This window comes from Lepisosteus oculatus, chromosome 2 (assembly GCF_040954835.1).
Source record: "Lepisosteus oculatus isolate fLepOcu1 chromosome 2, fLepOcu1.hap2, whole genome shotgun sequence".
Lineage (NCBI taxonomy): Eukaryota > Metazoa > Chordata > Actinopteri > Semionotiformes > Lepisosteidae > Lepisosteus > Lepisosteus oculatus.
In genome coordinates this window covers 37,912,279-38,026,348 of record NC_090697.1, presented here as the reverse complement: position 1 = coordinate 38,026,348, position 114,070 = coordinate 37,912,279, and the positions used below count along the sequence as shown (strand labels likewise).

General features: G+C 35.4%; 1 protein-coding gene across 2 annotated transcripts; it reads left to right on the top strand.

The window, feature by feature from the left end:
- Nucleotides 1-20,293: 20,293 nt before the first annotated feature.
- Nucleotides 20,294-107,805, top strand: cd2ap (CD2-associated protein). Of its 2 annotated transcripts, XM_015350762.2 has the most exons (19): nucleotides 20,294-20,622; nucleotides 32,636-32,796; nucleotides 46,053-46,209; nucleotides 48,921-49,021; nucleotides 50,236-50,356; nucleotides 55,542-55,735; nucleotides 57,879-57,966; nucleotides 58,985-59,073; nucleotides 61,697-61,795; nucleotides 62,235-62,285; nucleotides 75,775-75,811; nucleotides 76,614-76,676; nucleotides 84,039-84,198; nucleotides 89,044-89,153; nucleotides 91,694-91,809; nucleotides 92,714-92,797; nucleotides 98,437-98,615; nucleotides 99,318-99,381; nucleotides 101,211-107,805. In XM_015350762.2, exons 1-19 carry the CDS (start codon nucleotides 20,619-20,621, stop codon nucleotides 101,250-101,252), a joined length of 1,920 nt encoding a protein of 639 aa, XP_015206248.1. In that variant the 5' UTR covers nucleotides 20,294-20,618; the 3' UTR covers nucleotides 101,253-107,805. The 2 variants fall into 2 exon arrangements, with proteins under 2 accessions (XP_015206248.1, XP_069034751.1); XM_069178650.1 differs by lacking the exons at nucleotides 20,294-20,622; nucleotides 32,636-32,796 and adding an exon at nucleotides 36,133-36,179.
- Nucleotides 107,806-114,070: the final 6,265 nt, after the last annotated feature.

Sequence of the window (114,070 nt, the reverse complement as noted above, 5' to 3'; positions counted from 1 at the left end):
TGCCTATAGAAAGTCTAAACCCCCTTTGGACTTTTTCATATTTTATTGTGTTACATGGAACCATTATGTATTTAACTGAGAAATATTTCCACTCAACACAAAGTAATAACTAAGTGGAGAAGCTCCCAGACACAGGTGTTTCTGAAATCCCAGGTATTTCTGAAATCATGTGAAACACCTCAACTACACACAGGTGGATGCCAGTCAAGTAATTCTGTGACTTGGAGAAGAGAGTTGGTTACTTCAGAGGTAATTTAGGTGTGTCAAAGCAAAGGGGTGAATACAGTAGTTATGCATTCGATTATTTTCTGTTTTTAATTTTTGATTAATTTAGTAAAATGTCTGGATTTGTTTTACTTTGAAATTATAGAGTACTTTGTGTTGATGAGTGGCAAAAATTCCCAGTTAAATATATCATGGTTCCATGCTGTAACTAAAAAAAATGTGAAAAAGTCAAAGGAGGGTGTAGACTTTCTATAGGCACTGTAGACATAATCATTGGCTCACTGACACAGAATCTGAACAGAATACTTCTGGCATTTGGGGGATTACAACGGATGGGAATTACACCATCTGGCATGCATATGCAGCTGGAGATAAAGGGATAGTACTGGGAAACACACTCATGTGTATCAGAGAGTACCTTCTGCTCTGGGAAATCCTAAAATTCTAATCCTGAAAAGCAGTGTGACTCAGGCCTAGAAGAGCTTAGAATAACTGTTCCACTTTTATAGGTCTCTGTAGTGAAACTGTAAAATTAGATCCTAAAATTGCATCTTCTTGTCTTTTTCTGAATACCTAGATCAATGTCAGTTCACAAGAATTTATGTAGTTCAGAGTTTTTTTAAGCAGAATAAGATTAGAGTGTATATATATATTATCTGTATTGGAATACAGCAAAAATAAAACTAATATATATTGTAATTAGTGTTGAAAATGAATATTACTGGTAGGCCAAGACAATGCACAAATGCACAAGATTCAAATCCAGTGTGTAAATGGAAACAAGATGGGGTATGTAGCAATAATACATGGGTTTTGTTTATGAAATTAACTGACTAGTTAGAAAAAACACACAATACTTATTCCAGCATACACAAATTATTAATGAAAGAACTGTCAGCTATGAAAAGTAATAAAAATATTCTAAAATGGATTTAGACTACAAAATGACAATCGAATTAGAAAGTACTATACTTTCAAATTTAGTGCATGCTGACTTAAATCAGTTTTTTTTCAATAAAAATCTACATATCATAAAGTAAAGGAAATGGTAGAAAGGATTGTAAACAATTACATATCATAATAAAGTTTCACCTGCTTATTTTGACTAATTTTTTATTTGTCCTCTTCATAGAATGCTTCCTCTCTTCACTCTCCCCAAGTAGAAGTAGATTTTTATTTTTATTGTAGGAACTGGAGAAATACTGGACTGTCAGTCATGATTATGGCTACACTTAAATATGTACTGGAATACAATTAAAAATGGAAGAATTACCATAGAATTAAATTCAAAGCTAATTGAGAGCGAGTTAGTAATTAACCTTACTTAATTAACTTACTTTTAAAAACCTTATATTTTAAGATCTCTGTCTTTGGGAAGGTTATGAATTGACCTCTTAGTATGCCACTGTCAGAAAGGGTGGCCTCTGCTGGTCAATATGAGAAACTACAGTAAAACGTTTTGGAGAAGAAATCTGATGTATTAAGATAACCCGTAGAGAACATTTATTTTGTGTGCAGTTACCGTAACTATTTATTTTTGGACTATTGGATTTGGATGTGTGTTTTGAATTCTGCAATGTCCATCTTCAGTCAAACTTGAAATTTTGCAGAGGGGATCAGTTGTGTGATCAAAATGGCCTTGTATATGTGAGAAGACAAGATTTCCTATATTCTATAAATGGTTTCAGGACTTGTAGATGAAAAACAACCTTAAAACATATATGACCTCATGCCAAAATTTCACATTGGGCATAAGTATCTTCTCAACATGAGTTTTACCTTTTATAAGTCAAACATAGCAATACAGAGAATTGAAAGAGTTAAGGAAGGTAAAGCAGTAACAGGGTCAAATTTAGATATATTTTACACATTCATTACTGACATTGTGTAAGAAAAAATAAACTAGTACTGGATAAAAGAGATCTAACAGATAGTTTATGTATCCAAGCGTTAGTCAGAGAATCAAGGTCATAGAAACTAAAAAACTACTGAATATGTGGCTTTCCCTTTATCAACCCTGAAAAACATTTTATTTCTATGTAAGCCGCTGAAAACATGCATTCTCTAGATATCTCCTCCAGCGGCACCAACATGTTTTCAAATGTTTAGGTTTGGATACAATTTTACTATTCAGTAATTTCTCACAGTGAAGCCTGGTGGGTGACAGTCAATTGAGCTGTCTCTGAAACGGCTGCAGTAAATACAACTGAAAAGTTCCCATATTCCTATTGTCCTGAGAGTCTTTTTTATCACTACATTTTGGAACTGCATTTAGGGTTCACGCAAAGGGACCATGAGAAAGATTCCAGGCACTTGACCACAGGAGGGTGGGTATGTTTTATTTACAACTCTATACTGTAGATAGGGTCTAGCATAAAGGAATTAGGACAAAGGAACTGATTCATGAGACATTATAATCACATGCTTAATGCTTTATAGGGACATGCACAAATGACATAGTGTATGCATAAGAGGCCATGACATTTGTTCTAGTATCATTTCTAGTCCTTGGTACAAATGTAATTAAATGTTTCATAAAGAAAAATGAGCGAAAGTGAAACAAAGTGAGAGAAGGACTACTTTATTCAGACGCATAATGAGAGATGTGATGGGAGAATGGAGATCTTGGAGGACTCCTAAGAGCTAAAATGTGGTTAGAAAGAACTTTATAAGAGCAGTACATTTGTCTTCAGTTGAAACATGAATAAAGAAAATATATTTTCAAAGTAACATGTTTTGTGCCCCAATAGACTGATATCAAGACACATTAAATCTGCGTTTATTTTAGGTATAGTTACACATTGTACACATTGTTACACATTAAAGGACACATTGTACACATAACATAATTACAAATTGGATAACAGCCCTAAGTCAGTACTTAGTGAAAATATTTGGAAATTGGAACAATATGGCCACACACAATGTTTTGGAAAGACCCAAGTTGGCAGTACAACTACAGCAAGTACAGCAAGTTAAGCCAATGTTTAACCCTAACTTTAACCCTAACAGAGTTAATGATTAAAGTACCTAGTGGTAGCATGAGTCTACTTCTGATAAAAGATTTACTGTAATTGGACCGGGATATTATGTACAATTTCAGTCACCACATTATAGAAAAGATTAATCTAGAGAAGAGCAACCTGCTAGATCCTCAGACTTAAGGAAATACTCTTTACTGACAGGCTAAAAGAACTGATTATTTTTAGCCTTGAACAGAAAAGATCATGAGGGGACTAACAATGAGATTTCAAAAGAAATGACAAAGTGACCCCAGTGGATTTCTTCAGTGAACAGTGAACATTCAATTGCCAAGTTTTTGGAGGAGCATTTTAAAACTGAGAAAAGAAGCCTTTAGATATACTTTGCATATAAGCTGGGGAAAACAGGCATTCTGAGCATCTCCTGCAAGAGCTCAAAAGTGTTTTTACATTTTAAGAATTCTATTGAATGATAATCTCTCCAAGTGAAACTTTACAGGTGAAACTTTTACAGGTGTCTCTAAAACAGTTGCAGTAAATAAAATTGAAAATTTTTCATATTCTTATTGTCATTTTTTCGATTTTAGAAAGCTCAATTTTTGTTTAATCTAACCACAGCATAAAACACCTTTCCTATTTTCATTAATTTGTAGTTAAACTAATCAGAGTCACCTCTATGTGTAGTTTGCCCTTCCTTGCATCCCAGCTATGAATCCCACATTGAATGGCAATTTTGACACTTTAGATCTTGAACATGCTTGTTTGTATTAGAAATCTCCAGCTGCTTGTTTTAGTATTGCATGCTGAACTACTTGACTCCTTGTCTTTAGTGGCAAGAAACAGTTGTGTATTTGTTCTGGCAGGGTCACCATTATGGCAGTAAACATAAATCTCTTAATAATGGACACTACAGTGGAAAGTAATAGATTCAGTGTTTTATGGCTATAACCATCCCCCATCTTCGAGGTCAATGACCATTTAGTTTAGCTCTCTAACCTCAAACATGATGATTTCTGATCTTAATGCATTTATACCTCAGGGAAACAGAAACATTCAATAGTTTCAGAAGTCTTTATGTGCCACTGGTAGTTTCTAACAAATCGATTTGCAATTTCAGTTTGGGCGGAGCGATGGCACTGTGGCTAAGGATCTGTCCCTGTGGCTGGAAGGTTGCTGGTTCAAATACCAAGGATTTGTGGAATCCTGCTCCGTTGGTCTGAGTAAGGCCCTTAACCCCAGGGGCACTATATAAATGGCTGACCCTGTGCTCAGACCCCAAGCTTCTCTCTCCCTGTCTGCGTGCTGTGTGTCTCATGGAGAGCAAGCTGGGGTATGTGAAAAGACAAATTCCTAATACAATAAATTGTATATGGCCAATAAAGTGATCTAATCTTCATGTAAATCTGTCAGGTGTGTCAGAGTACAGGGGGAGCTAGACCCTCACTGTGAAGGGGGGCAGGGAGAGACGGGGTCTTGCAGTGAGTCATTGGACAAGCGAGTTCTTCACTGGCAGGTGTGACAGTGAGCTACAGGCCCTAGCAGTGAGATTCCAACATACATCTAAAACCCCACAATGGGCAGGTTCCAGCTCAGCCCAAGAGGGGATTGAGCAATGCTACAGTAATGGGTTATAAGGGGGGGACAAGACAGACACTCACAGTGAGACTTCTATCCATATCCACTCAGTTCGAGCAAGACATGGTTAGTAGTGAAAGCCCCCAATGTTTGGAGTGAGCTGTCTGGGAGTAGGAAAAACCCTGGACATGTATGGCTACTGAAGCACTCACAAAGTAGCAGCTCTGGCTGATTGTGTGTCAGCTGCTGGTAAATAAAAAAGCAGTTCTAAACCTGACTGGCCTAAGTGGAATCAACCAGATTGAGATGACTTTCACTGCTACTCAATTGTAAACAGGGTTACCACAGGTAAACAGTCTAAGGACTATGAGAGCTTTAAAATGGTTAAAATTTAAGCAAATAAATGCAGATGCCGCCTTAATACCAGTTACACGTGGGTTAATGTGACAGATTTCCCTCCGTGCTCACCTGCCATAAAAGGGAATCTGCTACTCTGTTTATTCTGAAGAAGTCCACTGGATGGACTTTTTAAATATGCTTGAGGATTGTGAATACTTGGATCAGTCTCCCACATAGTCTTCACTGTTCAAAACTTACTAGATTTACTCCCTTCATCCTGTCAGTGTAGGATATTCAGCTAAGGCCATGGAATTAATCTTGTTGCTCTTCTCTGAATTGATTCCAAAATACCATTACGTTTTTTATAACGTAATGACCAAACATTTACACAATATTGAAAATAAGGTTGTGAGAGGGTAGCTAAAGAAATATATAATTCCAACAGACCTGCCCCTCTACATGGCTTTTAATCTGTGTGAATAGCCACAATGGAAATCCATTAATTATTGGTCAACTGTTAAAGATTTTACAATACAATTGTATTTATTTATGGTTTTATACGTGCAGTCCCTTGAGATGAGGCCCCGTGTGAGGCCTTACTATTGCATAGTTGTTAGGAATAAGTCAAAGGAATAAGTTCTTAGGAATAAGAAAGGCGTAGTCGATAGAACAATCCGAGGTCCGAAAGCCGAAGATTAACAAGCCGGTGCAAAAGTACGAAAACGAGAAGCCGTAAGCAGTGAGGAAGCTACTAGTCAAAACCAGAACGAGAACTAAAAGTACCAAAACCAAAACCAGGAGATGTACAGCAGTCAGAAAACAAGCCAGAGTCGGGAAACCAAAAACCAAGTAGTACGTATTTAACGAGATTCGGAGTAGCTCTAGCCAGGAAAAACCCTAATACTGAGCACAGGGGAGAGTGTGCAGCAGCATTAAATAGGCAGGGGTAAATGAGCTAATTGGGAACTGTAATGAAACAGTTCTTTCCAGACCCTATGCGGACAACACAATCCAGAATTGTGAGGAAACACTAGGGAAAAAGTCATGCAGGAATATGGGAATGAAAACAGGGGGCGTGTCCAAAGTGCCCTGGTGCATGGGGAGGTGTGGCCGAGGCAAACAATCCAGAAGAAATCCAAAGGGAGAATCCAAAATGAAAGCAAAGGTCCATGGCCGTGTAATCCATCCAAAAACAACAGATTAAAAACAGATGCTGGGTCGGGACCGGCGGGGGGAACAGGAACAGGCGCAGGAAGCTAAAAACATAACAGAGCCAGGCGCAACCAGGACCCGGGCTCGCACGATGTGGAAATCAGATGCAGAGCCTCAAGTGAAGTGAGTGCCTGACTTGTAAAGGTGAACTGAAACAGGGTGGAAACAAGAAACAGGTGCGGGGAAAGAGGCGAACGAGGAAGGGCTGGAGCGCCCTTAAGAGGAGGGGTTTGCGATCGTGACAGGAACAGTATTGGAATACGAGGTGGAATTACGAGTCCTCTGGGGGTGTGGCATTACAATAGTACAATTTTAAAATCATTAACACAACAATTTTTTGCTTCTAAATGTACAATATATCATGCTATCAAACTACAATACAGCATTGGGTTTGCCTTTTTTATTGCTTTGCCATAATGTCTATATGTAATGTAAATGATAGATAAAGATACAGTAAATACATTTTTTTTTGTAAATAGCCTCTTCAATCCTACTCCTTCTTTGTATTTAGTTTTTCTAATCTGCAGGTTATAAATATTACAGGCAATTCTGAAAGAGGAGAACTTTAGATGAAATTTATATCCAAATTAAATCTGAAATTCCTTTCAAGTAGTACTAAAAACAGACCAAATCCTAAAGGCCATTTCTGTTTGTACAATATTTGCTTTTGTATTATTGTTACAAAAGACAAAAAACACTTACTGAAAATCTCTTAAGCTTACTTTAAAAGTACAATCATACACTGAATATTGGCACAATGGACAAAGTATATCCACTGGTGAACTTTCAAATTGGGTAATAAAAACTCAAATGCATAGGCATATATTAAAAATGAGCTTGCTTTTTTTCTTTTAAACTAAAAGCGTATATCTAATATTGGCCAAATATCATTACAAAGTAAATAGTTGTCCAGTGTGAGAAAAATTCACATTCCAATAGCATGTATCATGAGAATTTTCGCCCATCCAGACACAGTGGGGGAGGATGTGAAAGCACAAGGAAGTGAGTGGTACTTTCGAGTCTAGCATACAAAAACCTAATTCTTAGCACCAAACAAAAGAAGTACATGTGCTTCATTTGGGGGTGTACATCCTGGATTTACTTTGTTTTTTTTTTTCTACCACTCTTTTGGATTGCCACGTTTTTTTCCTAGGGGCTCAAGGAGCATGCTAAAATTTTCATCCATGTTCTGAGTGAATAGGAGAGGGAAAACTCTTTTATTTTTTTCATGACCGCAATAGAATTTCCTTACATCTGATTGGACAGGCCAGTCTGAGAAAAATACCAGCATTAATGACTTGAGGTTCCAAAAACATATACTAATTAGAAGAAGGAAAAACAACAATGCAAACAGACAGGGAGATCAGAGACTACATTTGATTTCACTATGCTTTTATTGTTCACATGGACATAAGTAATCCAACAGAAAAGCAAACAAGCCATTACATTCTAATTAAACAGGAAAAGACATTACTGAAAAACTACAGGTACTGTACTATTAATACTAACTACATACTGTAATCTCAAACAATCTAAACTTTGTTTTCAAACTTCCAAGTCAGAGAGCAGTACGGTTTTCCACAGACCTTTACTCTCTTTGTGTCTTTTACTTTTTTCTTTGTTTATTTTTAAAAGACAAGACTCCAGTATTCCAAAGAAGCTTTCAAACTAAAGACCAAAAGCTGTGCTTGTCACAACCTACCTAATACTTGGTGAGGCTGTTTAATTACCAACATTTAAGCCTCATCACACAGGAAATAAGCAAATCTTTTTTTGCCTGCCAGAAGATTTGGTTTCCTCATAGGAAGCGGGCAGAGGGCAGAGGAAACTGCAGACAGTGTTCTAGGGGGTAAAGACTTCTGCAAACTCTTGGCCAAGAATGTACTCCCTCTATGTGCTAGTCCCACATTTTGTTACAGTATTTGAGGATAAATATGCAAAGATGTTACATACAGTATGAAAATATTCAATACAGTACATGGATTTTACAGAACATGTCTTTTGCTGCACTGAGAGCAGAAAAAGGAATTCAATATTTCCATAAATAGAAGGCCCAAAGTGCCTGACGTCTGTCCTGAAAAAGATGGCACCAAGTCACATTGAGAAGCTGCTTTTGTTGTTGACAGTATAGCAGGAAGTTAGTAAAGTTGTTTGTAAGTATGCTGTTTAACTTAGTAACACAATAGTTTCATTTCACGTGCATAGTACTGTGTCCTTGTATTGTTGAGTGTCTTTTGTGTTATTTCCATTTCCGGTTAAGGCTTGAGAGAAGAGAGAGTATGGTGTAAGATTGACCAGCCTTTGGGGTATTGGGAGTACAAATACAGTATACTGTATGCCGTGTTCTTGTCACAATAAACACTTGTTCACTCCTAAATATGGATCTTGTTGCCTTCATCAGTATTCATGCTTACAGAAGTAGAGAGAAAGAGTATCTTCATGGCCAAACCTCTGATATCCTGAGATGATCATCTTTCACGTAGGTTTCTGCCTATGTGTATATGTGGCTTACAATACCACCATTTTTGAGTTTTTCTTTTCTGTATTGAACTGAACGATTATTATAATGCTCATTCTATAATCTTAAAGGTTATACTTAACCTTGTGATGTGCAACAACATTATAATTAACAACATTTTACACTTTGAAGTGAGGTTGTGTAAAATGGTCTAGAGTCAGTCTAATTCCATGCTGTATGATTTCAACATAAATACAATAGATATAAATCTTCTTATGCTTCTGAAGATAACAATCACAAAAACAATTGTTGGCCATTCACACTACCTAACTCATCTTATAAAGTTAATCATCCATTAAAAGAGCCCATGATTTGGGCCTCAGCCACCTGTCTGGAAGGTTTTTTCCTGATGCCCACAACCTGTGTGTAAAACAAAATATTTCCTATTGTCTGCCTAAACTGCATTATGTTTTAGTTTCCTATTCTAACTCCCTATTTCACTACAGAGTGAAAACCAGTCCCCAAAGCTGACTCTGTCTAAACCATTTAGTATTTTATAGGCAGTTGGTTAAAATGTGCTCCGAATCGCCTGTTTTCTAGACCAAAGAGATTTATATTATTTAACTTGCGCATATACAGTATGACAGTTCCCTTCGATTATTTTCACTGCTGTTCTTTGCACTCTATCTGAGGCTATAATTTCTTATAGTGACCAAAACTGCACACAATATTTCAAATGAGGTCTCACTAGTGGGTTGTAAAGCTTAAGATTTACTTCCCCAGTTATAAATTCCATACTTTTTAATTTGTTTTTTTGCTTCCTTAAATTGTTTTGATGAGGACACAAGACACAGAAATTACATTCAACATGTATAGAGTACAGCATGTATACTGCATATGATAAAATGCTTATCAATGTTAAATTCAATTTATTGAATACCTACCCTTTTTTAGGAAATTATGTGATAATACAATTTTTCTAATCTGTGGGAACCACACCCATTATAAATGAAATTAAATTATTCTACCTAGGGATCTACAGTATGTATGGCATGTCTCATTTCCATTTCCCACAATGAGTGGGAATCACACTGGTGATTTAGAAACTCAATGAAAGTTATAGAAATTATAATGGACAGGAACTTTTCCTAGGGTGCATGATATTAGAATTTTCCAATATTAAGTCAACATGAAATATTCATTAAGGATGTTTACTATTTCTTTATCATCCCTTAATATTAAATACCTTATTACTCTGTAATCTATTCACTTCCACCTTTACAGTTCTTAACTGTTGTATTTTGTGTATGCATACAGTAGGTGGCAGAGTGTTCAGCACTACTGCTTCACAACACTAAGTCTTGAGGTCAATTCCAAGCTGTGGCACCTCTTATCCCTGTGACTGAGTGGGTTTACCCTGAGTATTCCAGGTTCATCCTGTCTCTCCAAGACATGGTTTTAAATTGACTGGTTACATTAAGTCAGTTCCCAAGAGGAGCAGGAGTGGTCCTCTTTCTCATTAACACTCCTGGTCTGAAGTCTGCTAAAATGCTGATGTTAACACAGTTGCAATAAAGTTCAGAAGAAGTAGAAATGCCTATTTATAATTAGCACTTTTACCAAGCTGTGATCTTGTCAAGTGTGGAACTGTATAGGTTAAATACTGAACCAGTATTTAAGATCGTCTTACTTTGGCTATAGATCCTTTACAATTAAAGCTTGAATTGTAGTCTATGAGAAACTATGAAAAGAAAAAAAAGAAAAACAGATTGGTCTGTAACTTTGTTTTTAATAATATAAAAATACATTAAATAGAAGCTAAATACTAAATATTAATACCCTATTTACATCAATACCAACATAATACTAAATGTTTGATTAATACTGGACTGGGCCACCTTTAGCTAATTTGATAGCTTGCACATCATATAAATTGGAATGCATTCAGTTTGACTGTCACTTGTAAGAAAACAAACATTTAGAACTGCTTTGAATCTGAGGGCCTGCTTTAAGGAAGGAAGTGACACAAATGCTGTCTCAGCTCCCCTAACAAAACCATAACAAGGTTGCAGTCTGGAGTCTGAAGTCTACAGCCCTTTCCTGTACCTTCATCTGCTTGCTTTACAGGAATTCTCAAGATTTCTTAGAAACATGTTATGAGTCATGATGGAACACAACTAGCTTTACACTGCCTGGTGGTAAATATAAAATTACCACTGAACTGTATTTAAGTGTAAAGAAAGACCTACAACAACTTACCAGTATTGGTAAATGCTTATAGATTGTGCTATCTACCTAACAAGGTAACAAAAGCAGTTTAGTGTTAGCAGTTTAAGTTAAAAAAATTACCAAAAGGGCCATTGAATAAACCTGTCAGGAAAAAAAAACTGTCATGCAACAGTGTGTGATTAAGTATTTATTAGTGTTAACCATTAAAAGGTAAATGAACATTTGGATCAACTTAGATGTGACCAATTAAGCTTCATGTAGAAATAGATGTTTAACAAAAGTCTGAATACATATCAAAACTCAGCATAATTACAATAATAAAACTCTTTAAATTGACTTTTAAAATAATAATATCCAAGCACTTACTGTAAATATATATTTTCACAACCCATAAAAGTCACATTTCAGAAAATAAAGTTAAGCTTATGAATGTAATGTTTCAGACAGGAATTAAAAGTAATTTATTGAAGCATGAAAATAACATTGCATTAAATCAACTAAAACATTAATTTAGTTAATGTATTATCAACTAATACATTTAGTTAATAATTGCTAAGGAAGTTCTGTGTACATTTTGCTCCATTACATTGTTTGCTGAACAATCGTCTTGCCATGCCAGATGCAGTACACGATTTCTCCACTAGGTGACTCCTGAACACAACAGAATTATTTTAAACTAAACAAAATTTACAATTACGATTAAGTAGTTTCCAGCATATTTGTATTTGTCATTCCTAAATGTCACAAGGCAGAAATTAAATTTCACTGAATTCAATTCAGTTTCATTCAATACATTTAATTGGTTTTACACTAGCTTGATCCTTTTTTCCATTTTCTACTGCAGATTTAACAAAAGAGATTTCTTTCTTACCTTAATAACAAAACCAGTTGTATAGTTACAAAATAGCCAGAACATTGTAGCCATTTTAAGAACTCCTTTTACCTGTATTTGAGGCACAGAAGAAAAGCTGCAGTTGGGAAGACTTTATTTTCAGTGATTCAAGAATGAATTCTAAGCATTTAATTTTGAACCAGAGCCTCTCTATATGGGTCACTTTTGTATCCATTGGCTTTAGAATTAAATACAGTGAAATACAGTTACATGAACATCCAGCAGTGGAGAACAAGAAGTAAACAAATAAGTTCACAAAAATGGTAAACAAAAATGCATAACTCTCCCCTCTTTATTGTTTTATGTTCTTATTTAATCAATTTATTTTATTTTTTTATGTGCTTCATAGTATTGTCTGTAACTGGAAGTAGAAGAAGAGGAAAGAGCATTGTTATAATTTATTAATTTGACCAACACTTTTATCTTAAATCACAATGTTGCAATTAGCTTATTCCTAGGAAAATTCTGGCAATAATTTATACAGCTGGGTTTCTGGATTGGTAAATTATCTTTTTCAAAAGTATATTACCAGTGTCCCTATCTGGGATCCTGAAACAATGACTCTAGCGAGGAACCAAGAGCTCTTACAACTATTCCACATGTGCATGGTCTGTGTCTGATTTATCAAAGAGGAAATTTATGTCAATTAACACTGAAACTCAATGTGTATTGGGTAATGAGCTCTTTTCATATGTGCCCGAAGTCCACTGTAGTCTTTAATGTAGCAGCGAACATTCCCTTGTTTTGCAGTTATTGTGAAAGAAGCTCTTTGTGTCAGAAATCAAACATAAGGTTTTCTTTCTTGAATCTGTCCATACAGCTTCGGGAAATTTAAGAAACAGTGTTGTTTCCTCAACATTAAACTCTTCATCTATCCATTCATCTGTGACTAGTCCATTTTAGATTTATAATAAAATGAAAGATGTTACTCCTGATGTTTCTCAGTTGTATTTTGAATTGAATCAGATTTGTTATTGTCCAGACTAAACTAGTCATTAATAAATCAATTGATTGTAACATTCAATTCAGAAGCATGGTGGCTAATGATAGAATTCGTCTTGATAAGACAATTACTTGAAAAAAAACTTAAACTGATTGTTTTGACTAGCTCATAAGATAAATGATCTAAGGAGCTACTGGGTGAGCTGTTTCTTTGATATTTTGTATCTGTTTTTTAGTGCCAAATATTTAATATTTCAATGTAGACATAATGGATTAAGTAAATATTGCAGACATTGAAATATGTATTATACTGTATATATATATGTTTAATTATATCCTTATTATAAATACAATATTTATGATTACGATACATTTAGAAAGTGTTGAAGTCAAGTACTGTAAAGGCCTACTGTATGTTGTTCAGGAAATAGGTCATTGGTACACCAGAAGGCAATAGAAACTAAGCCAACAAATGTCAGATGAAGAACAACAGAAAAGCTCATTTTAAAAAGGCCATAAAGCCCCCCAGTATGTTTCTATCACAGCTTCAAGTCTTGACTTGAAAGTTCCCAATATCTCTGCTTCCACAACGTTCCATACATTCAGCTCTCTGTCCCCCCAAAAAATTTTTTAAGTATTGGAATTAAGATGGCTCATAAATAATACTTATAAACTAGATAATCCAGTTAAATACTAATTCTCATTTGCTACAACAACTTGGAGACTACCTATTTATACAGAAGATATTTACTGGTGCAACTTACAGTAAATAAAGCAGCTTGCTCAAGTGTACAACAGCATTATTCAAATAGAACTTGAGACCTCAAATATTTAGTGATCTTATTGATTCCATTTAAAATTCTTAAGACCAGGTTTCCTCTCAGATGTTTTGAGATGGAAAAGATTAATTTCCTTTGAACTGTTACCATACTGTAACATCCCCTTCAGTCCTGGCATGGCTTTTGCTGTGCCTCTGGACTCCATCTCAAAGTTTATGGTGACTTTTGCAAAGTGACCAGGACTGTATGCGGAACTCATGCAAATGTGGTATAAATAGTACACAGTTTCAGTATAATTCCTCTTGACTTGGCAGTACAAGATCTCCTCTGCACTGCTGAACCTAAGTGGTGCATCAAGTTCAAGAGCACATAACAAGACGTGTAATAGACTGCTGAATTTTCTAACTTACATGGTGGAAATAATAAAGGAGTCATGCAACTTTTAATAATTGAAATCAACGTATGTTTTTGTTATTGCTTTGAGACTTAATTCTTTCAGTACTAAAACAGAAGAATGTAATTGCTGGATAACTAAAAGGAAGGCATAACAGAGCAGACTTCCTTTTTGTATCTTTCTGTTTTCTCTTTTGAACTATTACATCTATCCATCCATTTTCAACCCACTTCATCCAATTCAGGATTGCTGGGGAGCCGGAGCCTATTCTGGCAAGCAACAGCAGGGTACATCAAGGATGGGATGCTAGTCCACCGCAGGACTGACAAACACAAATACGGACAGACAATCACACCAGGGGCACTTTTTCCAGACCCCAACTAACCTGTAACCTGAAGCCAATTACCAGTATGTCTTTAGACTGTGGGAGGAAACCTGAGCAACTGGTGAATACCCACACTTACCGTACCATTGCACCACCATGCCACCCCACCGTACTACACCTTAAAATAAAAAAAAACAAATAATAATTTAAGAAAATAAGAAAATAATCTTAAATATATTTTAAAAATGTAAAATTTTGCACTTTACGTCTAGGACAATCTGTGAGCGGTACAGACAATGTGTCACAGTTTTGAGAGGGAACATACTTTGTTAATCATGCTGAACTGTAATAATCTATGTCAGTTAACAAATGAAAATGTCTGAGCGTCTGTGACAAGTTTGACTCTACTTTTACCGGGATTTGAATAAATGCTCAAAGGCACTTTCACCTTATGAGTCACATCATCCCACTCTCTAGACAGTGGAGGATTGGGGTTGGCGAGATCATCTTAAGTCCCCTACATATCTCTTCCCGCATTCCTACACATGTACAAACTACATCATCCTCCCACCTGAGATTCCCCCTCACTAATTGTTCCTCGGTTCCAGAAGAAACAAATCCTTTTTTTCTTATCTGCTGGTAGTGGTGTGATAGGTAAGAGATGCCTTTCTTGTTGTGTAATAATATGATGTCTAGCCAGGAGATGTTTCAAAATGTGTGCCCTAGGGAGCTTGAAAAGGGAGTCTAGCTGTGTAAATTACATAAATCATTTTAAACAAAGTGCCCAGTTGTTTGGATACCTTTAAAATTCCAAAAATCTTTTTGATTCCATATTCAAAAGTATTAGGCAAGGTCCTTAATGGAATGGAGAACAATCAAAGTGGCAGAATATATAAAAAATATTTAGAAATATGCTATGACAACAAAATTACATTGGCTAACAGCCAAATATGTGTTTTAAAGTACCATAATGAACTCTAACAAAATATTTATAGGCTAAATGTACTTCCTACATTAATCTTTAAATAATATTTTATTAATTGAACCTACCTTTAATTTCCGGTGGCAGAGAACAATGCTCACTTTCGCAGGGAAAACAATTTTAAAGATGATTTTTACCTGCACAATGTTTAGACTTCATGGAAGAGTCCCTTGCTTGTTTCATGGAATTTGACATCTAAAATATTATTCTTTACTTATATAGCAAGATATCATCTTATTGTGCTTTACAACAGAACAAGAGGGAAAATAATACAGAAAGGAATACATTAATACAGTACAATTAGAATTAAAAGATTAAAAGAATTAAAATTACAACAGAATTAAAAGATAGTTTATACAAATAAACTTGAATAAAAATAAAATCTTTATCTAATATGGGCATTCCATAGTCTTGTAGCAACAGAACAGAAAGCATTGTCAGCTGGGGTTTGGAGCTTTACTTTGGGAAATTTTGATAAATGTTCAGAATCCCAAGAATCAAAATGATGCGTCTGTGAATGGGGAGTTCACAGTTCATTGTTATAGTCAGGAGCCACAGTATTTTGAACTATATTCTGAAATCCAAAGGGAGCCAGTGCAAAGAAGCTCAAACCGGGCATATACTGTAGGCTCATGCATTTTATTCTAGTTAAGATCCCAGCAGCTTAGTTCTGAACATGCTGCTGCTTGTTAAGAACATGTTTGGTCTATCAGCAAACAATGCAATACAGTAATCAAACCTGGAAAAGAAAAAAAATATTTTGTGCATTAGAATGACTGATATACATAGATAAAAGCAATGTTACAAAGAAAAGAGACCACTTCACCTTCTTGGAAGTGATTTAGGACTCTTTTGGACTCTCATTTTCCCAGCAAATAAAGAGAACTCACTAACAACTGCCCACTTGACTTCAGAACAAACTAAACTATGACGATACAAAATTATGAACTAACCTCCATTAAAATATGCTAAATAAAATGGAACAATTTTGTTTGAGCACATACAGTTTTAAATGTAAACACTGATTCTTTTACAGATTAATAGGTCATAAAATCTATAGTTTACACTTCACATTTTTATTGAACTACTCAAGGCCTAAACAGACAGTCTGAAGTAAGTTTCATTATCCATTTTTAGAATAGTGAGAGAAATTCCCATTCACTTTTGGGCATCCATGTTATAGGAAGATTTAGTCTTTTCGCATTTTTTTATTGAGTACAAAGAGTATTTCTCTTTTTGGCAAGGTATTGTATAGGATTTCAGGCTATAGTGCTACCATTCTGGATTTCTTTATCTGTAGTACATAATATTAAATGTTGTTTAAAGTTTTGTCAGTTGAGTAGTTGTTTTGTTGCTCTGTCCTGTCTATCAAGTTTGACTGAATGTATTACTCTTTCACCAGAGCTGTGTCATTAATAAAGAACTAATGTGCCAAAACTTCTGTGTCACATGTTGTTATGTTACAGCACATACCACTTGGGTTTAATTATTTTATTTCCTCTCCCCCCTTGTTTGTAACAATACAGAAACTTCAACAAGGTTATTGACAAATGTATTATGCAATAGCTTGTTAAACTAACTTTGTTAAATAATTATTTTAGGACTCTTGAATATTCTTGCAAGTTGTTATTAAGGCATTCTACTGAATTCACTAATTTAAGATAATATACCTATACTACAGGTGTCTAGAGCTGTAGATTTAGAGTATGTATTGTCAAACTTCATTTTTTCTTTCAGATGAGAACCTGCTAACTACTTGCAGGGATTAGCAGCATGAATGTTTCCTCTGAAATGTACAATATTTATTACACTTACTAATGGAGAACATTGTATCATAAACAGGAAGCCAATACCTAGTTTTCTTTGTTGCGAACCAGTTTAAATTTCTTCTTAAAAATGAAGCAAATATAATTTAGACAATACAGCACATTTAATCAGAAACTGTTTTCTATTTAGTAAAAGTTGGAAAGTTTGGAAATTTGCTGTTTGGTAAAAGGTGTCATAAACTTGTTAAAACAGCAAAAGCAAAACTTTACGTAAATTTACCATTGTATTGTTAAGAAAGCAGTGCTATAGAATCCATAATCCTATCCTGGATATTAGGAATCATTGATTATCCTGGAATATAATTTACTGATAATTTAAATATAAAAAAAATTATTGTGCAGCCAACTGTCGGCCGTCAAGGTCTGGGCTTTGCAAGTAAGTACAAAAAGAAAATTGAGGAGAGCAGCTTGATTCAAGAAGAGATAAGAAAGAAGGAAGAAGAGGTTCGCAGTTCAAAAGAGATACAGTTGGGAAAACAGGGAGCATGGACAAGATGGGAAACAACAGATAGAAAGCTAGCATGGAAGGACATTTGGAAACTTGAGCCTTTGCGGATTCAATTTCTATTGCACTCAGTCTATGATGTCTCACCCACTCCAAGTAACCTCCATAGATGTGGGCTAACTGAAAGCCCCAGCTGCACACTGTGTGGAAGAACAGGCAACCTTGAACGTGTGTTATCAGCCTGCAGTGTGGCACAAGGGGAAGGCAGGTATCGGTGGCATCATGATAAGGTACTCAGGGCACTAGCCTTAAATTTGGATATATTTAGAAAAGGTACTGTATAAAATCAGCATGTTCCAATATTAGCTTTATCAAGGCTGGAGAAAAGAGCACAGCACTTGCTGGAATTAGACCTGTCGGCATCCTTCAAAGACACAGCAGAGATTGGTCAATGGAGGTCGATTAGACAAGCGACTTGTATTTCCAGACATAGTCAAGACAAACTTGCGACCAGATGTAGTCATGTCGTCCACCAGAGAAAGGTTATAATCCTCATTGAACTGACAGTTGCTTGGGAAGAGAGGTGCAAAGAAGCTTTTGAGAGAAAAAAACCCAGGTACGCTGAGCTTGTGGACAACATCTGAACCAAAGGGTGGAAAGTCTGGTCATTTCTAGTTGAGGTAGGATGCCGTGGTTTCCTAGCCCAGTCACTTTGGAGAATGCTGGGAGAGCTGGGGATCAGTGGCAAAGATAGAACGTCTGTGGTGCAACAGATGATGGAGGCAGCAGAAAAAGCCTCATGCTGGCTCTGGTACATGGATGAACCACTATGGTTCCCACAGGCAAGCAGTAGCTGATCATCACTGCTGTCCCGCTATCCTGAAGAAGTACCGGGTTAGGGGACGAAACTTCTTGTGACGGATAGACCTAACTGGTGATGCCAAGGCAGACTGTTTCATCTCGTCTTTATTTGATACATAAAAATACATAATTTCAGATGTTAATATTTTGGTAAAATCTGAACCACTGCAGATTGAATCACATAACTTTAAATCCACATAAAGGACTACTAAAATGAAGGCACATTACCTAGAAAATGTAACAGTAAATGCTTAAGTCCAGCTATTACATAAATTTAACCAAGTTACTGGTGGCTTTAAAAACTTTTGACAGTGACAGTTAAAAGACCCTTTGTGATTAATTGTATTATTCATAGTATTAGAATTCCAAACAAGGTTAAAGGTCTGGTTTGCAAGACCTATATTCACTTAATATTCTCATACTGTTTAATGCCCTTCATAGATTGTACCTTCCCAAACTACAGTATATACAAATGCATTTTAAGAAAGAGATTTCAAAATTGCAAAAGTGTATTTTATACTTAATGTCTTGACAATTCTATTTTGATAAATCGTCAGATTGCATCAAGATTAAAATCTTGAATTTAGAAAAAGATTCTTATATTAACCAGAACAAAACACATCAATAATTAATTTGAGATAATCGTATTTTAATGAGAACTATAATCACATGTTGTATAACAGGTGCAGAAATTGTTAAACAGCAATTAGTAATTATTACATTTATTTGCCTGCTCCCCTATAATCAATTTTCACGAATAGACCCTTACATCATTAACACTGTAATACAGTAGAAACATAACTCCTGACTAGGACATACAGCAAATTAGTATGAAGCATATTTAACCCCTTGTACATTCTGTATCCCAAACAAAGCAAAACTCAATTCAAATGTATAATATATCCAGTTCTCTCTTAAGAGTTTTATTTGCAAAACTCTACTTTTCAAACCTAAATGTTCATTTTGTAAGTGACAGTCTCTGTGACAGTCTATTTGTCTCTTCTTTTCCTGCCCCATTGTTGTAACCTTTTAAATAGAAACTTATTATATTTACAGTAAGATGACTGGATGAGTTGCTGGTTACCGTATATTTGTAACAGGCAAAGATAACCTTGTTAACCTATTATTAAGAAAATTATTCTTATTCAGAAAATTAATCTAAGAAAAATTAAAAGTTTATTACTACTACTTGTGAAGCACCATTTTACAAGTCAAAATTCCGAGATGCAAAGTGGTGAGTCGTCTTAAAATAACTAAACTTCACTATAGCTTATTTCAGAACACAAAGAAAAAAACTGCAATATGTAATAGTACAAAACGTTTTTTCATGTAATACCCTATCATTTAAACTTTGTAACTTATTTTTATCCCTTTTTTCTTTCCAAATAAATACGTATATAACGATTTCTCGTTAGCTAAATGACTGCATTTGTTCAGAATTCAGTTCTCTACATTAATACTATAAAACCCACCGGACTTGTTGAATCAAAACAATTCTGTATAACACACTCAAAAAAAAAAAAGAAACCCAGTAGGATTTCTGGACCGAAATCATTAAACACGTTTTTTCAACAGTTTGGAATTGCAGATGTTGTGTTGTCAGTGTTATATTTGATACAGTATTTTTGTTTTATCCTCCAAGAAACGCATTTGTCAAAGCTGTGTCCTTTTATAATGGCAGATACAGGGAATTTTTCCTGTTCCTGCCACGGTAAGCGGTATGACGTCTTTTAAGTAAGCAGCATGCTGCGCAGGAGGAGTCGAACAACGCTCGACTAGCCTGATAACATCCTTCTTCCTTCTCCCACTGGAGCAGCTCCACGGGCTGCATTCCAGTGTGGACCTCTCGCGGGATTCTCGCTTTCAAATCTCGCGGAGTTTCTCCTGTTTTGTATATGTGTGACAATAAGAGTTTAAAGGCAAGTCTAGGAAGGTGGAGACTTGGGAATGACTTCCATTGTAATTTCTTAAAAAAAAAAACCTGCCTCGGTTCTTGTCTCTTACTTCCATTGCCTTAAAGACGAATGGGTTTGCGTTGCGATATACAGCAAGCGAAGAAAAATTAACAGGTTTATTCTAAAATCGTGAAATACATACGTAGCGGGGATTGCGAACATCAGAGAAAGCGAGGAAGTCCTGCGCTAAAGGACAGTATGGGTAAGTTTCGTGTTTATATTGCTGTAGTCATATACCATAGAACAAATGCAATGGCAGTACTAGGAAGTTAGACAGATCAGTGGAGAAAGGGGGGGTTCAGCTTTGAAAATACAGTCACTGCCACCGGGGGAATAAGACCCACGCTGTGGAATTCCTGAAACCACTGAGGTTCTGCAGGTAAATTATTCTCTTGACATCTGGCGACATTGTATTCCGAAACAATCCAGTTGTTCTAGTTTCCTGAGGGGTTCTGAAACTCGTGGACTGGAGTTGGATATCTCTTTGTACATGTAACCCAAGTACGAGGGAAACTGAATTGAATGGCACACCTTTTCTGAATAGTTGATTGCTTTACCGAATTTGTCGTTGTGAAACACATCTCCCAATCCTTTTACTTATATCCCTCTAATAAAAAGTTAAATAGTCCCTGTCTTGTATTGAAGAATCTAATTTGAAAGGAAAGGTTTAATTGGGCGGGTTCATATTATTTAGTGAACAGTATTTTGCCAGTTCACCATCATGGGATGGATATTGTTACAGGTTAGGTTGTAAGGTCGTTTTGAAATTGCAAATGCAAAAACTTCTCAATAGCTTTCATAGAACAGCTATGCAGTTTTTAGGTAATTCCTTTCAAGCTGTACCTTTTAAGTTTCTGAACGTGCCAGGCATGTTTTTTTAGTATTTTATTTTGTTTTCTGAGTTCATCTAGGCCTGAAATTATACTTTTAATGGAAAAGAAAATACAGTAAAAATATACAATTGTACTTCATCAGTTACAACAAGCTTTGTGTAGGACAAAAAAGGTTCATTCCTTTCTTGAGCATTTTTTGTTCACTTTGTGCACTCTTATTGGTTGGTGATGTTTTTTCATTTTATTTCTGGGCTTTTCATGGTCCAAGATGAAAATCTTTTGGTAAAAATACCCAGGCTACATGTTCAGTGCAGCCCAAAGAAAGTAAGTGCTGTTAACTCCACATTTTGAATGGTATGGAGAGGCCACTGCATTGTCCAGTCTAAATGACAAAATATAAAGTTGTCCAAGTGCCTTAAAGTGTCAAACAATAACACTCATCAGTAGGAGACTTTTAAATTTTTTCCATTACCTTAAAATAGATTAGCTAATGCTAGTTTAAACCCATATTGTGGGATTGACACTGACCCACTTTATCTGCTCAAGTGTGCAATTTGCTACATGTTTTGTTTTCTGTGATCCATGATCTTTTTTTTTACTTAAGGCAGTACGTGACTCTCAGTCTGATAGTAAGTAATACCTGTAGAGCTATCAAATCCATTACATAAAGACATTTTGCCAAAGTCATCATGAGATAAAGATCTTATCACTGCAAGTAAAATACCTTTTAATAATACACCCGGTATTTACAGTTATGTGCTAAATGGAAGATTTCACTGAAAGGACTAACATTTTGTTTTCCAGGCTTAAGTTTATTTTTTACCTGAGGAAAAGCAGTAATAACAGGAATTGTACTACTGACATGACACGTGATACGACTAATAGGAATTTGAACTGAATTAATGCAAGTTTGTAAATTGACACTTTGGTGGCCTGGTGTCTTCTGGTGTTTGTTCTTTAGCAGTTAATTAAGCAATTAATACAATTATTTGCTTACTTAGACATATTTTTAAGTTTGTTTATAGTGAATTATTGAAAGAATTTACTTAATTGAAAGTACAATTATCTATAAAAGACCTAATAAATTTAGCAGAAGTATTAATATTCTGTAGTTGAATAATTTGTCCAACTAAGTAGCCGAGAACCCAGGTGCGACAAAAACAGTGGGCACTGGACATTTTGGGAACTGATTTTGAGGCTTCTGGTCTAGAGTCTCTGAACTCTGGGAATGACAGGCACCTGTTGTTCCTGTCTTATATTCAGAAATCATTTACAGTCACTCTCCAGAATGCTTATTTTTGTAAAAAGAACAAATCATACAAAATCTATTGGGACTGCTCGCAACTAATTAAACTACTATCAATTTGAAAGGGCTAGATGATTCCGTTAAAGGAGACTGGTTAAGTGATGTCTCCAAACTGTACCAGTATGCTTGTGTTAGATGTACCCTCTGAATGACAAGCATCCCTGCCAAGAATAAGCAGTTTTCTGACAAAGGATCAAGGATGGAACATGGCAAGTTACTTTACCAGACCTGCTATATAGTATTAACAAAGTGTCTTGTAATATTGGCAATCAATATTAAATATGGGAATATTTCATGCTTATTGAATTTGTGATCCTGTTTCTGTTGATTTTGCTTGAGTCACATTTTTCCTGGTGTTTTTTAATTGCATGTTGGAACCATTTAGTACTGTTTAATTAAGTCAAAGAATGAGGTAGCCCAAAGTAATATCGGTACCAAGTAATTATCTTTTTTGTATGCAGTTAAATTAAAGCATATTAATACTCAAAGATGAAAACTAAGAGTGAAAGAAAAAAAACTAGTTTATAAGAATGTAATAAAGCCACCCCTCTGCTGAGTAAATAAGTTCCCCTTTACAGGGTTTTAAAAGCATTTTGCCTTCGTTTCCATTTGTGTCCTCTAGCCTCTGGCCTTTTGATTCTGAAGAAGTCCATAAGGTTGACTAGGTTAAAGCCTTTGAAGATTTTAAACGCTTGAATCACATCTCCTCATTTTCAGAACTAAAAAGATTCAGTCCTTTTGTGCACAGGAATGTGCCTGGTTGCTCTGACTCGGGCTGATTCCAGCTTAGCAAGGTTTTTTTTTTTGTTTTGTGGTGAGCAAAATTGTACATAATAGTCAAAATGAGGTCTTACTATTATATTGTACAACTTTAAAATAACATCCATTGATTTTAATACTACGTTTTAAACTATATTCAAATTTATTTTTGCTTCCCCACATAAACGTAAGAGTTTATGTTGACAATCTTTTTTACAAGTTGCCTTTTCAAGCTCACTGCTTCTTTTTTTATATTATGCTATAGTTTTTGCCAGTTGTATGACACTTGGTACATAAAACATCAGCTACCATGTTTTACTTGAAAAGTGTATATATATATAACTGTCTTTGCAGTTTCTATCGGGTTTGATGATTGTCCTGTTTTGGTATGTTATATTTCTATAAATTACGAAGAATATTGGTTCCAGTACTGATCCCTTTGGTTAATTATATCACTCTTGCTTGAGCATATATAGCATGTAACTATAGTTTAGTTCTGTTTTATATTCGTTAACAGTTCAAAATCCAAATACATTCATGTCCTCAAGTGCATACTTCAGGCAAATTGAGGATAAAGAGGTTTTTCTAAAGGATTTTAATTGTATAATGTATTATTATTCTCTTCTCTACAATTTGCTAGCAAAAAATGTTTTTGGGTTTGATTTTATTCAAATATTTGCAATGCAAGTAGTCAGCTTTGCACTACTTCTGACAATGCTTTTATTTTGGTCCTTGACTTGGATGTGCTGTAGTATATGTTACAGCGGTTGCCAAAGTTCACAATTTAGTTTTGCATATTTTATTTCAATGTGTTAAAGTGCACAGTCTGAATTTTAGTTGTGGTTTGTGGTCAGATTTGAAATAGATTATACTACAGTGTGCCTTCTCTGCTCATGATTATAACATTGTTGTACAGGTCTGCATGCTTTCCTTTTTTTAGTAAATGTTTTTAACTTGGTGATGCATTTATGCATTTAGGATTCAGTTTGAACTTTGGCAGAAAAAAAATAATAAAAGAAAAACTAAAGTCTGTACTCGGATGATTCTCACATATTATATTGTAGTTCTGGAAACTGAGTTTCTCTGGAGATCTGTCAGTTACTTAAGAGTCCTCACAGCTGTTGTGGTTTTCTTCTCTTTGCTCTGCATGTATGTAAAATGCTACCTTACTCCTCAAAGGCAGTCTACAAACACCATCATATGCTTTGCTAAACTGCACAATTATGCATTTGAATACAAGCAAGTTATTGCTTAAAAATGACATTTATAATGTGGAAGGGATAAACGTAAGGATTGCAGCTAGTTACTGTACATCACATACGATTTTTAGTTTAATAGTACATATCTAAATTGATTTCTTTTCACTCTGATTGCACTGAAAGCTTTCATTACTGAAGAAAATTGCTATACACTGACTGGATTATACTGTTGGAAAGAAAATTGTTAGCCTTAATAACTTTGTGGCTCAGGGTCCTTCCCTTTTGTGGTGATTGCTGCTGTTCTTCTGTTAGATAATGACAAGTTTTATACAACACCTGCTGGGAGGTGTGTATCCTAAGCAATGATCGATTGTTGTTTCTCTGCAGCTTCTTCTCAGCCTCTATTTAAGTTTCTTTGAATCACATTTATAGTTTAAGCCCTCCTATTCCAGTAGTTCTTTGAATATGGTGAGGAGCATTCATACTTTCTTATAATGATTGATTTGTTGATTAATTAGATAGCATTGTACTGTGGTAAATGGGAAATACTGTGTGTGTGTGGGGGAGGGGGGAGTAAAATACTTTACTGATACTTAAAAGGTCCAAAAGGTTTTCAAATTATTGATATGAGTTAACATTTTGACCAATTTAATATCTTTTTGTCAAGGGTGGTAATATTTTGGTAATAATATGACAAAATGTGTAAAGGTTTAATTGGTTAATTCAGTGTTAAACCAGTCAGTTTGGGGTAATTATTATCTATTAATAATAACAGCATGTATAATGGGGTATTGATTTAAAAAATATAAACTATAATAAGACATGATCGGATGATTTATAGACCTGAATAACCAATTTTGGAACCCACATATGTTCTTGGGCCTTGCCTGCCATTGGTTACTTTGGAGACTGCTTACACTGCACTGGTTAGGTGTGTCTTTGAGCCAAGCAAAGCCATGTGACTATGAGGCTTACTGTTTAACTTTTCCTTTTGCTTTGAAGCCACTGTTCCAGAGCTTTTCCCTCTTTGCTTCAGGGTACTCATTGTGTGGTGGCTCCACGGTTTTCAGCACATTTCTCAGATTTACCGTAATTTGATCAGGACAGCAAGGGAAAGAACATGATCTCAAAGGTTCCTTTCCGTAAAAGGAAGTTCACCTCTTCTTCACGTTGCCTCAGATCAGCAGCTACCACCAACCTCAAGCCATCATTTCTTGCCATTCACAGCTGTGATATAGACTTTTTAATTTGGTCAAATACCAGGGTAACATCGTTGAACCCTTCGAGTGTGATCAGTTCTTCAATTTGAATTGTTGAGCAGAAAAACCGGCGCAATATGACATTTGTTATGGAAATGGGTTGAAAGCAATGAAGACTCCATGCGCCAGGCACAGCTCTTGCCTGACTGAATTGCAACTAGAAAGACTTGTTCTCAACAAGCCATTGGGCAATTGTCCGACTTGCTAATGGTTCATAGCATGCATTGAAATCTGTAGCCCAAAAAAAAGTTGATCAATATGGATTCCACTTGTTCATGTAATATTTTCACCTTCAGTGTCTCATGGCATTCAACAAAGCATAGCGTTGGCAGAAGATTTGAAACAAGGAACAGGTGATTCAACTCTAAAATTCTAAATGAGTAAAAATGTTCTGTCACCTAAATTTGGAATAAAAACAGGTTTACACTTGTTTACGGTTGTCCTTGCAATATGCTTATTGTATAATTGAATCAATCTTCGGCATTATAATTATAGGTTCTAGTTAACAAATGGGAAAACTGAAGTACTTTCTGAGTGTTCCATCCTGCTGAACATTAACAATAAATACATTAATCGGGCAATAGATAGAATTAAATAGAAAAAATTCTACATTTGTGTTTTAAGAGATGTAACGTCAAAGGTCAAACTGTGTTTTTGCAAATCCTGTAAAAGAATATAGAAATAGACAGCCCAGATTTTAAAGTTTAAAACTCAGGTTTAAAACTTGTGGGGATCTTTGAGTGCTTAGGTAGTCATTGAGGCCCATTTCTCCCATAGGTAGGTACTTATGGTAGTCTTCATTAAAATCAAAGGACACAAGTCCATTTTTGGAAAAGTCCATTTTTTGTTGATTTCATATGGAATGACCTTTAGTTGCAGCTGTTAATTATACAGGTTGAATGGTAGGTAATTTAGCATATTAAACAGAACTTGGAATTTTCTAAAGGTCATTTTTTTCCTCTAACTGAAATTTTCAACCCTAAACTTTAAAGATGTTTACACTCAAAAAGGATAGCTTTCAATACGTCTTGGTTTTTGTTAAGTAAAGGTCACATTTTAAAATGGCAGAACTAGATCAATATTTTCTGATGAGACCTGGGAACAAAACATGTTAACTGTTATAGGTGCTTGTTTCTGCCATTTTAAAACATTACTTTTTTTTTTAAGTTCTCTACCTATTTTGACTGCCTGACAATTAAGTTATTTTAGGTCATTTCACTGTATCTCATTTACTTTTAAATGTCATTTTCTAGAAAGCAGGTCTTTTTTTTAAGCAATCCCCAAGCTACCGTATCCTTATTGCAACATCACTTAATTAAGTCCAGTTTGGAAGAAGTATGCCTCTTTTGCATAATTGTTAATACTCACTTCAGAAATTTAACTTTAAACTCCTGTTGTTGTTAATCTGCAGGTTGTAAACCTATTGTGATGCTATTGTTAGTTTTTAGTGGGTGAAAATTAAATTGTAATTTGACAAGTTTGAAAATATAGGAGCATAACAAAACAAGCCTATACTGTTGATCAGGTGGGTAGCTGCGTCAGCATGCGTAAGCTGCAAAGGAACAAGTAATAGGTTTATTCCATGCTGAAAAAAAGAAGAAAGAGAACACAACGTTTCGGCCGTGGAGCCTTCTTCAGGTGTGAGCCTTCTTCTTCACACCTGAAGAAGGCTCCACGGCCTAAACGTTGTGTTCTTTCTTCTTTTTTTCAGCATGGAATAAACCTATTACTTGTTCCTATACTGTTGATACCTATTTACTATGGCAAATATATTTTGTACCTTTTATCTTTCAGCTTGTGTTCCCAAAATTCATGTATGTTTTTTGTAAAGATAATTAATACTGCAAAAAAATGTATGTTTGCAGTAACTGTGTGGACGTTGAACTGGTTGAACTGGTTGTAAAACAAAATATAAAACAGCTATATAGCCTCATTTTCAAAATATATCTTGCTTGATTGATTAGTTGCTGCAGACTTATCCAAGCAACCCCTCCACCCATTTCATAAGATATAATTGAATTGCTTTGAGTTGTGCAATTTCTTCTTATCACCCATCTACTTTTTTTAAAAAAGACGTGCTTCTTATCCTTGGTCCTAAATACATTACTTTTTTCATTTTTATATAGGTCATTGAGTCCGTTGTTTCATTGATGTTCATGGAGGTTTGATTCATTTTGTCAGTACATTAAAAAAAATGCAAAATGATTATATCGCGACCTCTCTTCATCCTTTCTTTGAGACTGGAAAAGTTAAGTGCTCTAAACGTTTAACCGTAGCTACAGGAGGACAGAGATGTCTGTGTTATGTGAAGGAAAACAAATCTGATCTGACATCACAAAACCTCAGTCTTATTTACTTCAGCAATTAACTAGAGGGCAGATGCCTGCTGAAATGCAGTTTTTAAAATAACACTGGACAATTTTAATTAAATGTGGTTTTGTTTAATTTCACAGCTCTGGGGCTAATCAATGTTGAAGTGTGAATTATTTTAAGGGCCTACTTTTTCTAAACTACAAATCTGCTATCCCCATAGAACTATCTGGCTACGTGAGTGAATGTGTTCTGCTGTCACATAGCATAGCTCTTGTAAATTAATTCTCAATGTTGTGTGTATATGTTTTCTTTTCACATTTCTTGCAGATATCTTTACTTTCAAATATGAGGACTTGTAACACTCTCAAATATTGAACTCCTACTCTATTCTACTTTTGAAAATGTAATTAAGATTAATAGCATTGTATGGTCATCAAATCTGGGGGTGCCTGGTTTGGAGAGTCACGTATATTAACACAATTAAAAGCTAGTGGGCTGCTTCTTGTGGACGTTTTATCACTTCTCGGAAGTCATGTCAAGAACCAGGTTTCAACAGCAAGCTGTCGCAAATGTGGTTTTCTGGCGTCTCCTTAAAGAGGGGAAGTAAAATAATCAATTGCAGATGGTCTAAAGTGAGTTAATGTCATGAACCCTATAATACTTTTTATCATTAAAGGTCCCTCTCCATTCATAGCCTGTGGCCCCTTACCCACCTGCGGTGTATTCCTCATGCCATAGTTATGCCGCCTTTTTTCATTAATGTGATTCTATTCAAGCACTTGCAAAACAGTAACATTGTTTTAGTTTGAGCATGAAACTGCAGTCACATACTCCCAGCTTTCAATGATGTGCAGTCCAGAGGTGCACCTTGTTTTGTAGGAATCGACTACCTGGCGCTTAATATAATGTTTGTGACTCAGTTGGTGTTCTGAAAGGTTTGCAAAATGTCTTCCAATGTGTTTTCATTTCTGAGTTTGTTGATTCTGTATTCACACGTATTGTATTTTTTTTGTTGTTGGCCCACTGGAATCTGTGAGGAATGTGGGTGGAAATTCCAGCATCACAAAAGTTGCAATACCTCTTTCTTGTATGGGCATGACAAACCCTGCTCCCAGGTTACTATCAGATAAGTGATAAATGCAAGGTATTTGGCCTCAGAAATGTTCATCTTGCTACAGGAAGTACTTATTTTGAAATAATTATGAATTGTGTTGTTATTAGGGATTTTTGTGCTCTTTGAAAGAGCATTGTAATAGATCAGGATATTAGTATCTGAACACAGTATACAAAGGAACCAGAGCCCCCTCCAGTTGGGGCCAATTTGGCACAGAGCCTAAAACCCTTCCACAGCTGGATCCAGACACGTATTTAACCTTGGACCCCTTTCATAGAAGTGACACAAAACCATCTGAACTTCCCAATTTTTTTATGATCAAGAGTAAGCATAGAATGTTAGCGGTAATCAAGGATCTTGCCTTAATGTTACATGTATCTCCTACTTCAATATTAACTATGAGTAAACCACCATGCTGTACATTGTAGGGAATAGTTCACTGCCATGCTTCAGATGTTAAAGTGATAAATTAATATATACAGGATAAGTGCAGACGCTCCTTTTTTGTTTTAATGGTCGAAAAGATGTTTGATTCATTGGTTTATTCCTGTGTGATAGTTTGACATTCTGTATTGATCATTGCCATGTTTATTTTACGCAGGAGACAGTTATCTGGCTTTATTAACCTAGCAGTCTGTTTAATCCCATAATGTACTTTGTTCCAAAAAGAACCTTGTTAGGACTCCCACCATCTGTGTGCATATGGTTGTAAATTACCACAGCTGTGAGAGAACACAGGAAGAAGCAGTCTGTTGAATTTGTGGTGAAGAGAGAACTTGAGCAAAGGTATGTTAGAAAAAGTTTGCAGCAACAGTGTAGCAGAACTAAATAGATTAAAATGATAAACAGGTGGTTTCAGTTTAAAGTGCAGTTTTGGTTAAGGTAATGGGAATGATATATTTTCCTTACTTAAATAGGTTTGTACTCATCTTCACAATAAGCTGTTTCTCTGCTTGCATTCTCTGTTCTCAGGCTGTTTGTCATTTTTCAAAAAATATTTCAAATTAAAAACTGTCCATTGAAGCAAGGAAATGACATGATGAATATTATACTACGACTGGTCTTTGTTTGTAGCAAAGAAGCTTGAAGATCAAGCATGTGGGGCTTATTAGATTTAGTTGGAGAGCCACCAGAGATCTAGTGGCTATCGAAAGTATTCTTGCATTTTTTCACATTTTATCATTACAATATGGAATCATAATGCATTAATTTGGGATTTTTTGCCAGTGACCAACACAGGACCCTCTATAACCTCAAAATAAAAACTAAATTCTAAAGATCATTCTAAATGATCAATATCCTAAATTATAAAATAGAAAATAACTGATTGTTACATATTTACCCCCCTTGAGTCAATATTTGGTAGAAGGACCTTTGGCAGGCATTATAGCCACACCTGAAGAAGGCTCCACGGCCGAAACGTTGTGTTCTCTTTCTTCTTTTTTTCAGCATGGAATAAACCTATTACTTGTTCCTTTGCAGCCTACGCATGCTGACGCAGCTACCCACCTGAACTATTATAGCCATGTGTCTGCTTGGATAAGTGTCTAGCAGTTTGCAGATGTGCAAAGCTAGAATTTATGCCTATTCTTTTTTTTTTGTGCAAAATTGTTAAAGTTCCCTCAGGTTGAATGAGGACTGTTGGTGAACAGCGATGTTCAGCTCCTTTTGATAGCCACTTTGTACTGAAATCTGTGAATCTCAGCTGTAATCAATTAGCAGAAATCCAGCAAAGAAAGCATTTTTTACAGGTGGTGGGAAGGATTTTTACCTTCCAGCCTTTCAGATAGGATGTTACAGTAACACCAAGACCATTCATCTCCTGAAATTTGCTTCCTCTTTGTAGACTGTGATTAATGTTTGTTTTGCCCGATACATTTCTGCTTTCAGTGTGTTGATGCAAGCAATAGACTTTTCTCTCATCCTTACTTCTGACATTGAGACAATAATACACTTCTACATTGTCTTCATTGTCTCATTAAGTGGAGTCATAGTCTTGGTCAGCTATTTGAGCACCCATGCTGTGGATAGTGCGATTTTGGGCTGTGAGATTTCACTCCATCACTATGCCAACAACTCCTGAAAAGGTGCTTGGTTAAAGTCACTTTGGAATCCCATGACCTGCAAGAAGGAGACTACTCTAACTCCAGTGTGGATGTTGAGCAAGAGATTGCATGGTGGTTCACACTTTCATAGTCTTCTGAACTTCAGAACTGAATGAATCAAAATTTGTTGGATTTCATTAACCACCAAAGGTTTTGTCGCACTTGTTTCTGAAAAGTTGCTTAAATCCTTTTTAAACTCTTATGGCGTCATATTCTGTTTGGAAATGAGGCCAACATGCAAACGCTTTGTGCTCGATAACCTTTAATTTAGTTCCAATTCAGCTTAAATTGGCCAGTCAACTCCAAATTTTGTAGGTATAATTCTAAATAGGTATTTGTTTCTTTCAGATACTTTTTGGGATGTCTCTGCTACTAGACAAGATGAAAATGTTTATTTGTAGCCTTAGTCCATAACTACTGTAATTGAACACAAATGCTGTTGTGGTGCAACATGAGTACACGACAACAATCTAATGTTGCAACTATAGCACATAAAGGTTATCACATTGGAGTTGCATTTCTTACTAAGCTTGTGTCACACTATTCCTTACTAGAGTAGCTGTTACTTGTATTCATGTCAGTCTGCTACAAAGTCACATTGACAAAAGTAGTCTGACTTGCTTGATGTGTCAGTAATTCCCTTTCCTTATGTCACACAATGAGGGAGCGTGGGAAGGAGGTTATGAATTAAGGGAAGGATAAATTTAGGACTAAGTCTGGAGGGAAAAAAAACGTAGTAAGCAGTTATCAAGCCTGGTTTGTCTATGAAATGTGAAATCGGGTGCAAAGTACAATATTCTGTAATATTAGGAAGTTGTTAATACTTTGCTTACATCTTTCTGCTTAAAATAGTGCTTGGTTTTTACTTCTTCAGTTGACGTAAGTTTGTATCGCGTGGTTTCTTTGCTGTTTGAATTGTGAGCAATTCACAACAGACTTTCATGACTGTTAATGTCATGTGTTAGTTATCAAAAAGTCTTTCAAGTCTTTAAAGATGTAAAATTCATGCAAGGATAATTGGTTTTCATAAATACTTTCCTGCTCACAGCACACAGCATTAAGTATTAAAGGGTAGTTTGATCTACTTACAGTATCTTTCACATCACAAACAATAAAATGTTTGTAATGTGAAAGATTAGTAGATCATTACTACCTTACACATTGTAAATAATAAAGACTAGCCTGTCCTAGTATCCCAGAAAAATGTTTTTTTGTTTCTTTGTTGTGCACTTGATCTTAATATCATGCCTGGCTGTTCTATTTTAATAGTCTAATTAAATGTTCTCCTAGTTATGATTGTATTTAAATTATGCTCTTTTTCTTACAGTGGAAGTTGTAGTGGAGTATGACTATGAAGCCCTCCATGAAGATGAGCTGACTATCCGACTGGGAGATGTTATTAAAAATGTGAGGAAACTGGAGGAAGAGGGGTGGCTGGAAGGAGACTTGAATGGGAGGAGGGGTGTGTTCCCAGACAATTTTGTAAAGGTAAGCATCACGCATCGAGAGAAGATTGTGCAGCCCTCCATTATCATTTGGTAATTTTTGTTACATTACATTTCTAAATTGATCAATTTCAGAGTCCTTGCTAGTTATGGAACATCAGCTTTTATATTGCTGTGGTAGAAACTTAAATCGCGCTTCAGCAATTTAGTAGATTTCATACTGCTTTGTACAGCAGTGTGATGACTAAAAGCAGACTGTCATAAAAATGACCCCCTTTTTATGTGAGGAATTTGTGAACACTGTCAACCATGCAAAGAGGGAAAGAGAAATAGACGAATGAAAGCTTTGCCGTTTGTTAACCATATCGTATGCAAGGCAACTGAACATGTGGGTTTGACTCATTACTAAGCAGAAATGTCTAGTAATGTAAAGTGCATTACATTCTGCACCTGAATCTAGTGTTATGCTGCTCCTTCTCACGTAGTCGATTTATTTAAAAATATCGTGTTGCAATTCTTACAACCTGATGGCATCTCTTGAATTTGAGGTTTCTCGTTAAGCGTGTTAATTTCCTTTCTATGTGCTTGCCAGTTATGCACACTGTTCCGACATGGACTGAAGTGTCACGTTTGTGCAGTAAAGAGGAGTTGTGGTTATAAATAAAGTAATTAAGCTAACCACTTTTTAAAGATTTTTCTGACTCCCTATGCTTTTCTTTTATCCTTTTTTCTTGTGTTTATTTGGATTTAGAGCAGAAATGTACTCAAATCCTACTGTATCTTGCATTTGCATGAGTTTTTCTAGTGGCTGTTTTGAATGTTTCACTATAAGAATTAACCTTCTACATTTTTTTTACCTTGCATCTTAAGAGTGAGGAAGTATGTATCTTTGAGGAATGTTTGTCACTGTACCCATCCATTGGTACACAAATGGGGAATATACTCTGTTGTTCTGTTGATATCTAAATCTAATCAAGTAAATGTATACGATAAGGATGCTGAGTTCATTACGGGCACAGGTCTGTTAATGATAGCCTGGAAGACAAAAATCAAACGGATCTAACAAGAAAGTCACATCAGCAAGTCTCATAAATCCATCATTCAGACCCAATCGATTGATCCAGACCAGACTATACCAATGGAAAACATCTACCCAACTATAGATCATGATGACCTCCAGCCCGAAAGACCCAATCAACGTGATATCCTCCCTAAAAAAAGATTCCACTGTGAGCTTTACTCTTTGGCTTTTCTTTTTACCTTCCTGCACCCTAACCATCTTGCCAAGTGCACCATCATCCACTGTGGGAAATCTTATTTGAAATTTGAACCGTTTCCAAAGAGCTGATCTTTTAGTGCAGTTTTAGCCAATGTGTGGGCAGGACCAGAGCTCGGTGCCTGCATGTGGGAAATTTGGAAGGTTCCTATAATGAACATTCCTCTTTGTGTTTTCCAGCTGCCACAGGCAGTGGAATTGCCGACCATTGAATTAAAAAGTATTTAAGTGGCTAATGTGAATGTGGAACCAAAAGTCGTTCATGCTGTGAAATATCCCAGAACACACTTTGTGTGCCAGCTTACTGCCCACTTCAGTGAAAAACCTAAACCGATAAACCTGAAGTGCAAGTTTGCACAATGAATGCCTGTCTACTGTGGGAAGTTCGTGGACAAATGGGAGGATTGGAAGCCCGTTTGTTGAATGCTCATTTAATGGATGGTGAGCCCGAGTTCAGTCAAACAAGGTGGACTCGCATTTTAATGTTCCCATTGTCATTTAATGAACTTTATGGCTTGTGGTCTGAACTCATTGCTGTTATCTTTATTGCAAATTAATATTACAAGTACAACTTTGTATCAACAACAGTGTTTATGTTTTTCCAGAGACCAGAATCACTGTTGCACATAGGAAACTAAAAAAAAAAACTAGACAGAAGAGACAGAACTAGATGTCTCTTGAGGGTATACTTATACTTAGGCCACAAAATGTTATTTTTGAAAGGCGGTGTAGACTTTCCATAGACACTGTATTCCACTTCTCAATAATTGTCTTCACTCTACTTAAAGTGATAAATAACTTTTTTCTGATCTCTCTACCACTTCATGCCTCTCTTGTTTGAAAGCCCCTTTGTCTTCATCATTGATTTTGAGTTGAGACTTGAAATTCAGTGCTGAATGATGCATTTACTCTGAGGTTGAGTTTAACCACTTTGATTACTCATTAAATAGCTGTTGCACTAATTTTTGATCTTTGAAACTGTTGGTTTAGTTCACCAGGTGAATAATTTTGTCAAACAGTGTAAAATGGACAAATACCAGTATGGTATTTTTTTCTTTTGCAATGTGAGCTGCCCAGGTTCCATACCCTGTCTGGACTGTTACATGTCATTAAGAAAATTATGATCTTCGTTTGCTTAAGCTGTCCTTGGACTGCTTTCTTTTCTGTGAATATATTGCTTAAGTATACTCTCTCTACACCTAGATGTGTTCTCAATTACTGAAAATGTTAGAAAAAGCTTGGTAAACCTCTTTGTAGAAAATTTGTTTTCGATAGCACTCATGCCTACTGACCGGATGCCTAGACCAACTGTTTGGCAGTTTTATTAAGAGGGAAGGTCTTTGTTACTGTTGTCTCCCTTTTATATCGTCCAGTAATGTCTTGTGCATAAGATATTAACTGCTAGGTTTTGGCTTGTCACACAATTCTACCTGTGCTTAATAAGTGATTTATTTTGGAGGCAACTGCCTTATGCTGTGATGTGAAGAGAGTAACACATTTTTTAAAAAAAGATTGTCCGCTAGGGTTCATTGTTTATCCCCCAACTTGTTACAGTAACAATTTTCCTTTTATTCTCTATAAATTGTATAAATTGAAGGGGTTTTATGCTTTCCCCATCCATCCATTTTCTTACCACTTTATCCAGTACAGGGCTGCGGGGGAACTGGAGCCTATGCTGGCAAGCAACAGGTGCAAGGCAGGATACACCCTGAATGGATGCCATTCCATTGCAGGGCAGACAAACATGCACACGCTTACAGGGCCAATTTTCCCAGAAGACAATTTTGTGTGTTTTTTTCATTGACAATGGACTTGCCAACAGTGGCATTTTGCTAGTATCTTTGGGGTTTATTTCAAACATCTAGGAAGTCAGTAAGTTTTCAACTAATTATTTTTTTGACTAGAAGTGAGCAAATGAGCCTTAATATTTACTTTTTACTTTTAGATCTTTATCTGTTTTTTTTTTCTTTAAGGAAAGGATTTTTATAATGGTGAACTGTTGCGTCGTACTGTAATCTGGAGTAACGTGATTGGTTTATCCTAAGGTGCCTGAAGGCAAATTGGAGATCATTCTGAACTTTGGTCTCTGTGTTTGTGGTTTTTTAACTTATGGCAGGGTGTGTTCTCAGCAAAAAATGTCAGAGGATTTGGTAAGTGGAACTAAATGCTTAGGTTTTTACTCTTTTTACTGGTGTTGGAAATCTACATCTTTTGAGTTTTTGTTGCTTTTGTATGAATCTACTAGATTACATATGAAAGATTTAACTGAGTTGGAATTAATTAACTAACATTTTATTAATCTCCATTAATCTTTTTGTCAGGTTAGTTTAAGGTTTGTTTAGGTTAAACTGACGACTTAATTCAAATAAATCTTTTTTTTCATGCAAGCAATTGGCTTATTTTGATATTTTTTTAAAGATGGTGGCACTTCTTGACTGCGGGCATTGAGATAAAAAGTTTCTGAATTCTGTAAACTGAACTGTACACATTTTAAAATGTGATTGAGTACTTGAATTCCTTCTTGTTTGCAAACAATCAGGTGCTGTGTGAACTATCTGGAGTACAATGTAGCACTTATGTTAGGGAAATGGAGAATCCTTGCATATTTATGCAAAACAGATTTGCAACAGTGTATTGGACTAACATCTGGTATGAGTATGGAATATGGCCTATGGCATAGTTTTATAAGGATAGAGACTAGAAACTTAGAATAATTATATTTACTGCAGTGTAAATGTGTTAAAAAATCTTAGAAGTTTTTAAATAGTGTCATAGGGAAAAAATGTCACTATTTTAAAAAGAATGTATGTTATAGTGGGCTAATATATTTAAATCTCTAAATTGTTTTTATGTAAATAATATGTTACACTTCAATGGATAGTGTTCATTTGAAAGAATGGGGAAATATTGAGTTTCACTACTGTCTTGATTGGAAACAATTGTCAGTGAGCAATCGAATTGTCTTTGAATCTAATTGTTTGCCTTTAGCTGTTAGAAAGATGTTTCTAGTTGCTTGTTAGAGAAACTATGATCCGACTTTCAGTTTGTAAGGAAAAGCCTTAAATTGTATCCATTTATTTAATTCAGTATTTTAGGAAAAGGTAGACTGAGTTGACATATATTACATACTTTAGCAAATGGGGGAAAAAAAATATCGTAACATGTACTGTATGTTCTTAAGGGATTTTAGCTTCAATCCAGTCTGTTATTCCTTTTCTGCTTGAATTTGGGAGACTGTTATGATAGAGCTTTATTCAGTATATTGTAATGCAAAGAAAGACAATTAGAACTAAAATATCTTGAATTGCTGCTGCCTTACAATGTCTGGGTTCAGTGAAGGACTGGGGGGGCACCATCTCTGGGGAGTATTTATGTTCTTACAATGTTAATGTGGGTTCTTGCCATACGCTCTGGTTTCCACTCGCCTTCCAAAGACTGCTGGAAAGTTTAAGGGTTCTCTCTGAATTGTCCTTGTGTTATCCTGTGTGTGCCCTGCGCCAGACTGGCATCCTGTCTTGCTCCCTAGTCATCTGGGATAGGTTGCAGGTTACTGTGACTCTTACCTGAAACAATAGATGACTGTTTTGGAAATTTGAGTATATTACATTGAGACTCAGGACTAAGGTTAGTGGTCACTAAAAGATCCCGGTGCCCTGGGCTATCCCAGTGTCCGGGCCAAATTTCCCTCCTTGGCTTTTACCTTGTCCTGCGATGGACTGGCGCCCTGTCCAGGGTGTACCCTGCCTTGCGCTCGTTGCTTGTCAGGTAGGCTCCAGCTTCCCGTGACACCGTATGGTATAAAGCAGTTTGGTAAATGACATGACATTAACCTTACTATTCCATTTGTAATAATGGAATAATATTTGCCAGTAAATAATTTTTCCCTCAATTTCTCCTTAGTCGGGGGGAAAGTGTCCTATCCAGAACCTATTCAGTAACTACGTCAGGCCAGGGTGGTCTGTTTCCTAATCAGAGTTGATCTAAGAATCTTATCTTTTTAATGTTTTTAAATAAATGTTTTAGAAATGAATATATTTTTATACAATTGTATATCTCTATTTATGTTGTGCCGTAGGTTACTTATAAAATAGCATGAATCCTGTGTATGTAATATAACAAAGTGAATCAATTGGTTTTGCAAAATAACTATTTATTTTAGTAAATATGTAGAAATCTAACTTAGATTAGATATTTATCTGTATATCTGTATATTTACTTAATTTCTGACCTCTTTAATGTCTTTATTTGTTCCATTTGATTGTTTGGTTACTGCTTGAAGTACTATATTTTATGGGTCTCACATATCCACTTTAAAAAGCATTTTTCAGATTTCAGAAGTCCTTATACAAGAGATGGTTGTTTTTGGCAACATTATCTTGCAGTCATTTTTTCCTATATTATGTTTTCCGGCAACAGTCATCTACAGTATGATAAGCTCAGAGTCAATTCCTTATCTAAAGCGGAAAAAGTAAGCATGAAGTGTACATACTGTACTGTAAGAGGATGTGCAAGAGAGAGGAAACTAAATGACACACATATACACCACTTCAGTCATTAGCTTAACATTAGTTGTGTTGTAGTACACAGAATCTGCATCATGACATATGTCATGACCTCACGACATGTCAGTGTGTCATCATGACTGGTAGTCCTGAGAGGGGAAAAAGGTTTTAGCGAGACTTGATTTTAACACATTCTCATTTGATTTTTTATAATTTGTGTCTTTCTGATGTTAGTAGGTACTGTGTAATGAGTGTGTACTGGCTCTTTGGAATTTAAAACATGTATTGTTAGGTAATTAGATATTTTTCTGTATATTTTACTGTAATATTTGTTTTGTATGTTTCTCCATTTCCAGTAGAAAACATTAGTATTATTATTGGTTTGCTTAATAGGTACTCTTATCTGGGGCAACTTGCCAAACAGTACATAACAGAAATATAAAAAGAAATCATTCAAGTAAAATTGAAAAAATCAAATAAACAGCAAGAAGGGCACATGATACAGTGTCTGTGCAGTGCAGAACAGTGAAAACAATGTCCAAAGTGGTAAATGGCATGCAATGGAGGCATTATTGAGTAGTAAGGCATTATTGAGTAGTAAGGGTTACCACTGCCAATGGACTGCCACCTTTGAGTACAGTGCTCATTTGTGCTCATTAGTTTTATTCCCTTGCCTATATATGTTGTTCCTAAAGCTGAAGTATTTCTTTTTAAATCATTTTTAAGTAAATCCATCCAGTTCCTTAATTCCCTAAGCAAAGTCTGTTTTGCATAAAGTGCACAGTATAAGGCCGTTAACAAAAAGCATTTTCAGCAATTCAACAGGAAAGGAGTTGTAATGTGCGGTGTAAATTTCCACTATATATTTAGCACATGATTTGAATTGTTGGGAAAATAAAAGACCGTTAATTTTTAAAAGCATAACCATCTGGACTTGGCATACTTGTACAGAACATCAGTTGCTTTGTGCCAAAATGAACATCCATAATATATGCAGAAAATAAAACATATGAATGACCTAAACACGTTTTTATCATCCAGATGTATTCAGAGATAAAAGTAGAAATGCATGGGCAATCTTTTTAATGGAAGAATAAAATCCCTTATCCATTTGCTCTATTCCTATGTTTTTTTTAGAACACTGGGTATTCATTCTGTTTGTGTTTTTCTGTATCCAGAGCTATGACTGTAGTTAATATTAATAGCAAGATTGTAGTCTAGTTCCACTGCACAGACTTTTAAAAAAGTTATCATAGATCACAGGCGATCCAAAGCCAACCTACCTTTTAGATAAACTTTAAACAAAATCAAATTGTTTGGTAATTTGGAAAGGCTGCTGATTAAATGCAATGGGATGACAATGGTATATGCTTGCTGTATTATGCATTCGTTTCTCAATAAGCACAGCAGCAGTGACTATGATTCAGTTTTACACCTACCTTAGTTTATTTATCTGTTGATAAGTAGTAAACTGTAATGTACTTCTAATGTTTTTTTTCTTTTTTCAAGCAATTTTGTTTTAAAATAAATATTATTTTTGGTGTAGCAATTATTTATTGCTAATTAATGGGGGGAAGACATTGACAGTTTACACTTTTATGATTGATCATAATTAGAATTAAATGTTATTGATTTGGTTCTTGACCCAATTTCAATATCAGATTGAATTGTGTTAGCTTCTATGCAATGCACTGCAGCTTTGTTTGTATTAGACCTGGCACTGTATTAAATTCCAAGCTCCTTTTTGTACATTCTTGTGAGATTCTTGTCAAGTGAAATCAACCTGGCTTTCGTCCTGCTCCAGAAGTTCTGGCTTCTTGCCCTGGCTGCTGTGGCTGATGAGTTGGCAGAGAGAAACACAGGTTACAATATGAAATTACAAAGTGCAGTACTGAATTTTGTTCTTCAGGGACAGGTTCTGTGCGTAATACAGAAATGCAGCAAGGGATAAGTAAACCCAGCAGAAATTCTCTCCAGCAGTATACAGTATCTGTTGGATTATCAGAGTTTTTTTGTAAATGTCAGTTTTGTATTTTGTAGTAAGTGATCTCTTAAAAGGCAGGGAAATGGAATAATTGTTAAGGAAATGAATTGTAATTTATACTTTGACAGGTAGTGTATATTTTAGAGCAATTACAGAGGGTATAGAAAGTCACCACCTCCTTTCAAAATGTTCACCTAAAGCCCAAAAATAAAATCTGACCTTTTCTAGTTTTATTTCCAAATTGTACCTTGCAACATCCAAGCGAAAAAAGAAAGCAAAATTTCTGGAAAAAAAAGTAGAATAACTGGGTTGGATAAGAGAATACCCCCCTGAGTTAATACTTAGTGGGAGGACCTTTTGCTTGAATTACAGCCTTGAGTCTGTTTAGATGCATCTCTACCAACTTTGCACACCTAGAGGGAGGAATATGTCCCCGTTCCTCTTTACAGAATTGTTAAAGCTTAGTCAAACTGCATGGTGACCATTGATGGACTACCCTCTTCAAGTCATTCCAAAGATTTTCGATGGGATTTAGGTCGGGGCTCTGACTAGGCCACTCAAGAATATTCACCTTCGTGTCCCAGCTGAAGAGAAACACCCCCACAACAGGATGCTACCATCACCATGCTTTACTGTAGGCATGGTGTTCTTTGGATGGTAAGATATATTCGGTTTTTGCCAGACGTACCATTTTGCATTCCGGCCAGAAAGTTCAATTTTGGTCTCATCTGACCACAGCACCTTTTGCAACTTGGCCACAGAATCTTTAAGGTGCTTTTTAGCAAAACATAAACGAGACTTGATGTGGCTTTTTTAAGGAGTGGCTTTTTTCTTGCCACCCTCCCATACAGGCCAGATTTGGGGAGCGCTTGTGATATTGTTGTCATATGCACACAATGACCAGTCTTTGTCAAAAAGGCCTGTAGCTCGTTCAAAGTTGCCACCGGCCTCTTGGTAGCCTCTCTGATCAGTCTCCTACTTGCTCAGTCATCCAGTTTGGAGGGACGGCCTGATCTAGGCAAGGTCTGCCATACGCCTTCCAGTTCTTAATAACGGTCTTGACTGCTCCATGGGATACCCATCTCCTGACTTTATACCATCTCCTTTCCACAACTTTATCTTGATGTTTTTTTTAAAGCACTTTTTTGCCCATAGTGGATTCTTTTCTTTGAAATGCACTTCCAAGCAGTGGAATCGTCTAGAAACAGCTGTTTTTATTCTGAACTAATCAAAATAAGCACAATTGATCACAGGTGGGAGCCAATTAGTTTGTTGTGTGTAAGGTGATTTACAAATGCAATTGTAAGGGGGGTGTTCGCTTATCCAAATAAGGTATTTTATTGTTGTAATATTAATTAATTTTCAGACTGTTTTAGAATTTTATTTTCACTTGGCTAATGTGAGTTACTGTGTGTAAGTAAAAATGGAATAAAAATAAAAAAGCCTAATTTCGTTTGTTTTTCTTTTCAGAGTTTAATACAACAAAAGGTACAAATTTTGAAAGGGGGTGGTATACCCACTGTATATGTCTGTTTTTTTATTTCCTGTTGATACCCTGATGCATCTTCCCTCTGGCAAAAACATTTCCATATGGGCGGAGCGGTGGCTAAGGATCTGTGCCTGTGACTGGAAGGTTGCCGGTTCAAATCCCACAGCTGGCAGAGGAGCAGAGCCAGGTCCCTTGGGCCCCTGAGCAAGGCCCTTAACCCTAACTGCTCCAGGGGCGCCGTACAATGGCAGACCCTGCGCTCTGACCCCAAGCTTCTCTCCCTGCCTGTGTGTCTGTGTCTCCATGGAGAAAAGCTGGGGTATGCGAAAAGACGAATTCCTAATGCAAGAAATTGTATAGGGTTAATAAAGAAACATTATTATTATTATTATTATTATTATTATTATTATTATTATATCTGTTTTTGTCTGCATAAGATTTAGACGTCTTTTAGCCACAAGATGGCATTCTTGTGATGTAAAACTATTCTATTGCCTTGCTTGTTTTGTTGCTTTTGTTTTGGAAATACCTTAGGCAGGTTTCGGTGCTCTTTAAATTTAAGAATTCCTAAAATGTCTCTGCTGTTGTTAACTCCAGCATAAAATTTAATAGGATTTTGTTTTTCTTTCTGTGCCAAACCATCTATCGATTTGTTTTCTTATGTACACATTTTGTTAATGCATACATTGTTTTAACAAAGATCATTTGCACAGAAAGAAGAGTAATGTCTGTTGTTAATACCAGTGTTATGTATTGTGCTGTGTTTAGCATAATACATTTAAAAAATATATTTTGAGCACTTACTATTAACTGCTCATCCCCAGAAAGCGAAAGACTGTGCAATGATTTTGTGCAGTATCTAACATTGGTGGCATGAAGTTTGCACTCTTGATAGGCAGTTCAGTTCAGTTTATTGTCATATGCACAAGTGCAGTGAAATGCTTATTTGCATGAATGCTCCAATACAAAGACATTAAGGAAACACCAAAAACATAAACACAGAACAGCGGCAGCAACAAAAACAAGATAAATAACATGCATCTTAGAAAAAAAAACATCAGTGTGGACCAGTGGTAGGGGTATAGTTCAATAATCTGATGGCTTGTGGGAAGAAACTGTTTCTGAATCTGGATGTTCGTGCCTTTATGCTCCTATAATGCTTACCAGAGGGAAGGGGGGAGAAAAATGAGAAACCAAGATCACTGATACCCTTAGCGATACATCCGGCCTTTCTGAGACCGCGAGTAGTTAAAATAGTTCAAGTAGGTGGCTGCGTTACCCAGGTTACGGGTTTATTCCATACTGAAAAGAAAGGAAATACAATGTTTCGGCTATGGAGCCTTCTTCAGGTGTGAGAAAGACAGGGTAGATGGCAAAGATTAAATAGCATAGGAGACCAAAAACTGGAAAAGTGGAGGAGGAGGGAGAGGGGAGAGGCAGAGAGGCCACTCAGGAAGTGCAAAGTGGAGAGAAGATGACACGAGAAGATAGATGACAGAAAAGAGAAAGAAGATGACATGAAAATAAGCCTGTCATTGAGAGAAGAGGAAAGGTGTGAACCTAGTTTCAGGATGGGTTTCGTTTCTGTTGTCTTTCTGCTGTGGGAGTTGAGAAACCCTTTGAGAACAGTGACAGAGAGATCAAAGTAAAAATGTCTGAAACAGAGGGAAGCTGTACTCCAGTGATGGGCTGGGCACTCCATTGTGTTAATGTGCCTCATGACCAGCCTTTCAAAGCATTTCATTATGGTGGATGTGAGTGCGACCAATCTGTAATCATTAAATCAGGTCGCAGTATTTTTCTTTGGCTATGGAATAATGGTAGTTTTCTTAAAAAAAAAACCTGGGAACGAAAAGTTGTAAAAGTGAAAGAATAAAAATATCCGTAAAAAACCCGGCCAACTGGTCTGCACAGGAGTTAAGGACCCGTCCAGCAACGCCGTATGGGCCAGTCACCTTCTGTGTGTTCACCCGTCTGAAACTTCCCGTGATAGACATGGCTGTATCATCAGCAGCTGGGAGCACTGGATTCCCTTCTCACACCACGGCTAAAAGGCATTCAGCTCATCCAGGAGAGAGAAATCACGTGGGATGTAACACTGCTTATTTTAGCTTTATGGTTTGTTATTGTCTGAATACCCCCACCACATTTGGCACACATCAGCAGAGGCAGCTTGTATTTCTATCTTGTTAGGGTATTGCCTTTTAGTGTCCCTGATAGCTCTCCGCAGGTCATACCTCGCTTTCTTATAAAAGTCCAGATTGCCAGATTTAAATGCCTTAGATCGTGCCCAGGTTGGGGGAAAAAGCAAACTGTTTTTGTGAGGAAACAGTCATCCCCCAGGGTGTAATATACACCATAGGCATAATGATAGATGAAAATTCTCTAGGTAGGTAGAAAGGGTGACATTTTACTGTAAGATATTACAGGTATATCTTAAAGTAAACAGTGCATAAAGGGTCCTTTTTCTTTTGCAGTTTTGTAGCAGGGATAATTCAACAGACTATATCTGCAGTTCACCTATGTCCCATAACCTCAGTCAGTTGGTGGTCTAGTGTATGTAGCACTCGGAACCACATGCATGTATTGCAATCTCTCAATAATTATTAATTAATTATAAATAAACATATAATTATCTTTCAAAATCTTGATGGTTTATTTTTCTAAAACCATGCATACATAAGGGTGGCATAGTGACACACTGGTGAGCATCAGTGTGTATGAGAGTGTTATCTTCTTGGATATCCTGAGGAAATGTTTGCATCATTGGTTGTACTTGGTCACCTAAAATGTTTTTGTAATCCTTGGCCATAATTCTACCAAACATAAACCCATCCGGACTTATAAAAAAGAGTAAAAGACAACTCATCGAGCCATATTACTTTCTCCTGCTGCTTAAACGTCCCTATCAAAAATATCAGCTTTTTGAAGCTTACCACATAGTTTTTGTTGAGACTGTCAGGATGTGTAGATTCAGTTCTGTGGTAATTTTTGAGTCTGTTGGTTTGTGGTTTTTAACAACTATCCTATTAAGTGACGGTCTGACCTTGTTAGTGAGCTTTGACTTGCGACCACTGTTCCTCTTTCCTGATGCTGTTTTCCCTCGTTTGGTATATGTTGTCATGATTTATGAAACTGTTCCAAATTACACAGTAAATAATTTTGCTGTTTCTTTTACAGACTCACCTGCAATTCAGGCACCAACTACTTGACCTCTTTCATACCTTAGATTTGTTGCATTAGAAACTTAAAACTAACACTTTAGTGTGCAAGAGATTTTATAAAGGAAACATATGGATGATTAGTATTGAAATATATGTGTAGAATCCTTTTTAATTGTGATGTACTTCAAAATACTTGTCCCTTTTCATTAGGCGTTTACACTATTTTGTCCACCGCCTGTAGTTCCTAACAGAAAATAGATGATTTAAGGATAGACATTCCAGTAGATGAGTGTGTTTGAAATTAAAATATAACAGAATTCAAACACATGATAAAATTTGCTGTCTTTTCTGAGAGCTTCTGAAAATGTGATGAAAGAAAAAAATAAAATGACTTTCCAAAAAACTTAACACCCTGTATATATATTAGATTACAAGTGTAGATTTTTATTTTGTTTTAATTTTTTTAGCTGATTTACATATTTTCTGTTGAGGGTATGGCTGTCTGTCACTGTGAAATTGATCCCATGTTGACTTCAGTAACAAAAGTGGAAAACAAAATACTGTGCATTGAAAACGCTGAAGTATAACAAGCTGATCCCTTTAAATCTTAAAACAGCTTTCAAAGCTTCAAAGTTTTATAGTAAAGAAAGCTTTAAAGTAGTGGCACCTGCCATTTTACAGATATAGTCTTGTAAGAATAGAAAAGTTATCTTTGGTTGATATAAAAAAAGATTTCTCTTTTATCTTGAGCCTGGTTTAGATGGAGTATGTGGCACATATTCAATTTGTGAAAGAAAGTGTGCATCTGTATAATATTGTATATTAGCATTTAGATATTTCTTGAACAGATTCAAAACTGTTTTTGTTCCTTTGTTTTCTTAAAGGAGATAAAGAAAGAGACAGAATCTAAAGATGAATTGAGGCCAGTTAGGAGAGAGAGATCGTCAGGCAATGTGGCCAGTCTTGTACAGAGGATGAGCACTTACGGTTTTCCAGCGGGCGGATTCCAACCACAGTCAAACCCCAGGAGTTTCAGAAGGAGTAAGTAACTACAGCTGAACTACAGAACTAAATCTGTTCTTTAAGGGTGACATTTTTATTTCTTAGGTAATGTTGATAAGCTACAGATAAAAAGATACATTTTCATTTTAAGCTATGAAAAATTGATACTTCTGTCATAGTCCGATTACCAGTAATCCTTGATTACGATACAATTTATCAATGCCATTGATTGAGACTCTGATGTAGTTGTGTATGTAGTTAAACTTGCAGATTATACAAAAGCATGAGGAAGCAAACAGGAGCACCAGGAAGGGAGATGAAAATAAACTGTGATAAACTCATCAAACGTCATCGATTAAATTAAGTGCTAATACTGAGAGCTACGATATCAAAGATGAGTTTTAACATGGATAAGTAGCAATTGTTGCTGGGGCTATAAGTCAGTGGTTCAACCATTTATTCATCATTTCTACATAGAAAAAAAATATTTGAAAGCAGCTTCTTTTTTATAGACAAGTCAGGAAAGTGTCTGAACAGAGGTCTAGCCTGTCTGATCAATAAATTGAAAGCTACAAGGAAAAGTAGATTTCTAAACCTTGCAGTTGACTTGCAGTAGCAAAAACAGGAACAGCAAAGCAGAAAATTACATTGCAGCAAGTTGTGCATCTCTTTATAGATTTGCTTCCCTTTTCCCCTTTGAAAGTAAGACTTCTACTTCCTTAAGACATTAACATTGGTTTTTGCATCATTGACACTTCTAAACATTTTCAAGTTTTCCTGTCAAAAGGTTATAATCGCTCCTCCCAATATTTTACTTTGGGAGTTAAATTATGCTCCATTGCCTTAAAAATGACGAAAGTCTGTGTTTTTTGGACAAATGTATAAACTGTTTAGATCTTTATGTAACTGTCGTCAATACTTTCTTTAGTAAAAAGTTTAGATCTTTCTACTGTGTCTGATTTTAACAGATAGAGTATATGTCATGTAAAAGTGTTTCCTGGTGTTGCTTCATTTCAAAAAGGTTAGTTCTGACACAAAGGACAAAATAAAGTTCAGAAAATAATGCAGATATTGCACAATAGTAATAGAGCAAAAAAATTCTGTTTAAAAAGGAGGCGCACGTTAAAAGATAAAAAACCACAATTAATTTTTATTTGGAGAGTTAAACTAAAGACAAGGAAGTGCTAACTGAGAAATCTTACTAACACTGAAATAATGACCACAAAAGATATGGAAATAGATTGAATTTTCATAATTGTGGAAATAGTTTGATTTACATTTTACATATACTAGTAATTCTTTGTTGTGCTGTATATTTACTTTTTTATTCTGTATGTTCATAGGCTGCTAATGTATTTAACTACAACACAACTTATGGAAAACATTTTTTGTGTTAGTTTGTTAAAGTAAAATTTTTCAAAATTTGTTTAACAAACCCTTCTAAAGTGTAGTTTAAGCTTGAATTCAATGGCTTTTTTATCCTAAAATATTTCATTTTTTATTTTTTGGTTTTGATATAACAAAAATTAAAAGAATGCAAATGGTTGTTGAAATAAATATTTTTTAATGTACTGAAATTTGATTATACAAAATTTATATTTATAGTCCTGATTATGTATATAAGAAGAAGACATTCTTATAAATGTATGTGTATGTTCTTAAGGTGATCAGTCATTTCCTTCTTCCTGAATAATGTTATGTTTTCTGTAATTTATCGAAATTATTATTCTTAACTGAAACCAAAAAACATTAATTTAACTTCAATAACTTTACATTAATAAAACCTTACTTCAGTTTGTACAGGCTTTGTAAAGTTTAAAACTTAAACCACGGTGCCTGCAGTTTAGTTCTGAGTATGAGTCAAGTTTAACAACATTTTTTGTTCTGTGTGCTAGACTTTCTCAGTGTTCATGTACTGTACAGCTGTGTTTGATTAAAGAGGTGTGTCTTTACTGTGGACTGACTTGCTGAAATGTCAACTGAGGCCAGTGGCTTATGGACTGAGAATTAATAGTTTGTCAGCTTAAGAATTGCTTTGGGTGTGTATTTCCTGAAAGGTATGTTTTCCAAATAGTTCTAAACAATACCAATAGGTGTAACAGACTTTGACATCACTGTTGTATATTGGAATTAGTTCTGCAAGGACTGGGTGATCTAGTATTCAGCAGCCATATCACTCTGCAACTCACAACTAGGAACCCACTGAAGCTAAACAGCCTGGTCAGTACCTGGATGGGAGACCTCCTGGGAAAACCTAAGGTTACTGCTGGAAGAGGTGTTAGTGGGGCCAGCAGGGGGCGCTCACCCTGCGGTCCATGTGAGTCCTAATGCCCCAGTATAGTGACAGGGACACTTAAATGTAAAGTCCTTCGGATGAGACGTAAAACCGAGGTCCTGATTGTTTGTGGTCATTAAAAATCCTAGAGCTTTTATAAAAAAAGAATAAGTGTGTAACCCCGGCATCCTCGCCAAATTTCCCATTGGCCCTTACCAACCATGAATTCCTAATAATCCCCATCTATGAATTGGCTCCATTACTCTGCTCTCCTCCTCACTGATAGCTGATGTGTGGGGAGCGTTCTGGTGCACTATGGCTGCCGTTATATCATCCAGGTGGATGCTGCACATTGGTGGTGGTGGAGGGGAGTCCCCATTACCTGTAAAGCCCTTTGAGTGGAGTGTCCAGAAAAGCGCTATATAAGTGTAAGCAATTATTATTAGTAGTATTCACTCATTTTTTTTATTTACAGAATCAAAGAAGCGACAATGCAGAGCTCTTTTTGAGTACTTTCCTCAGAATGAAGATGAGCTAGAACTGAAAATGGGAGATGTCATTGATATAAATGAAGAGGTATCTTTTTTTATGAGTTAGTCTCAAGTGGGCTTGTGACACATCTGTTTGTTGTAGTGCACTAGTTTATTCAGTGCTCTTGTGAAGTTGTTTTAAAGTGTACCGGGTTTTTTACATTAGAATTATTCACGGATGCATTTTATTTTTCTAGAATACAAAAATGAATGTCTTTAATGTGAAGGTAGTTTAGTCACAGGATGAAGTGCTATACCTTAAGATATACTACTGAAAGAACAACTGTTATCTTGTAAGTATAATGATAAAGGTGACTGGGTAGAAGTACAGGCTAGTGTCCCAAGTTCTGTGTTGTAACTGAGGAAGAAGACCAAAATAAATATACTAAGATGGAATATTTTGCGATTTTGCCACTATTAGTGTTAACATAACTATTAATCAGTAGTATGTTTTGTTACACAATGTAATATAAGATTTATTTTAGAGTGTATTAATCAGTTTCTCATATACAGCTCTTCATAGTAAATGAAGCACATACCATGAAACTAATATATTTCAAACTTCCAGGTTTAGTTTTTGTTTTTACACAAACATAAACCATTCTGTAAATTGTCCAGTATTTAATTTTGAGGATTGTAACCCTGTTGGTAATAAAAATGGAGAAGTTTGATTCTGAAATATTATGATAATTGTACACTGGCCTTTTTTTAAAGTACTTTTTTAAAACTTTTTTTAAAAATGAAACGCAAGGGCAATTGTCAACAGAACAGTAAGCTCAGCATTACTTAATTTTAAATGAAGACTGTTTTACCGAGCTCTGTTCTTGAGAAAAAAGAAAAATAGCACAACTGTTGCTTTGGTTACAATTTTGAGACCATCAGTAAAGGTCTGACTGATCATGTTCAAAGCAGAAGTTACTTGTGATTATATCTGCTTATTGTAAAAATATTTCAAATGTTTTGCCTTCAAAGTCATCCTCACTATGGTATTCCACTTAGCAGACCTTTTAAGTTCAAAACAGTAATTTATGAGCTTTTTGCAAGCAGTACCAGAGAAATGTCATGTTGTTACCACAAACTCTGTGGTATATGTGTATGTGGTATATATTTTTAGTTAAGCTATAGAAAGTAATACAATATATTTCTAAAGATTTTATTCCAATCTACTGAATGAGTTACCAATCGTATTTTAGAAACAGGAGAGTGGTAATATTGCCTTGAGTGTGGATTTTATATGGTTCTATAAAAACTTTTTTTCAGGTTGAAGAGGGCTGGTGGAGTGGAACAATGAATGGAAAATCAGGATTGTTTCCATCTAATTTTGTGAAAGAAATAGAACCAACCGAAGATAATGAGATGAATGATGTTTCAGATGAGTCAGGTACGCATGTATTTTTTCTTAAATTAACAAATGTATAGTCTTTAATATGATGTTATTATTATTATTATTATTATTATTATTATGGCCCTGGGTTCAGTTCTAGACCTGGGGTGCTGTCTGTGTGGAGTTTATGTGCTCTTCTCACATTTGTGTTGTTTTTTTCCCCACAGTCCATTGACATACTGATAGGTTGATTGGGTTCTGGGAAAACTGTCCCTGGTGTGAGTGATTGCATGCTTGTATTTGTGTATGCCCTACGATAGACTGGCGTCTCGTCCAAGGTGTATCCTGCCTTGCACATGTTGCTTGCTCCCCTGTGACTCTGTATTGGATAGAGTGGTTAGAAAATGGACTGATATTACAGTTGGTCATGTATTGCTGTGATGCTTTGGAAAGTAAAAGTGTTTAATCAAGATAGCATTTTTTGTTCCCAGCTAATTTGGTGATGTACAGGGGCACTCACACAATATGAAGCATGTGCATTGAAAATAAACTGAATGACACTGAAATAAAACTTACCAATTATGGCAAATCAGCACAAAAGAAGGATATGATGTGTGGATTTATAAATTAAAAAAAATAAATAAATGGAAGGTTTATAATCATGAAGAACATGTACAGTGCTTTGCTGACGTATTAACCCCCTTAATATAATATGCCATTTTATTTAATTACAGTAATGTTAACATTTCTGTCAGTTTCTAGTTATGTAAATATAATATTTAAAGTGAATATTTTTTAAATCAAACTTGAGTGTTGAAACTTTGAGTGAAAAAAATGTCCTGCAAATTTGCAAAGAAATATCAAATACTTTTGTTGTGTGACATCTTGTTCTAATGGGATCTTTTATTATGCTTTATTTTATGTATGCATGGATCAGGTATGACCCTGAATGTATAACACACCCAGCACGGCAAATTAATAAAACCTTTTTACCACTTTTCCTTTAGTGAGAATGAGAGTGGTGATCACAGATACCCCCTCATCGGAGTAACCAGGACAAAAGGCATATAAGCACTGTTTCTCCGAGTTCTTGGCTTGCAAACTTTCAGGCTCAGAGTCTTCTACTCATATGCCCATTTTCCTCTAGGAGCCTTTACCACTCCTAAACACCACATATGGAGCCTCCTGCTCCCTCTCTTATTCGGATCCTACCTCTCCCTGCTGTAAGTCTCACTCAGCAGTGGCTACCGGTTCTCTCACTCTCAACCAGTCAGCACTCGGACTTCTAGGTCGGTTTCCAAGGCTGATGTCTACACTCTGTGTCAACAGGCTGAGTCTCACACTCACAACACACTCAGTCTCCAGCACTTCAGTTCTATGCCCTAGATTTACAACACTCAAATAAAAACTCAACCTCGTACCCTAGGCCATACACTGGCAGCTGATAATGCACCTCTATCGTGCCCTGCCACCACTGCCTCTACACACAACTAGCATTACTCATAGCTTCTGATGCATTTTCTCCCGGTCTTCGCTGTCTCGTTCAGTTTTTACTAGTGCAACTTGCCACTTCGTGTTTTGCATTTATATAGTGAGGGTCCTACTCTGATACCCCTTTTCTCTGGACCACTCACTGCCAGAGGCTAGTATCCAGGCGAATGCTTTTCCACCGGTGTCCAGATCTCACCGTCTTCATTGCATGCATACAGTCAGAGGTCAGTAGCCAGATAAGCCCTTTTCATTACACAGTACTTCGTATTTCTAGGGGCTCTCTACTACACACCTACTCTCTGGTTCTCACATTACTCACATAAATGACAAAATCTCACATAACTCACACAGCGGTCTTCACAGACAGCCTTGTTCTCTTACTTTGAAATGGGATGTCTCTTTAAATATGAGATGTTATTTTGCTGTTCTTTTACGGCCTCCTTCAGGAGTTCGTTCAAATAAGATCATGACCATTTCTTCAACCCATGTCTTCTGAGATTCCTGCTGTTACTCTTCCTTCCCAGGGCACCTGCAACTTTACAAATACTAAGAGTGATGAAACTTGCCTTACACAAAATGCAGCTGCTTACCTGCTGTTGTTAATGCATTTGCTGTACTCACACATATGAAGTAGCTCTCTTAAAGCACCGTGCCTGTGCAGACCCTGGCAGCATTACACACCCTCTGCTGATAATACACAGACTCATATCAAATACACAAGGGATAACGTTTTGCTCCTATTTCACTCTGAGCCTATCTCAGAATGAATATTTTGCTGTTTTTCCTCACAAGAATTATGAAGCTGCCGATTCTAAGCATATTCTAAACTGCTTTTTTTAATTTTCTAAATCTCCTCAACTGGGGTTGATCAGTATTGTATTTTATTTCTTGAGAGTCTTACCATTCTGCATTACTTGCCTGAAATTCTGTTACATTTGATTTCATAAGTTTTCCCTTCCCTGAGTCAGTATATGGTGGAATCGCCTTCAGCAGCATTTAGAGCTGCAACTCTTTTTTGGATAAGTCTTCGTCAACTTTGCACACCAGTGCATTTCTCCCATTTCACTTTGGAGTCTGCTGAAGCTCTTTCATGTTGGTTGGGTATCATTGGTGGGCAACAGTGTTTACATCATACCACAGATTTTCTGTCGCATTCAAGTCAGTACTTATAATGTGCTATTTAAGAGCATTTACTTCTTTTTGGTAAGGCACTCCACTGTAAGTTTGGCCTTTTGCTTTGGGTCATTGTCCTGATGAAAATGGTATCTTCAAACATTTTAGACCTTTAGCATACCAGCCCATACTGATGAGACGTAACCCAGTAACAAGCAGCAATGACAGCAGTGATGGCATTGATTGATGTGCCAGGCATAAATCTTTGAACCAGAAAATTGCAATTTTGTCTGGTCTGATCGGAAGACCTATTGGCACATCTGCAGTATCACTTAATTGTGTTACAGAGTATTTGAAGTGTTAAATTCCTGTAAATGATTATAATGTAAATTATAATCCTTATGTAGCACGTTTCTAGACACTACACTCAAGGCTCAAGTAAAGGACAAGGGGAAATTTGGCCAGGACAATGCGGTAAAACCACTGCTCTTTTTGAGAAATGCCCTGGGATTTTTAGTGACAATGGAGATTCAGGATCTCGGTTCTACGTCTCAGCCAAAGGATGGTGCCCTTTTTGCAGCATAGTGTCCCCAACACTATACTGGGGCTTTAGGACGCACGCAGACTGCAGACTGTGTGAAGTTTTTCTTCTTGCTACTCTTGCTATGACTTGCCTGGCTGCTCAGTTTGAAGATCTAATCTTTGCAGTGTTTGGGTGGTACAGTACAGCTTCCACTCATTGATTAAAACCGCACTCAAATGGAAGACATTCCATTGATTTTTTTTTATACCCTTCTCCTGATCTGTGCTATTCTAAAATTTTAGCACTGAGTTGTTTAGAAAACGTCTTGGTCTTCATAGTTGAATGTTTGCTTAAAATTCAAACCGAGGAACCTTAAAGAGACAGGTGTATTAATTCTGAAAGTATGTGAACCAATAGTATTGCATACAGACAGTTTAGGTTTCCTGTTCCTATTGAATGTTAGTGTTTTATACATATACTATAGTTTTTAATTTTTCTTTGGTGTTTTTTCAGATATTTAATGTCTTTCATCCATAAGTGTCCAGTTTCAATATTCAAGTTTTGATTAATATTAATCTTTGTTATGAAGTATATATTTGGATTTCAAAATATGGAACATCAAGCGACCCTAAACATTTGCAAGTGTGATTTTACTTTGAAATGACACATTCATTTTTTTTAAACGAATTCTTCAGTTTTTATAGAAATATTCTGGAGAGCAATGAGGTTTATCTTCCGGTTCTACTTACTTGATAAAGTTCTATTTTTTTTCTTATTTGATAGTTTTGATATATGGTGCCTGATCAATAGCTTTGGAAATGTGTAATAAATTAGTCATAATTCACATCTACCTAGAGCTCCCTAATTAGAACCTTTTTAAGGCTGAAAAACACAAATTAAAAACTTTCAATGAAGTGGGACTGGTAAAGAGTTACTTGTCATGTCTTTAAGGGCTTAATATGCTATAGAGAATATAGAGTCTACCAGCTATTCTGCCAGTGTCTGAAATTCTGATGGAGGGATGTGAAGCCATTCTTTCATGAGAAAGTCATCTTGCACCTCGTTAATGGAGGTAGAAAATGTTGTCTCAGGATGTCATTCTAGAATCTCCCATAAGAACTCGACTGGGTTACATCTAGTGATCGAAAAGGCCATGACATAAGGATAACATCAGTGTCATGCTGGATGCAGGAGTCACCCTGGAAGACACCCCTCCTGGCAGGAAAGAGGTAGTACAGCATGGGGTGAAGACAGTCAGCTTCTTCCATTAAGTCATGATTAGCATTGACCTTGCTATCTAATGAGTGAAACCCAAATTGTGCTGGGAAAATGCACTCCACAGCATTACAGCAACACCAGAGCCCTTTACAGGCTGTAGAGAACAGTGTTGTATGTGTACTTGTCTGTTTATGAGGAACATGGTGAAGAATGATTCACCTGACCATTTCTCCACTGCTTGGTAATTTGTGCTTTTTGTACCAGTAGACTTGCAAGTGTGCATTGCAATGTGTGATGTGCAGTTTGTGTGCAGCAGCTTGACTATGGTATGCTAATCTGTGGTGTTCTCAGCTCATTATTTTTAATGAATGCTGGCACCCAAAGTAGAACTTTTCAGTCAGTTGATAAACAGTTGCTTGCTGTTTTCGTTTGCAGTTTAAGATGTCTTGCATTACAAAGGGGTCTCCTCCTGGCACCATGCTAGCCATTATTGCCAGGAACCAAGCCTGCCCAATATCTGACCCTGACCTTACTAGAGTGTTATTTAATTAGCCTGTGAGACAGGACAGTGTGGAAGCTTTTGCTTCCAATATACCTGGTATCCCTCATTTATGCAAATGTTTCATTTTTTTAGTCCAGCTCCTGTTGTCCTGTGGATTTTTCCCTGGAAGACATTACAAGACGCGTCATGACAAATGTAATAATTGTAGTTATGAAGTAAACTCTTCCCTTTTGCCTTAAGCAGGAATGCTGTGATCATGGCTCTGCTTAAAGACTTCTCACATTATTTTTTTTAACTTCCTCTGAAGCCTCTCTCGTCAGATGTGGTATGTGGTTAGACATGTAATGCTGTAAGTTTGACTTTTTAATCAGTGTTGTCTTACTGTGTCTCTGCAGAGAACACCAGTAAAGACAGCCTCGTAGCTGGCACCCCAGTCTCTCCACTTGCCTCTCCGGTGTCTGATAATGGAGTTGTAGCGCAGCCCAAAAAAGTCAGAGGAGTAGGTTTTGGAGATATATTCAAAGAGGGGTCGGTGAAACTAAAAGTCCGATTGCCCAGCTCTGAGTCTGAAGAAAAGAAGTCAGAAAAGGTAAGTGAATAAAAAGTGCATTGAGTTAAGCTGAAAAAGTCTGACAAATGAGAACTTTGTGAGTAGACTGCTTAATTTAACTTTCATTCGACCAGTTTTTGTTTATTCTACAGTTATAAAATTAACAGTGTTGTGGGCTGATAATGTTTTTTCTATAGAGATTTTTTAATGTGATTTAAGCAGAAATACAGTTTTGTATTTCTTATATACTGTATTTTAATGGTTACTACAGATGTAAGGCACACTGATAATTTACTCTATATATGTTCTGTGGAGTATCACATTTGCACCATTTTGCTACTTAATGAATTAATTAGTACATAAATTAAGAGCAACCAGTGAACATAATGTGTACTTTTTGTCACTTTTAAAAGCTCTGTTCACATTTGAGTGGAAACTGAATAGAGTAGAATTAAGTTTACCAGAGCTGATTTCGTCAAAATAGCAATGCAATTATCTAATTCACTGCACCTAGTTATACAGATGTCCCATATATAATTAAAATAAAACAGTGCAAGCCCTGGAGCCTCACAAGACAGGATCCAAACCTTGCTTAAGTAGCTGTCTTATGTTACTAATTATGCTTAAATATTTTGGTTTTCTGCTCAGAGAATCTGTTGCGCTGCAAATACAGGCTGAGTCATATATTCATTCTAAAACATAATGATGCATAATAATGATAGGTTTAGTACATTTAAAGAACACCATTTCATTATGTGTTAAGGCAGTGCGGGGAGACAAACTTTAACTGTCCTGTTTTGCCCTGTCTTAGTCAATTCCATTTTATTTTTAGAAGGAATTGTTTATTATTGGGCTTTTCTACTTTACTTTAGAGCCTTATTTTTTATGTTGGTTTTGTTTCTATAATGGAAGTGTAACAAAAGTTCCTATGAAAAGTTGTCTTTGCCTTCTCAAAGATGTGGAACAAACTTTCAGACATGAGTATGTATTTAAAAGAAGTAATCTACATTGTAATTGTTCAAGTGGTGTGAAATCCACCGGTGGAACTGAATAAACTACCAATGAGGAATATGTCATGTGAGGATACCTGCTACACCTGATGAAATCATGACCAATAGCCACCTTCAAATGTCCTGGAAATATGACTTAAAAGTTGCTGACATTTAGTTTGTAATGCTTACCAAGCCAAGACCCTGGGAACAAGGCAGTGACCTAATCATGTGACTGTGACCACCGCTTGTCCAAACCAAACTTAACCAAAAGAATCTTCGAGACCTACATAAACGAAAATTCTACCTGCGGTTTTCTCAGAAATGACAAGTTCTGCGACAAAATTTGATTTTTTTTTGCCAAAAAATATTCGACACAGCAGCCACAGAAAGCAGGTGAAGAGATTTTCACATTTCTAACCATCTAGCTGTCACTTGTGGTCATGTTCCTGACACTTGCGTGCACACTACATACTTCTCTCATCCTGCCCCAACAAGACATCTTCGTGGTACAAAGTCAGTGGATGATGAACAAGCTTTGATTTGGATATAGCTGGTTCTACTCTGAAACTTTTAATTAAATAGTGATGTATTGGTTTATTTGACACATTTTATTATTTATAAAATGTATGTCGTCTTTGTTTCTATGTGTAAATTGTTGTTCATTCAGATTGAAAGTGCTCTTTTCTTATCATAGAACCCGAGAAGCTAAAAAAAAACCTTTAGTTTTAGAACAGCTCTAAACGCATGAGTCAGTTTATCGCCCAGCTGCCTGATTTTTTTTAGACTAGTGCAAAACTTGTGAATTGGTTGCAGATTGAAAATCTAAATTGTTTTTTGACAGCCTCAGCATGTAACATGTCTTTTCACTCACTACACTTGGCTCCTTTTTGCTTTTTGCCCAAAATGACTTACTGACAGTTACCAGCAACTCTGTTCCATAACATATTCTTCCATGGCTTTAACAAATTGTGATTATAGCGAAATAGCTCTGAGTATTATTAGCATGTGAAGAATAGTGTATCAGTCATTGATTATTTTTCACCTTCACCTGATGTGGCATCCTGTTTTTTCATCTTGTTTTTTTTGCCTTGGTGGAAGTTTTAAATTCGATTCCATACAAGCTATACCAGTATTAATGTGGCATGATTTTGTTGTGTTAGTAAATCCACCTGTGATTTGCTTCATTGTAGCCACTCCCATCATTGCCATCTGCTGCAAAGCCTGCCCATTTGAGTATGACAGAGTCAGTTAAAGTAGAAGGGGATAACAAAATTAAAGGTAAGTGTAGTATGTGAGGAAGTTTAACTTGGTCTTACTAACCTTTTTAGATTGATTTGAAAATCTGTATGAAGCTGTTGGATTTGGTTCTTGGTTTAAATATCTTATCATTGATCTATTGCTAAGCTTTTTCTGTATGCATCTGTGTTTGTCTTACTAAGCAATCCTAGACATCAGCTACTGCTACTTAAGAGACATTAGCAGTACACTTTACTTCATGTCTGCTATGCCCTGCATTGCATGCATTACTTCCAGTGTGGCAAAGTCATACTTCATTGTCAAAGGAAGCTATATGCATAGTAGTAAAATTCCCTGAATTTTCCATACTTCGTTATTTATGTTAAAGTAGAAGAGCCATCTTGAGATGTTATGGTCTGCAGTTGCTGAAACAAAACATATGAAATTGCTATAAAGGCGTTTCTAGAAGATGATTTGTAATACTAGGCTTGATTGAAATCAGTCAGTACAATAATTAGCAGTATGAAAAAAATCCTGTGTCCTTTATCTTAGTCATTAATAAGATGCATGGATTTTCATCCTTCATTATATTCCTAGAAATATCTAGCAGGTCTGAAAAGCCAGCTGCAGTTCGTTTGTATGTATGAAAATGTAACCAGTTAAATCTAATAATATTCAAATAATTAAAATTATCATCAGAATTTTATGTAATTGACATAGGTTTTAAAAACCATTTAAATTTTACTTTCTTCTGAAGGCCTTTTGCAGTTAGAGTTCCTTTTAGTCTACCAGATTTCTTCCGTGAAGATTCTGATATGGGTTCTCCGTTTACAGTACATTTCAAGCGCAGTGATATGATGGAGAATGGCATTTACAATATGTCTTCACAGTTTTTCATAGACAAGATGGAACATAAAGCATAAACCCTATGACTGTTTAATTATTGTGTAAATAGAATCAAATATATTAAACTGCATCTTTAAAGTCTGTGAAGGATGTTTGTTTTAATTTTTATGATCTTTCAGATGAAAACCCACAGTTTTTCTTTATTTTTTAAAAGAATATTGCAAGGTCTTATTTCCTTTTGATTCAACAAATGAAGATGAACTGAGCCTAAAAGAGGGTGACATTATACTGATACTGAACAAGGTAAGGACACACACCTCATTATTATCTTTTTGCAGAGTATCACATTTACTCATGAATGTCTGGTTTCTGAAATTTCAGTGCTTTGTCTTGGTCTAGAAATTGAGCATCAGCTACCTTGATAAGAGTCTCGAAAGTGAACAGGAACATGTTATTTTGAATTATGTGTGTCGTATTTTACCTAACATTTCCGTGAAATGCTATGTGGCTATTACACAAAAAATAACCTAGTGCTTTTTAGGTTAGATTATTTTTAGTTTCTCCTTTGAAGAAGTGATACAATAATCTGTCTTCGTCAGCTATTCTACAGATTCTGTAGCAAAATGGGTGCTAAAATATCAACACATACCAGAATGAAATGAACAAAAATGTTAAATTGACGCACGTTAATCTTTTTCTTGTCTTTTTTTAAAATGTAAATACAATTTGTCGTTTGTCTTTCACTAATATTGCAGTGACAATTTTTAAGATAATTTGGCTTGAGAAGGTCCTAGTAACTAGATATTTATGGACACATACATGTGAATATCATGTGGCATGAAAGAAACACCCAATAAAATAATTATCTTTCTAAATTTCTTAAATTCTAAATTTTCTTTTGAGTAATTTTCTATAAACAATATAAAATGCTGACATGCTATATATGTGCCTAAGTTTTAAGATAGTTTCACCTGGGTTCCAGTATTATGTACTTTCACATAGGTTTTGAATAGCCAGTTGAATGTTGTTCCCTAATGTATGTTTCACATAGAGAGTAAGTAGTGGTGCACTGCAAACATTCATAATCTTGAACCACTTTATTCTTCAGTCATAAGTAAAAAACCTACCTACTGAATCTTTAGCATCAAATTCTTCCAATAGGTCATTATTAAAACAATAAGCTGTATTTTCTGTAGCTGCGCTGTTATCTGCTCTGGTAAGTATTGTGATAATCATACACAGCATATTGTTACATTTTTGTCAAGTTAGTTTATTGATCTTAATGATTATCCATCATATTTCATTACAAACCAAGTAATTACAGAATTGTTGATGAGATTCAACAGGCTGTTAAAATCAGATGGGTAGTACATCTGCTCAGTGACTTGTCTGAAGTACTGAATATGAACTGTGCACTTTTGTCTGGCCTTTGACTGTCGCAGGTTGTTTTGGTTCACTTCATTGCCAACTATATACATATATCCATTGAGATTTAATACAGTTTGGAAATCTATAATTTTTAAATCATCTTTGCATGATGAACTTTGTATACATCTTCTATTGTAGCAAAAACTGTCAAACCTCAATCCATTTCTGCTTAGGTTTCTTACGGCAAAGTTTCCTGTAAATAACTTTCACCTGTGGATGCTTCCTGATGACATGATTTGCTTATTGTTTAGTACCTTCCTGCTAACCCCTGTTATGGTTGTTTTTCTACTTTGTGAAGCTGGGCATTGTGTTGTGCAGTTCTCACGCCATTGATCTTAGTTTATTGCAGTAGTTTTCACAGGAATACTTTTGACTAACACAAATCACTGTTAAAGATTACAGTCATACACATAAATTATTTACAAGTAGATACTTTTGTAGAGCAATATTGAAAACAACTTTTTAACCTCAAATACCAACTACTATTAGTTGACAGTAAAGTGAAACTCCTGTCCTTGTGGACTTTTTAGGTGACTTTCAACATTGCTGCACAGTTCAACTGATATAATAAAATAACTATTTTATGTTATCTATTATGCCTGAGCTATTTGACCAAGGACTGTTATTTACATAAATGCATGTAATCTAAATAAATCTAGGAGCAGATTTATTGAACAAAATCATTATTCTTTTTAAGGTTCTATTTGAGACTATATATTTGTTAAAAAAATTATTAGTTCTCTTTGATATCAGTTGCCATCCCTCTTGGTTGATTAAATGTTTATTTCAGAATAATAGCTGAATCGTATCTTCTAAAGCATGTTTTTGTGTAGTTTGAAGTTTGTGTAGAAGTCTTTTATGGTACAGTTGCAGTTGCTATTTTGCTATATTTGACATTCAGCATAAATTGTAAATTACAAGTTTAGCATTTGGCTAGCAAAAATTATCTTTTGTATTTCCCGACATTTTCATTCTATTTGCACTACTCGTAATATTTCCATATTAGCAAGAAAACATTATGTAGTTCTCATTAATACTTTCCAGACTAAATTTGTCCCCCCCCATGTCATGTCTCTGGAATATAAATAACTCCACTTATACCATGAGATACACAAACCTAGCAGATTTCTGCAACACACCCATTGTGGAATATTTCATTTTTTTGCAATGTCACAAATATTTACAAATCAACAGAGTGGCATTTGTTCAAATGTATTTGTATCAACGGTTAATATAATTTTGAAAATTGAATTGCTTAAAGGAGCATACTTAATGGGATTTTTGCAGAGGAGTTTTTGGAATTTTTGAAAAGGGACAAGTAAGGAAACCTGATTGAGTTATTCAGAATGTTTAAAGGTACTGTACTGATAATGCCAACCCAATGAGCTTCTTCAAGATCATCTGTCAAACAAATTAGAAAACTTTGGTATGAACTTTAAGTGCTTTTCTCCCGTTTTATAACCTGAATGTTTGTTTTGGTCGTTTTTTGTTTTTTTAGAGCACAGGAGAACCAGGTTGGTGGAAAGGAGAGCTCCATGGTAAAGAGGGTGTCTTCCCTGACAACTTTGTGGCTGTGATTTCAGAGGCTGAAAAAGATGTAAGACTTTGTATATGCTTTTCACTTATGTGACATATCTTTTATGTTACAATGTTTAAATAAAGGTAAAACAAATTCTGATTTATTGTGTCTTGATTTAAGGCTGTTAGGCCACAAAATCTATTTTGGTATTCTATCTATATTGTGTAGACATTCTATAGGCACTGTATATAATCCCACAGAATGCAAGTTTATGTATTATTGTTTAGTTTACTTTACATAACAGTATATGTTACACAACTACAGGCAACCAAATTCTGTTTAGTCAATTGCTTTATTCTCTCTGTGGATGTCACTGTTTGTTTTTCTGTATGGGATTTTATGCACTTTTTTACATGGGTGTGTAACCTAGTATTTTATATCTTTTATAGTCGTTTGCCATTTGGTTTGTTCTTCTTGAACTTTTAATGTCTAAAAGATGTTTTATTTATTTTTTCAGGCAGCAACATCAAAAGTTCCTTCCAAATTATCCCCCAGTCAAGATGACGATGTATGTACTTTTAATCTTCCTTTAAAATTTTACTCTGTATGAGCAGAACATTAAAATCTTTTGCATTTAAGGTATTTTTTTACCTCTTTGGACAAACATTTTATGCAGAGCTGATCAGAAGGTATTTTGTTTTTGTATACAGATTCAAAACCTGTATAATGGAAAACCTTCTAAAAATGTGGAATTGTTTTACTCTATAGTCATGCAATTTAGAATTACCAGTTGTTTGTTTAAGCTTCAGTTCTGTGATGGTGATTCCTGTATGTCCTTGAAAGAAAATGAGACATGTAGATGTGTTCCTCCTATTTGCTCACCTGCAGATTGTCTTTTGACAAGTTGTCCCTCACAGAACATTTAGCACTGACTGGAGGAGCAGTGTGTGTCTTGGTGAAATTACTACAATCATGCAAGTGTGCAGCAAGTCACAGGAGATGCTGTTAGCTGGAAAGCCGAGAGATACCTAAGCGGCTAATTTGAGCTCTGCCTTGGAAGGGATGAGGATCAGATGGTTTTAGGAGTGTTGTTTGAACCTCCAGTCAATCGTGTATGTATTCTAGGAGAACAGCACAACAGTGACTAAACCTTGGACCCCGTTGCAAGCACTTTTTGATGCGAGACCATACTGTGTGTCCTAGATGTTATTGAAACAGAGGTAGATAGAGAGACAGGTCTCATGATTTAGAGATAATTACCAAACCATCCTTTATATGATCTCTGCAGATCAGGTTAATGTGATAATAGACACAGTGCCTAACAACCTGAATTCAAGATAGTAGTGAGGTTAATCTCCATGAATAAAGTTCAGAACTGCTTTATTTTATTAAAATAGATTATCTCGCTATGAATAAAAATAATACAAATAAAAGACATGTGGTACGAATTGAGGTAATGGTTGAAAAAGAGAAAGTAACTTTCACTTTTCTTACCTCAGATATAGAACAGATAAATGTTTAACAATAATTTTAAATTGAGGTGAAATAGCAATGGAGTTACTATATACTATATTACTTAATATGAAAAAATTAAGCTTTTGCTATCTCGCATAAAATCCAAGCACAGGGCAAAGATGAATTATTCCCTTGGGAAGAGTGCTAATTAGAGAGGCTTGGTGTGTTCCTATCACTTGATGGCGGGAAAGTAGGCATCCTTAAGAATTCTTCAATGAATGGTGCAATGTGACCTGGCTTTGGAGCTGATCTGGCAGCGCTGTGTCCCACAAGTAGATCTGTTGCAGACAGGAGAGGTCGGGCAGCGTTTCAAACTTTGATTCTGTTACAATGGAGGTCTTTGCAACTACTTCTCCTTCTGGGCATACTGGCTTCCCCTGTTTCTGAGTTCCTGCGATCTGACTTCTGAACCTGAATTTATTCACATCTGTCATGTAGGCTGGGCAAACGATTTTTTTTAATTTTTAAAAAAGAAATCTCCAATGAGATGCAATGATGTATTCCTGCTTAACTTAGACATTGCATGACTACAAAAAGCTATAAAAAACAAGTTGAAATAGTTAATAACCACTTTGTATGTGCGGAAAACGGGTGATTTTTCTTCCTCGTGATCAGCTAAGAATCTTTGTGTAAACTGTAAGATTTTTACTTCTTTTTGTAATAATAATGTTTAATTAGACATCCTGTTATGTAGGACGGATCAGCAGGTCTTTTCCCCCCAATCAGAGGGTCTGAAAATAGCATACCGCCCACTGCGCTCTGTCAGAGGGGGAGGCAGCATCGAGACGGAGGAGGCACGGAGCTCGGTATTGCACAATGAGCGTTCCATAGAGCGGGCTGCAAATGGCACCAACTGCGTCTGCATTTATAACTTAGTGTTTAAAATTAAACAAAGTAAATAATTTTCTTTGACTTCTAAGTCCCTTAATTATCATTAAGCACAGCTTTCTCACTACTTCTCACCACCATTCTTTTTTGATACCATCGTTAGACAAAGCAGGAACTTATTGTACTTTCTAATGTACTTTTACACGTGGAAAGATTACAGATTTTCATCTTCTTTAATTTTGTTATACATTTAAGAAAAGTTTAATCTATAAAAACACAACAAAACTATTCTTGATTGTATTCTCACAACTGGCAACCCACTGAAGCTAAGCAGGTGTGGTCAGTACCTGGATGGGAGACCTCCTGGGAAAAACTAAGGTTGCTGCTGGAAGATGTGTTAGTGGGGCCAACAGGGGGCGCTCACCCTGCGACTCATGTGGGTCCTAATGCCCCAGTGTAGTGACGGGGACACTATACTGTAAACAGGCGCCGTCCTTCGGATGAGACGTAAAACCGAGGTCCTGACTCTCTGTGGTCATTAAAAATCCCAGGGTGTTTCTCTAAAAGAGTACTGGTGTATCCCGGCGTCCTGGCCAAATTTCCCATCGGCCTTTATCAATCATGGCCTCCTAACAATCCCCCTCTATGAATTGGCTTCATTACTCTGCTCTCCTCCCCACTGATAGCTGATGTATGGTGAGCGTTCTGGCGCACTATGGCTGCCGTCACATCATCCAGGTGGATGCTGCACGTTGGTGGTAGTGGAGGGGAGTCCCCATTACTTGTAAAGCGCTTTGAGTGGAATGTCCAGAAAAAGCGCTATATAAGTATAAGCAATTTTTATTATTATTATTATTATTATTATTATTTCTGAATGTTATGTCAAACTTAGTTCATTGTTTTAAATACATCTAAATAAGAAAGTTGGGTGTTAGCATAAACTATTAGTAATCAATAATATTAAATTTAAAATCATGTTAATCATTGATAATATTAAGCAATCAATAATCTTAATATAAAATCACCATTAGCTATGTTTGCCCAATCCTTCAATTTATGCGCATCCAACACAGTTCAATGCTAGCAACTACACAAAGTCTAAAATACCATCCTCATTTCAGTATCAATGTAAACATACAGTCTGTTAACTTCATTATCTTCCTCTGCAGTCTATAACGTCTCCTGTCATTTTGTCAAAAGTATACCTAACCCTTTTAGGAAGTGTTCTTGTTATCAGTGTATTCCTTAACTTTTCCAAAATTATCTTTTTCCTACCAACATCTCTAGTCTTACATCCTGCATTAACTCAGCCAACAATTAAATCCTCAAAAACTTATGTTAATTTTCTTTAATCACAAATATCATATGTAAATACCGGCCATGTAGTACTCTGTGTTGTGGAATATCACACCGATTTAGTTTCTTTTAAAGGGAACTAGAGAAATCAAGAAAGGCTTTTTTTTCTGGAATTAATAAATGCACATCCTGTTCACTGTGATTAATAAATCCACACTGAGCCATCTCCAATATGTTCAGAATTTGACAACCAGAATGACCGGGTTGCATTATGCCTGTCTTCAAGTTCTTGCACAGGCTTCCCATCAGTTTTTGAGTCAACTTCAAAATCCTCATCCTCATTAAGTACCTATCTGGCTTATTATCTGTCTACTTCCCACTTCGCAATCTGTGTCCACCTGACTCTGGTCTTCTAGCTGTCCTCAAGAACATCTACATTCTGTGGGAGACAGGACCTTCTCTAGCTGCACCCCAGAGCTCTGGGTTTGTATCTCCAGTGATATCAGAGCCACCTACCCTGAGTGCCTTTAAATCTAACCTCAAAACTTTTCTTTGCAGAAGACTTATTTAGTGTCTGTATCTGCTTCATTTTCTTATTTCGGTAGCACTTCTAACTGCTTGTCTTTCTTATACAGAATATATTTACTTTGTAGTCTGTGGTCCTACTACTTGCTACTTTTAAAGGTGCTATATAAAATAAAGTTTTATATTATTGTTATAGAGAAACTTGATCAGATTTCCCCTAGTTCAGAAAAAAAATATCTAAAGTATACTAGCTTGTGACTCTTCTCACACCCTCTTTGCTAAATGGCTTTGCATTCTCAAACTACCTATTTCTGTGCTTTCTCTATCCTGCTAGATTTATAACTTTTCTGTAAATCTTCTTGAAATGACTCATTTCTAAAAACCGGTTTTCACTCTTAACTTCTTGCAGCGACTCTGCCACAAAATATACACTTAGCTCAACCTGACAGTTCATCCTGCTACCAACAGTGAATTAAAAAATCTTTAGATTTCTATATTTATGTCTTTATTTATGGTTTCATTAGTGAGAAAGGCTAAATTTGTTTCTTGGAAAAATGTATTTTATGTGGTGTAAAAAACTGACTTGCTTTAACAAAATATATTTACAAATCCTTTCGCCTGGCAATCTACCTGAATGTCCAACTATTTTAGAAGCCCTCCATGAAACCGTGTTCACTATTAATTCATAAAAGGCTCTCTGACAGAATTGCTGTTTTTTTATTTGTGCAAATTTTCTGACTCTCTATCCCATCAAACCTTTATACTCTGTCTGCCAGAAATGCACCTGATTATTCAAGCCAAATCTATTTCATGTTTGCATGTTCTTTTGTAACTTTGTGATTTTGCAAGTGTTCCTGCACTGTCTGGTCTTGGCTATTTTCTGTTTGCTTATTTCAAAGTAACACCTTCTCCATTTCTAAAACTTTTTGCTCATGTGCATTTTTGTATTTTTACATTTATTTTCGTCTTAATTTTCATTTGTCTTCATTTGTAGACTGAATTTTAGTTTTAGCCATAAAAAGCTTGTTTTCTCTATCTTTTGTTTCTTTTCCTACAACTGCTATTAAGCTGTTACTATTGATCACCGAATTAATGCACTTGACATGACTTCTTTCATTCACCCTTTCCTGAATGTCTATGACAAGCAGAGATAGTGCTGTCTCTGGTGCGATCTTTTGCAGCTGAAATGTCAGTTTAAAGGAATAAGAAATTAGATTGCTCATAAATCTAATCACTTATTCTACATAAACACAACATAATTGCTCTTTTTCTTGTTCGTTTTGGAGACCTTGATCGACACCGATTTGAGATGTCAGAAAGGATTTATTTCTGTTGCAGAAAAGATGTGCATTTCCTACATTACTTTGTTGATTTTAACTTTATATTTGGGCTCAGATTACAACTATAAATATTACACTGATTACTAGCAGTGAATACTGATGTTTTGTTCCCCCTTACCACCAAAATATATTTGTATTGTAGCTGGAATGAACTTTTTTTTCGTACGTGTCTCTCCCTGCTGCAATTCGGACACAGAACGGTTAAAGATGGCGACAAGTTGGGCACCCAGATGGAAGGGGGGGAGGGGTCATCTTCCCACCTCCATAACTAAAAAGCCAAATGTGAGTGGCTTAAGTGACATATACAGTTGTGTAACTGACAGTTTGAGGTAGCCCAACTCAGCCCCAAAGTCATGTGACTGATTTTTTGCACTTTTTCGTTGGTTAAACGCAAGGATCACAAACACTGCCATGTTAACTGGGATGTTTAGTTTTAATTTCAGTTTGAATTATAACTGTACATACTGTCTTCCTATTTGGCCCGGGCTTTAAAAGAGAGGGTGCACCAAACTTTTTCGGTGCCACCACCTCCGCTTTAAAGGTACCTCCCCTCGTGGAAGAATTTGACCTCGAACGTATGGCCAGCATATGTCAGAATTCTGGTTGGCCAATTCAGATTTGAGATATGCATATTTCTCATTTTTTACATTTTCTTTTTATTTCCTCCTTCAGAAAATCTTGGCAAAATGTTCTGTATTTCTTTAAAACGTTTGTTTTTTCCTGTGTGATATTTTAATTTCTGAACTTTTGTTTGTTTTCCTCGTTTCCCTTTTGACCCTCAACAGGCATAGCAGTTTGTCCTTGAATACTGTAGGTATGATATTTTAATATTTTGAGTTTTCCCTTTTTTAGGGGACTCAAATAAGTGACGTTGCCACATTGCTTCACATCCAGTACTTCTTGCAGTCATTTGCCAATGAAGAATGACGGATGCTATTTTATTGGTTCTAAATTCTTATTTGCTATACAAGTTAGTAGGAGGTGTTTCTCATCTTACCACTAAAGGGATCACTCTGTATTCTAAGATCTATCTAGTTTGAATTCTATTAGTTTGTCAATTTTACACCCCTCTTCTCCCTGTCCTATGATTTGCCATGCTTAATTCACATTCCTTCATGGAGAGGTTTTATAAAGAGCTCTTTATCTTTTCTGGAGAGGAATGCTCATACTCCATAGAATCTTGGAACCACAGGGAGAGCGGATCCCGCATTATTCAGGATATCCCCTAAGTTGGGGAAGTAAGCAGACTGGTTTGTTTGCAAGAAATGACAATCCAGTAGCTATGTGCAAGTTTTTAATTACCTGTAACAATTAGAAATTGGAACGGTGAATTGTGAGAGTGCTTTGATAACAGTAAATTATTATGTTTGATTGATTCCTAATAGTACAAACTACAGCTTATTGATAGAACATCAAAACATGTATAACAAATCAGCAAAACCAATAGGACATAGTTGTGAATCTATCCGCTATGATACAAAAGGCTGTTTGTTCACTTAAGGTACGTTGTGTTAAGAGATAAGAGGTAATAACATTAAAGCTAAAATATGTTATCTGTAACATGTTATTATTGACCTCCTAGGTAATATTAGTCTCATGTAGTTTAATCACATTTATATTCTCCCATAAAAGTAAATATGCATTAACTATTGTAGAATAATTATTATTAAGGGATTATGAATAAAGAAGTTTTGTATTCAAAGATCTGTCAGACAGGCATTTCTTGATGAGTTTAAACTTTTGAATGGAGCTGGGCTCAGTTGGTCCATGATCCAACTTGTCAGCTGCTAACTCAGTGCTGGGATTGTCCTGCTGCTGAGAGAAGAGATCTTTGCTGAGAACAGATCAACAAAGATCAGAAAGATCTGAACGTCAGTCTTTAAAAACTGAGCACAATGTAATCTCCTTCGGTCTGGCTACAAGTAAGATATGTGGGAGAAACTTGGTTAATTCTGGCTATATTTGCTTAATATTCGTGAATATTCAGAATGTTGACAAAAACAATCTAATCTTAGTTTCCTTCATCTGGCGAAAATAACAATTGGTTTGTGAAACACAAGATTTCTTCTGTTGAAGAAAAGATGTTGAGCAAAACTGTTTTTCTAAATCACATTTAAGTTCCAACTCGGACTACTTGCAGTCACAATAGTTTGGAAAGTCATGGTCAGAGTGCCAAGGTAGTTGGATAAAGAAGAGGAGCCAGTGAGTTAACCAAGAAAATGAGTTTTTGCAGACATTTATGGTATTAAATCACAGTTGATGATTGGTTAGGATGTTATCAGGTATAGTCCTGGTATCCAACCTATATATACCTCATTGGATAATCATCCTTTGGGTGATGGACAGTGACCTCTGAAACACTGTTCTGACCAGAAGGGGAATATATGAGTGAGGGGAACCAGACAACACTATGTATCATTGTAGTGTTTCAGAAGGGACATTGGGTTACAATTACCTGGTCTGTGTTCCAACCTTGGATGATGTTTTTTAGATGGGACTCTTGTAGCTGCTTTCCACTGTTGTTACATAGAGGCCCAAGCAGCTTTGTCAAGGCAACAGAAAGATTATAAGACATCTTTAATTTCACTGAATTCTAAGTGTAATAATATGACTTTCTACTACAACACATACCACAGTAACAGAAAGTATGACTTAAAGAGCACTCGGACAAATTTTCACCGTTGCTTTGGCTCAATTTCTGCCACAGATAGTTATTGACATAACCCAGGCAGGAACTACAGATGAAATAAAATATAATGAAATTGAGAGGTTAAGATCCACTGATTTTCTAAATCTCTTAATTTGTATTGAGTATTAAGTACATTACCTCCAGCTTGTGAGCCTGTGAAGGTAGAACAGTTCTAAATATTTTTTAACCTTCTAATGTCGCAGATACCTTGTCTGTGAGTGCTAACTGCAGTTCATTAATGCACCTAAAGTTGAACATTCACATTCATAAATGTTACAGTGTCTGAATTAATGACAGTTTAACAATTGGTGATGCTAAGAATTTGTTCGAGGTAAGGCTGCTGTAAATTATTTGCCTTGTCTCAGAAAGTAATTTTTTAATCATGTTTTGACAGTAAATATGTAAATACCTTTTTGGTATGAGGCTGAATAATACTATGAGCAGTGAACTATGATGAATAATTGTGTGCCTGCAATGTAATTTGTAAGAATAGTGTCAATTATGCATATTTAGTGTTTATGAATGGATAGTGATGATGTTAAACCTCAAACATGTAAAGCATTACCATGTTTTCTTAAGAGACACCATTATAATAGACCAACATAAGCCACAAATATTTTAAATTCACACTAGGACAGTAAATGCTTTATATAACGATAAATCTTTATAAGTAGTTCAGGTGGGTTCTTCCACCCAAAAAAGGCTCCACAGCCAAAACGTGGAATAAACCTGCATGGAATAAACCTATTACTTGTTCCTTTAAATCTTTATAGGTCTTGCAAAACAGTGTTATGTCTGTGTTCTAAAGGAAAGATTATATTTTTTGTAGGCATGTTGAAAAACATGTTCATGTAGTGTGTACAGTAGTATGATTAAAGTTTTTTTAAACAAAATTCTTAACTATTTTTTGTGATTTTGAGAAATAATAGAAAATGTGATAAAGCAATTCCTTTGTGCCACCATTTAGATTGTGATCAGACATTTGGAAGAAAAACAAACTCATTTGCAGTGTTTCCAGCAGAGGGCAGCCATGAATACATAAGAACTTTACTCTCAACAAATATCTGCTAGATTTTTGCACTTAGTATTACCAAAATAAAATTTACCTTTTCTGATATTTTTTCATAGTCCTGGTTTCTTAGTGTTCGTATACAATTTAGTCTTTTGCTTTGGCATTTGGAAGTCTTGCATTTATTATTAATTTAAACATTAAACCAGCAAAAATCAAAAGATAATCATCACAATGCCTATGTAATGTGTTGGATAATATTATTTTTTAGAAAGCCATTTTTACATGGTGTTTGTTTTTTCTTTAGTAAAGGTACAGTGGAATACAGGTATAAGTAAGTGAGTATATAAGGGGTCTGTTCTGGTAAATGTTGGTGCAATTTAAACATAAGTTATGTGGGTCACAGACTTTTGTAAAATGTTTTTAGCTAAGAATCTCTTGAATAAATTTTGCAAGACAATTTGTTATTTGGTGAAGAATTACTGGTCATTTTGGGAGGTTTGGATATCTTTGTTGCAGTCATAGTCATACTGACACATTTACACGTTGTGCTACTAATGCACATACTTGGTACCACGTATATGTTTATTAAAGTGCATGATCAGTCTTGTTAGAATTTTGTCAATTTTTTATGGGGAAAAATGCATACTCCTGCAGGTGAAAATGAAAACTTATTTTATTAGTAACAGTGAAAACTACTTTTTATATGGACCAGTAAAAAAAAAGTAAAAAGTGTTTCACTTGTTGCTATCTAAATATAGTAAGAGGGCCCTGTTATAAGTCCAGGTTACATACCTAAATAGTGCAATTTACAGCTAAGTAACTTGGGGGAGTTAATAGCCATAAGGAATAATGTAATTAGCTTGAAATCTTTTCCCCAACATACAGTTCAGACAAAGGTTTTTGCAATTAATGTAGCTATAAATCATAAGAAACAGTAAAGAGAAATAGCATGACCAGCTCCTTTCGAATCGCAGTCTCGCCGAAACCAACAAAGTCATTTGTTGCTTCAGGTTACATTTTATTTGCACACATTGTTCATGCATTTTAAATTAACGATCAAACCTTAACCCATTGGTTGGATAAGCAGTGTATTGTGTGGTGGAAAGTACTGAGATGTTCGGGCATAATTTGTAATTATAATTGAAGTGTCACAACATTGTCTACAAAAAGGCAAATTTGGTCTGAGCATTTGGAAAAAGAGGTCACTAAAATTTTTTACAAATACATGAAACTGCAAATATAGAACATGGAAATTGAGGTTTTACTATAATATCCAGTTGCTGGCCTCTCATGACAAGTTCAGTTATGCTTGCTTTTGCGGGTTTGAGGCATTTTACTACTGTTGGAGATCCTTATGTAAATGAGATTTACTGCCTATATGTTGGATTCTATTCACATTCCCCTGCTAAAATCTAAGTTCTCTGCTCGTTGTCCATTTGTTAGTCATGAGTCCCTGAAATCTGGTCTTGTACCTTAGACTACTGCTATGACACCCTTGTTAAACTGCCCTGGGAATTGAGAGTACTTGACAGGCTTCTGAGTCTGAGTTATTCAATTTTCTTGCCCTTCTAGACTTACGTGCTAGTAAGTCATGGCAATGAACTAGAGTGCATAGAAATTATCTAGGGATTAGTGGTATTTTCTTTATTTGGTTTGGTTTATGTTTAGTTAATATTAGACATACTGGTGTAATTTCAAGATCTTATTAAAAAAGTCAATGTGGGATTATTATTCTAACATTAAGTACATGGTTTAAGACCTTACTTCACCTTATGTTGAAATATGAATACGTGCCTTTCTGCATTAAGATCAGACTGCTGTAATGTCTTAACTACTAGTGGAGTTTAAGGTTCTCCAGCTCATGTATAAGGTGCTGAATGGGTAACTCAGGGTAATCAGCCTTATTGCATTAGTAATTTTAGAAAATTAAAATTTAATTTTAGAAATTGTTGATTTATGCCTTCTTACTTGGCTGAAGACCCAGTTCCACAAAATGGGTAATTATCACTTCTATGGCACCCATTGCACAAATCTATTAGAGATTAAGCAACTGTTAACTTACAAAATTACCTTATTACTTTAGGTTTTATTAGTATTCTCCTAGTTGTCTTGGTTTGATTTACTGTGCTTTTTCATTTCATTTTTTGAAAAGCTTTCAGAAATGCTATTGCATTTCTATAGACTTCAACAGTAGTCTTGAAATGAATGTTCATTGTTTATTGGTGGTGAGTTGTCGCTTGAGGGGGGCAAAAAAGACATTTTAGCACCTTAAATAAAACTGTCTATGGAATATTCTACAACATATTTGTTTTGTCTCTTTATCATTATAATCTGCTCTCTATGTAATAATACAACTCCATATGTACAAACTAGGTCAGTGATATCCCAGCTCATACAGGGCACTTGATTCTTACAGCAACTTCTCTTCCACCTGATCTTTGTATATAGCTGTGCTCTCAAGTTTTTCTTTACTTGGGTATGGAGGTGTCTCCTGATGTTTCGCAAATTTGTGTTAGTCTTCCCTGGCGTGGCAGCTGGTCACACCTGTCACTCAGTGCTAGTTGCCATGGACACCAATCCATAGGAGACCTGGGAGACCTGGATTACCTGGAGGCAATATACTAGCTCGCCTGCTTCAGGTGGTTCAGGGATATATAGAGCTACTTGAATTCTGATATAGAGAAATTTGTCTCCACCATAGCGATGTGTCTATAGTGATTAGTTCTGCGACTGCTGGCACTGCCTGGTTGCTTGCCTGTGATGGCAACTGTAGAAATAGGGAAAAGGAACATAACTAGATTACATTTGTGTAGTTTAAAAAACCCAAACAAAACAGCAACAAATCAACCCGTTAAAGGGGCTTAATAAATGTTTTATAGAGGATAAGAACTCTGATTATGTTGTTTCAAAGTTAAAAAATATTCAATATTCAATAGAAAAGCACAGCTTTAAGTAAAACCACTTAAAAGTCTTGATGACTGTACAATTGACTAGCTATATTTATTGCTTTCTTTCAAATCCTCAGCAATTTCCATTCAAACTATTTCAATCATGCATTTTTTTTACATTTTAAAAATCATCCTTTTTGTTGTCGATGGCTACCTTTATGATTGCTTATATAGATGGAACTTAACTTTCATTAGAAGAATTATCATCTTCAATTTATTTTCTTTCAAGTCTAAGAATACAAAGAAGACTTTGTTGTTGAAAAGCTGACTGACTTTAGTTTTATGTAACACTTTCCTTTTCAGGATACCAACTGCATACAATTGCAAAAGGTTTTTACAAACAAGCACATGCAAGGTCTTGTTTGGCTGCGCCTGCTACTTTCTGACTGTAAACTTATGTAAAATGATGAAAGGTCATTTGAGGTCCTCTTTATTGCTGTGTGAAGAAAAGAAATACAAAAGAGGGGAAATTTTAAGAAGCTCAATTACTTGATTACTAGATATTTAAAGTAAAAACTAGCAGGGATATTATTACTTTAGTCATTTTTGATGTTGCGTCTTGCATTCTGAGTTGATCCTGTATTCCTAGAGAGTTCCACACACTTTTTATTACCAACAGGAAAAATACAACAAATAAGGCATTTTTCATAATTATATGACTCATGATGGTCACTTACAACATTGATTAAACGTAATGTATACAGCAAATTTGTTAAAGATGTACATCAGACCCCATGTAGTGTTTTCTATTAACTTTATAACTAATAAAATGTGATCTACCTCATTCATTGCACAATTTATGCTTAGACTTTTCACATTTTAATTCCCAGGTTTGGTTAACGTATTAAATGCAATTTGAACTGGAGCACTTCTGGCTTCTTGCAGAATAGTTCCACTTAACATGCTAGGATTATAAGTCAAGCAAGTGAGTTGTTAAGATACATAGCCAAATCTTAAAATGCCAAAATGTTACTGTACTTAAGTATACTAAAAAGTTTATTTTCAGAAACATGGCAGTTCATTTGGTGGGTTTTATGGAATAGTAAATATAAATAAAGGCTAAATTTTTAATAAGAAATTCCCTTTTGTTTCTAAAGATCCCTTGAATATTCTGAGGTTGGGGGAGTCCCTGGATAGCAGCTGCTGGTCTAAAGAAAAGCTCCACTGGTTCATGAATTTATAGTCTGTTAGATTGCCACATGTCACTCTGGATGCCCTTTCCAGTTGAAGTTGAAGAAAGGAGCATTGGGGGACTTGTAGAGTTCTGTCTTTGTGCTGAACAGCAGCAGTGTTGCTTGTGTACATGTTTGATGACAACAAAATTGTAGATGTATCTTAAATCCTTTAATTAAAGAAAGGTACTTTGTAGAATTATTTTTTTTGATCCCTTGTGCTTTTAAGTGTAATGCTACATTCCCTATAGCATTGCTCTATGATCTTTGTGCTATATTTCTGTTGCTTTGCTTAAACTTTTTTTTCTTCATAGATGTTTCAGATTTTTTTTACTTTTTTATTTTGCAAATCATTTTGTAACAGGGTATTATTATTCGCCTTTCTAAGTAATTTATGAAGGTCCATCTTCAGAAATCCAGATATACAAACTGGACTTACCCTGTACTTTGCTAGAATTTAGAAGTTTTCTTCAAGCTATTTTCCAAACCTGCAGGTTACTGTATTTTGAACATTTCTTAATTATGTGTGTGCCCCTAGTATTATTGCAGTGCCATTGCTGTGCCTTAAAGTTTACCTGATCCAAAAAATGTTGGTATTCATAAGACATTTTGAAATCTGTAACTAAATCTGTAACAGAAGCAACACTTCTGTATAGAATTCATTGCTATGCACTGTCCTGATGTAGTGGTGTTTGTTGTGCTTATGAAGTTTGCCCTCTTTTTGTTTTTCAGAAACCAAAAAAGCCACCTCCACCAGCAAAAATCTCAGGTAAATCAGATTATAAGCCTTGATCTACACAGATGGAAAACAAATTGTAGTTACAAAATATTTTCTCAGAGTTATGAATTCTTATATTCTTATGTTAATCCAATATAAAGATTAGTTCTTGTGCATGCTGTAAATATGTCCCTTTGACTTGAAACTGCCTAAATAAATACAAGAAGATCCAGAATAAATTACATTTTAACCTGCTTATGAATCACAGATTCCAAATGTATTGTCATTATTCATTAAAAAGACTGGATTTGGAATTTACAACTCGTGTTTATAGTCAATAACTTTTTGTTTCTGTTATTGTTTTGTTTGCTGTTGGAACAACCAGTATGTAAAGAATGTAATCAGATGTCTCCCTACATAATGAAGGGAGTGTCAACATTTTGAAATCTAGATCCCCATTGCATGGTTTCTTCTTCTGCTCTAGCAGTTTAGCAATGCTTACAGTACAAATCGGATATCTTTTTTAATTACTTCAATTAAATGCCATTTTTTGGGTTGCCTTCTATGTCCTGTAGAAAAATCCCCCTTTCCTGTTTAGTGTCATTTAATTTTAGTTTATACCTACACTTCAATGTTTTTTACTCATCAAATAAATGACTGAGTTTGTTGAGTGGTGTCTGTACCTTTTCTTTCTTTTATGCTCACACAGGAAGTAAGCACAGGAGCTTACATACCACACTTAAGATTCACAGATAAACGTTAATTACTTTTGCTTGAGTTGCGTGTTGCAGCTCTGACAGAAATCAAGGGGTGAGAAAAAACAACATAATTAAGGGAATGTTTCGATTTTCAGCTCCAAAGCCTGAAGTTCCAAGTGGTGACAAGAAGCCTCTTCAAGCCAAGCTTGAGGAAAAAGGTAAAGACTGTTTTGCCAGTTTTATTAGATGTACAAATCTGTGAATGGTAATGAAACTAGAAAATATCTTGGATGTACTAAGCCGTCATCACATTTTAGAGGGCTAAACTTGGAAGCTGCTGCTTTTAAGGAAAGATTACCTCATAATGCAAAGTCAGATCAAATATGTTCAACGGGACGAATGTATTTATATAAAAAAAACAAAAATATTTTTTGAGGACACCAGTTTTTGTCTGAAATGTTAAGGTGCTAAGAGGTGCTACAAAAAGCTTTAGTGATATTGACAAAAAAAATCCCAATCATTATAGTGGTCCTTAGAGAATACATGAGATTTCAGACAATCCATCAGATGTAAAAAATGTATGTAATGAGAACTACTGAGCACTTAACCTGAGTAATGCAAGTTGGGTGTGAGGTTCATCTTTGTTTTAAGCATCCTTTGATTTTTGTTTTTGTGAATTACAACCTACGTAGGCAAAATAGTGAAGTGCCTGTTACACTGTGTCTTGTATCGAATCCATTTAATGAATCAAAAATATGAAGGGCTGCACTAACTTCTCTTTCAGAAAAAGTATTCCTATTTCATCACGCCTATACTGAAATATTCTCCTGGCAAACTGTCCCTTGTATTTTTTTAGCAACAAGCTCATTTTACCCACTCACCTCACCTTGCATTGAGGTCTCTGCATTAAAGGTGTGCTTGGACAAGCTCTGTTTAGAGTTGCAGGAAAACAGGTCTTCATGTTACCTGCACTAAGAAACTTATTTGGAAAACCACATTCTGTTAGCAAATGTTTTTAAATGTGTTATTGCATAGGTAATAGCTGCATTTTAGTTTTAAGGTGGATAATTGGGTGGCCTTGGGGGGGGGATGAAAATGTTCTAATGGTGTGGATGACTTCAGGGAAGAAGATGATGATTTGTGGGAGGGCACAAAGAAATGTGAAAATGTTGTGAAGATTTTAATTAGTTTAATCTTTCTTTTTTACTTTAAATTTAAAAACTATAAGAAAAAATATATAAACCAGGTATATTTCATCTTGAGAAGCTGGAAGATTTTAATTAAAATATTGAAGAAATTAGTTTAAGAAAAGGTTGTTATCTGTGTATTGAAGTGTTTTTTGTAATGGACGCACAGGAAAGGGTTAGTGTTTCTCGAGCATCCTGTAAGGGTTTGTGTTGACCTATTTTTCTAGTAACAATGCATTATTTTGTATGCTTCTTGTATCGCGTCCCCATTATCTGACCATTGAGTATAAATGGTGCTTTTGTATTTTACTTATAAACCTAAAGATACTGCTGAATTATTTCATAACGTTCATATTGATTCCCACTATACAGTTTGCTTTAGAAAACCTACAGTTTTTTCACTCAGTAGTGGCCCAGTTTGCACTCGTAGCTTCTTTATCCACCACTGCAGCTCAAACTGACCTGGAGGGTCTTAAAATCTACACCCTGGTACATCTGGGCAGTGAAGGCAGACTAGCTCTGCTACACAGTCCACATTGATGCCATTTGAAGGGTGGACTGCCTTTCCAGATTTAGTGCCACAATTACAATCTGGATACATGTTTTTGGATAGTAGCTTTAGATATATAGCACAGTCATTTGCAGTTAAAAGTAAAGGAATTGCTTGAAATTTGAAATGTGCAAAATCTCCATCATACCCAATGGGATGTTGCCTGTCCTCAGCCTTTTCTGTCACCGTATTCACCCAAAATGTGCATTCTGAAAAAGAGGTGTACATAAAAACAAATTGGATATTGGCTGGACTCTGCTTTAGGTTTCATGATAGTTTTATATACCTGATTATTGTGTGGAGCATTACAGTAATCACTTCCGCATAATATGTTCTGCTGTGCCTTGGAGTTTGTTGTTCATAGGGGGTGAATTAATTTCCTTAGGCAGGTACTAATAAGAATGCAAAATATTTTTTTCCTCTAATTGGCACCGCAGTAACAGTGGAGTTAGCTTTGCTGCCTCACAGGTTTGTAGATCTGGGTTAGATTTCTGCCTCAGGCATCTGTTTGTAGTTTAAATGGGTTTTCTTCTGGTGCTCAAGTTTCCTCCTGCTTCCAAAGACAGAATGGTTAGGCTTAACTGCCTTTTCTATATTCTTTGTGGGCCTCTGGTGTCCCATCCAAGTTATCACTGAAAAAAGCAACTTTCCTTCTAAGTAGTTATCAGTATAACAAGTGATGTCCTTTACTAATTTAAAGAGAGCGGAGGGGGCACAGGATTCCTTTCTTGATACTTTGTTTTGCTACACACAAACCATCCATCTATTCATCTTCTAAGTGCTTCATCAACTTCAGGGTCACAGGGGAGCTGGAGCCTACCATAGCAAACAATGTGTGCAAGGCTGGGTATATCCTGGACGGCCTTTACTGGTCAATCCATCGCAGGGCATGCACACACTCACACCAGGGCCGATTTCTTCGGGAAGCTAGTTAATCTACCGTTATGTTTTGGCACTGTGGGAGGAAACCGAGCAATCCGAGGGGGATCCTACAAGCTCCACGCCGATAGTACCAGAGATCCGGTATTGAGCCAGTATTGAGAGGAAGCAATGCTAATCACTGTGTACCTGGTACTTGCATGTTTATTTCCTGTAAGACAAATCAACAAGAATTTATTATTAACTTAATCTAAAACTTGCTTCAGGTCAATTCATTGATGTCTGCCTGCTTTCAAAGGTTAATTAAAACATGCATCACTTTTATGTGATTCTGTACAAATAGTAGGAATAAACTTAATTTATGTAAGAATGTGAATTTCTACTTTTCTTTGTATACAGAAGTCTACATACTGAAAGCCAATAGAATGCAACAATAAACCAGTTCATTTGTTGGGTTTTTAATTCCTATCATTTTATATTTTGTAATTACACATATATATATATAATGTATCTTGTTTGGATAACTGAAAATGGTGACTTTGTACTGTGTTCTTAGCAGTCTGTTATGTGTACTGCAATTGTACATTTAATACAATTTTAACACTGATATGACCTCCATTTTGTCATGGTTTTGTGATCATCTTGTGCTAGAAATATGTAAAATGCAAGTTTTGTAATTCTCTGTATGGTGCATTACTTGTATCATTGCTTTTTCTATTAGAAATTTGAAATGTTTTGGTGCTTACAAACTCTCTTTTAGTGATTCTACAATCAGGACATTTGATATTGATTGGAGAAGTAATGAGGCTATCACTTATAACACTGAAAACTCATGTGCACCCTGTAAGTTTCAGTGACTGCTTTGGCATGGCATACCATGACTGCCTCACTTGCCCCCCTGTAGTTCTTGGCACAGCTGTTCTGTGCAGCTTGGAAAATCTCTGTCATAGTCAGCTATTGACAGTGCCTACTCAGACACCCTACAGGTTTAGTTTTGAAGCATTTAAACATTTTGGCAGTGACATTTGTCTACTTTTTGTATTCATAGTGGCTAATGGGTCATTGTTTCACAAACTGCACACATGATCATGCAAACCTTTACTGTTTTATGTTTACTTATGTTTACGTTTAAGAAACATTTTTATATTGTAAATAAATAATCCTATAAAATGTAATACTGTAAGTAATAAGTAATGTAGAAGTTTAAGAAAGTATTTTCAGATTCGATTTTATTCTAGACAATTACCATAACACCTCTATGGGCATGCAATCTTTTCCTTTGTGCAATCAGAAATTTTCTCTGTTGTTCTACTATTAATACTATACTAAGCTATTCTGTCTAAATTCAGAATATATTAATGTTCCCCTACTTAAATTATTCATCTGATCATTTATATTTTGAAGGTGCCAAAACTCAAAATGTATTCACTGAGCTGGCGCCTATCTGAGGTACTCTGCTGACCAAGAGACCTCAGTTTGTTGGTGTTTTCCTTTAGTCAGCAGATTTTCTGGTGAATCTGAGTGAGACTACAAAGAGCAAATAAATGTGACTTGGACTTGAACCTTTTTCAGTTGTGCGTGTATAAACATGTCCTTTCCTTTATTATTTCAAAACCTTGCCACTTTTTGTTTTCACTTAGCTGTTGTTTGATCACCACAGCAAAAGTACCTACGTTCACAACTTGCAGGCCTATTTGTTCTTTTGTACCCACGCAATCAGCATTGAAGTGCATAGCATGTTACTGCAAAAACCACTACGTGAATATGCAAGTGTTAGCATGATGCTTTGAATTCTGTGGCATTGTAAGCCAGAAAGTGAACTCTGATCCAGCCGAAACACAAAGGGCTTATCATCCCCAAATTATCTGTTCTAACCATTAGTTATTGGATTTTTAAAAAAGTTTTTCATTATTCCTTCGTAGTAGTAAAATAATTATACATATGCAATATATTCTGTTTATCTGTGTGCTCACACTGTTCCTTACCAGGATGTTCTGGAATATGTGATATACATTTAAAGTGAAATGCAATATTTTACATTTCCATTTTGCTGTTGCTGGAAATGAGAACAAAAGAATGGTGCACAGAAATTATACTTGGAAAAGACAGTCCTGCAGAAGTGTGAAATTCTGTCTTCATAACTGTTTCGGTCTGACTTGACTCAAGCTGTCTGTTCATTTATTCAATTCTCAGCTAATGTGACAAGTGAAATAATGCAGAAACCTTTGCTGATTAAACCTCTAGGCTTCTATCACTTTTAGCATTTGACCTTTTCACTTTTGAAGAACTTTCAGTTAATCGGAACAATCTCCTTGTATTCAAACAGACACACAGACATATTCTCTTAATAGTCATGTCCATGTATATTTGTCTTGCACAAAGCTTCTCTGTTTTACATAGGAAGGAATGACATTGTTCTATTTTTTAAAATAATTTAATTAATATTTAGTAGTTTCTGTGGAAAATGTTTTACTTTAGCTTAAATGTTGCCAGTCTTGGAAAATAAGACTTAGATTTTATCAAAATACTCTTCTTTCATTCTCCACAATTTGGTGACTGCTATTATTTTTAACTATCCTTCCTGTGCCTTTCCTGGTGGTAGCAGATATCTCTGAAATTATTAATCTTTTTAAGGTATTTATTGTAAGTATGATTGCTAGCACATTTTTCTTTCTGTGATCTGCAGAATTATGAGGTCTTATAAAAAGCTATTTTCTTTTTTCAAAGATTAACAGTAAGATATTTTAATATGGCATTTGTTGGGAAATTAGCAGTTTGATAGTTTGACCTGTTTTTAATAATAAAAGGGCATGAAAATGGAAAACTAGTATATTATTATAACAAAATAAGGGGCAGGAAATAACCAATAGTTACACTGTGTTCCTTTAGTCTACAGCATAGCTTTAATGGAGTAAATAATTAAGTTCAAATTTGGAGAAAATAAATATTAATAATAACACAACTATATGACATACTATAGACAAATATGTGAAAAGAATGTGTTCCTACTTACTACAGATGTAGAGAATTCTTTAATTCTGTCACTGTAATCTAAACACTACGAAACGCATAAAATGCAGAATAAAGAAAATCTAAGAAAAATGCATCTTCCCCAGGACTAAATGTCATCTCTAAAACACAGATGCTCACAGGTCAATGGAAAGGTTTCCTTATTCTAAAAAAAGTGTCACTAAAATAATAGAGAACATTTTATCCTGAGGATACCACAATATAAAATAATCAGATTTTCCTGAAATAAATAAGACGACAAGCTCTCTTCTAACAACAGTTAATTACCTAAACATAGTATGGTTCCAGGGCTGGTTAGAAAAAGGAGCTTTCCCAGTCACAGTTCTGGAGATGATGAATTTTAATAACGATGTTTTCTGTGTTCTTCCCTTCCTCTGTTCCAATTTTATGCTGTGGTCCATTCCATTGGAGGGTATCTTAATGACTTTCCTTGGAATGGCCTGTTATTGTTGAATGTTTATTCTTTAATACAAGTCCTAATGACATACAGTACAGTGAACACACTTTGATCATGTTTTCCCCTTTGTTGACTTGCTTCCTAATCCCAGGACAGGTAAATACTGCTAAACCATTAACCATTCTTCCAAACATTCTGAATAATGTAATGTTGGTACGCATTGTGAAACCCCCCAGTCATAACGATATCATAATTAGAAATGTCAACTAGCCCCAAGTGGAAACGGAAAAGGTCTTTATGCACAGAATTTTTGCAGATTAATTAATTAACTGAAATTAAATGAACTAAAATTAATGTTTCTGTTCTCTTGGAGGGTGTTAAATGAAGTGTTGTCATAAAAATGGAATTCAATCTTAAAAGCAAATCATTGGGTATTATGCAAATAACTTGAGCATTCCAATTCATTATTTTCCTCTAGTTACACCGAAAGACAGAATTTGGTGATGAAAAATGTTTTCAGGTACACTTTTGAAGGTGAACTGACTCTTGCACACGTTTAGTACATAGATTTATTAAGCATGGAAGAACTGTATTGCACCTAACCAGAATTAGGTAGAGACTTTGAAAAATAAATCTTTCAAAATATTTTAGAGGTTGTATATTAGAAATATGGGCTTCTTCTCAGTGCAGTGAAGACCGTTCCTCAGTAGTTCATCCTCTAAAAATCCGTCTAACAATCACAGTGAAACGATTAATAATTGCTTACACTTATATAGCGCTTTTCTGGACACTCCACTCAAAACACTTTACTGGTACTGGGGACTCCTATCCATTACCACCAATGTGCAGTATCCACCTGGGTGATGCAATGGCAGCCATAGTGCATCAGTATGCTCACCACACAGCAGCTATCAGTGGGGAGGAGAACAGAGTGATGAAGCCAATTCATAGATGGGGATTATTAGGAGACCATGATTGGTAAGGGTTGATGGGAAATTTGTCCAGGTCACCGGAGTAACACCCCTACTGTTTTCGAGAAACACACTGGGATTTTCAATGACCGCAGAGAGTCAGGACCTCGGTTTTATGTCTCAGTCTTTGATATAAAGTTGCTTAAGAATAAGATATGACATCACTACCATCATCTGCATCAAAAGGGAGAAAAATCAGTCAACAGGGTTTGATCATTTGTTTTTTACCCCAACATGTAGGTTTTAGTTAAACTAGGTATATAGAAAAAGTTTGCACTCATGATTGCAAAAGGTGTATAATTTCAGATATAGGATATAGCTAGACTTTTTAAATAAGTTTATTTTTTAAACCCTCAGGATTATCTGCATGGTAACACATGTGACAAAAAATCTTTATCTTATTTGATTTTATTATTTAATTTATTTAATTTGCTTTGTACCAGTGGAGTCAACAGTTACAAACTCAAAACAAATGCAAACTAAAACATGAACATAGAATAATCAGAGGGATATTCAGTGTAAAACTGAAAGCATGCTAATGTCTGATTTTTTTTTTAACTTCATAGGAGACAAACCAGTGCCAGACAAACCTGCAAAACCGGCTGCTCCTATAGTTCCACCCAAAAAGCCAGCTGTCCCTCCAGGAAAGGGAAGCGTTCTGCTTAGAACTGGAACTGTACCTCCTAAACGGCCTGACAAGCCACAGTTACCTCCACCTGGACCCAAGTGAGTGTCTTCCCGTTCTTTCTAAGTGTAACGTGATGTCTAAGAGGTACTGTGCTTTACTCAGGCCTTAGTCCTTGGAAGAATTAGCTGTTCATATTTATTATTTTCAGTGTGTTTTTAACCAGTTTTTTAATTAAACAACTTTTAAATTCCTTTAAAATTCCATAAAAAATGGCACAATCATCATTTTGCTAAATCTGCAGTGAAGACCGTTCCTCAGTAGTTCATCCTCTAAAAATCCGTCTAACAATCACAGTGAAACTATTAATAATAATAATTAATAATTGCTTACACTTATATAGCGCTTTTCTAGACACTCCACTCAAAACACTTTACTGGTAATGGGGACTCCTATCCATTACCACCAATGTGCAGTATCCACCTGGGTGATGCAAAGGCAGCCATAGTGCATCAGTATGCTCACCACACAGCAGCTATCAGTGGGGAGGAGAACAGAGTGATGAAGCCAATTCATAGATGGGGATTATTAGGAGACCATGATTGGTAAGGGTCGATGGGAAATTTGTCCAGGACACCGGAGTAACACCCCTACTGTTTTCGAGAAACACCCTGGGATTTTTAATGACAGCAGAGAGTCAGGACCTCGGTTTTATGTCTCATCCGAAAGACAGCATCTATTTTACAGTATAGTGTCCCCGTCACTTTACTGAGGCATTAGAACCCACACAGACCGCAGGGTGAGCGCCCCCTGCTGGCCCCACTAACACCACTTCCAGCGGCAACCTTAATTTTTCCTAAGAGGTCTCCCATCCAGGTACTGACCAGGCTCACACTTGCTGAGCTTCAGTGGGTTGCCAGTTATGAGCTGCAGGGTGATGAAGCTACTGTAGTTTGAATAAGATGTTGTCATGAATGGAGTTTTGTATATTCTGTTTACAGTGACTCTCGTGGGGAGCAATGCACTAGCACAACAGTTATGTTGACATGCCAAAACATGTTGTAATCTATCCAAATTTTGAGAACGCTTATTTGTAAACTTTAATTTTCAAAGTTTAGGAATTTCCTAAGCAGATTTTGGAAACATTATGCATTAAGAAGGGCCTCCGTATCTTTAATCACACCAAAATGGACTGTTTTCTTCAGTGCATTTTGTGAAGGCAGCTGTTGACCTGAGCAACAGCTGAAAACTGCAGTTTTATATTAAGCTCCTAGGAATTCAAGTTAATTTATAAAACTGCACCAAGCACAGCATTTTGTTATACATGGAGAGAGAAAATTGCACTTCATCTTTCAGTGCCTATTATACAGTAATGATTGCTTGCTCCATAAGTATTCAGCCAAGTCAAGTCCTCTATTTCTTCTAAAGTAATTGCTAACTAGATTGCATTATAACAATATAATTCAAGTTTGTGCATTTGTAAATCCATAGTAAACAATACCTTAGCCAGCACTGAAATTGCAGTAATAAAATGTGTTTTACAAAATTGGCTAAATCTGTTACCTTCGCTGATTTACAGGATTTTTAAATAGCTATTGTGTTTTATAGCGGCTTAAAAGGGAATACTAGGTGTGTATGCTGTGAATCTAGGTGCTTTAAGAAAATGGAAGGTATTGATTGAAAGTATTCCAAAATCACAGAAAAATAACTGACACCTTACCTTTAGACCAGTGCAACTAAGAATTATATAATGGAAGAAACCAGATGCTTACAAAATCTGTTCTGATTCCTTTGTATAATGTTGAATATAAATTATAAAATACCAAAAGTGATAGATACATTATTTAAGTGTCTTGAACCTTGTCACTTTGAAATGAAAACATTGTTTCATGCAGTGGTTATACAAGTATTATAGGACTTTTGCTGATACTTTTGATCTGGTTATTGAGCTACATGAGCAGAAAAATGCTGGTTGAACTCTCAGTTCAACAGATATGGCTACAGAGCCTCAGAAGGTATTCACCCCCTTGATTTTTTTTGCTTTTTGTTCCTGTTACACCTCCAAATTTTATAACATTGGAATAATTTTTTCTCCCTTCAATAACACAAAAAAATAAACTCATCTATGAATCTAAAAATATTTTTTTATTCAAGAACAACTGTTTCTCCGAAATAAAAGATTTATGTTTCTCAATTACAAAAATATTCACCACCCAGTCCTCGAATCAAAACTTAGTACACAGTCCTCTTAGCAGCAATTACAGCCGTGAGTTTTCTTGGGTATGTCTGTATGAACTTTGCACATTTAGATTGTGGAATTTTTGTCCATTCTTCAATGCAAATTTGCTCCAAAAGCAGTTTTCAGGTCATACTACAGATTTTCAATTGCATTCAAGTTTGGGCTCTAGCTGGGCCATTGCAGAATACTAACTTTCTTTTTTACAAGCTATTCCTTGATAGTTTTTGCTGTGTGCTTTGGGTCATTCTCCTGCTGGAAAATGAATCTTTGCCCTAAACACAGATCTCTGCTTAACTGAAACAGATTCTCCTCAAGGATTTGCCTGTATTTGGCTCCGTCCATGTTGCCCTTGATGCAGTTCCTCCTACTGAAAAGCAACCCCAGAGTATGATGCTGCCACCACCATGCTTGATGGTAGGGATGGTGTTACCTGGGTGTTTGGCTGTATTTGTTTTGCGTCAGACATAGTGCTTGGATTTCAGGCCAAAGAGCTCAACTTCAGTCTCATCAGACCACAATTGTTTTCCCTGAAAGGTTTCAGGTTTTGTCACATGGTTTCTAGCAAACTCCAAGGGTGACTTAATGTTGGCCTTTCTCAGAAGTGGCTTCCTTCTAGCCACTCTCCCAAAGAGGCTGAATCTGTGAAGTGCTAAAGAGATTGTTGATGTCTGGACAGTTTCTCCCATTTCAGCCAAAGAGCTCTGCAACTCTATCAGTGTTATAGCTGTTCTCTTGGTCACTTCTCTGACAACTGCCCTTCTTGTCCGGTTGCTCAATTTGGTAGGGCAGCCTGATCTTAGTAGTGTCTGGGTTGTGCCATGTTTTTTCCATTTTGTTATAATGGACTTCACAGTGCTCCTAGGAAGTTTCAAAGCTTTGGCAATCTTTTTATAACCTTCTCCAGCTTTTTTCCTCTTAACTTAATCTCAAAGTTCCATGGGTAGCTCCTTGGTCTTCACGACAGCAGGACTGATCTGATCTGCTGTTTTAGTTGAGACCTCACAGTCAGTGATATTTATTGTGCAATCAAGCAATTGAACACAGGTGGATTCGAAATGAATGCAGCCGTACCTTGTTAACGTATTTAGTATGATCTCTCAAGATAATTGAATACCTCACCCAATTTAGGTTGTTAAAACAAAGGGAGTGAATACTTATCAGTTAAGTCATTTTCAGATTTTTATTTTTAATATAATTCTGAAGACATCTAAATACTTTATTTCATTTTAACATTATAGAGAATTACTTCTACAGGAGTGGAAAAAATACCATTTAAATATGCTTTAATTTGACTTTGCAACACAGCAGAATGATAAATAAAAAATGGGGGGTGAATACTTTTTGAAGGCACTGTACATGCATAATTTGTGCTACAGTGAATAAGATGCTGTTGGTACTTTTCATTAGGGAAAAGTTCCCATAGTTGTGGCAAGAACATAACCAAGGCTTCCTTCTCTCACTGTAGAGCAAAATCAACACCATTTTTAAACTTCCTTGTTGAACTACAAAGTGCAGAATAACTTTTGGTATATATACATCATAATTAAGACTTGCTAAGATTTTTGAAATACAGAGGTACTGTAGGTGCAATAGCTGTAGACTTTAGAGGCATTGTAGTCTCCTAGTCTTTTTTTCTAAATTGGTATGACTTCTTTCTAATTTGTCTGCAGTTTTATTGGATATTTACATAAAACAAATTACATTACAGTTAAAAAATAAATGAGTTTAAACAGTTGAATTTAAAATAAAGGTTTTGTTTGCCGCGGAGAGGACATTCAGTTAAAAACTCTATGCAGATAGCAGCCCAGCAAATGAACCCAAGGCCCCAGTGCTGCAAAGCAGCTGTGCTCCCCATTGCACCACAATTATTTAAATGTCATGTGTTTTATAATTGTAAACATTTAATTGCCAACACTTTATTTTCAAATGTTATTAAGGTTATATGAATGCATTGGGTCTATATGTTATCATAGAGGGACAAATGTATTCAATAATACAATTTTGATAGTGACGAGTCACATTCATTTCAATTGCAGCTATATACTGTATATCAAATATATGTGCATATAAAAATTTGAAATTAAAAAGGTAATAATTTCCAATAATTTAATTTTTGAGGGAAATGTTACATAATGCCATTATCTGTAGTACCACCAGCAAAGGCATTTTTTTTTATTATGGCTTGGTTGTTGTATTGCTAATACAGTGTTTTTTATCAATATGTTATTCCTTATCCACCTTGGTCTTTTGTTTTCTGTTTCTATAAGAAACATCTTACATTCTTGATGATACAATGTGCTTTTAAATAAATTATAATTAAACCAACTTTCTGAGAGAAGGAAATCAACAAAGATACTACAAAGCAGAGTAACCATTTCAGAAACCTTGTCTGTGGTCCCTCCATTCTTTTAGTCTTGTTTGTTCTCTTAAAGAACAGCACTTTTACTTAATCTTTTTCTAAAACCTTTTGGCTTTTTATTTTTTCCTTTATGTATCTTTTTCTTGTGTTAGGCAAGTAATTTGAATTAACTGTAAAGCTTTGGAGAAAATGAAACATGAACTGCAGTCAGTAGGTGACAATCATATGCCTTGTAACAGAAGCCTGGAGGGTGGTATAATAAATGACTTGTTTTAAAATATAAGCATCTAATCTGTTTCTGTTTATCAAAAGTAGTTGCTTAAAGTGTTTTTTTTTTCTGTTTTGTAGGCCAAATGGAGAGGTGCCTTCTATACGGCCAAAGTCTGAATTTGAACCAACACCTCCTAGCAAACCAAAGACATTGTCTGGTGATTGGGGTGATAAAGCAGTTGAAATAGGTATGTGACAAATGAAAGAGTGAAAATTGTAATTGTAATTTGATTTCAGATCAAGATTTTGTTGTCTAATTTCTATTATGTAACCTTTGTGGCTGCTTTTTATAACTGTTTTCTGTGTTTTTGGCAATGACAATATAGCTGATTGTTGCTAATGTGACACTTAAATGAGAATAGATTAATATTGACTTCATAACATAACTAGAAATCTAAACAGAGAAAATACTGCATAATTAGTTGAACATTAAAAGAGATTTTCAACCAATTTATTTCTGGAAACAAATATACAAAATACTTTCTTAAAGTAGCAGACATTACTTTATGAGAAATACAACATGGAGATCTGAAGGTCAGGGGTCAATATTGTGAGTAACACTTTTAGAACCACTACTTTTGTATTTCTTAAGAGCTATCTTTGCCAGTGCTGTGTGACCCTTGATCATCTTGAAGTCCCAGGCCTCTTTAAACTTTGCCTCATTGTCGGTACAAACAAAAAACAGCAATCACAATACTTAGAGCAAGAAATGAAAACTAGATGCAGAAATAGAAAGAATTAAAGCCTCAGAGGTTTTACCTGTTTAGTTTCTATAACGTTGTCCTTTGTGATCAGTTATTTGTATTATTTTTTCCTGGCAGTCTTTACTTAACAGGAGCTGTGATTTCTCAATTTCTTACAAGAAGCTTAGAGATGTAAATTAAGAGAGAATTCTTGAGTTCTTTTTCTACAGTTTGGATCAATAATATATGTCATGCTGTGTGGTTCAGAGGATTCAGTTACAATTTGTTGTCACCCTTAATAGAAAATGTAGCCCCTTAAAGTATATAAATGAAAATGTCTCCAATACAGAAGAATGGTAGTGGTCAGTATTTCCTCTTTATTTTGCTTTTATTTTTTTAAAAATTGATGACGCACTAGGAAGGCAATACTCTAAACTGAATCTACTAAGCTTCCAACTTAAATCTGTTGTGCTTTTGTAATGTTTTCAAGCAGATGGTGATTTACCCAGTTTCTCTTCTTTCTGTTGTGAAATAATACTAGTAATATAGTAACATACCACCTTCACTGACAAACCTGTATAACCAAACAACATATTCAGTAAATATGAATAACAAATTATATTGTTTAATGAATGAAGTTTTAATTTTATTGATTTGCTATCGTGACATTTATTAAATGCTCATACTGGTCTCCTGTAATGCTAGAATAAATGATACTCCACATCAGGGACTGGTGTGGTCATAAAGCTATTTTTCCACCTACACAGTACATTTTACACCATTCATCTCTGGATTGAAACTTTAATCAAACTTTTGTTTACTTCTACTCCTCCATTTTGCTTGACAAAGTTTGAGAAACTGTGGCCATCAGGCCAGCACCCTGCAAGTATCCTATGATTTTGTATTGGAGGGCTTTTATTATTTCTGTTATTAAGCTTGTATTGTATTCTTTGTACATAACCAGCAAAAAAAAATCAGATGTGTAAAAGTGCTTCAAAAATGTTTCACGTGCAGGTTCGCCAGAAAACTGGAAAATAGTTCTATTTGTCATGCAAATGATCAGACAAATTAGTTTGAATTGTATACACTGTAACCCCTTCATTATTAATTTATTGTTGAAAATATGAGACTTTTTGTCCTTCCTGCAGATGGTTTAAGTATATTTTGAAATTCTGTGAAACCTGTTGCATTGCCTTTTACTTCTTATGAAGGCGAATGATACAATGAGGAAATGGAAGAATGGTGTACTGTGAAGATGTGTTAATAATCTAAGAAATGTTTTGTGAACTTGATCTCGAGGGAAGTTTTGTGAAAGTATCTAGATATTTTTTTCAAATGTCTTTTGAGGTAGCACTAACGTTTTGCTAAAAGCCATGCTACATCAAAGAGCCACTAAAAGGTTTCCATTTTCCATGAAAGAGTTCATGCCCGAATGAATCACTTCTTTGAAACATTTTTCATAAGAGTCTTTATTTTTTAACCTCAGTCAACTTGGTGATAAAGTTTTATTGTTTTTTAACATTTTGTAGTATTTAGGTTGAGAAATGTCGAATGGTATAGCCTTTCCTTTATACAGTGTTTGATGTTGCATTACTTCTTGAATATGTTTACCTAATATGCTAAGAAAATTATTGTAACCATCTTTGATAAAATTGCAAAGAAGTGACAGTTACTCTAAGGTTTTGCAGATTTATGTGCTGCAGTCCCCTTTGTGCATTTATAGTGTATGCTTCTGCTTATAAATAACCTGATCTGAATCCAAGTGCCATAGAAGTGCAGCTAAAAGCAGAAAAGCTTATTATTGTTCACTGTAGTGGTGAAGTTATGAATGCATATGGAATGAATGGGGTTTCCTTTTGCCAAAGACAATATTTAGTTGTTATAGCGTGCATGTTTGAGTTGTTAGGGAAAAAAACAGGACCTAGTATTCAAATCTATTCTTTAATTTGTTTTTTGTGCATATTAGGTTTGAATGAAAACATTTGTAGTTACAATACATGTAAAGAATGCTGTGTTTTTGCAAATGTGTTCTTTTATTTCTACAGATCTTATAAGTTTTGATGAGCTCAATTCTACCTCAGGAAAGCTCTCCCACCCAACAACAAGTAGACCAAAGATGCCTGGAAGAAGGCTGCCCACACAGTTTGCAGGGGGCCATTCAGTGAGTGTCTTTCTGTGTCTGACAACTACAAAGCAAAAGAAAGTTCTGTGTTGTTTACCTGTAATATTTTATGTAGTGTTTTACATTGAGGTACAAATGATTGAGATCCATACATACAAAGAGCATACCAATTGGTTCCTGTAAGAAATACTATGAATTCCACATGGTGGAATGGATGAACAAGCTCAAAATATAAGACAATGAACTGATGCTAACTCATTAGTGTAGCTGAGTAATGAGGTTTAAGACTGCTGACTACAGTGAGTCACTCATTCAGTGTTTGCATGATTTTGTTTACATTAACATGCGACTTCTGCTCTGTAATTCCATGATTTGCTAAAAAAAAATAGTTGTGCTACTGTATTTAGAAAATTAAATGGAAAATTTGTCACATGAGTAGAGAATCACAATTAAAGGTGCATTCCTCTTAGCCTAAGCCTTATTCAAGAGTAAGATAGGAGCCAGTCTAAACTTCAAAAAGCAATTTGGCAATGATGCACTCCCTTTCCAACTTAGCCAATGTCATAGTGTACACTGAACTCTTCTTAATTTCATGGGCTTCAGTGCCCTCCCCCAAAATATACTGCAAATCTAGAACAAGATGCTAAAAATGTAAAGGACACACATTTTTAACTAAAGATAGAGCTGTACAGAGAATAAGATGATTGTCTCAAGGATACTGAAGCAGATGCTGTCATCTCAAATTCTATACACTTTTTTACCTGTAAAGGAACACAAGACATTTTCATAATCTAGTTCTTCTGATCTTCCGTGTTTCAGCTAATTACAATGGCCTATAGCTCAAACTTAATATGTGAATTTTGTTCCACCTTTTTCTTTGTTACTATCACAGCTATCACTATAACTTTCAATGTTTAGGTCAAGTTTTTTTTCCTGTTTTCAGACAAATAAAGAGATTATTGTAGAAAAAAATCAGAAGATGGAAGAAGAAGAAATTACCAAGCCAAAGTTATCAGACTTCAAAAAGGTAAATTCTAGCACTGTTGATAGCAAATTATATACTGTAAGGCTTTTATTCACAGTGGATGGACAGTATTTTAAGACATGGTTTGTATCAATAGAAGATCAGGGAGGAGGACTGAAGTTAGATCTAATAGTGAAAAGTATGCATTTCATTACAGACAACAAATCATAGTTTAGTGGTTATTGTATCGCATTATGTAAAACTGATTTTCTTCATAGACTAAAAGAAAATACTATGAAATGCACTTAAATGTGAACAAAAACACTTCAGAGATAATTGGAATGTGGAGATTCTGCACATTTTAACAAAAAGTATAGCTAAATTCCTGAGAACATTCAATGTGCAATATTTATTTTTTTCAGCATTTGATTTTTCTGCAATTGTGAATGTGAAACAGTTGAATTTGGTCATGGGCAATGCTTATTTATATGACAGTTTTCTTTGATCAATCACAACATTTTTCATTGGCCCTATAGATTTATATAAATATATACATAAATTCCCCAGAATGCTCTGATTACCTAAATGTGTTTTACTGTAACAGGTTACATAGCAAATTAGGTTTAAAGGTCAACATCAGAAAATCATAAAAGTAGCCTGATAGCATGTGCAATGTGAGAAATTAGAAGAAAACAGCTACCGAATGTTAAATGAAAAAGAGTTCTTTGCTTTTCATATAGTTCATGTCAGTTATATTAACATGCATTTCTATAATGTGGTCAGCAAGGGAGTGGACAATATAGGATTAAATGTTTCTGGGGATAGGGAGAAGGCACCAAAGTAAAAATGCAAAATAGTGTAGGGTGATAAAATCTTGAATGATCTTGAATAAAGATTACTTACTCTGACCAGATGAAATCTTACAGAAGTAAATTCTACAACTAATAGATTTTGGTTGAACAATTGCAGCATTTGAAGTAGTGTTGAATGACCTCCTTTTCTGAACATTTCAATATCATGTTGCCATTTATAAACTGGTCTTGGTTGATGTTAAATGGGGTAAAATCAGTATTTAGTCCTTTTTCGTCTTTTTCCTCGGATATCGTCAATAGTTTTTGACTGTGTTATTTAAATATATTAAATCCATTTGGAAAACATTTTTTGTTTTGTGGTACAAACTTCTTTTGAGTTTCACTGTAGCCTTTTTATTCTTTAACTTTCAGCTAAGCAAGGAAATATGATTACAGGAAATAGTGGATCTAAAAAAGATTCTCATTTATACCCACAGGGTTATGTAATGTTATTATTAATACTATTAATACCTCTGATTCATCCTTGACATGATAAGGCTTTCCTCATGCTTGATGGATCTCAAATAATAAAGGATTATGTACATCTGTGAGAGCTTTTAATTTTATATGAAGCATTACAAACAATATTTTACAACAACATATTTGTAGATTTGGACCTTGACTGTGATTTTGCTTGCTGGAAATAGCAGTCCATTTTCTATGAGTTGCTGTGATTACCACTTCTGCACCTAAAAATAAAGACAAACACTTATCTGCGTTATTACTAACACCTTTGAAAGGCCCCAGTGCTTTCACACCCTGTGCTGGGTTGACATGAGACAGGAACAGATTTATGCATCATGAAAGCAATGTAGTCCTGCTGTGGTCACCTGGAGCCACATATTCCTGTGGCCTTCCTTCAATCATGACATAATTGAAACATTGTTGACTCAGTTGGCCTAAATTTTCATTTTAAGTTGTTGTGAAAGTTACATTATCTTTCAGACTTTGTCTGCCTGTATCTATCTCCTATTCATCTTTCTGTCTATACCTGTCTGTAAAATATTTGCTTATCTAGAGGTCTCCGAGTAGACGTGTGCACATTTATGAAACCTTGTACAAAATGTTTTGAAACCATCTGAAACCTTTTATGGTATTTTTATTTTTGCTTGGTTAAGGGACTAATTTGTATGCACCTCTGTTTTTTAGTCTTGTTAGCTTTTAAAATGTGTATCCTAATTGGGAAATGGGGGTTATAACTTTTTCATTTTATTATTGGTTTTATGTAATGATTATAAGCAGAACATGAAATTTCATTATAATTTAGGAGAGTTAATGGTAATTTAACACTGGGATTTTTCTTTTATCAACAGCAGTTGTTTCACACACTATACCAGAACTGGCTTCAAAGTATGAACATGGAATTTAATTAAAATTATATTCCTTGTTAAAGAAAATCTGTCATTTTTATATGTTTTTACAATTAGAAATTTCTATATTTCTCAGGTATTTCTTTTGACTAAAGGAAACATTACTGTTCTTTGTTTTCCAATTCTAATTTAAAAACCAATATATTCACATATGTCCTAAAATCCTTGTAAATATTATAATATATAATTTTCTATAAACATTATGTTTCTATAGAAATACAGATTTTTTTTAAACGGAATTATCATTTTTTGCCATGTTCCAGCTCATACACTTTTGCAATAGCTGACCCAAGAGAACTGAAGGCATTAGCACATTAAAAGGCTTTCTGTCAAAACAACAGAATCTTTCCATACCACTCATCTGAAAATGGAGATGAATAAAAGTGTGGCCCAAATGGCTACAGAGATTAAATCAGTCTGATCAATTACTTCAGCTGTCCTGCTTGGAGTTTCCCCTAGCTAACTGTTAGGAATTTATCCCATTTGACCCCTGGTCTTAGTCATCATGGGCAACAGGCAAGATGATCCACTCTAAAGCTTCAACACTAGAAATATTATCAAATTGTACCAGGGTAATGCTCAGTGGGCTGAGAGTTGGTTTTCAGGGGCAGGCATTGTTTCAGATATTTAGTTAAAGACACTATTACTATAGTTTAAAAAAAAACATTTAGTGTTTTATGAGGATAAAAAGGAAGGCTACCACGGACCACCATTATTGGTATGCTTTGTTGCAAAGTCAGCTACTTCTGTTAATCTGCATTTATCATTCTTTCAAGATAGTTATAATAAACTTGAAGTGAAGGAGAATAGAAATCCTACAAAAGAACCAATTACATAATATACAGTGGCTAAAATATGCTATGTAGTACAGCTATGTAAATGGAAAATACTAAACTGGATTCAAAGTAGCTTGCATGAATACAGTTCCTTGCAAAAATATGTAGAGCCTTGTGCCGTTGCACTTCACATTTTGTTGGTTCAAAGTTCACAATAGCAATTAATGTTATATATACAAAATATTCCACACAGTCAAGGAAAATAAAAACAGAAGTAAATTAATAATAATTATGCAAGTATTCAAACTCATAAATTAATTTTGGTGTACTAAGCTACCTTAGTGAGCTGCACAATTAATTGACTGGCCATTGTGTGCAATAAAAGTGGTGTCAGAATGATGTCAGAATAAAAACATGCAGTTCCTTGGTCAAGTAGTGAATTTTAAACAAAGACCCTGCCATGTAATCTAAGGGACTTTCAGAGAAAATAAATGTTAAAGCCATTGAAAAAAGCAAAGATCAAAAGAACAAAAACTATTAAAGTCTTTTAATATCTCTTTATACACAATCTACTCAATCATCAAGAAATTGAAGGTGCTTCATATGACCCTGATGCTGCCTAGATCAGGCTGTTGCTCCAAACTGAGCAGCCAAGCAAAGAAGAAACAGGTGAAAAATAATGGCTGAGATGACTGAAAATGTCCCTGATTCAAAAATATCCCGGTTATGCAGATTTGCAAATCCATCTCAAATCCCACATAGAGTTGTGGTAAGACATGGTAAAACTGGACATTTTTGGTGTAACTGCAGAAGATGATAGCTGGTGCAAAACACAGCATCACCCAGTCAAAGCATTCCTATAGTCTGAGACAGGAATAAAAACAATCATCATAAGTAAAGGTACTTCTTTGAATCAAAGTTGCAACCAGATTGTGTCCAGGGAATATGAACACAGAAAGAGCACTGGACTCTGAGGTTTATTATAAAAAAATATTTAAAGAGTTTATTAGGAAATTCTGGTTTCCTATGTTGTAGAATCTGTAGGCTAAATCATCTCTCCTGAGTAAGTAATGATTAATTAGATCAGAGAAACTGATTCGCATTCATTTTTGATCATCCATTTGTAGTGTCAAATTCGTCCTGCTCAGATCCATGTTTTTTTATTATGAAAAGTTCTCTGTCTTGAAAAAAGTTTTTAGTGTCTGGTTATAAGGATAGTATTGTGGGATTTCTATGTAGAAAGGGGGTTCTGATTACTCACTGACCTGTAAATATCTTTCCTAATGCAACCATTCTGTGATGCGTCTTTATTCTGTGAATTTAGGGGGTAACAATCAGTGGCAGCACTTATTTCCTATTTTTGGAATATTGATTTTGTCCATCAGTTAGATTTGAGCGTAGAAAATGTATAAATCCAACCAATGTTATTTTCTTAAATTATAATGCAATATGGAAAGTATGGAAGAAGGTAATATTGCAAAAATCAGCATAGGGCTGTAGCATTTTTTTCAAGTATTAATGTGCATATCTTTACAATAAAACAAAGAAAAGCTGGTTTCATCTTCTATTTCAAACTAGAGGATAACTGAAACATCACCATTATCTCAACAGAGCTGGCTATCTTGGTTTGAAATATTCTCCTTTTGTAGATGATCTTTAGAACAGTGGAGTGATTGACTACAAATTACTTAGAAATGGCTTTAAAACACTTGCAGACTCATGAGCATCAACAATTGTTGTTCTGAGGGTTTCCGAGAGCTCTTTTGATCTTGGTATGATGAAGCCACACATCAATTGACCACAGGTTTCTGGTGTTTAGATAAAGGCAATGCCCTCCAAGTTACTCTCTAATGATTTTCTAATCATTTGCACCTGTTTTGGTGGTTTAATTCTTATCTAACAATCCAATTTTAGGCATTTGATGCAATGATAAAGGTAGGGGTGTACTTACTTTTTCCGCACAAGGAAATTGCATTTCTGTTGATTTTAATAGTACAAATGAGTGCAAAATGTGATTTTTCAATGTTATTTTTTAAAATTAGATCACCTTTATCTAATGGTGTTGAAATGCCGATCAAATATCCTTTTGTCCAAAAATGTAAAAAAAAACAAACCTTTCCATGGGGTGTACTTACTGTTTCACACCACTGTATGTTTGTGTCTGTCTGCCATGTGATGGACTGGCATCCCATCCAGGGTGTATTCTGCCTTGAGCCTGTTGCTTTCCAGGATAGCCTTTGGCTCCCCGGTGACCATGGATTAGATAAAGTGGTTCGAAGATGGATGAACATATACATATTTGTGCATCATTTCATCCTTTTATGCTGAGGGTAAAGACATTTGTAATTGCAATATTAATTATCATTATGCATCTGGCAACAGGGGATGTGAACTTTGGGTGACTTCATTTTTTAATTCTGCCCATTACTATTTAACAACGTTTGAGTTGTCCGTAGTGATGACGTACTGCCTTTTAAACACAAAGGCAATAACGTCAGAATTGCTTTGAGCAGCAATGTAGCCTAGATATATACTGGACCAAATATTAAAGAAAGATTGCATAAGTGAATATCTTAAAGCACATTTTAGAGGCCAAATACGTATTGAAATATATAACTAATGGACCTTTAATTTGCATTTGTGGTGGGGGGGGGGGTAAGTGATCCCATTATAATGTCATATGTGTGTTATTTTTCTCCATTCAGCCATCACTGTTGAATCCAACTGCTGCCTTGCCCTCAAAACCAGCCTCTGCTGTTGTTACTACGGTAAACCCCAAACCCAAAGCGGAGGTGGAAGAAGAGAGTAAATCTGAAGTAGAAGACCTCAAAGCACAAATAATGGAGCTACTTCACACAGTAGAATTGCTCAAAGAGCAACAGATGTAAGTGTGATTTTTAAAATACTTAGCTGTTCACCTTCTTCAAATGTAATTTAACCTCAATCACTAAACCTGCTACCAAATAGACCAGACAGACTGAATGGCCTCCTCATTTGCAATTTTTCTTATGTTATTAAAACTAACAACATGCTCAAAAAATTGTTGGAATCTTCAGTGACAAAGAATATAGTGATTTGTCTGAAAATACTGAAGACAGAAACCAAATGTCATTGATAGTTGCTGAATCCTGTGAAGGTATTCAAAGTCATGTTTCTTAGGTGTTTTGTTGCAAATAATTATAAGTACTTTGATTTGCTGTGATTAGCTTTGATTAGTTGTTAGGATTTAAGATTATTACTCAATCCCTCACTTTCTACTCTTAAACTGTCAATGTAAAATTCATTTCAAATTTCCATGTGTAAGTAACTAGACTTTTACACTGAAAGTCTTGTTACATTTTACATATATGTATAATGTATAGTTTTATATCTTCTTTTTTCACCTAAATCATGTTTTATTCCAAAATAAAGCAGGACTACATTGTTTATTCAGTGGTACATAGATTTGTCAGAAAAGTTCCAAATTTTAGAAAATGATTTGGCAATACCTGACTGTCTTTTATTGTTTCACTTTGGGGCCATTTAAATTGTAGATCATGAATTCTCTACCAAGTTGTAAAGAAAAAAAATGCTCTTTTGACTTCAGGAAAGAAATTGCTGAACTGAGAAATGATTTGGATGAAGAAAAGTCCAAACGAAAGGCCTTACAGGTAAAAAATGTTGATTTTGATATTCTGGAAGTTCAGTGACACACTGCATTTGTCATATTGATCAGAAGATTAAGAGGTGACAAAAGCACAGCAAAGGCAGTTTTGTTCAGGGGTTTTCACTGCCCAGCTGAGCTGCTAGTTTTGACTGAAAGGCCCTCAATGAGCACTTACATGTACAGCGCTCTCTCTGGGATTGAAATGGAAAACCAAGACAGGATTTTTTTTGCCTTCTACACAGAGGTCAACTAAATGTAATCCTGTTCTCTTTTCATGGTTGAACATCTTTCGTTTGGGTGCATTAAATCTATAGAGACACAGTAAGGTCTATGAATTTTAAATCTGCTAATTGTATGTTTTCCACATTGCCTTCAGCTCTTAAGTGAAAATAGATTAGGTATATACATACTAATATACAGTGCAGTCCATAAGTATTTGACAGTGACACAATTTTTGCTGTTTTGACTTTGTACTCCAGCACATTGGATTTGAAATAAAACAATGACTATGAGGTTAAAGTGCAGAATGTCAGCTTTAATTCGAGGGAATTTACATCTGTACTGGGTGAACTATATAGGAATCACAGCCCTTTTTATACATAGTCCCCCCAAAAGTAATTGAACAATTGGCTGCTCAGTTGTTTCTTGGCAAGCTGTGTTGTTTCATCATTAGTTCATGCACAAGAGAGAAAACAAAAGGTCTAGAGTTAATTCTAGATGTGGCATTTGCATCTGGAGTCTGTCGCTGTTGTCCGCTTACAGACTGCACTGTCTGTACGTTTCTATATTAGTCTTCTTAAAAAGAAAACTAATTATGGGATATAGGAGCATATCTAATTAAGCTTCTACTTTTGAACCCTTTTTTGTCCACATATCATTTTGGCAAAAGAATGTCTTAATATTGCAGTGCAGTGACCACTTTTTATCACTAAAACTAAATCCCAGTTAGTTTGTTTTTAATTTTGTTCAAAATCCATCTTCCTCTCCCGATCTCTTTCTTAGGCAGTAGTAAACTGTTTTTCTTCAGAAAAAGCAGAGGAAATGTGAAATCTCTCCCACAACCTCTCCTCCCACCCGAAAGTAGTCCCAGTAAATATTTTTCAGAATTCTGTTCACAAAAATCTGGATTAGGGAACAATGGTCCTTGATTGCTTGGTGTCTGGAATTTTAAATGCACCAGATAAAAAAAACAGCTAGTTTGAGTTATCCACTTAATTTGTTCAGTTCAATTGGTTTACGTAATTTAGGCCTGAGATTAGATGGAAAAAAAAATGAAAATGTTTTTCAAATCATTGCAAGGTCTAATGCAAAAATATATAGTTGTATCCAATACATTTCTGAAATTTAAAAATATATATATATATAAAATTGTGGAATTTGTTGATCTGATAAATGTCTCTGTCAAAATAAAATCTTACCTAAGCAGTGACAGTGCAATTTAGGATGGTGTGCTCATGATGTTGCTACACACGCCACTCCCAATTAATAAGGTTATGAAACATGGTACATGTGCAGGAAAATGTTTCATATCAGACAGTGGGAGCTAAACACTTCTTATATTTTGGTATTGATTTTCCATTGATTGCACACAGTTGTCCTTTATCTGTTTTGCAAACCGTTACAAGGTCACCCTTTTAATAAAAACAATGTATTGTGTTTTCAGTTTCATAAAGATGGATAAATAATTCATTAATGTATCTGAATAATGTAGGCAGCCTTCTTTGAAAGTTATTAATCTCTACAGTACTTTGTTTAATAAATATGTATCTCAGTATACTATTAGGGTTTTATTCTGGAAATCAGATTTTTTTTTCTTCCTTACCTCCCTTACAGATGGAGATAGAAAGATTAAAGAAGATGGTTCAATCAACATGAGGACTGATACAATAAGCCGCCGTTAAAAACAATGCCACTGTGACAACAGAGGAAGGCACTAATTACAACTAGGAGGAAAATATTTGCCTAATTCTTTTAATAATCATTACCGTACTCTACACTTCTAAGAAAATGTCATTTTTTTGCACATAATAGCGATTTTCTAGTTATAGAAAAATGCAGTTCAATTGTGGATGTAAATGTTCTTTTTTTGCCATAATATTAATTGAGGCCTTACTAGCTACTGTGCTGGACTTGCAATCTTCACATTCATTGATGGATGGTTGAGGTTTGCTTTCAATACTACTGAATCTGTAAAAAGGGATAGGGGTTCTTAGTTTTTTATTATTATGAAATGCTGTCAGTAGATTTTAAAATGCATATGTGCTATAATTGCAGTTATAAAGTATGTTAGCTTATAAAAATATATTAAAAGAAGGTAATATACCCTTGTAGCTGTATCAGTGACGAATCAATTGCTCTGTCTAAAGGGAAGTATAATTTTGTATTCTAACATTCCTGTCCAGGGTAACACTATTGTGCCTGTATAAATCATGTAGTATAGGTTAGCATGGGCGTATATCAGAAAGATTTCAAGTGAAAGCTTCAGGTATTTTTGATTATCTACTGATATTCTTATTAGTAGAAATAAAAGAAATACTTTTTTTCCCTCAGTTTTATATAGTTCTTTAAGGTAAAAGAAGAAAATATTCTGTTCTGCCCAGGATATGTATATATATACAGCCAACACCAAAAATGGTTTGTACACACTTGAGTTTCATTGAAGAATAGCTGCTTTGAAGAAACAGTTTTTCCTCAGTTAGTGTTTCAGTACAATAACCGTGATAGCAGTTCCGATATGCGTTGTGCATCTCGGTTACTTCAAATATAATGTTCTCTGAAGAATGAAGCATCCTTTTTCTTAAACTGATCAGTGGCTGTTCTGTTGGCTCATTTAGAATGTAGCTTTTAAAAAGATTATCGTGTATTTGAAGATAATTTTTATAAAGAAACTGAAATTTATTATGATATTGGGAAAAAATGCAACATTTACAGAAGCCTTAGGAAATACCCATCTTTATATAATTTTTGGAAATTCATTTAATTTAAAGCAAATGCAAACCTCAGTTACTATTAAGATGATCCTTGTCAGTGGTTATTCTATGAATGAGACTGAGAAATGGGTTTTAGTAGCTTGCGCTAAAGCAAGTAACACTGTAGATAATCACAAGGAAAAATATTGTTCTGTGCAATTTTGAGTTGTAATGGCTAGTATTATCAGTAAATTTTATAAAAGGGAAGTCTTAAAGTCCTTAGAACGATTGCTCAAAGAAATTGTTTAAATAAATTACTTAATAATGCTGTGATTTGACTAATCACTGGTATAAGATTTCAAGCACATTTGCTGATTGTTACATTTTGGTGCCATTAGATGCTGAATCTCCATTCAAAATATACTAATGTTCTAGATAGCAGTGATTCTTCTTTTGCTTAAAACTTCACTCCACAGCGTATTGTATGCCCTTGCCCTTTTCATTTTTAAACATGTGTTTTCTAAATATCACAAATTTTTTTTCTATAATTTCTTTTTAAAATGCCAGATTCCACCTTTAAGGCAAAATTGAACAAGGAAAGAAAGAGTAAATTAACCCCCATCGAGAGCTCTGTTATTCCAGGGCTTTTTTTTCTTCTGGAAAGCATTCAAAGTGCTGATTGTAAGCCTCTATTCTCTGGGTGTATTAGAAATGCTTTTGAACTTTTGATCTCAAAATAGTGCACAAGGATCTTTTTTTCTGAGATCGAAAAGGCATCTCCCATTTGATTATAATTATCCCTTAATCACAAGGTTTCTGCTTGATTCAAAATCTTGTGGAGAAGCTGAAACAACATAAAGGTTTAGGAGTATCTGAGTTCATATGAACATAAAAATGTAATGACTTATTTGCAATACTTCTTTTTTTCTTGTTTAAACCTAACTAGAAACCTCATACTGCAAAACAAACATTAACAGCACTACAAATGATGACTTCTGGCAAGAGTGATATACACTAAAAAAAACAGGCTAAGTTCCCCATGCAGTCTTTCTTCTCCAGCAAAGCTGTTCACACACAGACTTTACTTTCCTACAGATCTACACTCACTTGGCTCTCTGCTTAACTGAAGATTCCCATCTAAGATTTCCTTGGTCTTACCCTTCCTACATAATCACCCTTCAGTCACTCTACTTAAATTACATTTTCTTCATGCAATGCGAGGAGAAGCAAACCGCTTCAATATAGAATGTGTTTTATTGCATTATTGAATAATAACTCATTCTAAAAACAGTATGTAGAAATGTAGAAATTATAAAATATGCTGTTTTATAGAATGAATCCAATTTTTTTGTCTCATACAGCATTTATCAGTCTTCAAAAATATATACTTTTTTTAAATGCTCAAGTGGTTTTGAGTAAGTGAAATGCTGCCTTGCAGAAATTAGAAGTACATAAAGTTCAAAGCTATCTAGCCTTTTGTTGGCAACAGTTGGATGCTATACCAGTTGCCTAATCATAATGTGAAGTGCTCACATTTCAGCTTCAGCAAATGTTTTGCCCACATATCATGTAAAAGTAACATATTTCTCTAATAGCTCTTTTTTTAAATGATGGGCTGGAAACATTCCATTTAAAAGAGAAGTGACAGAACTTACTCATTATGTGTATTGTCCATTCCCAATGATTGTTAAATGTTATAAAATTGCATGAATTACTGAGATTGTTTTCAAACACAAAATAAATATAGCTTTCTAAGTCTTGAATATTTCTGTTGAATCTAGAGTGCCATTTTTTATTTTGAATATTTGTGAAACTTAAAACATAGTAAAGGCTCCAAACCCCAAGAGGAGATTCATGCCATCCAATATGCATGCTTGCTAGTAGCGAAATCCAAGAATCTCTTCAGATTTTGAGCTTCAATATCATGGCAAGGAAACATGTTCCAGATTCCCACAACTTTTGTGTGAAAAAATACCTCCGTATTTTTTTGGTTTCTGCACTTCACATATTTCACATGTGTCCTATAGTTTCTGTTCCAGTGTAAATTCTGAATAATTATTTGGTTAACTTTCAATGCTCTAAAATACTTGAATGATTATTGGTACATTTGAGGTCTTGAAATACCTCTTCTTACAAATGATCTTTTTATGAAAATTCAGTACTACAAAGCATGTGAATTGTTACCCACATTTGAAATTACGAAAGCCAACTTCAAAACTATGAAGAAATTATGCCAAAAAAAGTTCAAAACCTCCAGCAAATGTAGAGAGTAAAGAAGAAGGTGTTATACAACTTGTTTCATATCAAATGTATGCATCATATTCCGCTAACTAGATATTGGTAAGAGTGGCAGGAGAGATGTCACATAGTTCACCATGTCTTGCTTCATTTGTTGTTTACTATTGTATGCACCCTTACTTCTCATGTAAGAAAATTTGTGATTTAGACTTTATAATGGACCGTAAAGGTGTTAAGAACATGGAAATTGGGGAGTGTGTATGTAATCACACAAAAAGAAAATGAAGATGTTAGTGTACAGTACTGTACTTAGGTATGATTAATGATGTCTAACTAGGCAGGCAATGTTTTTTATAACTAAAACAATTTGGGGTCTGGAACAGATTGTCATTTTTCACCATAAAGAGATTTTTCTTTTTGTGAATTGTCACTAGATAAACAGGTATCTGGGAACACATTACATTAGTCAAAAGGTGTGTGGTTGTACTTCACTTAGTTCACCTGGTAGTCTTCTCTGTTCAGCACTAAAAACATTCAGTCATTCAAAAAATATTGTAAGAAACCTGTGTCTTAGTTAATGATTTTCTAAAGAGTCATTAAGATCAAACAGTAAATTTAGTATTCCATGAAATGATAACTATTAATATTGTGAAATTATTAGCAGAGAACTTGTGGTCCTTTTCCAGGAAAAGAGGAGCTCATGGTGACAGACTCTACTGCTGGGTATAGAAACAAGAGGTGTCAGACAGACGTAGTAAAGAAAAGTTCACTCCAATTAGACTTTTTCAATTCGAAGGCTAAAGTTTTTTTTGTTCCTGGATTAAATGAGAAAATATGTTTCACTTATCAATCAGCATGTATGTTTATCCTTGAAAACCTAAAATGTAAGAATCTTGCGTGCAGAGCCTTATCAAGCACAGTCTGAAAATCTATCTCATACATTCTTATCTGCTTGTATACTTTATGCTAACAACTGTTTACAGCTTAGTAAAGTATGACTCGCCTTTTCTACATCCATTTGTTACCGTATACATTATTAGTTCTGATGAACATTTAGAATAAAAATGTGTAGTATCCCTATCTTGTCTACTGAAAGAACTTAACAGTCTTCAAAAAACATTTTTTCACTGAATGACAGCAGCATGGAGCAATTAGGGTACTGTACTTCCAAAGGGAGGGATATGGACACACAGGTGGAATGCTGGTATTTTACACATAAGATACGTACTTTACTCTTAATTCCTCTGTCAGTGTGCTATGGTATAAAATGTAGAGCAACAGGTTTTCAACGTAAGTTTTCTGACTAAGTAAAAGAATATAAAGTGCAATTCTTAGAATAGCGTTATGACATCTGTTTATGTGAAGTGTCTCTATTATCTTTAACATGTCTAGATTAGTTTTAGTTGAACATTTTTAGTCACTCTGATATAATATATATTGTCTTTTTGTACATGGTAAATAGCCAAATTGAATATTATTTTTAACATTAAACATTAATCAGCCATTTCTCTTTTATCATTTAATTTTAGATAATTATGGTAACTTATCTCAGAGAAACTTGATATCCTCCTGTAGCGACAAGGTCTATTAAACTTAGTTATTAAAATTTTCTAATACTATTGGTGTTGCCTTGACCAAGCAAGCAGCTTGGTATTTCTCTGTAAGTGAAGAGGAATGTGGCTAATTGGCCCCTCTGATAAGAGACATCATAAAGCTGTGACCATCGCTGAACCATATAATGAAATATAGTGCAGATACTGTAGGTTGCATCAACTGGTCTGTTTCCTCCAAAGACTACTGGTCCATTGTAACTGTTAATCACCCAAAGGATGATTCACCAGTTGGGGATCTATAGGGTGGATACTGGAACTTTACACGATGGCATCCTGTCCAATCACCAGCTGTGATGTCGCGCCTTAAAAGCTAGCACCCAAGTCAGTTTGGCTGGTTAACTCACTGGCTCCTTCCCTCTCTGACTTAATGAGCAATCTGACTTTCCAGCCATGTGACTGCAAGCAGTCCAAGTCCCTTCACTTGGCCATTTCACAACACCAGGCCAAGAAAGTGAGTCAGTAAAAAATACAGTATTCTGCCCAAGATATTCTTTCTGAAACAAGAAATCTTGTGTTTGCAAACCCACTGTTATTTTTGCCTGATCAATGAAATAAGACAGCTGGATTCTTTTGTCAACATTCAAGCATATTCAGCATCAATCTAGCTGTAGCTGGGACTAACTGAGTTGTCCAAACTGTCTACCTTGCGCCCTAGCCTCAGAAGACAACTGTGCACAGACAGTCAGTTTGATGCTCCTTTTTGCAGAGCTGACTGAGACCTAATGCTAGGCGAGGCTCTCTCTCTTTTTTCTGCACCGCAGCTGCCAAGTTGGACCACGGACCATCACAGTGGGTTCTGTTTTCACAATGGGAAACTTGAACTCATCAAGATCATTTGTGTCTTTTGAGTACAAAACCTCATTATTCAAATTATGCTTCTCGAGAGTTGAATTATTTTTCCAAGCACATTTCATGTTTAGTTGACAATGGTAAATCCATATCCGAGAATATGAATGTGATGTAATTGTATGAGACTGATAAAACCTATGAGGTAGACCATAACACGTTATAGTCTAAATATTTTAACTCCACAGTTAACTCTTCCCTTTGTAAATGCTGAATGAATGATCATCTTTTCATATCACAGCAGATCGTTGCACAAAATATTCTATTATATTTGTTGTTGTTTGTTATGCTTGTTTTTGGTTATATCAATTAAATGCAAATTTAGGAATCTGTGTGTGACTGTTTAAATTTTTATTTTCTGAAAGTTGTCGAGTACTGCTGCATTTTACTGTTTCAATTTCAGATTGTTACAGTAATTTAAAACCCTCACATCACTCTTGTATTATTTGCCATTGTAAACCTGTAAAATAAGGTTTACAATGGCAATAAGACTGCTAAATAGCAAACCTGCACCTCCTTTAGCAAATCACCTGTAATGGCTACATGGACACACAGTTTTCACTGTATTCAGAATAACTGCACTACTTGTATATATTTCATACACCATGGACACATAACAGCTCTACTCATAATGAGTTTTATTCAATTCAAAAATGTAACCTCAGTTTGGTGATTTTTGTGTTTCTGTGAATTTTGTGATTTTTGTGATTCTTGTGAGTTTTGTGAGCTCGCAGAAAAAGACATTTCATTTCCAGCAACTATTGCTGCACGCCGTATTTTTGTGCATTTGATAAATAAACTTTGACTTTGACTTTAAAAATATATTATTTTAATCTCAATTTCAATGTTTTTCACTAAAATCCTTGTCACCTCTGCATGTAATTTATTCTATTTTATTGGGTGCTTTCCTTTTTATTTAATGTTTTTCATAACTGATTTATTAAAATCTTTGGGAAAGCCACTTTTCTAGTCTTTAATTTACACAATTAATAAGGATTAATAATGCTTAAAATGGATAATTCCTTCATAATCTTCCTTCCTGAAATTGTAAAGCAATCTGAGAGCAAGGCCATGTTTATGGGGTCTGGGAACAATATAATGTGCATCAGTAGCCACACAATCAAATACAATTAATTCACAGTTTTATTGAACAAACATAATGTACATAATTAATTTTGCTGAATTAACAATGGGTTAACATGTTCTATTCTGAAAGTCTTGCCCTAATTGTGTAAGGTAACCATCCAAGCTGTCTGCAGATGCAGCCATCCAGAATGTGTGAGGTGTCAGTGGGTATATAGCAATAGACACTGCAATATGATGGACAGCAAGCACTGCATCACAGTGTTTTTATTTTTTATGAATAATCTAATGCAGGACTCCACTACTCTGTACACCTGTCCAGTGGTGCTGTGAGTCTTTAAAGGACAGCATCTGCATGTGTTTGTCAGACACTGTTAAATGTTTAAAATGTTTAAAAGTTTGCAGAAATATGTACAGTAGCTTTAGAAAGGATAATGACTCTGTGTAAATCAATAATTCTGGAATTAAGATTATGGTTATGTTTTCTTAAATTCTTGAGAAGACAATGCAATAATATTTGCATTTAATTGTCTAAATTATGATTATGATATTGAAATTTCCTTGTTTGCTTTCATATTTGTGAAACATGTTTCTTTCAAAGTTGATAATTTGAAAAAGCTTAGTAGTAACATGGATTTTTGTTAGACAAATGAAGAAAGACAACATATTCTAGCAGATATTTTCCAAAAGTGTAGAGGAAGGGTAACATAATTATTGAATATGTTTGCTGTGATTGATTTTACCAATTGATTTAGACATGATTTTACCAATTTGACACTTTCTCATTTTCTAATTTCTGAGTTTCACAGTCTCGTACATTAGTAAAACTTAACCAACATCAGAACATTAGGATACTGTCCATTAAAGCACTTTACAAAGTACGGAGAATCAGATAACAATGTTGCCTCAGTTTTTATTATTTCTTTGTGCTTGAAAGTTCATTTGCACAGCTCTCTCATCACTTTTCATAAGTGTTAATTTTTTTCAAAAGTTTGTTTACATGTTTGATTTTATTATTTAAAATATCAGCACTACAACTTTTAGTTTAAGTCTGAGAATTATGGCCAATTTTATGGAGATTGTTTATTGAGCTTTTCATCTCTGTTTTAAACCTATACTTTGTTTAAGAAGGGAAATGTTAGCACATTTCTGTTGCTGAAAACTGGAATAAAGCAGATTTTAATTTGTAATTAATAATGAATGCAATTAGTTGACACTTTAATTATTATAATGTTTTTTTCTAAGCCTTTTGTGTGAAATTGAAAAAAACAATCTAAATATGACATTTTAAAACCCCTCTTTAAGCTTCCCTACATCTATGAAAATAAGGATCATAGGAGTGATTCAGAACAGATTGTTTTTTTAGCTTTTCATCCTTTAATGTTGTTACATGTTGTCTAGGGAGTGAGAGGTTTTAAAACATTCTGCTTTAAGCTGTTGATTAAAGTGCTTTAAGTAGGATTTGTATTTTTTTTAATTATGAATGCTTAGTAGATTTTTTCATTATATTAGCTTTTTATAAAGTGAACATATGTCCTGACTAAATTGGGAATAAAAATGAAAATGCAAAAAAAAATAGAAATGTGTTTTAAACCCTATTTAATTCAAGACATAATTATTGATCTTATCTAAATGTGTTGTTCCCGTTCCTACTTCACACGTCTTCCCTGCATAGGTGGAATGGAAATGGAAAACGTGTGCAGAGTTGCTTCAGTACTCAGAGGTGTAAAATGTTCAAATTAATTGTAGGCAGAAATGGCTTTACCTAACAACGCAAAGAAGAACATATATGAAAAAAAAACAAGTCTTTGAATCCTTGATAATACAACTCATTCAGGAGGAAAAATCTCATAAAAGTACAGTATCATTGACACAATTACTTGCTTCAAAACTAAAACCCTCCCCTCCAAGATCAGTTTTCTCAAGGACTAAAAGGCAGTCCCTGTCATATTTTCATACCATATCAATATCAGTCATATTTAGATTGTTTGATCCTGACCCATTTAAACTTAATCAAACTCCTTAAAGTATTAATACTATACGCAGTGATTAAAGTACTGTATTGTGGAACACTGTGCATTACAGTATCAATGTGTAACAGTACATATATCACATAACCTTGGAAGTTATTTTACTGTCCTGTATGGTACTGTATTTTTTTAGTACGGTAGCATTGTATTACCACTGTAGCCTTCTGTAACCCTCCCTTTGACAAAGTGGCGGAGAGGAGGAAGAAATGTCAGTCAATCAAAAATTATTTATCAAATGCACAACAATACAGCATGCAGCAGTAGTTGTTGGCAATGAAAAGTCTTTTCTTTTCTGCACACTCACCGGGGGTATAAAAATGACAAAATTAAAGTTACAAAAACAGTTTACATAATAATACATAATAGTGCAATAGAAATTGATTAAAGTAAACTCAGACAGAGCTCAATGTAAATAGAGCTGCGATGTGTCCAGGGTGTATGCAGTACATTATGTCCAAGTCATGCAGTATTCTGAATACAATGAAAACTGTATGTCCATGTAGCCATTATGGGTGATTTGCTGAAGGAGCTGCAGGTTGGCTATTTAGCAGTCTTATTGCCCGGATGTAGAATCTGTTCCGTAATCTATTAGTCTTTGACTGAATGTTTCGATACCATATACCGGATGGTAGGAGAGAAAACAGTTTTTGACTGGGATGTCCTGGGTCCTTGAGAATGGACCTGGACTTCTTAAGACATCTAGCTGAGTAGATATCCTGGATGTTTGTAGCTCAAAGCTGGTAATGAGCTGCGCTGACTTCACCACCCTCTGCAGTACTTTACAATCCCGGGCGGAGCAGTTCCCATACCAGGCAGAGATGCAACCAGTCAGGAAACTCTCAATAATGCACCTGTAGAAGTTGGCTTGGATACGTGATGGCATGTCAAACTTCTTTAGCCTGTGGAGAAAGATTAGGTGCTTCCGTGCTGTTTTGACCACGGTGTTGGTGTGGTGGGTCCAGGTTAAGTACTCTGTGATGTTAACTCCGAGGAACTTAAAACTGCAGACCCATTGATGTAAATAGGTGTATGATCTCCTCTCTGGTGTTTCCTGTAATCCACAATCACCTCCTTAGTCTTACTGATGTTCAGAAAGAGGTTGTTCTCCTGGCACTATGCTGCCAGGGTTTCAACCTCCTCCCTGTACACAGACTCTTCACCATCTGTGATCAGGCCGTTGACTGTTGTATCATCCGCAAACTTAATGATGGAGTTTGAGTTATGCCTGGTGACACAATTGCCAATCGACACAAAAGGGAGGTGTTCAGTCCCAGGTCCTGGAGCTTGATGACAAGCTTTGAGGGCACTATGGTATTAAATGCTGTAATCAACAAACAACATTCTCACATATTACTTTCTTATCCAGGTGTGAGAGGGCAGTATGGAGGGCAGTGGCAATAGCATCTTCTGTTGACCTGTTCTGGTGATACGCAAATTGTAGTGGTTTTAGGGTATCAGGCAGTGAGGAGGTAATGTATGCTCGAAGCACGGCGTTCTGGGTTCCATAAAGCCAGAACACCATTGTGGAAGTTCCTCGTCAGTATGGGGGAAATTTCACACTGTGTGCAGCAATCGGCCAACATGGGGTCCTCTGATGTCATGCCACCCTAGGCTCCTACAACACTGCCCATCTAATTGCCTTTCTTGACAATCTTTGGAGCACTCAACTCCAACATCCAGGTAGGCCAGAGCAGCTCATGCATATTGTCATCTGAGACAATGTCAGTTTCCGCCGTGTTGCTTCAGTCCGCAAATGCTTTTTGATAACCCAGTTTTCTAATCTTTTCCTTCCCCATATTCCCCCTTAGTAAAACCCCATAGAGGATTTTTTTTTCTTGGCATGGCAGTGAGAGATATATCTTCAACAGGCCATGGAGGAGGGCTGAATGAGACACAACAGGGCTTATTTCCCCCGCTGCCTGACAAGGGAAATCATAGCCTGTTATGTTGACGAATACCTCTGGCCTGTCCAAGGGTATCAATATGGCATCGCACTATTGCAACCACAAGATATGTAGAGGTAATACTGGAAAAGCTCATTTTAATGATTTTCATTGATCTTGCTGGAATTTAGTAATTACTCTGTAGGGTCTATTTATTTGATGGTTTGTGTAAACCAGTTGAAATCAAAGCTTCATTTAGATGGAAGATAACATGTTTTTGAATAGAATGTTTCATTTTTCATTTTCATTTGTTTGAGAATTCTGCAGATTGCCCAGCTGGGTGTGAGGTTTGTCTTTTGTGTTTATAGTTTTGAGTATAATTTCAGAAAATGTATGTAAATGATTGTGAAAAATTATAATATAATTTCTTTTGGGGTGATAACTGTGGAGTGCCTTAGGGGTGCGTGAGTTTAGGACTGCTCTTCACTCTATACAAATGATTGTGCTTTCAGTGATCCAAACCAATTCCTAATTAAATTTTCTGACAATTCCACCTTGCTTTCTCTTATGAATGATAATAACAGACCCAACATATATCAGAACAGTGTATATAGTTTATTTGCATGGTTTGACCAGAATGATTATAAAATGAATGGAATTTTAAACAGTCTTAGTCTTAAACAGGATGAATATCCTTCCCCAGAAATAATTTATAATGAGCCCATTAAGCAATTTATATTCTGTAAATATCTGGTAATATATATAGATGCTAATCTGTCTTGGAAGGCACATTTTTACATAATAAAATACAACAGCAAATTGATTTCCTTCACGGGTTATAGTTTTTTGTGCCAGAAGTCTCTTGTAGAAGGAAGGTATTTACAATCGGTCAAGGACAGAGAGTAAATAATGTGTATGAGGCTTTGAAGTCCAATTTATTCTTTTAAATAATTGCTTCATGCATTACAAGACATAAGTGGTGGCTAGAGACTAAAACTACTGGTGGTAAAAGAGGTGATCACTTGTTTTTTCAATGGTTCTACTTTTGATACAACCCAGAAGTGTATCAGAAAGTGCAACATTTTCATCAACATCAACAGCACTCCCTGGGTGTAAAGAGGAAAGTGTCAAAATGATTTTTTGTTATATTTTTTATGATTGCTTTTGCAATGCTTACAGAAGCCTTTGGCTTTTAGATGGGAGTGTTCCCACTGTTGTTTGCACACAGATGTTTATTGTGAGCTCCTATACATTAGCCTGTGGTTTATCAGCAACAACTCACTTAATTCAGATTTATTTGCCTCTGTGTGTATGCTTGTATGTTGATGTGCTTTACGAGCACTTTTTAGGTTATATATGCTGTTTATGAAGTTAGCTGGTTAATTCAAACAACTCTGAATACAGCAATGTTACCACCCTCCAACCTAATATAATGAGATCTCAGAAGCTAACCAAGTTTGGACCCTATGGTATTGGGATAGGAGACCCCAGAAGAAAACCAGGTTGTAAGTGGTGCTTTAAGTGGTGTTTGTTTACAAGTGGGTGGCATTCTTTTCACTTTTCACAAGTTTTATACTAATGCCCCAGTATGGTGACTGGGGACACTGTGCTTTAGGAGGTGCCATATGAGATTAACCAAGGCTGTGATTGCTTTGGCATTTAAAATCTCATGGCACTGTCCATAAGATTCTGTATGTAAGTTCTGTTACTCTAACAAAGCACACATGACACATCTGAATAGCCTTGCTAACTTTATAGACATGCATGTAGGTCTTGCTCTGTTGCAGATATATGAACCTGCAGGGATTTGGATGTAATAGAACTGTCTTTCTGATGGATATCGTCAGCTACTAAAATTGTTTAAGAGCATTACAAGATAGAACATTCATAATACAGAATGACTCTAGAGTTGCAGTATCTCCATGCAGTATCTGCACATCACATTTTAGTCAGGCAATTGTAGAAGATTGAATAGTTACAGTAAGTGTAGAAAATTGATATTTTGAAAACATTTGTAGTCTTTATTGTTCTGCTACAGTTTGATTCCAGAATAGTTTTTTTTTCCCATCATGGGGTTTTGTTATGTAAAAA

Bases quoted from the DNA above. Each gene is read 5' to 3' on its own strand.
- cd2ap (XM_015350762.2), top strand. The intron at 62,286-75,774 runs GTATGTACTTTT...TTTGTTTTTCAG, and splicing joins CCCCCAGTCAAGATGACGAT to AAACCAAAAAAGCCACCTCC. The intron at 99,382-101,210 runs GTAAAAAATGTT...CCTCCCTTACAG, and splicing joins CCAAACGAAAGGCCTTACAG to ATGGAGATAGAAAGATTAAA.